Genomic DNA, 134,649 nt, shown 5'->3' on the forward strand with positions numbered 1-134,649 from the left:
CCATCTTATTACAATAATCCCATGTGATAAACACCTTTTCTTACCAATCATTCGACACTGACAGCTTTGAATGTAAGTGAGGTGTTCCAGAGCTACCATTTCAAATGCGAAACTTGAAGGAGAATCTAAACCTGTATCTGCGTGCTTTCACGCTCCCAGCATGAGTACATAAGATAAAAATCAATGCATGCATTCCTCGCAGACAAACCATGACAAGCTCAGAAGTTCCCATTAAACTGTAACATCACTCCAGCCTCTACTTACACTACAAAAGCAGCCAAAAATGCGACATCTTCCCCAGGTTCAGCATGGAGAGCCTGTCTGTAGGATGATTGACCAAGCATCACTGTCCACAAAGTATCCCCCCAGCCCACTGCCACACAAGTACGCACACAAAAGCTTTCTGACAAACCACTCAGTAGATGCTCTTTTCTAATGGAGCACTAATATAACATTACTAAAACTGAATTAGCAGAATTGCAACACAGAAAAGAATTGTGGCGCAGGACAAAGATCTTGTGTGCACACTGTTGCATTTTGAATCCATAGTGACCATATGCTGTTGGAATTGTTACTCTCTCTAGCACACTTTTTTCTGTGTGGTATTACACGTCTGGTTTGTACAGCCAATACTTCTCTAAATACTGAAAAATCTTTTTATTGGAAACTTCTAAAAGTTCACAAGCGTCACAACTGGAGTAGGAATTCAGCACAGAATATGCTCAGAATTTTTTACACAATAATTACAATTCAAGAAACAAAAAAAAGCCAACAGACAAGTTTCATAAGGTACAGAAGCTACAAGACGAGAAGATGATAGTTCCTGCAATGTAGAACACGCTTGGAGAGCTGTACCCCATTCTCACACCTTTCATGATGTAACTTTTGTTCGGGAAATTATTTCATTCACAAAGCCATTATTCTTTGCCAGCACATCGCTCCTCAGCTGTCTCAGCTTGGCTCTGATCTCCTCTTCTGACATCTCCGTCAGGGGCAGCGCCTTCACTCGGCAAAGAAAATCCTGAATTATCTTTTCACCTTCCTGAAACAGAAGGATCAGAAGAAGAAAAGAGAATGCATGTTTAGGCTGCAAACAGGATTTCTCTAAAAATCCCCGAAGTATTATTCAATAGCATAAACCTTCTGCAGGCAAAAGTCACACGTATTTTTGCATTTCATAGCATCATAGAATCATGGAATGTTTTTTGCTGAAAATGACCTCAAAGCCCATCCAGTTCCAGACCGGACACCTGCCATGGACACCTCCCACTGGAACATGTTGCTCAAAGCCCCATCCAACCTGGCCTTGAACACCTCCAGGGATGGGGCAGCCATGATTTCTCTGGGCAACCTGTGCCAGTGCCTCACCACCCACACAGGAGGACATTTATTCCTAAGATCTCATCCCAATCTCCTCTTTCATCTTAAAACTGTTCCCCTGGTCCTCTCCCTGCACCCCCTGATGAAGAGCCCCTCCCCAGCTTTCCTGCAGGCCCTTTCAGTACTGGATGCGCTCTGAGGTCTCCCTGGAGCCTTCTCCAGGCTGGACAAGCCCAACTCTCTCAGCTTGTCCTCGTATGGGAGGTGAAATTTGTGTTTTGCTTCCACATATTTTCTATCATGTTCTCAACAATCCAGGCATCCCGGTCTCAGGAGTTCTTTCCCCTTTCAATCCACAAGCAAAAAGCATTAGTTGATCAGGAGAAATATAATATTTAACATTCCGAGCTCCTATGTGCTCCCCATTTAATTCCAGTGTGTGACCACATGAGGATTGCTAGTGATAACAGCATCACAGCAGCCATGTTACCCAACTCAGTCACTTTTTGGAGGAATTGTAACTCAAACCCAATGTTTCAATATGCAAAAGGGAAGAACAAGTTGTAACCAAGCAACTGGAGAGTGGCCGTCACCAAGGAGAACAGATGATAATTAAGCTTTATGCATATGCTTTTAGACAAACAGGCACAGTGGAACTTCTAAACAATTTGAATCGAAAAGTAAGAACAAACATTTAACGGGGGTCCCTGGATTAGAAACCATTTGCCCAGAATACAGGATTTTGCCTACTCCTCTGCATTTTGTTTGTTCTTAGCTTTGTTTGATCATTTAGAACTAATGCAGTGTGCTTTTACTGCAGAAGTCTCTGAAGGATTTGGAAACGTAATAGCACGATTTTCTCTCTAAACACGATGTTAATGAAACTCCCTGGGTGGGACATCTACAGCTCTGCCATTTCATTGCCTAGAGAGTTTAGGAAATGTTACGTATTATTGGAATATTAATGTTATGTATTACTGGGCAGCCTGACCCAGTGGGATGTGTCCCTGCCCTTGGCAGGGGGGTTGGAACTAGATGATCTTTAAGGTCCCTTCCATCCCAAACCACTCTATGATTCTATAATTAATATCCAAGAATAAAACACAGTGATGTATTTGTCAGAAGCGTTTGCCACGTCCACTTAGTTTCCACCAACTTAAGACCACAGAGCCAGACCTGAGTAGCCTGAGAAACCCTTCACCATGACAGCCAGCAGGCTGGCAAAGGGAAGGTAATAGTGGTGCTGCTGAGGCAGTGGACGGGGGAGCTTCCTGGGACTAAAAGGCAGGACAACCCAGAGACTGTCCATTCACAGATCCGCTTAAGGAACAGAAATAATGGCAGCAGACCTCTGAAACCAAAAATAACGCAACAGGTAACAGCCTATGTCTAGAGCAAAGGCTTTTTAAGTGTAGGCAGTGCTCGGGATATGGACTAAGACCCCAAGGCTTGCATACCATAGTTTTACCAAGACAGCCATCGATGTACAGATGATAAATGGGTTACAGGGCTGTGAGGCTGCAGGCCAGTGGCCTGGACACAGCTAAGCTCTGTCAGCAGACTGACAAGCATGCACAAGGAGGACCCAACTATCGGCAAAAAAACAACGCAAGTCACAGGCAGCAAGAGATGTCACTGTAAGGACTCTTAATCCAGCAAGAGAAGGATGCGGGCTATTCCGAAAAGCTTCCTCCAAGCTATTGTTTTCCTTTACACTACCTGCTAACATAGCTTCTTTTTTGTGAAGGGAGGAGAAAAAAAGTTCTCTCAAATGACTTTAGACAGATGACTTGTGCCATGTAGACACAATCAGATCTATGCTGAGATGTTTCCTCAACTCGTGCCTGAATCCTGCATGAAGCCAAGAATGTTTTCCTCCACAGTTACATAGAATCAAGCCAAAACTCTCATGTGTGAAATGGGAGGAACTAAATGACATCTGCAAATCAGATATTACAGGTCAAATTGCCATGCCCTTCAATATGATCAGCTTGGGAGACATCTTAGTCCTGATGGGATGTGGAAGGGCACAAAGGAGAAAGCTGAGTGCTGTCCTTGGACATCTCTTCAACTTTTAATGAACTTCATAGCTAAACCATTTTGTTATGGAAAAAATGAGATTATAGTTAATTATCCTCATGCCGTGGGGGAATTTGAATCCTTGAACTATCTTCCTTGGGATATTTGTGGCTGCCCCATCCCTGGATGCGTTCAAGACCAGGTTGGACGGGGCTTTGAGCAACCTGATGCAGTGGAAGGTGCCCATGGCAGGGGAGCTGGAACTGGATGGGCTTTGAGGTCCCTTCCAATGCAAACCATCCTGTGATCCCAGCTAAACAACTTTTAAAAACCAGTCCTGATAGCAAACCTCTCTCTCTCTGTAGGATTTCTTGGCTGGTGGTTCTCCTTCACATTCCCTGGACTTGCCAATGTCTTGAAACTCCTCCAGCTCCAACGCTTTCTCTCTTGCACTTTCTATCACATGTTTCGGGAAAGCCGCCAACTCTGCCACATGTATTCCAAAACTCTGGTCACAAACACCTGGAGGCAGAGAAAAACAACCCGTAAAAGATTCTCTGGAGATAATACAGCTATGCTGAGATTACATGAACCAATGTGGAATAGTTCTCTGTTCCAAAAAACTAAGTGAACAACATTTTCTGATTTACCTTTTGGACTACACATGATAGCACAGACTAAAGAAAATGCTCTTATTTAATTAAGCTCTCTCAGAGCAGTAATTGCAGAGCTCCAATAGTACTTCAGGAAGGCAGGTAAAACTCTTCAGGCAGAAAGAATTTCCCTCTGGTACTTGAATGAAATTGAATAATGGTTTTTTATTTAAGTATTTCAGCATAGTCTGTAGAATACAGTGATTCACATAATTTATTTTTTCATATATATCTTTCACATTTTTTTCTTATATCCACATATATGTGTATCTGTATGAAAATATTTTAAATCTTGCATTCTCAATCCTCCTCCTCCTCCTTTGCATCAGTGCCACACTCCTCTGCGGTCTCCAGAAGTCTTTAATTATATCAAAACCTTTCAACTTCAACTTCACACTCACTTCAATTAATGCACTGTTTATAACATTTGGTTGAAAAAGAGAATTTCTCGTAATTGCTCAAAATATGTCAATTATACCCAGTTACATACAATAATATTAATTTAATTAATATTAAAATTAATATTAAAAGCCCTCTGATGCGATTTATTAACTTCAGTCATTTACCTTACTATAATTCCACCTGGCCACCCACAAATATTATTACATCCTTTCAATTCCAGTCTCCATCAAGGAGTTATGAATAAATGAACTGTACATGTAAAATGATATTTAAGTAATCCTCTATTGAATACCGAGTAACTGGAGAACAGGGAAGGGAAAAATAAGCACTTAGATCTTTTTCTGTTTCACGAGGCTTGTAATCTCTCTGGTTTCTTAAAGGAAATCAGTATTTTTAGGCAGAAATTAGGGGGAGGGGGTGTGGATTTTCTATTAAACCCACACCCCTGCCCAGACACAAAGCCAAGCCAGGTCTCTGCCAAGAGAACTCTGAGCACAGGGCTGGAGAGCAGCACTTTGTGTCTCCTCATCCACTCCTGAAGCATAAAGACAGGAAAGAAAATACGCCACTTTCTGTGCATTTCAGATTCAATTATCCATTTCAAATGATACAAAACCTGTTGCTTTTTTCAGAGCACAGCTGTATCCGAGCTGCCAGTAATCACACCCTCACCTGAACAGCAGAACTCTCCCAAAAGGGAAAAAACACAATGCTAAACGCAAAAATTTAGGTCACAGATATCCAATTTGAGGTATTTTAAGATGAGGATTTCGTGATGCTGTATCACATCTGACAGAGGTTTAAGCAGACAGATACAAATCATTGTGCCTCTGTGCTCAACAGCACTTTCTAGAAAATGGATCGAATGCAAAGATGTACAAAGGAAAGATGTGTATGGCTAAAAATTACTAGAAATGGCAAAACTTATTGAAGAAAAACATGAAACTGGCTTCCAAAGTTTTCACCAGAACCAGAATGGGTGAGTCAGTACAGGCTAAAACAAAAAAAAAGGAAGAGAAAAGGGGTAGAAGAAAGAGAATTCACCCAGCTATCTGGGGAATGTTAGGGGTTTATATCCTAAGAGTCGCTATTCAAAAGGATGTAGAAGTTTGAAGGTTTAGATTCAGCATATCTTACTCCCCTCCCCAACCCGAGTACTCAAAATAAGGTACCTAGGTAGAGATGGCTCATTTGGAGACACCGTACATCACCAGCTCTTGCTGCGCTGAAAACACTCGCAGGTTCCATGTACACTTGCAGCAACTTATGACTAACCTTGTCTTCAGTTCCCACGCCACACTAAACTATGTATTAAGCACTGATCTGAGCAAGGCATTCTGAACCCTTGCTTGGAAGGTGTTCCACATGGGCTGGAGAAGATGGGAAATAGCAAACTAAGGAAGAAACACAGGTGCTGCCTCACTGCTGGACCAGGCTGGGTTCCAGGGCCACCGCACTCCAGGCTGATATTCAGAAGCAAAGCCCTAGTATTGTCCACGAAGAGTACATAAATAGGAGAACACAGGTCATTTCTAAGGAATAAGGACCTCGAGACACGGAGTTCAAAGAAACAGGACTGTGGCACCAGAGGTGTTCTATAACCAGTGTTACGCAGGCTCCCAGTAAAGCCAGGAGAACCACACTTCTGGCCACGCTTCCATTCCTCTCGGTCAGATCAGTCTCCCAGCACTACAGAAGAGTACTCAAAACCTAATTGCAAGGCTACAGCCACAGGGGAATGCAAAACTGGAAGTGGTCATACCAGTAATCAAAGGGCAAGAAATGATTTCATGGTTTTACAACCAGAAGAAATGATAAAGAAGTAGTCCATTAGTAATGTCATAGGAATAAAACTAGCATAGTACCTCTGGAGTAAGACTCAGGATATAATAAAAACACATTAATCAATTATCAAAAGACACTTAATGGTATGGCGACAGCCTGTGGAGATTATAAAGATTATCTTTAAAAGCATAAAAGTAAAATTTAATAATTGGACAGCATATTCATTTCTGAAGAATATGTGCCAGAGGAATGAACTGAGAAATTCTGAACTGGCAGAAGAAATCAGGGAATATCGGAGTGAGTTCCAGGATAACACATACTGGATACGCACTCAACCATGAAAAGCAGAGTTGGTAGGATGAACTAGGCAAGCAAAACCAAGAGTTTGGTATCATGTCAACATGACAAAAGAGCTTCTAAAATGAGGAATTAAGTTTAGCAATTGAAAATCCTAAACTAGAAAGATATAAGTAGACATCAGTCTCCAGGATTTGAGATGTAAGGACTAGTTCTCCTCAGCCCTAACAAGGATGGTTTAGTAAAGATAATAGCCTAACTCCTCACATAGTCATTCCTTATTTGAGACACAACCACTCCTCAAGGTAAGTCATTGATCGGATCCAGCATAGCCACAGTGTTCTGTAGTAACCATGTTCTATCCACCCTAGCATCATTTAACTCATTCCTTTGTTGCGGAACTCAGAAAAGGAACTTTAAGGGGTATTTTTAAATGAAAACATAGTGAACAGTGCTCTGCTCACATTTTAACCCCGAATCTCAGTCCAGAGGCTGGCAACTCAACTGAAACGCTCTTACAAGAACAACAAAGTCACTGTAGAGCTTACAGCAAAATTACAATGCCACTAATGCCCACACCTCGCAAGCCACAGCTACAAAGCCCTGCTGTATTTAGCATAGATATCGGCTCCTGCTGCAGGGAGCAAGAACAAATGACCAGAAATATAGAGAAGCAGGAGGAATTGCTTGGCTGTGGTTAACAGATTAAATTTACACCCAATTAAAAATTGCCTAATTTAATACCAAAAGGAATAACTAGATCCACCAAAAGATTTTAATGAAACACATCTGGCTTATCTTATGCTAACAAAACAGGCTACTTGTTGGCTTACTGTGATGCCATTTGCTAGAAACTAAATATATGATTTTTCCTATATCAAACAACTGCACAAATCGGGCAATGTCTTCTTTCAACAACTAAGCCTAATTACAATGAAAGAGACATCATTAAAAATGATCATCACTCATTTCTGGTAAAAGAACAGTTTAAGGAGCATAAGTCTTTTCTGTCAGTGGGTTAAAATGGCTGGTTTAAGAAAATAGAAAATAACCTTTTCGGACCCTTCTCTCCACTCTTTAAGAAGCAAAAAGGGACCAACCTGAAAGGCATCACCTGAAGTGGCAGAAATAACCTGCAACTCTTAAATAATCACCTACATCACTGACTATGCTCACACATGCATAGTGTGACATAGACAGAGCTCCTATCATCCATGCTCTACAGACAGAGAAGAACACGTCCATTATAAACTCTAAGCCTGAAGGAAAATATGAAATGTTTTCAATGTGTTTTCCACTAATATTGCATCCTCTCTCAGGGTAAAATGAAGTTTAACTTGCTCACCATTTATAATCTTACCTTCCTTGACCCGATAGAGCATCGTCAGCGTGTCATCAGTAGTCAGGGCAGTAACATGTAAGTTATTTACTGTCGGCACTTGGTCAGCCAGAGCTGTCAGTTCATGAAAATGTGTGGCGAACATACAGAAAGCACGGATTTTGCTGGCAATGTATTCTGAAATCGCCCACGCTAGGCCAAAGCCATCGTAGGTAGAAGTTCCTCTGCCCAGCTCATCAATGATTATCAGGGAGTTTTCAGATGCCGTGCTACAAACACAAGAGCATTTTACGAAGTGTGAGAACAGCATGAACTCTGGATATTGCAGAACCACACATTGTGTTTTGTTGCAGGGGCATAGCATGAAAGAGGCAATGATCTTTCCTATTTACATAACAGTAGATAAATAAAGAGCCCACGCAGCATCCCACAGATCACTCCAAATGAGCTTTGTCCCGTTTAGACTTTGGTATCAGCTCTGTGTAACCACTGAAATAAACATAGAAACATAGAATGCCCAATGCCCTGAGTTGGAAGGGACCCACAAGGATCATTGAGTCCAACTCCTGTCCCTGCAGAGGACAACCCCAAAATTCACACCGTGTGTCTGAGGGCATCGGCCAAATGCTTCTGAAATATTGTCAGGCTTGGCAATACGACTGCTTCCTTGGGGAGCTCTTCAGTACTCCACCATCCTCTGGGGGAAGAACCTTTCCCTAATGTCCCTAACCTAACCCTCCCCAGACACATCTTCCTGCCATTCCCTCAGGTCCTATAACTTGTCACCAGAAAGAAGAGATCAGTGCCTGCTCCTCCTCCTCCTCCTGTTGTGAGGAAGCTGTAGACACAAAAAGGCTACTTCAACAACGTATGAGGCTGCTAAAAGGATCTGAGATCTTCGACTGAGATCCTACATCAAAGGAAATCTTAAAAGCATCTTTCCTAGAGCACTTCCTTTCCCATCAAGCCCAATCACCAAAACCAAACAAGTAGAGCCCTTACCGAAGGATGGAAGCGGTTTCTAACATCTCGGCCATGAAGGTAGACACGCCTTTCAGCTGGCTGTCCCCAGCTCCCACCCGAGCCAGGATACAATCCACAACAGTGATTTCTGCGGAGTCACACGGGACAAAGCAGCCAATTTGGGCCATAAGAACAATCACCCCTGTCTGGCGGATGTAGGTTGATTTTCCCCCCATGTTAGGGCCTAAAGAAGACATTTTGCAAGTTAATTAGGAACTCATCACCTTTTACCATTCAACAGTTCCTATAAAGGAGAACAGACTCTAAATTAAAGAATGTTTATTTAAAATCATAGAATCACAGAATTACCAGGTTGGAAAAGACCCACCGAATCATCAAGTCCAACCATTCCTATCAAACACTTAGCACCTCGTCCACCCGTGCCTTAAACACCTCCAGGGAAGGTGACTCAACCACCTCCCTGGGCAGCCTGTTCCAGTGCCCAATGACTGTGAAAAAATTTTTTCCTAACATCCAGCCTAAACCTCCCCTGGCGGAGCTTGAGGCCATTTCCTCTTGTCACCCTTGCCGGGACAGAGCAACAGACTTGTCTAACAGGTGGAACAGGTAGCTCCACTACCAATAAGGGTGCCTGCGTGTCCTACTGAATGCTGCTTTTCCAGGAGAGAGGTCATAGGAGAGCGTTATAGGCCTTCATAAGTTTGGGGGCTCCTCAGAAGTACAAGCAGTCATCTACACATACACCTCCACCTAAAACTTACAAGCTTTAAATTAAAAGTCATCAGTATCGCTGCTTAAGAATGAAAACAATTTGCTTTCTTCTCGAACAATTACAATTTGGCTGTAAAAATGGATTTAAATTACAATCTAAAGGGATTCTGAATCAGCAACAACAGTACTAAGTTAAAATTAACTGAAGTACACATGAAATTAAAAGTATTTTCCAGAAAACTGATCATTAAAAGCAATTCTTTGCTTTTGCTAACCAGAAAAACAAGCGTGTCAGCACACATTTATCCAGATTTTCAGTTCTTATTTTTGATTATGTTAGAAGTGTTCATTAATCATTCCCTAATTTCAGATGTCTGCTACTCAGAATGTATGTCAAGGACATATGGGTGGAAATTAAAATTCAATTAAATGTATAAACATTAAAAGTGTTTTCCTGTGTAGTAAAATTACCTTAATTACACCAGAGAATAGGGGGAAAAAGGGTGCAGTCATTGAAACGTGGCTTGCATTTAAAATCAACTTTAATACTAAACAAAGTAAACATTAACGAAGATACTGCTTAAAATCCTGCCCACAGAAGGTGCCCACATGGCTACAGCACAACTGAAGCCCAGTGGAATTTTCCAAATCACTTAAGAACATCCAGGTTCTCCAGCTCCTGAGGTCACTTGGCCTGTGGAGAAGCACTCACTATAGCACAGGATACATCTAGTAAGGAAGGACTCATTTCAAACTGACTTTCTAAATTTCAAATGACTTTCTAAATTGGTGATTGCCTTCTCCAAACAACACATTGTAACTAAAACCCTAACCCCATGTAAGTTCCCCATGTTAGTTCAGAAGATAAGAAACATGTCTATACCTGCAGAAACATACAGGATATACACTATCAAAGGAAACATTGCACAAGTACATTGCCGACACTTTCTTTTTTTCAATATAATAAAGAATTACAGAATCATAGAACCACTGAAGTTGGAGAAGCCCTCTAAGCTCATCCAGTCTAACCATCAGCCCCAAACCACTATGGTGACTGACCCATGTCCCCAAGTACCACAGCCTTATGCTTTTTAAACCCCTCCAGGGATGATGACTCCACTACTGCCCTGTGCAGCCTCTTCCAGTGCTTCACTACTTTTCTAATATGCAATCTAAACCTCTCCTGGCACAACCTGAGGCTAAAGCTTACAAATACCCTCCGTTCTTTACTGGAGCTACATCCCATCCCCCGTACAGAAAGGTGAATAACTTGCTGGATGCTCACCCTTCGTTGATTAGACAAACGGTATTGACAGAATTTTATCTGGTTTTTGCCTTGTTAAGTTTTTGTTGCTTTGTTTTTTTAAAGACATTGTTATTGGAAGTACTTGAGACATTTAAAATACAAATCACAAATGAAAAAGAGAACCGAATTGATTACCAGTGATAATGTGGAACATCTGCTTGCCCTTCTCAAACGTAATGTCATTGGGAATGAAGGCCACCTCGTCTTGCACTTCGATGCAAGGATGCCTGGCACCTTTCAGCACAATCCTTCCCTGTCCCTTTTCCAGAATGACCGGTCGGACATACGGCACTGGTGCTCCATTTGACACATGCGCAAAGCTGACAATCGCATCTAATTGAGCTGTGACATCATTCATCATCTGTATTGGCTCTGCATAACCTGGTTTTGATCAGAGAGAAACACAAATTCAAAATGTTTTTATTCTTGCTGAAAAGATCTCTCAAAGCCTACACTAGCACATAAAATTAATTCACAGAATCATAGTATGGTTTGGGTTGGAAGGGACCTCAAAACCCATCCAGTTCCAACCCTCCACCATGGGCACGGACGCCTCCCACTGGATCAGGTTGCTCAAAGCCTCATCCACCCTGGCCTTGAACACCTCTAGGGATGGGGCAGCCACAACTTCCCTGGGCAACCTGTGCCAGTGCCTCCCTACTCTCACAGGAAAACATTTATTCCTATGACCTGCATTAATCTTCCTAATTCTCCTGCATTACAAGTCCATCTTGTTCAAGGTAGCAGGCATGTTCTGTGAGAGTCTGAGACGTAATCCTGAAGTTTCCATGCTCTGACTTCAAACAAGGACTTCCCCAGACAAAGAAAAGGAAGAGGTGAGGCTACATTGATTCTTTTGCCTTAACATCAGACAACAAGAAACATGATGAGGGACAGGAGTCTACAGAGGTAAACCTCAGAAGTGAGCAGTGACCTGCAGAGTCCTACTGTACAAACTATATTTGGTGTTCTCACATCATCTCTTGAACTGGCCAGGTATAGATCACTAGAAGGACTTTAAGCCACTTCCATTCAAGAATTACACATATAATCCAGTCTTTTTCATTAAACTGCCTTCACCTGGGAAAGAAAAACAGTTTTTAAACAAACACAGACACTTGTAAGTCTGTGACTGCACACTGCAGAAGCTGTGAACAGCAGCAAAAGGCTTTATTAAACATACTGGTTATTTAGAGATAACATATTGAAGCTAATCCTGCTGTAGAATGCCCAATTAGCTTCCCACCTTAGAATGCCGCACACAAAAAATGCCATTTGAAAATGACCAAGACACAAAAATAACCCAAATCTAACCAGCTACTGATTGTGCACTATAGTGGCAAATCCTTAAAAGACTGCTTTCACTGCCCACTTCTCTCTTCCAAAGCACTAAGGCTGTTCTGCTGTTAGTGGTGCCTTTGGGAGAGGCAATATTTCAAGTTCTCCAGCCCAAACACCCTGATGTCTCTTCTCTTTTTGGTAAAGGATAGTAAAGAACACGTTCTAAGTAGGCCATTTGGGAGCAAAATACATGGAAATTAATGAGGAAAACAATAATTTTTAATTGTAATTTAACTGACTTAGTTGATCTGTTATTGCAAACTCTTTTGCTTCACCATCCTTCACAAAGCTCAGGTCTTGCTCCCTCAGTTCTCTTCTGCCTTCCGATTTGCCTACTATTTGGGTGGAGATACCCAGAGGCAGGGAGGCAGGGGAGGACAGATGGGGCTTTCATGGACGTATCTTTGTTCTCTCTATGGGACTGGCATTTGCACACTACCTATAAGTGCACATCTCTAGCAATGCCAGGCAAGGGTCTGACCACAGAAAATAATATATTCTGAACTTTCTACAACTGTCTGAAAGCAAAACATCATTTCTCGCACTACGTCTCTGGGGAATGTTATGGTTTGTCTCTGTGGAAGGACCTACAAAGTAACAGCAAGTCCTCCCAGTGTTCCAGACTGTGATACACACCAACAATTCGTATTTACCTGAAGCAATGTTAATGATTTCCTTAACAATGGCATCCTGAGCCTCTTCATACTCTTCTCTGTTCTTTATATATTCCTCATTGATGGAGCTCAGTTTGCTGTGAACAAGAACACAATATTTAGAAGCTGTGATGTTCTGTCTTCACTGCTACAATGCCAGACTTCTGGCTTCCTCATCTGTGAGTCAATACCAGTAGTCCCCTCTTATTTTACAACCAAGGTTCAGCACAAGGGCCACAAAGCAACTTATCTATGACTCATCCGCACCAGAATATCAGTAAGTTTTATTCCAAGTTGAAGATCACCCACAAAGGCTATACCAGCGATTCTAGTATCTCTGAACAAATCATTTTTAATAATCTTATAGCAGTGATTTGTTACAGACATGCTATGTGATAAGGACTTGCTCTCAAAGCTGGATTTCTGGCCATTTTGCAACAAGATGTGGCACGTTATTGACCTGCCAGAGAATTTCTGCTAAGCAACTGTGTAATTAGCCCAGAGTCCTACAAAAGGCTCATCAGACCTGAAGGCATTGACTGCTTTCATTTAGTAAAAACCTCAGTGAAATCCTGTCACTAGGAACAGGTTCCAGTCTTCAAACTCAGGTAAGCTAAGATTAAGACAGAGTTTAAAGAAGTTTTTATTCTTGTCAAGCTTGTCTCCAAACACAGAGCAGAGCCAGAAGGACTAAGCACGAAACACACTCGAGCAGTGCACCCACACTGTAAGCAGACATCACCCTTGAGCTTCCAGTACCATCTACAGAAGCGTCTACCCCTTAACAAAGAAATTTATTTTATAAGTGATCCTACGGGAAAGCAACAGACGAGAACAAGAGGAAATGGCCTCAAGTTGCATGAGGTGAGGTTCAGATTGGACGTTAGGAAATATTTCTTTACTGAAATAGTGATGAAGCATTGGAAGAGGCTGCCCATGGCAGCAGTGGAGTCTCCACCCCTGGAGAGATTCAAAAAATGTGTAGATGTGGCATTCGGTCACATGGTTTAGTTGGCATAGTAGTGTTGGGCTGATAGTACAGGCCTTATGAGGAACGGCTGAGGGAGCTGGGGTTGCTTAGCCTTGAGAAGGCTGAGGGGAGACCTCATTGCTCTCTATAACTACCTGAAAGGAAGTTGTAGAGAGGAGGGTGATGGCCTCTTCTCCCAAGTGACAGGGGACAGGACAAGAGGGAATGGCCTCAAGCTCCGCCAGGGGAGATTTAGGCTGGACGTTAGGAAAAAATTTTTCACAGAAAGGGTCAGTGGGCACTGAAACAGGCTGCCCAGGTTGGTGGTTGAGTCACCTTCCCTGGAGGTGTTTAAGGGACAGGTGGACGAGGTGCTAAGGGGCATGGTTTAGTGGCAGATAGGAATGGTTGGACTCGACGATCCGGTGGGCCTCTTCCAACCTGATTATTCTATGATTCTATTTTATGATTCTGTGGTATGATTGGTTTTGGAGGTCTTTTACAACCTCAGTGATTCTATGACACAGTAGAGGTTCCAAGTACCATCTTCTCGGTTGCTGAAAAGCCTAACTTCCTCATTACATCTAGAATTGTAACATATTTAGAACATATTTAGAAAGCTGTTTTCAATTTCAGGGATGCTCTGGAAAAATACCCTCTGAGTAAATGTTAAAACAAAATTCAATTAAGGTTTACACTTTGTTCATTTGAGTAAATTGGTGTGTAATACCCCAACATATTGGCTGGCATGAATCAATGTTTGCCCTCCTTTCCAAAGCAAAGGATTTATTACCACGAAAGTGAGTGATTAACAGCAACAGTCACTATTAGTAACAGCACTGGCTCGAAACCACCCTTGCCCTGTAGGCAGTGCTCCTCATCCGTGTCCATCAATCCAGATCTCCCTCAATAAGCTCACTTCTCCAATGCTCACTCCAGCAGGAACTGTTACACATAAAGCAGTAGCAGCACAGTTTAACAGAAACAGTCCATATGATGTATTCATCTCTGCTGTTTTCACCTTTCTGTATATAACACAGTCAGGAGACTTAAAGACCAGTCTTCTCCTAGACCTGCCACTAAGAGACAAGGAGGGGCCTGCCGGGAGGTTGATGTCCAGCTTGTGGCTGATTATTAGCGGTATTTATTAGGGTTGATACTGGGGCTCGTACTAGTTATTCCTTGATCAACAAACTGAATGACATGACTGGATGCACCCTGAAATGCACTCTAAGCAAGGTTGGGAATGATATCACAGTGAGGGGAGCTGTCAGTACACAGGAGGATTGCACTGCCACCAATTGCAGTGTCTACAGACTAGAGAAGGGGGTGGACAAGAATTTCCAACACAGGGAAATGCAAAGTCCTGCATGAAATAACTCCAAGCAACAGTACAGATTGGGGTCCAAACGGCTATCAAACAGCTATTAACAGAAGAGCTGGAAGATCCAGTGGAGAAGAAGCTGAACACAAACCAGCAGGGTGCTCCAAGGCAGAGGAAGGAGAAGGCCAAGCAAAAGTGTAACCAGCATGTCAAGGGAAGTGATTCTCTGAGCAGAGATCCACCACAAAGATTTGGAGCTGGAGCACACGGCACACAAGGACAGGCTAAGACAGATGCCTGCCCAAGTGGAGAAAATCTGAAGCCAGACTGCAGAAGAGAGGCACCAGGCTGTTCTTGAAGGTGCATAGCAAAAGAATTGGATACAAAAAGCCCAAACTTCTGCCAGGAAAATTCTCTTTAGATCTCATTAGGAAAGTTTTCACAAAGAGCGGTTCAGTATCAGGGCTGTGAAGGATGCTTTGATTTCCAAAGTGGCTCTGCTTTGAGTGAAAGGTTAGGCCAGTAAACCTCAAAAGACAACCTTCAACCCAAGTTATCACCTGATCCTGCATATGCAGCTCTCTGCATTGTTTGCTCTGTGTGAAAGTAACGAAGCACAGAATGAGAGACATCTGATGACCAAGGTAGCCCTCACTCCTTCTAAAATGCTCTAGTAAAGCTAAAAATTCAACAAAAAGCAGACTTTTTGCTTGGCTGGCCTGCGACAGAACTGCTGTCCAGAGGAGGAGACACTGAAACTGCATCAACACAATCACCCTGAAGGTTGGAATCCTTAAACAGCTTTATCTAAGGAGCCACAGAATCAAAGTCCCATAGAGAGGACCAAGAGAAATTACAGCATGATTTGGAACAAAAAGGTAATCACCAACAAAACTGCTGCATGTCCTACTTGGTGATAAACATAAATAGCTCTTTTCCTATCGCAGCTTGAGAAAGTGTCTGTAGAAATGCTCACGGTGCATGCAATTATGCCGCTGACTGCATCTAAAACAGAGAAATCAGCCCAAGTCGAAGGACCAAAAATAGCCAACAGTTGGCAGGGTAAATGGGGAATTCAGCTTCTGACAGCAACTGTGCGAGTGCTCCTCCTTCATGCCAGTCTTGCTCAACATCTCAATCACTAAACCAATTAAAAAGGTGGAAATTCAGCCATTGAAGGTCCAGGGAAAAGAGTTTATTGGCATAATTATAAAGAAAGAAGCAATTCTGTTTCTTTCACAACAGGTTTGAAAAGCTACCCAGAGGATCTCATACCTGTTAGTAAACTTCACACCATTCTTCTGGGTATCAACTATTACGTATTTTGTATTGTTCCGGAGAACCTTTTCTTCCTTGCAAGTTATCCGAAAGTGATGTCCAAACTGAGAATTTGTCTCCAGTTTGATACTTTTGCCAGCTTCCAAACCTTTAGATTAGAGGAAAGAAAATAGAGAGTAAGTGTACTATCAACAATCCCACAGCCAGTGCTATTTCTGCTCATAACCCCAGTTTGTGTGATGTAGCCTCTCTCAGATGCACTATCCAGTATAGTTGCTTTGGTTCTGTAGAGGTATGAGAAGTACCCAGATCTTCTTTCTTTTCATCCAGGTATGTTGTTTACACTAAAAAACCCAAGACTGAAAAAAAATAAGCAAGCCCTTAAAGGTGTAACCTAAAATAACTACGGTGCTGCCAGTTTTCTTTGCCATATTTGCATTAAAAATAGATATTTTTTTTAAGTTGCTCTTCGAGTGCCTGATTCATCAGCTGCACTTGGAATTTTTTGCATAGGATAATCGATGCTTTAAATGTCTCGTTTGCTTACACATGATATTTTGCAAAGGACTTCAAAAGCAAACTGGTGTGTCCTGAATGGACACCCGGGAGAATACAGTTTCACTGCATGTCCTCAAGGGATGCAAAACAGAGCAAGGCTTAGAACTTAGACAGGTTACAGTTACACAAAACAAACACATACTTTGCAGCACACATGACGTTTCTGAAACATTCTGGAATGCCATCCTCAGGAAAAAAAGAGGTCAAGTTATAAACCCCAAATCACTCAGTTTTCAACAGACTGTACTGCGATAACCAAAGTCACCCAAAACTAATAATCAAATATACAAACATTCCTTAACTCCTCTCTACCAGTTTGCATCACTTGTTTTTAAAACACTTTAGAAAGGGTGTAAGAATCAAAGGGAATCTCAGACCATACCCAGATCTTTGGCTGCACTCTTTAAAAAGGACTGCATTTTTTCTTCCAGTTCATTCATCTTCTCTCTTAACTCTGTCAAATTCGGATCAAAGGAAGCCTTGACAAGAAATTCATGATTCTCCACCTAAGGAAAAATAAGTAAAAGTTCATATGAACACAGTCAGTAGAAAAAAGCATCACCTCACTGATCAAACACAGTGGAGTGAATTTACTGAAGCATTTATTCAATTTATTTTTATGTATCTAATTCTGTAATGCAACACTGTTTGTGATAATTGATGTTCGTTTCAACCACAAAACAAATACATCTCAAACACTTGTTTTCTCAAATAATGTACTCTATACAAGCAAAATACACTAATTTAACAGGCTTCTTTATTTTGAACTGGAATTGTCTGCACATGTATTTGCATACAAATAAAAAGGAAAAAAAATCAGAAATCAGAGGATGTGAAATTGTTCTGTACAGGATCTGTGTACCAGCCTGGACTTAAACAGCTCACCAGGGCAGAGTGCAAAAGGATGAGGTGTCTTGAAAGCACGAAGTCCTTGGAAATAAAGTTTCTGAAACAGAAATTCCTGCCCAACACACGCACCAGAGCTTACAGAAGCAGCCTACGTAGTACCATCAAAAATCTTATACAGTTTCAACCCAGTTATTTTGAGTTGAGAAGCACACATTTTTCTTTCCAAGCAGCATTTTCAGAGGCACCAATGAATAAGTTGTATTTCATCTTTTCCTCTCTCTTCCCCAAGCTCCCACTGCCAGGCAGGGGTTTCTGGTGACTTACATGCCTCAAGTTTTATTTGTGAGTACAACTTCTAACTGCTACATAGAAGAAACTTGATTTTTAATGAATAAACTTTTACAATCAATAAAATATTAGCACTGTTGTCCAACATGGAAAGTAAGAACTGGATTTCATATGAGTAATATACTTCATCTAATTAAGTTATAAAATTAAAGCAATGCTTTCATGAGGTTTCCTCAAGCCAGGAATGATCTGCAAAGTTGTACACCGCATAGCTGCAAATACTTCACAAAATACACAGAAACAAGGCAGCGCTTTCCATACAATTTCCCTTTTACCTACAAGTGTATGTTGGCAAGAGATGCAAGGAGAGGTAAGGGAGGTTCACTGTCCCCTTACTCCTTCCCAGACAATAAAAGATCACTCTAGGAAGCACTGATAACAGGAACTGTAACTGCAAGAAACACCACATGCATCTTGTTCCACTAAGCACAAGAAGTATTTGCAATAAGCAGTGCATCAAACAACTTTAAAAGCATTAGACTGAAGCCACCCAGGTTTTGTAGCAACTCTGAACAAAGATCTGGGATGCAACCACAGGGCTTATGCATTTTTAATCTGGAATGGGGAGATAAGTAAATGATCACATGAAGAAATTGCGTATCATACTGAATATTCAAAGGATCACTACTTTGTTCTGAGAGTGATCTTCTCCCAACAGGTAATTTAATCTTCCACAGGAGCTGCATCATGGAAAACGGAACTGTTGGTAACTGTTTGCCTTGTGTAATTGCCAGCATCGCAAGGCATTTCACTCAGCCCACTGTTTCAGTTCCAGTTATGTTGTGTGCTAACATACAGCAGCAGCAAAGTTCTCCGGTTGATTTGGACTCCACAAAACAATGGATTATGAGATTTTAGAAGACCACCTTGAAACCTGGAGGTGTTAAGAAAGCAGCATGAACTTTCCACTGCCAAGGGCAGTGGTGGAGACTCTATCCCTGGAGGGGTTCCAAAACTGTGTAGAGGTGGCACTTCAGGACATGGTTTAGTAGTCATGGTGGGGTGGGGCTACAGTTAGACTTGATGATTTTAGAGTTCCTTTCCAACCTTAGTGATTCCATGATTCTATTACAGAGTAGTTCCTTCCTCTCTCAGGCCTCATGAAGTCACTCCTTAGCAGGTGCCAAACAGAACTACTCCATCTGACCATGCTCTCCAAGTGAGGTCCAAGTGTGATGAAGTGAATATAAAACATTTAAAATTAAATTAAAAGTTCAACTACTCTGCTAAGGAAGTAAAACGAACATGATTGACTAAAGGTATTTAAAACTAGTGCTACTAATTAATATATAAAAACACTAGGCATCCACAACGACATTACCCTCTAACATCCTTCTCCTGGCTGTAGAAAGAGCACTGCTTATCTCAGCTATAATCACGTAAGTCACTTAAGGCCAGCTGTTGCTTTACTCTTCCGCAGCGGCCGTGGTGAATGTAGCCAACAGTCCGGACAGAGAAGTGTTAACAGGAACATGGAACACCATGTACTGCAGTTCATGGTGCTTTGGCGCTAATGGATCTACCACCGGTTATGGTCCAGCAAGGCTATAACTCACCAGGAAAACTGAATAAACTACACCAGTGAACCCAACTCACTGCCCTCTGAGCTCCCTAAAAGAATAAAAAAAATACTGGTTGTAGTCATGACATTTCACCAATAGATTGATAGCTGAAAGGCACTTACATCTCAATTACAACTGAGTGCTGCATTAAATACAAATATTAAATTTGCTTCTGAGATGAAGGAATGCAACTGACGTGGAACAGAAGGGTCTGAACACTCCTGCTACCACCCTCACTCTCTATACAGCCCTTTACTGGCAAAAGTCATGCAAAGGGTTAAAATTAAAGCAAATCCCTTAACGCAATAAGGATAGGGAGCAGCTAGACATTCGCTTTTGGCCTACTAAACACATCACATTTTCATAGGATGATAGAATCACTTGGTTGGAAAAGACCTTTGAGATCAATAGAGCCCAACCATACCTATCCACTACTAAACCAGATCCCTGAGCACCTCATGTACCCATCTTTTAAAACCCTCCAGCGATGGGCAGCCTCTGCAAGTGCCTGAGAACACTTCTAGGGAGGAAGTTTTTCCCAATATCCAACCTGAATCGCCCCTGGTGCAACTTGAGGCCATTCCCTCTCATCCTATCACTTGTTACTTGCGAGAAGAGACCAACACTCACCTCGCTACAACCTCCTTTCAGGTAGTTTTAGACAGTGATAAGGTCTCCCCTCAGCCTCCTTTTCTCCAGGCTAAACAGTTCCAGATCCTTCAGCCGCTCCTCATAAGAGTTGTTCTCCAGCCCCTTCACCAGCTTCACTGCCATTCTCTGGATGTGCTTCCAAAACTGAACCCAGTATTTGAGGTGCGCCCTCACCAGTGCCAAGTACAGGGGCAGAATCACTTCCCTGCTCCTGCTGGCCTCACTGTTTCTGATACAAGCCAGGAAGCTGTTGGCCTTCTCAGCCACCTAGACACACTGCTGGCTCACGTTCAGCACTGTCAATCAACCTCCCCAGGTCCTTCTCTGCCAAGCAGCTTTCCAGTCACTCTTCCCCAAGCCTGTAGCGCCGCATGGGGCTGTTGTGCCCCAAGTGCAGGACTCGGCACTTAGCCTTGTTGAACCTCATCCCATTGGTCTCAGCCCATCGATCCAGCCTGCTCAGAACCCTCTGCAGACCCTCCCTACCCTAAAAGCAGACCAACATCACCTCCCAGCTTAGTGTCACCCGCAAACTTAATTTTGCTTTAGTGTAAGTTTTTGCTCAGAGCTACTCTGAAATGAATGTTCAAAGCATAAAACACTGAATGTGGTAAGCAGCAGACCAACATCACAGCACCGACAGCTCTTTGGTACCTGCATGTGTTTACTTACATGAAATATGACCCAAAAGAATTGCATTTCCAAGGGGTACTGAAATGAATGAGGTGATAGCCTATCATTTGCAGGCTCTGGGGCTATGCTGAGCTGGCTTATCTGGTACAAGTCCTTCTGTAAAGGGCTGTGCTCCTAGCGCTCAAACAAAAACACGACCCACTGAAAGCGCTAACGCCCTGACTTGAGGAGGAGGCTGGAGTAGATGGGTTTTCGAAGGCGCCTTATGATTCTGTGAAAGCCAGGAATGGAAGCGACAGTTTCACAACTTTGATTACAGCCAGGGAAATGAATAACCACATCCCACACTTTTTGAACTCGGATGTTGCTTTTTATATTGGAATGGATTATTGACATAATTTAGTTGCTATGGTAACCTGCCCCGCACTTGTATTCAGAAGAGAGCTGGGTATTTTGCTTGAATCCCTTAAAATCTAAGAGGAATTTCAAGTCAAAGTTCAAGCTTGAACATTCAGATGGAGGAGTTGTATTCTTCTAGCAAAACCAGTGTTTTATCTATTGCCATTTTCCATTGTCTTGAAAAGGAACAAAACCAAACCTGACACCCTGAATCCTATGGTTCAAAATAACTGACTTGTTTAGAAGGACAACAAGATACTCTTAAAGCAGAAGCTGGAAAGAAATGTGAAGAGCTGGACTACGAAGGGTGAAGGCTCAGAGCAGCTGCTAGCTTTAAAGAAAACAAGAGTCCCAGGGCACACAAACGGCACCAGCAGATGGTCTGTAACTGGTACAGAGCTATAAATTCCTTCATTAGCATACATCACAAATTACAGCCGCATGTCAATCAAACGGTCTTTCCTTCAGCAGTAAAACGCAGCTGATGAACGCACACACAGTACAAAGGGATAAGAAGTGGCACTTCTGCCTGTGGAGAAAAATATGCCTGTTCCAACTTTTACAGCCATTGCAGCTTTCCAAAGTTCCCCACCTTGTCCTTACTGCTGTGCCACATGGGAAGGCAGAGCTTCTGTTCCTACACTCAGCTGAAACTGACACTTATGGCAATCCTAAACACCTCCTAAGTTTTCCAAAACAACTGAAAGATCTTAATAAGAAAAGAACATCAAATCCATTTCTAAGCAAGCAGAGGAACCAGTGGTATTCAAAAGCACATACATTTCCAGGTGCCTATGACCAATTCTGTAATATAATGGGAAAAAATTATGTACAAAGCTTGCTAAAAACCTCATTGCTGTTCCACTCAGCTAAGCAGCAGTTCATGTTTTTCCTGAATCGAAAGTGTTCCACGTTAAACAACAATCCATCAGCCACTTCTACTCATCCCTTCTCCTTCCCACTACAGATTTTAGGAACAGGAATGCTTGTTCCACCTTTCTTTTGCCAATTTTTCATCTGAAAAAGATGCCCATTCTCTCTTGTAAGCACGGGCCTAGCATCAGTAATGTTTTAAGCAAGTGTCGATGCAAGGCAAAGTTAATGGCAGCAGCTTTCTCTCTCTCTGGTGAGAAACAGCTTCACACTGGTTCCTAGGTCAGTCATTTCTCAGAGTGGCAAACTGTTATGAAGACTTAATGCCACCAAATAGAGTCAAGTGTAATGAACTTTAAAGAAACAGAGAGATACGCAATAAACATTCTGCCTACATTCTAGATCTGAGACAGATCACAGTAACTCTGAAAACGTGGAGAAAGAAGCAGAAAAGTGACAATATCCCTGCCCTGCTTTTAACACTGATGAGATTTTTCATTGGCTGAATAATTTCAGACAGAGGGTGAACATCCTCTTCATAACCACTCTGCTAATACAAGTCTTCCTCTATTCCACAGCTAAACTATCACAAACTACTTAATATAGATGATCAATTAAATACAGCGAGTGTGGAGCAGATTGCAAAGTTCAACAAGAAACTTCAATTGCTGAGTAACCCCCTCCTACACACCAGCCCATACCTTATCCATGTCCAATGTTGTTTCTATCATTTCCAGAAACTTAGAGAAGTCGGAGTAGATATCATTAAGAGGTGTTATGAACACTGCCAACAACAACATCTGGTGAGCTCCTGTTGAGAACAAACACAAAAAAACCATCATTCACAAAATCCCACAGCTTCAGCAGGATTCACTTATCCAAGATAAACAGCACAATTATAGAGCTGGTGAGTAGTTATTCAGATTGGCTATGATGATTCCACTGACACACAGAGATCTTCTAAAATCAGCATTATCCAGTTTATATTCTGAAGCTTGTACCTATTCTATCATCTTTGTTCAGACCTGGTGGTATCAATTCCCTTTTGCTATGAGCAAAACTACAGATAAACAACAGCTTAAGAGCAAACCTGCTGTCTGAACATGTCCTATTCTTGTACATATAACGCTGAAATGGCTTCAGTAAAAACTGTACTATTCTACAGCAACCAAATTTGAAGATATGAAGTATAAGTCCCATTATCCACTTTTCAGAGTTTTTAGTTTTCCTTAATTCAAAACTACACAAAACATGGAATACTTGGTACGTTATTTATTGGACATAAACAGTAACTATGAGGTATGGGTTAGGGGGTTATTTTCCTTAAAAATAGACCATCTAGTCTAACTGGATCTTCAGAGTCACTGACCTTTCCACTAAGTAGGAAGTTATCAAAATCAAATCCAATGTCTTTTGTTAGCACGGACACTCCATAGCACCAAGTACAGCTGCACAGTACCTATCTGTTGGAGGGTCCACAGAACACTGTAAAGACACGATCACCCAAAGGAATCCCTCTTTCCCCCAGCACTGAAACTCCAGTAGAACGAAAAAGGTTGGTTTGCTTCCTCAGGCTTTCAAGTTAGGACTTTGAACTGATTTCTATCTATTAATAGAGGAAAAAATCATACTGTTGAGAGATTCCTGAACTTGTAAAAATGGAGTCTTCTGCTGGCTAAAAATTTTCAGAACTAAGTGAGATCTAAACTGAAGTAAAGCTTGCTTTTTATTCCAAATCCCTTCCTCTCTGTCACATCTGCTTTTCTCCCCTCCTGTAAGGAGACACATCTAAACAACCTAGAAACAAAACTAAAAAATCAAACTCCATCCTGTCTTGCACTGGCATTCGTAAACTTATAGAAAAGATGAATGGTAAAACCCCCACTTTTGCATTTATTCAACATCATTAGCATGAAAGGTAACCACTGACAGAAAGAGTAACAGATCTACATGCCATCAACAGCAGAGATGCATAGTGACCACAAAGCCTCTCCACTCCCAGGTAAAGGTTTTAATTTAAATCATAATTTACTTTCTGAAGCACAGACAAGTGTTTATTACACGCATTAAAGACTTCACTATTAATATTAATGTGGTTTAAAATGTTGTAGAGAAATTAAAATCAAGCACTAATCTTCAAACTTGAAACATTTCTATAGCAATTTTGGCAGCACACTGAAGTATGAAAACTGACACTCTTCTATAAATGAAAAACTGACAAATCTCGATGCCAAAATGTCCTTAAACCAGCCATTTTGGTGGTACAAAAGGTCTCAGGAAAAATGGTGAGGGAAGAACAAAAGGCAAAACAGAAACTGGGATAAAATATGGTATGGGTTTTCTAGAGGTGGATCGAACCTGATAGCACAACATCTGTTGGAGATAACTGACTACTAAGACAAAGGGAACTCATAAAATGGTTTGAGTTGGAAGGGACCTCAAAGCCCATCCAGTTCCAACCCCCTGCATGGGCAGGGACACCTCCCACTGGATCAGGTTGCTCAAAGCCTCATCATCCTGGCCTTGAACACCTCCAGAGACGGGGCAGTCACGACTTCTCTGGGCAACCTGGGCTGGTGCCTCACCATACTCACAGGAAAACATTTCTTCCTAAAATCTCATCTCAATCTCCCCATAGACCTAAATCTGAGGACCTAAACTAGGCTCTTCTACATCACTGATTATGGTGCCACACAGGACACTAGATGCTGGACTTGTAAGTAGTAAAGTGATCAGAAGGCAGATAAAGGACATCACTGACTTGCAAAAGATGAATGAGCTGCAAGAACGTTAGCAGTACAGCTCCTCTAGGGCTCACATAAGCATTTATCTTTTTAAGATGTGTGAATTTATTATATTAACATACAAAAGAAAGCTGCTTACAGAATTCACTAATATACACAGTGGGAAGATACCAGTAGAGAAAACTGGAACAACATAAATTGGGAATATAACCAAGTGACCCTTGAGAACTGGCCTAACAGAAATGAAGTAGAATTTAACAGTGCATAAGATGATGCTTTGATAGAGAAATTAATTTCCACTGTGAGTAGGGGAACAATAATCTGGAAATGATAAAGCATGGGAAACAGCCAAGTTTGATCTCAACATAGTTGGAACACACCAGAGCAACAGTCACAGGAAGAACAGTGCTGGAACACAACATAAGAGGTAAAATGCAGTAAGGGGTTATTCAAGCCACAAAACTGTAAAAATACATCTGTAACCCAGCATACAGTTCCTGTATTCTGCATATTCACAGGCTTAAAATAAGAGTATCAGTCTGCGATGAGAACAAAGATGCTTCAGCAGCTCCTTGAAGACAGCCACCTTGTAAGTACCTAGATTTTATGCCCCGGCAATTTAAGTAATGAACTGCTCCCTTTTGCCAGCAACAGCAAAATGCTTTGATGACTCAGAGGCCTTTCCTGTCTTATGCAGGTTTCTCGTGCCTAAAAAATACAAAAGTCATCTTCACTCATCACTCCCCTCTTCAGCTTTTACCATCCATAAGAATAAGCACCTCGAGACAGCAAGGCGCCACTTGGGGGAAGGGCACTCACTGCTGACCACTCGGTGGTATAGGTGCTCTACCTCCCCATGGCATCCATGAGAAAATAGCAGTCCTGAAACTAGCAGATACTCAGCATTGTCAAAAATCTGTCTGTCTTTCCACCTCTTGAGGAGTTAAAAGATATTAGTCTAAAACAGCATCATGATCAGATGCAGCCTGAATCAGTCACACACATTCAAAATCACCAAACCATTCTTGTCCTATAAACAAGGGCATATAAGTACAAAGAAAAATCAAAATAACACATTTCACCTATTTTAAATTATCTTAGACATACTGCTGACAAATGCCCTACCAAGGCCGCCTGATTCACGTGTGGAACAGCACAAACCTTTTGCAGGCTATTAATTTCTCCATATGGTAAGCTTAGCAGTTTGCCTCACACAGCCTGCTCCTCAAAACTGCTAAAAATGGAATCGTTTTTCTATGACAGAGAAATTCTGTTGATGCAAACGACAGCTAATAGAAAAAGAAGTAAAGACAGGAAGCAAGCATTTTGAACTAATCAAATCCGAGAGCTCCACACCAGGGCAAAACCAGACAGTGTCTCTCTGGAACAGCCAAAGGGACACGGTGAAGCAGCTAAAGCGTGGCACAGCTCTTCAAAAAAGTTGTACCTGCCAGGTGTTTCCCAGTTTTAGGTCTTAACTGTTTTGGAAATAACACAGCCAGCAACAAAACATGAATTTATTTTAAGATTATTACTTTAGAAGATGTTTCATTACTTGAAGGCATAAAACTATAGTACAGAAATTAGTGCGTAATATCACTGTCTACTGAAATATAGGAAAGATCTGTTGTAACTGTACCATGGCAGAAATTATTTCTCTTTAAGGCTTTGGAGCTCACTTTACGCAAAGAGGTTTGCAAATAAATTAGTGAGTTTCTACAATTTGTTTTCTGACAGGGCAGGATGGCCGTTGCTGCAGTGGATTGCCCCTGTTACACTGACACTGTCCTAGTCTGCATTCTCTTGGCAACAGGTAAAAAAAGAAAAGAAGCAACAACTTTTGTATTTTCTAGACTTGCTTGTCATAACGTCGAGCTTCCCACTAACAAATATCAGAAGAAACCCTAGCACATTACTCTCATCATCAAAAAAGCCAATCTAATTATACCAATAATGTTTAAACTGGTTTTTTGTGTTTAATTGCAATCTAAAGTGCAAAGTGTCTTCAAGAGGAACACAACAACATTGTATGAATAGCGTCTTGTTTGTAAGATCATAATAAACATACACAATTGGTCAAGAACTCTTACAGACAAGTTGATGTGAAAGACTACCAGACCATCACCTAACAGTTCAATTACTGCACCTATGCACTAATTAGCATGTTTTTTCATGCGAAGATTTGTCTATGGTTATTTTTAAGCACTTGACTGGCATTTCAGAATTTCAGTTCACTTCAAACATCTTTAAGCTTTATTCCTGCAACAAAAGTACACAGGAAAAAAATAATCCTTGAAAACTACATGCTGTTTTGTTGCACCATCAGTGCTTTACAGAACATTGAAAACAGACAAGGGTAGCGTTACCTTCATGTTTCTCTAGTGCTTGTACAACATTAGGCAGTTGATTGATAGCCTGATACATTCGGTAACAGTCCTGTAAGTTTGCTGCTTGCCTTTGAAACTTCTTTGCCAGACGGCTGAGATCTGGGAAGCGACGCAAGAGATCTTCTTGCAGACACTGACGTAGTTCTGGATCCACCATAAAAGCTTCAACCAGATTCAACCTAAATAAGAAGTTCATAACAGTGATTAGCACCTCTGTTCTGCCTGATCAGTCACCCTGGTTTGGTCTTCATTACGGTTTTGGTGCTCGCTTGTGTCCCCTATAAGTGTGTCAGTACATTCCCCGCCAGCAGCTATCCTGATCATTAGGGAACATCTCAAGTGCAGCCTCTGGACCCTTGAGCTTACCTTTGCCAAGATAAAAACCTCTCTTTTTCTTCACTTGTTGCCTTTTACACAAACAAATCCTTACCCTTCATCCCACACTCCCTCTGCTTGTTCAACAGTCTCTTGGAGAAGAATTTGTCAAAGGCGTTCTGAAACCTCTAATTTATTCTTTTTCTTTCCTCCTTTGTCCACAACAATGACAAGTTCAAAGAGTTCTCGGATCAGCACGATACAATTTTCCTCTGCCAAAACCATGCTAATTAGACTAACATCTCATGACCTTCCTAGTACTGTTCTATCTTCCCCTCCCTGTATTTGCCAACCACAAATGTAAGGCTGACAGGTTTGTGTTCCTGCCACATTTTGCATAACAACTTCCAGGACGATAAGCACACATACCGGGTTGCTGAACAAAAAGGGCCACATTAAGATAACGCAATTAAAGCTCACAAGTAATAATGACATCAAATGACAGGTTGGCTTTAATATAAAGCTCTACTGAGGAAACAGAAAAAGCAAATAAAAAAGAAACAAATAAAAAATCAAAGAAAGTGTAATCATGAACCACTGACAACACTGAGGAACTTGGTTCTGCCACACAGAAGAAAAGGAAAACAAAAGCAGGGCCACACTTTCCACCACAGACCTGAAGCAGCACAGCCAAGGTAACAGAAGCAACTCTAACCGGTGAAAACACAGCAGAACTGAAATGGAATCTTTGTTTCAGGACGCTTATTTACATTTGCAAACTAACCCACACAACCAGCAAACAGCATCTCAGCTAATATCACTGACGGCCCAACACAAGCACTTGGAGTTGGCCATGCTAACAGCCTTTCCACCTGCTACTACAAACCATGGCTGTTTTATCAGCTTCATACTCTGTGCAATAACAAGTGACGTTGGGCACAGTGTGCCCTAAGAGAGAGAGAGAAAAAAAATACCCCAGCTATCTCCAAATTTCTGATGGATAATCTGGAATCCAGCTGAAAGCCTTTCACCCCTTCCTGTGTTTTACTGCCGATAAGAGCCACCTCTCAGCCCTACTACTAACAGATCAAAGACTAACATTCCACACCAAGAAAAAGACAACAAAAATCTGTTTTTGATCTAAAAACCAAAAGTCGCATCCCAGTGCTTGCACAGTGGAGGTTTTGTGCCAGGCTTCCTTTTTGATTAAATACAGTATTTGGGAATGCAGTGATACAACAATACTACTGCATGATCTTCAAAGACAAGAGCCAGCAGAGGAAAGGCATTTCCATTATTATTTTTGTGTGGTTTATCCCTTGCAAGATTCCATACATTACTAAAATGAAGAGGTTATGTTTATTACACTCCACCAGCACTAACACTCTTTTAAATTGCTAACCTGTGCATTTCCTTAAACTAGCACAGACTAAGAGCACACTGGACTGGTTCTATTTCTCTGCTGTAAAAAGACAAATACTTCTTCATTTGCATTCATGCTGCACAGACAAGAAACTCAAACCTGCTCATAAACAGAACACTAAAGACTTTTACAACCCTTATACATGATAAATGAAATTAAATTACAAGTCAAGACAACATTATCTTGCCAAAGGCAGTTTCCTAATGTGCCACCTTTCTAATGTTTGTGGATATAAATCAAACAGAGCAGAAACAATATGTTCTCTGTTCTTTCATGAAAAATGTACCATACTGCTATATAAAATGGTCAAATCAGTGACCACCAAGGATACAGTGACAAAACAGAGAGTGTTGCACACGTACACAGTAAAAGCATTCACATAGTCAAACTCATTAACTGGAAACTTCATTAACTTACAGCTGTGACTTAAAACAAAAATCCTGAATAATTAAACACAGATTCTAAGCAAAATTTAAAAAGTGCAGTAACTACCATCCACCTCCTTCTGGCAGGCTGCAAGCAGAAGAACAGTATGGCAGCTCCAGATGAATAACTATTTAATTATTTCCTAAATAGCTATTTGATTATTTCCTAAATATCTGAAAACCAATTTGAACTTTCAACCAAATTTGAGTTTTATTTCCCTTGAGCTTCAAAATTCAGATGCAACAGAAACGGACTAAACGCTGAATCCTTCCATTTATTTTGCATGGAGTGAGGACTTGTCAGGATGAAGTGGGCGAGCTGGAAGTATCAGCTAGGAGATACTGTGAGTACCTGCTCCAGTGCTGCATCATGGAATGTCACCTCTGATTTACAGATCTGCAATGCTGATTGCTGATCCTTGACCTAGAAGACACATTATTTGGATAACATGCAGAACACAAACAGCTTTTATGCACTTCAGTTCCAGCAGCAACATTGTCTTCCCCACACCTGAAGATGCCATAGAAGGAGCCTTTTTTCAGCTCTTATTTACGTCCCACTGTTCCCTCCTCGAACAGCGAAACTAAAAATAAATCTTCTACAACACAAGAATCTAAGCTTTTCAACTGGTTTCAAGTGCCTGGGATTTTGATGGTAACTACTTCCCAAAGATTTGGCTTGACACATGCTTGACCAGCAGAGTTTCTGCTTAATGTTTTTAGACAGCACCCACTGTTAACCTTGGTTTTATAAGCAAACCCAAACAAAAATAGAGGTTATCTAGTAGTTTTAAATAAGTACAGATAGATGAAGGGAGGGGAGAGGGTTAAAAAAGAAGCCTTGAGGGATTCAGGCTCTAAACATTTCTCTAGGAGACTCAGATGATAACTTTTGGAACACCAAAGGTGACACTTTTCTAACATTTCCAGAGGCTCACTGGAAGCCAACATCATTCTCGCGTCGCTGGAACGATGATTTCTTCCATGCGAAATATTTGTTGCATCATGATCTGCATGACAATAACAAATCACATTTCTGTCCTCAAATGACCTCACATTCAACCTGTATTTCAGAAGCTGCCCCTTTGTCTTCCCTTCTTCAGCAACAAATCCAGCTCACTCAGCCTCTTCCGACACACCACATGCTGCAGTCCATGGCTCTGCTCAGTGGGGTTCCATCAGACCAGCTCCTGCTTCTCCATCTGTCTGTGCTCGAAGCCCCACATTGGGTACAGGACTCTAGATGCAGCCTCACAGCCACCAAGTCAATATGAGCAATTACGTTCCTCCGTCTGCTCTTCCTAGAGGACCCCAGCACATGGTCACCTTTCACTGCTGCAAGAGCACACTGTGGATGGAAGTGTTTTGCTCCAGTCCAGCAGATGCCAGGGTGGCCCAGGTTTTCTGAGAGAGCCAGGGACTATGATCCTGTTTCTTCCTGTTGTCCAAAGGCAGCTTTGTCCAGTCCCTCAGCGTGACAGGGCAGTAGCACTGCAGATACTCACTGCAAGGCCCCTGACTCCGGTGCCCCACAATCCTTACCCATGATCTCAACAGGCCCATGGATCCTCAGCAGCAGAGCTCTCCACGTTCACGCTTTACTCTGCAGAAACACAACCCCTTCCTCTTCCCTGCCTGGCTGTCCCAAAGAGCAGGCACTACAGCGCTCCCATTGCTTGAAGACATTCCTGTGACCCAAAGGAGATCACAGGCCTGCAACCCACACAGACTTCTCAGTTCACCTGGCTGTTCACACCCGTGCTGTCACACAGCTCCTCAGCTATCCCACACGCATTGCCCCACTCTGTCCCTCTATTTATCTGCTAGCAGAGGCATGTAAGGTTAACTTAGAATCACAGAATTATTAAGGTTGGAGAAAACTTCTAAGATCATCCAGTCCAACTGTCAGCCCAACACCACCATGCTGACTAAACCACGTCCCAAAGTGCTACAGTTACACACTTCTTGAAACCCTCCAGGGATGGGGACTCCACCACTGCCCTGGGCAGCCTCTTCCAGCCTTTCCATGAGGTAACTTCTACTAACATCCAGTCTAAACCTCGCGTGACAGAACTTGAGGCTATTTCCTCTCATCCTATCCCTTGTTACTTGGGAGAAGAGATCAGCACCACCCCCACACAAGCTCCTTTCTTCTAACTAAATAAAGCCCTGCACAGGCATTCAAAACTGCCTGCAACAGCTAGCAACAAGCCCCTTTATTTTTCCATCTTTATACAAGCTTCTACTTTAATTATCATTCCAAACTGATTCATAAGAATGTTCTACAAGCTTGGAAATATTACCCTGCTAGGCATTCATCCACCCTAAGCTTCCTAAATCCATTACTTTTTGACTCTGCTAGAGACAGAACTGGTTCCTACAGTTTAGTCACTGATAGATAGTGTTGAGGAACACAGGAGAAAAGCTCACACCAGGCTTGTGGCAGAACAAGAGAAGTCAGAGCACAGCCTGTAACTCCTATGGAGCCGAGATCCCTGCACCTTCACCCCAAGGACAAAGACGGGTAAGAAGGCTGGCCACGGGATGCAGAGAGGACTGGAAATGTCAGCTGGGATCTCATAATTGCTCTGTGCACAAACGGTAGGGTTTCCCCCTGATATAGAAAAAAAGTTAAATCTACTCAGCCCTTCTCAGGGCACAACAGAACAAGCACTATTTACATTCTGCCACATTCCTCAGACTTTTCCATATCTGAAACATAAACTCGAAGTACTAAAGTTACTTGCTTTATCATAGTCAATCGTGTTATGCAATTAGTATGTGTTTGCTCCTCCTGTCTCTGCACCTACATTTTAATTCAAGAGATTATACAGCAAGGAGCAAGAACCTCACGTACCTGCCTTCTGAACACACCACATGGGAGAAGTAGGTCTGTATCCTGTGTACTTATGACTGCTAATTATTTTTTTAATCATGACATGCAGATGCCTGTGTCTACCAAGACAAGCAAGTATCATTTTTCTTAGCTCTCATAAGCTAAGAAGTAGATAAACATTGTTTTATCCAAACCATGTGCACTCTGTCCATTAATTTGTGTTGTTACTGTAGGGGCAGTAAACACGGAGCAGTGATGCAATGCTCTGTTCTGTTTATCTACAAACCTTACCAGGTTATGGTGATCCATCCTGCTCCAGCAGGTGACTGGCACCATCTACAGGTCCAAGCAGAGGGCTACAAGAGTCCACCTTGGAAAGGGTTTTAAAAAAACATTCAGACAACCAGTTCTACACTCCTGTGATAGAAGTTAAATCAATTATCTCCTGTATAACCAAAACGACAGGCTTGCTTCAAGTACTGTCTTTTAACAGTAGTCCAGCTGGGGCAGTTTAGCCACCAGCACACTTCAAGCTAAGAAAAGATCGGTACCTCTTGACTACACAGGGAACGTAAAGGAGCAGGAGTCCAGATATTTCCTTCTAAAATCACCTAGATGGTCTAAAGTAGTTTCCAATCCTTAAACCAGCCACAGTATACTGTAAAGCGTATAGAGAACAACTTGGCAACTGCATATCATTGAATCATGGAACGGTTTGGGTAGGAAAGAATCTCAAAGCCCATCCAATTCCAATCCCCTGGACACCTTCCATCAGATCAGGCTGCTCAAAGCCTTACGCAACCAGGCCTTGAACATCTTCATGGATGGGGCATCCATAACTTCTCTGGGCAACCTGTGCCAGTGCCTCACTACCCTCACAGGAAAACATTTCTTCCTAAAATCTCATCTCAATCTCCCCTCTTTCAGCTTAAAACCATTCTCCTCATCCTATCCCTGCACTCCCTGATAAATATATCCCGATACCTTTCAAAAGAAACTTGAATCTGTCAGCATATCACAGTGCTCCCACTACCAGCTTCTTACTATATCTATTCCTTCAGATTAAAAAAGGAATAGTCCTACTGTCTTTGAAAAGCATTAAGACAGGGAGGTTGTCACACGAACAGCTTACGAGTAGAACACACTGATTTATCCCAAAGTCAAAGAATTAAGTTCATCAAAGTAGTACATGAAGGCAAGATGCATTCAGAAAGGCTTTGCTGTGCTGCAAAATAAGTGGAGAAAGTATGACTGGAGCATCTCTGTTATCTGTAGACTCCAATTAAAACAAACTGCAGCCCCGACGATTCTGTGCCTGGGCAAGACACAGGAAGTTATGGATGGACTCCTTTCAACCTCTTAGCACTTAGATACACCAACCTTCATCAGCTTCACTAAGAGCTTAACTCCATTTAATTACTCCTCTCCTTCAAATATGCCCTTTCCTAAATGCATTCAACATGAGCCATACAGAATTGCAACTCAAAATGTGGAGGTGATTGTCACTCTATCAAACATGTCAATCTACATTTCCTGCCTATTATTTAATCCCAGCTTTATCAAGAAATCTCCATCTCTCTCGCAAACTTGCAGGACTTCTGATGCACAGTAAGGAGCAAACAAGTCTGACACAAAAGCTAAATTTTCTGATGTTTCCTTTGAGATAAGAAAACGACCAATGGGGGTTATAACTCTGAAAAACTTAGAACCAGCATAACTGTAAAATTAGAGTTGGCCGAGATCTTAAAATCCAAAACTGACAGGAGCAGAGCATCTTGGGCACATAATCCAGACCTAATGACAAAGAGTCTTGCAATACATGCCAGAGTAAGCAACAACAGGCAATAAACCTGGGGGCAAAATAACACTTCTGGGTGTGCTCTGCCCAAGTTACTGGACACCATTCTGCAAATGATTAGAAAAAGTAGAAACATTTGTTGAAGAGAAGCAGAATAACTCAGTCTCTCAGAATGTAGCGAGGAAACTCCTGTCTAACTTCTTTAAACAACACTGTGACGAAGCCTAGATTTCTTTTTCAGTAGTAGTGATCTATGCTAAATCCCAACAGCAAAACCAGACATATTCATAATGCCTTATCTGAAATACGGGCCTTTGAAAAGGTATTGAAGGCAAATCGAGTTTTCTTGCCTCTTCAGCTTTGGCAAGGCACACATTAACATACAGTCTGCAATGCACCAACCTGCCATTCACCTGAGCTGCGCTGTTTGGGTTTAGGTGATAAGAATATTGCTACATTCAGCAAGAGTTTAAAAGAAGTGTAACTTCTGTTGTCTGTATAGGGAACATCACCAAGAGACAAACGCACACGCTGTAGGAATGCAGCCTTTGCAGTTTTCCTTTCTGAAGGACTGAGAGTTATCTCTACGTTCCCAGCACACATATGCCAGGCTCTCTAAAGCTCCGTACTGACTGCTGCTGCTGTCTGCTGGCAGGGCAGGCACACAGCAACAGGCAGCAGGATGGAAGGGCAAGGAAGAAAACAACTACCCATGTTTGAGCCACAAATTCTAGGCAAGACACAGTCAAGAGCATCCCGCTGTCACCAAAGGCAGCTTTTGTCTGGAAATACAAAGATCTGGTTAATTATCTGGGGGGTGGGGTGGGAGGTGTTGTTTTAGTTTCTTTTTTTCACTGGTAAACCGGGAGTGACATCAAAATATTATTAGACAGCTCGAGCATTTACAGCATAACAGTTAAGATGAGGCTGCTACATGGCCTTCGCCTGCAGCAGGAATTGTGTGACCTCCAAAACATACCGTTCCTCATCTTTAAAACATTGTAATTGTAAAAAGCCTTTAATTTAACAGCAGATTGCCAATTTTCATCTCTGGGAGAAACACTTTGAACTGTAACTATGTGTTACAGGATAGCATGCAAAATACTCCACTACCATTATTACTCGGTTATAGTGTGTTGTGCTTAAAAAGAGCCTTCTGTACAACAGTTACTAACTTGTTTAACTCCATCAAACACAGAGCACTGTTACCTTTCTTCAATTCTATTCTTGTCCATAAGCGGTTGTTTGATCCACTGATTAACCAGCCTCTGTCCCTGAGGGGTCCTGCATTTATTCAGTAAACCAGCTAGAGACTGTGCAGCATTAGAGTTCTCCACAGAGCTCTGGAAAGGAAAAAAAAAAAGAGTTCATGCAGTTTATTGACACTCACTGAGCAGCACTCAACTGTGCTACCTAGGAACAGACCAGTGTTTTATCCATATTCAATTTGGCATCCATCAAAAAAGGCAAACGAAATGGCAAGGCACTACAGTGCCTACACAGTGATCCAGGAATAGGTTTTGCCATTTGGAATCACAGAATCATAACAATGGGTTGGGTTGGAAGGGACCTCAAAACCCATCCAGCTCCAACTCCCCTTTCAATCCCCCTTCCACTGGATCAGGTTGCTCAAAGCCTTACGCAACCTGGCCTTGAACACCTCCAGGGATGGGGCAGCCACAGCTTCTCTGGGCAACCTGGGCCAGTGCCTCATCACACTCACAGAAAAACATTTCTTCTTAAAATCTCATCTCAATCTCCCATCTTTCAGCTTAAATCCATTCTCCTCATCCTATTCCTGCACTCCCTGATCAAGAGCCCCTCCCCAGCCTTCCTGGAGCCCCTTTTCAGTACTGGAAGGCTGCTCTAAGGATTCCCTGCAGCCTCCTCCTTTGCAGGCAGAACAAGCCCAACTCTCCCAGCCGACCCTCATGTGGGAGGTGCCCCAGCCCTCAGACCACCTCCATGGCCCTCTGGACTTGCTCCAACAGATCCATGTTCTTCCTTTACTAAGGAAATTGGTTGACTGAACAAGAAAATCTGAAACTTATCTGGTCACTGCCATTAGAATAGGAAAAGTGGAAATACACCTAGATATTTGCTCTTTTGCCTTTTGCAAGGTCAAAAAAATAGGTGTTCCATCCATCAAAAAAACCAGCAAGAAACAGGACCTGGGTTCAAGGGTTTTGGTTGGCAATCTTGGAGGGACACAAAAGAATGAGGCAACAGGAGAGAACAGTTACCCAAATTCTTTCAAGCTTCCCCAGATCACCTCTGATGCACTATAAACATCACTAAACTTAATCTGTTCAGACTATAGTTTACTATTTATAATTTAGGTTCAATATTATCTGGACTCCAGACAGCCTTTGGAGTACTTCTCCTGGGGTTTTGTTTGGGTTTCACACAAACAGCCAGAAAGCACAGATTTTTAACACTGAAAAACAGCAAACTCTTGTTGCCACTCTTAACTTTGAAATGAAAATCTCAACCCTCTCTACCCAAGAACACCTGCAATTAAAACACCAAGCAAGCACTCAACCAGGAGCATTCAAACCCTTGTTACAAAGCTCACGACAGCCCCTGAAGACAGACACAGCTGTGTATTTCCTATCACAAAATGCATAATACCAGCAAGGACTTTCAAAGAGATGCAGCTAAGACAGCACTGACTTTCCTAGAACACCTCCATAAAGCTGCAGAACAGATAGAATTTTTGTTTCATCCCCTAGATGGTAGCACAGACTCAGGAAATAAAGTAAAAGAAAAAAATCAGACCATCTTTCTCCAGGGTTAACAACCAGCTCAGACACTGAATATACGTTCTTTTTCCTCTAGAAATCCCTCTAAGGGGAACAGGAGACCATTTTTGTGATTTCTCCCTATAAACTTGAAACTCCAGTGGATTAGCTTCAAGCAGACATCACTAAGCAGGGTTTACTGACATGAAAACACAAGAAAAAAGCCGATACAACACAGCACTTCGAGTCCACATTTTCCTAAAAGTGTAAGAAGGGGCAAAGCAGAAAAACAGACACGTGGTGGGATGCATGGAGTAACCTGCTTGGATTTGTAGAAAATGGGAGTAAAAAGTACAACAGACAGTAGCCAGTTCGCATGCCATGGGGAATGTCCCTAAATGCTGTCCTGTTAGCCGCCCAACCTGCTGCAGCCAGCCCTGCCTTTCCACCCCCACCAGCAGGGTTCCTCCCACATGTTCCCTAACACTATCCAATTCTGGCTTCTGTTCTCTTTCCAAAACTGCACTTTGGAGTTCCCTATCACACCACAACTCTCCTCCTATACCCCTAGTCTGCTCCTGGCACTGGAGACGTGAGCTTCTGTGACCAAACCAAAGGACATAAAGCATTCCCACCACTGCTGAGCCAGGCTCTTTGGCAGCTGCAACAATGAGGAACTGCTATGGCTCTTCCCACACCTGCAGTCTACACAGACACTTGTTTGTGGCTGCTTCTTACCTCCCTGATGATCTTTTCCCCTACATTCAAAGCAAGCCAATAAAAAACAAAACCACAAAAGGGGCTAGCAGAGGCTAACTGTTCAAAACATACTGCAAAGGAGTAACTGAAAACTAAGCTGAAATGCAGAAGTTACCGTTAATCAGGATCCGGGGTAGTCAGGCTCCTTATCAAGCACCTAAATAAGAATATTGCAAACCACTTACCAATTCAAGACTGCACTTCTTACCTGGAAAAGGTTGAGGGCTTGAACAGCAGCATTATCTAGAACCATGTATTGACTGAGATCAAAAGCAGTCAGCTCAAATTGTCCAAAATTAGACTCATCTGACATTAACTCCAAAAACTTAATAATGGCCGACAAAGATGAAACAGCAACCTGGAGTTTAAAAAAAACAAAACACACCACATTCTACTTAGAAACACTCATGAATCATGGAGTATTTAATCAATGCCCCTAGAAAATTACAACCAGGGACGACTTGGGGCCATGTCAATTCCAGCAGGGCGAGAAGAGCCTCATTCTGTCTGGCAGGACTGCATTTTCATAGGGACACCCTATGGCACCAGAGAGTCTTTCGAGGTAGATGCAAGAACACCAAATGAGTCATTTACATAATCTGATAACATGTGAAATGCACACTCTGACAGTTTCCCAAAGCAGTTATCAGGATGTTTCTGGCTAAGGAACACAAACAAGTTATTGCAGATAAACGAGGGACTGTGGAGCATCTCAGGACGTGGTTTCAGGGTAACTTTTCAAGGAGAACAACAATCTGATCTGACTCACTGTGCAGCCTTACAAATGCCAGTGCCAGCACACCAGAGAGGGAGAAGTATGACTGACTTGTTTAGCTGCAACACGCTCCAAATCACCTTAACCTGTTACGAAATCACTCATGAAAAGAGAATAATGCTGCACCTTACTCTTGCACTGAGCATCAGCAGTGAACGGCATTTTAAAACAAATTAAACCACATTTATCACAAGCAAATTACCTCTTGCTTGCAGCTCAGAGAACAAACACGCTCAGTTGACAAGCAGGCACTAAATCACATGATAAAAAACCAAAAAATATTGTCATAAATATTACTGTTTTCAAACAGCAGTTTTCCTGTCATGCAAAATAATCTCAATGCTGTATTCCAGTCCTCAGGCCAGAGAGATTATGAACAGGAGGCACTTCTGCACGGTATATTTGTTTACCAGAATTCCCAACTTTTAAGAGGGAAGTGAGGAGTCTTCTCATTTTTTTCCAGGACCCCTGGAATCCAACTTTGACACAAACTCAGTCTAAGCAGGACTGCAAGAGTGTAGCTTAATACACCACGGGTTGTACAGTGTACCTACCCAGAAGTATGGGAACTCAGCATAAAACAGGACCAGCAAGAAGAGAGATCAGCTCACAGCAAGTTCATTATCACCCTGTGCTCACCTGTTTTTCCATCTCTGGCAATGCTGCACTGTTCATTTGTTCTTCATTGTTTGATTTTAACAAGCGGTTGAGATCCTGAACAATATCTTTTGTTGTGAAATCCGCCTTCTTCCTGTCTGTAATCAGGATTCCTCCCCTCTGAATGACCTGTTGTCCATAAATACACACAGTTATCCATGACATTCAATATGCAGGGGACAGGGTTCATCACAGAGAATGGTTTGGGTTGGAAGGGATCTCAAAACCCATCCATTTCCACACCCCTTGCCATGGGCAGGGACAACTTCCACTGGATCAGGTTGCTCAAAGCCCCATCCAACATGGTCTTGAACACCTCCAGGGATGGGGCATCCACAACTTCCCTGGGCAACCTGTGCCAGTGACTGACCACCTTCACAGTGAAGAATTTCTTCCTAATGTCTAATCAAAATCTTTCCCCTTCAAATTTGAAGCCATTCTCCCTCATCCTATCACTACAGGCCCTTGTAAAAAGTCCCTCGCCAACTTTCCTGCAGCCCCTTTCAGTACTAGAAGCTGCTCTAAGGTCTTCCTGGAGCCTTCTCTTCTCCAGGCTGAACATCCCCAACTCTCTCAGCCTGTCCTCATAGCAGAGGTTCTCCAGCCCTCTCATCATCTTCACGGTCCTCCTCTGGACCTGTTCCAACAGTATCCAACAGATACTTGCTTTCTGCCAGGTTGCAGAGAGAACAGACAAGATTTTACCCTTAGAACAACTTTTGCTGATTAAAATCCAAATGAGTCAACAGACAAACAGGACATTTCCATGCGTAAATCACAACTTCTTTCGGTTTAACCTATTGCTCCTTATTACTCCTATTTTCCCATAGACCACGGAGCTGAGATAATGACCTAGACTACAGACTTCTAGATAAAAGCTTTGCCTGCCCATCAGCCACAATGGCTCCCTTACTTGCCGCAGTTTTCCCATCTCTCCTGCAGTCTCTCCTCCTGGCAGCACACACTCCTTTGGGCCCAGCTGCACCAGCAGAGCTTCCAGGTTTGAGAACTGATCGTTATCGGGAAACTCGCAGACACTCAGCTTCCGCAACGTGGTGTCCACGTAGCCCACTCCCACCACTCTCTGTCCATCCGCAGTGGAAAGCTTCACCCCCACCACCCCGATGGCCGTTGACATGTCATTGTTGGCAAAAAGGACTTCCTCAAACTGAGCGAGATTTCCTGGAGAACCCTATTTAGAGAAGAAATAAATGTATTTTTAAAGAATGTGTACACACACATACTTTTTTTTTCCGAAAAGGGCAACAACAGATAAAAGCAATGAAGAGTCCATAAATATCAAACACAAAGCTGATATATTTTTTTAACCATTAAAAATTAAATATCATCTACACGAAGCAAACTACTTCAGGCTTCCTTAACTTCCCAATCTATGGCAGAGAGATGGGACAAGCTCTTCCAGCCTTATAGCAGTAGAAAATAAAGGGACAAGTAACAGACCACATGATTTATCACCATACGCCCCATGTCAATCCATGAAAATCCCCAATTCCACACTGAAGGACTCACAAAAGAAAAGCAAAGATTTTCCTTGTATCACACAATTACAGAGAAAGGTAGAAAGCCTTACCTTGTATGCTAAATACCAGTCATTTTCTTTGATCGATTTACTCCCTGCTTTGTTCTTGTAGACTTCGACTCTGTAATGACGAACCAAAAGCAGATCTCTCACAAAAGACTCAAAGTTCATTTTACTGAGCACAACACTCTCGAGTTTCTGAGTTCCTACAAAAAAAAGGGGAAAAAAATCACAAGATACTCAAACTGTTCATGTTCTGCTCTAACCAAAAGCCTCAAGAACTAGTTAGCAGCCTTCAGGAATGACACTTCCAGTATCGATGGAGCAAGTGTGCAAACTGCATGAAACATCACAAAACCATCACGCTCAATGGATTAGGAATGAAGAAAGCATGTGTCATATTCAAACAAAAGCAATGCTCATTTCCAAATCACACTATGTTTGGATATACATGTATATAAATAGATACATCCCTCTCATCCTTTCCTTCTCCTTGCACTGGTCTTGATTCATTTTTCTAATTAATCTTCTACACATTTTAATCTAACAAGTGGTGGAAGGCAGCTATGGGTTTTCTTTCTGGATAACGCCTTGCCTTTCCTGTTTGAGCCACTTCTATAGATAGAATGGACCATGACGCAAGTCGCAGTCCACATTTCCCTTGTATCACAACATATACTGTAAAACCAACAGATTCTCAAGAAATTTGAAAAGTTTACACTAAAACTTTACGTTAAAACTTTACTTTAAAGTGCCTGACTGACAAACTCCTTGCTCCTGTCCCCATCGGGTGCAGGCAGATGGTATAGTTGAACAAATTCAATCCCATGCAGCTGCCAGGAGCAAATCTACCTCTCCCTCCCCACCTCTGTGCCCTCTTGAGCACCTGCACTCAGAATAAGGGAATTCCACTACTAAACAAACTGGGGCTTGGGTGGGAATATTCCATTTTCTGCCAGATCAGCCAGAGGAATTACACTGGTGTCAGACATGCCGGAGTGGGATGTGACAAAGGAAGCACAGGCAACAGAGAGGGATCACCACATCCATCCTTTCTGCAGCGGGCCTTCATCATATCCAAGACTCTCTTTACGTTAAACAGTGAATTTCCACACCCATCATTTATGGGTTTATTTTAAATAGGACTTTTTAATTTTCTTTCCTCAAATCTCGTGCAAGACTTTTTTTGGAAACGGGTGGAAAAACTAATTCCACAGAATTGTGTTGTCTTTCCCAGAGAACTGTTCAACAAAACACAGTTTCTCTTGTTCTCAGCCAAGCATATGTAACAGGCAGAGGTGGGAGACGGCTGGAGCTGATGTGTTCACTGAAAGCAAAGAATACCTGTTTATGACAACTTCTAGTTGGATATACTAGATAAAGCTGTAAAGGCTTTAAAATCAGAGCCAAAAGTCAAAGGCTCACATCTGTAAAGTGATCACTTCTAAACAGAACACAAACATAACCCTGATGGATGTGCTGCTGTCTGGAGACATACAAATTCTATGCTTGAAACAATCAGGCACTGCAACTTCACAAGTCGTTTTTTAGGGAGATTTCTTTTTGTGATTTTGGGGAGGCGTTGGGTTTTCCACTTTGTTTTTTTTACATCACATCAGGGGGTTAACCTCTTACAACAGAATGTTGAAAGCATACGAAAGTCATTCACTTTTTAATGTCACCAAACAGATGCAAATAAAGTATTCATTAATAACAAAGGTTTATTTTGTTAAGTATGAGCCAATAACTTTGCAACATTATGTTCCTTGAGATTAAGGGCGGTACTGAGGGTTGCCTCTTCTGACAAGATAATGTATCTTGATGCTCTTACACCTGCAAGCTCCACCGCCTTATACTGAGAAATAAAAAGCAATAGGGGGCGGATGGCAGAAAAAATCCTGTATAATACAGATTTAAATGTTATTTACTTCTGCAGACCATCATTAGTCGTGTATGATGTTACCATCATTTATCTATCCCTGCACAGCAGAACTGCATGAAGGCTGACCTCAGTTGTCCCAGAAAACACAAAACCATAGAATGGTCTGTGTTGGAAGGGACCACAAAGCCCATCCAGTTCCAGTCCCTGCCATGGACAGGGACACCTCCCATTGGATCAGGTTGCTCAAAGCCTCATCCAACCTGGCCTGAAACACCTCCAGGGATGGGGCAGCCACAGCTTCTCTGGGCAACCTGGGCCAGTGTCTCACCACTCTCACAGTGACACATTTCTCCTCAAGATCTCATGTAAATCTTCCCTCTTTCAGCTTAAAACTGTTCCCCTGGGCCTGTCCCTGCACTCCCTTATCAGGGAGTTTTCCCGCAGCCCCTTTCAGTGCTGGAAGCTGCTCTAAGGTCTCCCCACAGACTTCTCTTCTCCCAGCTGAACAACCTCAACTCTCTCAGCCTGTCCTTGTACAGGAGATGCTCCAGCCTTTGGGTCACCTCTGTGGCCTCCTCTGAACTCACTCCAACAGATCCACGTCCTTCCTGTGCTGAGGATTCCAGAACTGGACACAGGGCTCCAGGTGAGGTCTTGCTAGAGCGGAGCAGAGGGGCAGAATCAAAGGGGCATCAGCAGAGGGTCTGACACCCACATCTGACATTAGCTTACGTTCTGCATCATGAACTAAAGGGAAGAGGCAAAGTTTGGGTCAATGGACATCTTCCCAGGTTTGTGCCCCTATGCCTGTCACAGCATCCCGCCCAGAGCTGCTGCTCGCTGCCAGGAGCCGCGGAGGCACGGTCTGCACGCAGCCATGTAGGTGTCCAAGCAGGCAGGGAAACTAGGAGCGTTCCCGGCTCTCCCTTGGAGCCCATCGCCAGGGCGAAGTGCAGCCCAGGGCTGGCGGCAGCAACAACGGGGAATGGAGAGGGGGGGAACCCCGCAATGCAGGACGAGGCAGCCAGGAAACACCACGATGGAACAGGAAAACGTGCGGGTTTCCGACCAAGAGACAACCAGACGCGGCTCCACTGGAAGCCTGGGAACAGGGGGCAGCTCCGCATGCCCCGCTCCCTCCTCCGCGCCCGACCCCGCAGCACAGCGGACACACACACAGACAGAGACACACAAAGACACGGAGACACAGGTGCACACAGACGCGCTCACAGACAGACAGACAGACGCACCCGGCGCCCCCGCCAGCTGCCGGATGACGGCGCGGGTGCGGAACAGCTCGCGGGCGGCCAGCCGCGCGTCCCCGCCGTGCACCGAGTAGTAGTCCCCGCGCTCGAAGAAGCGCACGGTGGTGTCGGGCTTCTCCGGCAGCGAGAGGACGGCGCGCACGAAGCCCGCCTCGGCCCCCGCGCCCTCCGGCCACGCCGCCTCCCGCGGCGGCTCCGCCGCCATCTCGGTGCCTCTCGCCGCGCGCGCGCGCGCCCGCTCCCCGGGACCGGCGGCCAATCGCGGCGCGGCCTGGGCGTCACGTGACCTTCCCTCCCTGGGGCCGCGCCCCCTGCGCGGCGCGCGGGAGAGACACGCGGAGGGGACGCGGGGCGGGGAAAGGCGGGCGCCGCCGCCGGCGGCCAATCGCGGCGCGGTCTGAGCCTCACGTGACACCTCCCGGTCCCGCCCCCTGCGCTGCGCGCGGGAAGACCACGTGCGGGGAGACGCGGGGCGGGACCCCCGGGGCTTAAAGGAGCGGGCGGGGCTTTCAGCTGAGCGGGTTGCTCTGTGTCTTTATCAGTGATCGGGGCTGAGGATCTGTAGGCTGCGAGAAGTGAGACCGGCAGGGTAAGGGAGGGGATGCTGCCGCTCTGCTCTGCTCTAGCAAGAGCTCGCCTGAAACCCTGCATCCAGTTCTGGAGTCCTCAACACAGGAAGGACATGGATCTGATGGAGCGAGTCCGGAGGAAGCCATGCAGATGATCTGAGGGCTGGAGCACCTCCTGTATGAGGACAGGCTGAGAGAGCTGGGGTTGTGCAGCCTGGAGAAGGCTCTGGGGAGACCCTCGAGCAGCCTTCCAGTACTGAAAGGAACTTCAGGAAAGCTGGGGGGGCTCTTGATCAGGGAGTGCAGGGACAGGACCAGGGGAACAGTTTTAAGCTGAAAGAGGGAAGATTTACATGAGATCTTGAGAAGAAATGTTTACCTATGAGGGTGGTGAGACACTGGGCTAGGTTGCCCAGAGAAGTGGTGGCTGCCCCATCCCTGGAGGTGTTCCAGGCCAGGTTGGATGAGGCTTTGAGCAGCCTGATCCAATGAGAGATGTCCCTGCCATGGCAGGGAGTTGGAACTGGATGGGCTTTGAGTTCCCTTCCAACCCAAACCACTCTATGGTCAAGTGCTCCCTTGGTGAGTTTGCAGACAGCACTGAGTTGAGTGGGAGTCTCAGTCTGTGTGAAGGCAGGAAGGCTCTGCAGAGGGTCCTGGCCAGGCTGTGCCCATGGGCTGGAGGGCAGCAAGGCTCTGCAGAGGGATGTGGACAGGCTAGATCCACGGGCTGAGGCCAACAGGATGCAGTTCAACAAGGCCAATTGCTTGTCCTGTGCTTGCGTCACAACAACGCTGTTTAGCACTCCAGGCTTGGGGAAGTGTAGCTGGAGAGCTGCTTGGCACAAAAGGACCTAGGGGTGCTGGTTGACAGCAGCTGAGCATGAGCCACCAGTGGCCGAGGTGACAAAGAAGGCCAACAGCATCCTGGCTTGGATCAGGCATGGTGTAGTCAGCAGGAGCGGGGAAGGGATCGTCCCCCCCAGTATTCAGTGCTAGTGACACCACACCTCAAATCCTGAGCTCAGTTTTGGGCTCCTCATTACAAGAAGGACGTCGTGGGGCTGGAGCATGTCCAGAGAAAGGGAATGGAGCTGGGGAAGGGGCTGGAGCACAGGAGTTATCAGAGGCGGCTTTGCAGATGTGCCAAGTGAAGGACCACAGGCGGCTCTTGTGAAGAAGAGAAACTCCAATCTGCCTTCATTTGACTTAGGAAAGAAGCAAAACGCAAGGTCACCAGAGCTTTGACGGGTTTGTGGTTGCCCAAAATCTTCCTCTTATCTTTATAACGGCTGTAAAACTGACATCACTTTGTCAGGGTGGTTGGGTTTATTTTCAGTAGGAATAAGCATACTTTTCCTAACCTTATCTTCAGAAGTGGCTACATTATGTGGGCTGATACTTCCCTCCACCAACAGTGTTTGCTTGCGGCAGCACTCATGTAGGAAAATTCAGCCTAAGTAATTGCCATTTAGCAAATTCTCCACTTCGTGAAGGTGCTTATAATGTCAGGCAACCTTTGCCAAGAGGTGATAATACCAGGTCAACCCAAAATATATGCTATTAATAGCTTGGAGTGCTTGTGTTTGTATGCAGCAATGACTACAGAGAAGGCAGAACATAGGACAAGAAGGAAAAAAGCATCCTGTACAATCAGCTGGGATTGCAGTGGGTTCCAGGGACCTCATTACCATCTTCAAGAGATAAATGATGCCTGCTAAGCTGTAATTGCTGCATGTTGCAGTGCTTCTTTGGACTGGTTCCACTTCTTCATCCAGCGGTTTGGTCAGGGCAGCTCTGCCAAGCTGCACAGGCTCCCACTTACAGAAACCTACCACCCGAACCAGCTGTTAACGCTCTTGGGGTGGTGACCGCACTGCATGAACAATGTTTCTGTTGGGACAGCTCTTGCACAAAATACCACTGGATCGGTTCCCTTTCTGCTGAGTTTCTGACGCATTTCTTGCCCCTTCTGTTCTTCCAGGGCAGCTCTGTGCACCAGCTGATCCACAGGGGTCTGGCTTGGAATGGGAACCGTCTCCCTCTAGCCAGGCTTGCTTTGTCATGCCATTGCAAATAGAGTGCTTCCTGCTTTTTCCCTTGCCTACCGGATGCCAGGAACGAGGTGCTGTAATTGTCATGCACATTGCAGATAGAAAATGAGTGCTAATCCTGACCTTAATTAATTTTGTTGCCTTCTTATGCCCAGCCAGCATACACGAAACAGTTGCAGTGGCTTTTCAGTGAAGAACATAGGTGTTCTTTAACCACTTGGCAGAGGAACAAAGGAAAATAAATCCCTTTTCACCAAAGTTTAATGACTATTCCAGTAGGGTCAGTGCAGCTTTAATGCTTTTGTGGGATGACACCACCAGAGACTTTTATGATAGACTGGGGGGTGTATATATGTCTATAATGGAGCAGAGGGAATATAAGCAAGATAAGAATGTTTAGTTAAAGTAAGTTTGAAGAGAGAAAATGTGGCTGCTGCCTTGCAGAGGATTTCTTAACTGTTTCGTGTGCACTTTTGTCACCCAGATTGATTCAGCACAGGCGTGGTCTGCTCCATAGGCACCTAAACACACAGGGGTTCTGCAGGGCATTTAGGGATTCACAGAGAAAAATCCTCTTCTTACCCGTATCCAGTTTTTAGATGTGATAACCCAGTGAGCATTGCCTCTGTTACACACCTCCTGTTTTTATCTCCCACCAACTCCCTTGCATACACCTGACGTTGCACGTCACTGCCGAGACACAGAGGACAAAGGTTTTAGCAAGATTCGTAGAACTGTGCAGGATGGGCCCAGCTTTCCCGAAAAAGGAGCCACCCCGATGGCACATCCGACTGCCATCCACCCAGTGATGGAGCCCAGGAGACAGCAGCTTTTCTGGGAGCTGCTAGTGTTCACAAAGAAGCAGTTGTAGTGTTTGGGCAGTGGAGTTGAGCATATTTTTAGTTTCCTGGGATATTTATCTGACTATTTTGAGCAGTCCATAATCCAAAGTCACTGTATATTATGGAAATCAAAGTCCAGCAGGTGAGGAAATAAATAAACACAGCTGGCAAACAATGCCATTTCCCTTACCCTTCTCACTATGAGTGTTGGGGAGCATTCTAAGCCTTCCAGCGTCACGGAGCCTACAGATGCAACACCCCAGCCTTTCATTTTGGAGTTAATTGTGGAAACTACGTGCAGGGATTACTTAAGTCTTTGGAAGAAAGGTTTATAGGCTTTATTGGTCATGCTTCCTCAAAGATGTTATTTGCATATCCTTGCCTAAAAAGCCTCTCATTGTCTTTGCATAAACATTTGTTAATTTTGCTCAGCATTATTAATAACTAATATGCATGTGCTAGTGTAGTAATTCAGAAGGAAGCAACAGATTTGCACTTGCTTACATGAACACTATTTTCCCATGTTGTACCCAAGCACTAAAGTCAATATTGTCACTGGAGTTTCTTGTACAGTTTGTGTCTACCCCCCTCTATAAAAAAGGTCTCATTTATTTGGTCTCAAATTATTTAATAACTCTTCAGCTGACCCTTCATGTCCTTTATAACAATTGACATTACACAGAAAGAGAGGGAACATGGCATGGCAACATTGTGCAGAACTTCAGATTTAAAAGGCGTGCTTCATCACAGAAGGAGGATAATGAATTAGGCAAATGGAAGCATTAAAATGTGTCACTTGTAAAAAAATTGTGACTAATACTCTTTTATTAAGTTCTATTGGATTGTTTCTTTTACAAGAAACCTGCTTGTTAACTTTGCTGAATGCTCTCAAAGTATTAAAATAGACAACACTTAGGATTTTTATGCTTCATACCATGTTATTTTCAACAGCAATCACTTTACCGGCAGTTCAAGACTGCCCTGTATTTGAGAAGAAACATCCTGTGTGTTTCCATGCCAGAGCTGACACAATCTGAGTGGTTTTTTTTCTTCATTTCAGCACATTACTCTAGCTCTAAAAAACTACAAAACACGAAGCTGCAGCTTGCTCATACACCTGTTTCTTGGCTCTTGTACCCCCTCATCCTTTTTTCTTTGCCCATAAATATGCTTTCTTATGCAGCTGGGCTGTTGCACAGGTGCAGTGACTTAGTAAACAACGCAGGATGAAAAGAAAAACCAACAGAAAGGTCAATAAAACGATTCAGAAAAGGAAACAAGGGATAACCCTATTATTTGCCACCATTTTGAGAGCAGAGCAGCATCACATTTGTACGATAGCAACTGAGTTTAGAAGCAGTTCTAGTACAACCTCTTCAGTTGTGGATTTAGTTGAAGTCTTTTCTATTTGCAAGTTGTAAGCTTACAAATAAGTTTATAAGTTCCTGTAAACTTGGTGGTTTTTCCAGCCCCTCAACTAAATTGCAGTCACAGTTGACAAGGAGGGAGGCTGCGTTAGAGACATGAAGCTTGTGCAAGTACCTAACATGAAAAGCTCCATTAGGTTAAAACAATCATAAAGGATCTAAATGCCTTCCTCTACTGGGGGAAGAGTAGTGAGATGATGATTTTCAAACCGACTGACTGGGCCAGGGGCCAGGCCACAGAGCAGGGATGCGCCAGCCCATCAGATGAGCCCACTCACAGCTCAGCACAGCCACAGCCCTGGCACCACTTTCCAACCCACGAGGCAACAACCACGTGTGAAATGGGGATGGGGAGTGTAGAAAGAGGTAACAGCAACATTATTATCCTGGAGAGAAGAATATCAAGGATACCATGTTGCAGACAATTAAGGAAATATGGGATAAGGAGAGTGAACAACAATGCATGCATAGGCAGATGCTAAGCTTACTCAAAACTGGGCTTCATTTGTTTTCCAGAAGCATATGGAATTTGTCATTCCCCAGCTGAGCACGTGCATATCTGAGAAGGATGGTGTGGCAGAGGGAGAGATGACCCAACAAAAGTTGTCACTGAAAAAGCCACCTGAAAAGGCTGCAAAGCACTGGAGTGAATTCCCTGCTTCAGCATTTTTGTGCTTAGCAGGAGCAGCAGCTTGGCTGAGCAAATTAACACACGTCTCCACTGCAGGCTCAAGAGAAGCTGGGTAGAACCTGGGGCTGCAGCAGCTCAGCCCCCACACCCATGCTGGGAAACCCAAGGGAACAGCTGCTGCCTACATTTCCTCATCTCACAGTAACACAAGCGAAGCAGCTATCACTTTGTTCAAAAGCAGAAGGAAAACTGATGACCTCTGGCATCATTCTTGTATCTCATTATGTCTTTGGCAACAGGAGTTGGAGAATCTCCTCCATAAATGAGAAACACTGGACAGCCTATACCTGTTTACATGCTAGTCAACATACATTATTATTATTATTAAAGACTCCTATCTGAGGCTCTGGGCTGCAGAGAGCCTGAGGAAATCTGCCCAACTTCCACCTGAGAGTAAACAGCAGGAACAGATTTGAGCTGTGCAACACCTTCACAGTGGCAGCCATACAGATTGCAGCTCCCGGTCTGTCCACCCAACCCACCCCAGAGATGTTCTAGACAAGAGCCTTGTTTTATTATAAATACTTACGTAGCCTTGGAAAGAGCAGTCTGTGCATTCCTGACATTGCTACAGTCACAGTGTGTTTATTTTTAATACAAACAACACATATTTTATCATTTTACTCCTGTGGCACACAAAGGGTGGAAAATAAGATTGCTTGCTTTAAGGAAACACTACACCACAGATCGTCATTTCAACATGGGAGAATTAGAAGCCTGTTTCAAGCTTTTATTAAATCAAGTAATAAAAAAGTTACAGCAACTTCAAATATGTACAAACAGCCATAAAAACATCATGTTTGGTTCTATAGGAGACAGTCTCATTACAATGTGGCTACAAAAATCACTATTTTCAATGAAACTCCCACAAGTGTACAATAACTATTTAAGCACATATGGTCCAAACCCTAGTAACAGCAGCTGTCAGCTCATTTCCTCATCATAAAAAAATAAAATCGGGAGTCAATAGTTTCGTTTGACTTGAGTAAAAGCTGGGACATTTAAGATTTAACTCTCAAATAAGTAGTACTAGCATGGTTACCAGTCTCAGCTTGTCAGAGTTTAAAAAAAAAAATTAATTGAGCACAGCTGCTTCCCTTTCAGGAGAAATCTCTTCAGAGTTAAGATCCATGCCTGCCATGTTTCTGTTCCATTCTCGTTTGAATCTCACTTTGTCTTCAGGCAATCCAGTTGTTACGAGTTCAGTCCTCTATGCATTTCATTCATTTCCTTTACCTGCAGGGGAGGAGGCAGCAGGGATCAGCATTCGTGCCGTTTCTCATTTCTCAACATTAAACCCAAGAAGCCAACAGGGCTCAGCCACTCGGGTTCTCATTAGCAAAGAGCTCTGATGAAACACCAACAGAATCAAACTTGCCAAGGCCACTATAACACCGCAGCTTGCTTTTTAAATCTAATTACGTTTTCAGAAAGGCAAGAGCACTCCTTGAGGTGTGTGCAGGGAGCAGACTTCATCTCTCAGCTGCAACACCCTTTAGATTCCTCTCGGAAAGGCTCTGCCCTAGGACCATTTGTTGCCATGCCACTGGAAAGAGATCTTGAATAGGAGCTGAGCTCCATGCAAACAGCTCCCAAGAGGGTGTAGGGGAGAGAATGAAGCTATCAGCGCTTCCTGCGATTGTGTAGCCCCTGCTATAGAGATGCAAAACCAGCACTTGCCATCAGCACCCTGGGAAACCCCTGGGAAAGGCAGATCACCTGGGAACCACACAGAGATGAAAACTTGCGACAGAACCGAATACTTCCAGTCTCCTGGACGGGCCGAAAAGCAAGCTTTTAACCTACAAACTTCAGAGTTTCTGGGTTCTGGACAACCTCCTCCCCACACATAGACCATAAACAGAAATTAATTACCTCTGCTTTCACGTACTTCCCTCTTCTCCTCCTTGTGAGGACCTGTAAGAGAATGACAGTGTAGTCATGAAATTTTGCCTTGTCTTTACCTGGTTGCGACTTTAAAACTCTAAACCTGCACCCTCCCTTCCCTTCTCCACCCTTCCAAAGGAGACAATGTCACTCCTGACTACTTTAACCCAGAAGGCAAGGCTGGGACTTTCTTCACCCTCAACGAGTCCTTCCCAATGCTTTTGTTTTCCAGTCAACACCCTTGAGTCACACAGTGCCGGTATGGGTATGTCCATCGCCTCTTTACCACCTTCCAGGTCTCAACAAAGAAGCCAGTTTACAGAAGGCGGGGCTTTGTATCACAGTCCAATTACCTTGGTATGTTGTTACTTCCCAAGTTACACTGCTACCCACCCCATTCAGCTCGGCAGCTTTGTCCAAACTCACCAGAACAACAATTGCAGCCACAATTGCCACTATCACTACGACAATGACAGCCACCAGGCCAGGAGTCAGAGACTTCATGGTAAACTCCGGTGGTATTTCATCAACGTAGTAGACCACGGTCTTCTCAAAGTTCAGCATTTCATTGTCAATACTGACATTCAGTTTGTTGTTGTGGAAGATGGAGTCACCTTTCACCTAGGAATGGACAGGAAAAAGACTCATTGGCTCACACTGCAATAGGTACTCCTGCAGGCACTGCAATAATTCATCTTGCTTCAGCCAGCGTGCAGCAAGAGCACTGAATGAAACCACAGACACCTCTCTACTTTAGCAGATCCATCATACACTTACGTCCTTTTCCAGGTAGTAGGCCACATCAGCTATATCCACATCTCCAGAAGATTTTTCTGAGGAATTTTGCTTCAGATCAATTGTAATGTAGGGTTTCTCATACTGCAAAAAGATAAAGTATGGTATTAAGTAGGGGCTAGTTTAATTCCAGCTGTAAAATACATAGCAGAATATTTTGATCTGACTTGCAAACTGACATCCTGAATCTAGTCTCTGATACTTGTTCTCAAGCCAACTGTTTACAGTGACTCGAATTCTACTTTTTCAGTGGAAGACTGAGGAGAGCTGATAAACAGGCATAAATCAGAGCAACGTGCAGTTTCTCAGTATTTCAGGTCAGACACTATTTGCTAGCTGCTCAGTAAGTGACACTATCTTGAAGGCCCCTATTCAGACTCATGCTGTATTGCGTTAGGAAAACAAGAGCATTCAAAGTTAACTACAATAAAATTAAAATTGATGCTTTACTAAAAAAATCAGGTGCCTCTTACCAGAACATTAGTTATATAGCGTCCATCCAGCATGTAACGACTAGTAATTGTTTCCTTGAAGACTCTGCAGAGATATTAAAACTACAGCTGTTAAAACTAGTCATTTTACACCTCTTGTAATTTTTTTTCCTGCAGTCTCTGTGATGGGTGAGCCCAGGTGGCAGCTAAACCCCCACACAGTCTCTCACTTCCCCCAGGGCTGAGAAAAGAATCAGAAGGGTAAAAGGAATAAAAACCCCACACCCTCGCGGGTTAACATAAGGAGCGTTTAATAAGTAAAAGGTTTGGGTTGGGAAATAAATAACCCAAGTGATGCAAATGCAGTCATTCACCACTAGCAGACTGATGCCCAGTCTCCGAGCAACGGCTACTAGGGAAACACTTCCCCAGGATTTACTGCTGAGCATGACATGATACAATCCGAGATGGCTCTGTGGGCAGATGGGGTCAGTGGTCTCTGCCGCATCGCCTTCCCAGCCACTGTCCCACCCCACCCCATCCTGCTCGCTGGGACAGCAGAGCAGGGTCTGAAAAGCCCACACACCACATCAGCACTGCTCAGCGACACAAAACACCAGCGACTTAAAGCTGGTTTGGTCACCGACTGAACACAGCACCATGCTGACTGCTACAGAGAAAACTAACTCTGTCTCAACCAGACCCAGCAGACTCACATGATTAAGTCATACTAAGAGCTCTTTCCTAACAGTGAAGACGCTCTTCCTAAACAATAAATAAACGCTAATGCAGTGTTAGGGAGAAGAGTTTGAGCAGTTTTGAGTTCAGGTGAGGAGCTAAAGCATGGCAGGATTTGTTCCAGCAGGGAAAAAGAAAACCTCATCATTACAAGAATGCTTTTCTTGCTATATGACCTCTGATGGAAGAGATTTTATTTCATTCAAAAAATAAGCTAAATGACTGTTTTTCTCATGCTTCTATTCAGCCTCTCTGCCATCTCTGACAGTAAGGTGAAACAGCTCGAAAAATGAACTATCTTCCCCTTCAGTATATTCACTCAATTAAAAAAAAAATAGTGATCCATTTTAAATGGGAATTAATCAGCAGTCAGGGTTTTTTTCCAATGAAAATCAAAGCAATTCTATGAAGGATCCATAGGTCACGTCCAAGATGTCTAATAAATGAGTTAAAAATTTGACAAGGCTTTTGAACACTTGCTTAGAAACACCCTAGCTATCCAGTAGAACACAGACATTGTCATGGCACCTTACTGTCACCACTTACTTCTGTAAGGATTCACTGTTCAGAGGAATGTTTCTCTCTCCATGTTTCATTTCAATGATGATCCACCTGAAGCAACAGCCAAGTACAATTAACATTCTTAAAGCACATGCCGATAATAACATACTAAAAAAACCTAACCCCAGGGGAAAAACGAGGGGGGGGAGAGAAAAAACAAAGAACCTCCCCCATGACTCCTTGTTTCTCAAGAGAAAAAAAGCAGTAATCAAGTGTTTATTGCTTAACCTTCGCTCATCCCCAGCACATCGTTCACAGAGATGAGTCCTCCACAAGGCAGGCCTAATACAGGAATGTTTTCATGTCACAGCACACCCTGATTGAATACTTACGTTGTTCTGACTAACTGGTTGCACTTCAAGTCTGCGTCATGCTTGTCGGTTCTTCTGACACCAGCCGTATTCACACACCAGCAGGTAGATCCATTGCACTGCTTTGCCTTGAAAACACCAGTATTTTCACACTCGGGATCATAGAGGCCATCAGTATCTTCAAATGCATCTTTTGGTTTCTCACGACGACCTGACTTTGAGCCCAACACTTCTGCTTTCATCAACAGGCATTTCGAAGTCACTGAAAATAACCAGAAAGTCACGTTAGGCAACATGCATGTTCAAACCAGAGCTTTCAGTCTATAAAAACAGGAGGTTACGTCAGGAGGAAATGGATCCAAAACCATTGCAAGGAAGAGCAGGCACCCAATGTGTAGGTGATGCATCAAGTCAACACAACTGGGGAAATGCTGGCTCCTTGAGAAGAACACCTAAGCCCAGCCACCTACTACTGCTTAGAGCAAGAGTATCATTTACAGCTCAGATGAGTTTGAGCCAACAGCGAGGTCCTGAGATCAGGCACTCTTACCTCTGGACATGAAGGAAAAGTCACACTATGTGCTCAAAATGAAGCTAAAAATTAATCTGAGAACTCCTTGCCATTAGAGACCAAATATGGGGGAAGGGGGGCTCTTGATCAGGAAGTGCAGGGATAGGATAAGGGGGAACGGTTTTAAGCTGAACTAGGGAAGATTTAGATGAGATCTTAGGAAGAAATGTTTTCCTGTGAGGGTGGTGAGGCACTGGCCCAGGTTGCCCAGAGAAGTGGTGGCTGCCCCATCCCTGGAGATGTTTCCAGGCCAGGTTGGATGGGGCGTGGAGCAACCTGATCCAGTGGGAGGCATCCCTGCCCATGGCAGAGGGGTTGGAACCACACAGGCTCTGAGGACCCTTCCAACCCAACCCATGCCATGGTTCTAAAATCGTGGAGGTGGATGAGCACATGCACATCCTAGAAGTTCAGCCTCCCTTGCCAGGTGACCTGGAAGACCAGGAGGCAGCTCTCCTTCCCGGCTGCCCTTCTTTGCGGACGCTCAGCGCCCACTGTCACCCCTTCCCACCCCACTCACGTTTGTTACAGTTGACGGAGACACCGGAGCCCACAGCGTCGCACCAGCAGACGTCCCCCACCATCCGGCAGTTGGTGACGCGCTTGTTCGTGGCGCAGATGCAGGCTGCAAGGGGAGAGACACGGCCATGAGGGACACCCCGCACCGCCACCACCACGCACCGCCACCGCGCCCTCTGCGGCCTTCGGCGACAAGGACGGGGTTGGTGGGACTCGATGACCCAAGGGGCCTTTCCCAACCTAGTGACTGTACGATTCCGTGACAAAGAGGTGGCGCCTCGCACGGGGGCGCCGCTTGCGGGGCGGGAGGGGCCGGAGGGAAGAGCGCAGACAGGGGCTTGTGGGGCGGGGAGAGCGGGAAACGGGGGAGAAACCCAAACGGGGGGGGGAGCAAAATGGGGGAGAAACCCAAACGGGGGGTTAAACTGGGGGGGGGAAACTCAAACGGGGGGGTTAAACTGGGGGGGGGAGAAACCCAAACGGGGGGTTAAACGGGGGGGGGGGGGGAGAAACCCAAACGGGGGGTTAAACGGGGGGGGGGGGGAGAAACCCAAACGGGGGGTTAAACGGGGGGGGGGGGGAGAAACCCAAACGGGGGGTTAAACGGGGGGGGGGGGGAGAAACCCAAACGGGGGGTTAAACGGGGGGGGGGGGGGAGAAACCCAAACGGGGGGTTAAACGGGGGGGGGGGGGGAGAAACCCAAACGGGGGGGTTAAACTGGGGGGGGAGAAACCCAAACGGGGGGGGTTAAACTGGGGGGGGAGAAACCCAAACGGGGGGGTTAAACTGGGGGGGGGGGGGGGGGGGAGAAACCCAAACGGGGGGGTTAAACTGGGGGGGGGGGGGGGAGAAACCCAAACGGGGGGTTAAACTGGGGGGGGGGGGGGGGGGGGGAGAAACCCAAACGGGGGGGAGGGGGCAAAATGTGGGGAGAAAAAGCCGACGGGGGTGTAGAGCGACGGGGGTGCGGGATAGGACGAGAGGGAACGGCCTCAAACTCCGCCAGGGGAGGTTCAGGCTGAACATTAGGAAAAAAATTTTCACGGGAAGGGTCCTGGGGCACTGGAACAGGCTGCCCAGGGAGGGGGTTGAGTCACCTTCCCTAGAGGGGTTTAAGGGACGGGTGGACGAGGCGCTGAGGGGCATGGTTTAGTGGCAGGTAGGAATGGTTGGACTCGATGATCCAGTGGGTCTTTTCCAACCTGGTGATTCTATGAAACGATGTGGGGGTGGGGACGGGGAGTGAGGGTGCGGGCACAGGGGATCGTGGAGCAGGAAGAGGTGCGGGTAGAGAAATGCAGGTAGGGAAGAACAGGGGGTGCGGGCAGAGGAGGGTGCAGGTAGGGGAGAGCAGGGGGGTGCAGGTAGGGGAGAGCAGGGGGGTGCAGGTAGGGGAGAGCAGGGGGGTGCAGGTAGGGGAGAGCAGGGGGGTGCAGGTAGGGGAGAGCAGGGGGGTGCAGGTAGGGGAGAGCAGGGGGCGGTGAGGGCGCTGCGGGAGCGCGGCACTCACGGCTCTGCTGGGCGCAGGCGGCGCAGAGCAGCATCAGGAGCAGCACTAGCGGCGGCAGCGCGGCCCCCCGGAGCGGCTCCATGGCTGGTCGGGGAGCGGAGGGAGCGGTGCGATCGCGGCGTTGGCCCCGGCCGGTATGAGCCGCCCGACAGGTTCCGCGGGTGCTGGAGGCTGCGCCGCGCCCTCGCGGCTCCGGTTACACCTGCGACCGGCTCCGCCCCCGGGAGAAGCCCCCGCCCCGCCCGCACCTGGGCGAGAGCGGGGGGAGCGGGGCGGGTCCCCGGGGCCGGGCGGCGGGGCTGCCCCGGGGGCGGCCGGCGGCGGCGCCCTGGGAGCCGCCCCGGGGGAAACGGGGTCTAAAGTCGATCCCCGTAATCTCTCGGTTAACCGCTCGCCGTGTAGGCTGGGCTGCACCCGAAACAGCGGGAGCGGGGGGGGGGGGGGGGCGGGGGTGCTGCCCCTCTGCTCTGACCTCACCCGGAGCCCTGCGTTCGGTTCTAGAACGCTCAGCACGGGAAGGACAATTCCAGAGGAGGTCATGGAGGTGACCGAAGGGCTGGGGCTCCTCCTGTACGAGGACAGGCTGAGGGAGTTGGGGTTGTTCAGCCTGGAGAAGAGAAGGCTGCGGGGAGACCTCAGAGCAGCTTCCAGCACTGAGGGGGGCTACAGGAAAGCTGGGAAGGGGCTCTTGATCAGGGAGGGCAGGGGTAGGATGAGGGGGAACGGTTTTCAGCTGAAAGAGATGAGATTTAGAGGAGATCTTAGGAAGAGATGTTCTCCTGTGAGACGTTGGCTCAAGTTGCCCAGAGCAGTCGTGGCTGCCCCATCCCTGGAGCGGTTCCAGGCCAGGCTGGATGGGGCTTGGAGCAACCTGATCCAGTGGGAGGTGTCCCAGCCCAGGGCAAGGGGATTGGAACTGTGTGGGCTTTAATCTCACTTCCAACCCAAACCATTCTATGATTCTATGTAAACAACACCTCTCTGTATGGAGTGAACTATTTCTTAAAGATCTGTTTCTGCGTGTGTTTTCCCCTTCTTTTATAAAGGGCTCACTGGGTCGCTCTACCCGAGGGCCACGCTGGAGTCGCCCCCCTGCTCCTCCTCCAGAACACCGGAGTGCTTTGTCTCTGGGATCCCACGGAGCGGCTGGGAGTGCCGGAGCTGGCACGGCTGCCAAGAGGAAACGCGGGACAGTCTGAAAGGGCTCTCCCAGGTGTGAGAGCAGCGCCAAGCTGGAAGAGGAGAGGGGCAGCACTCTGCAGGCATTGTCTGAGGCGTTTTATGAGTTTATTGAAAGAAATATGCATAGATCTGCCTGAAAGATACATGACTATCCTAGAAAAACAAGTTATTTTGGTAGAGGAGAAAACCAGAATGGCATCCCTGTAAGTCTGTTCCTGTATTTATGAGGAATCGTAAGTGTTTGCAGAGACTTGAGTCTTCCTCCTATCCGTGTGCATCTTCATTGCCACACAATAAACCCTTGCTGCCACGTTTCTATGGGCAGTCCTTGGTAAATGAAACTGTGCAAACCCTTTGCAGGTTCTGGAATGGAAGCACGGGGTAGCTGTCTGTGTGGCTTTGTCCCTGTGTGCAGTACGTGTGGTTTTTTGTATACTGGTGTCACAGTGCCCAGCTGAAATCAGGTGGGTGCTCTCTCAGATGGATCCAGTTAAATGACTGGGTTTTGGGTCTGCTCCCGGTACAACCCAAGGTAGAGGTTTGCAGTGTTTATGTTGTTTCTTCTGGCAGGTTTGTGTGGCTTCTTTTACTCTTCTAATACACTTATCAGGGACTCAGAATCTAAGAGCATGATCTCAGCAGTGTGAACACTTGGGAAGACTCTTAAGTCTTGGGCATGGATTTCTTGCATTGCTTCTGTGGAATGATGGCATTCCTCAGAAAGAGAAGCAAGATCAAAAGGTTCAGGAATGTCTGTGTTACTGTAAAGCTCATCTATGTAAAAGCAACAATTGGTACCTGCTGGTATCAAATCGCCAAGCTGAGCTGCCTAAGTCTGAATAAGGAACAGTAAATGTCATGATGGGCTTTTGCCTTTATTTTTATGTAAATGTAGGAGAATCAATAGTTAGAGTTGGAAGGGACCTTAAAGATCATCTAGTTCAAATTCCCTTCCATAGGCAGGGACACATCCCACTATATCAGGTTACCTAAGGCCCCATCCAGCCTGGCCTTAAACACCTCCAGGGATGGGGCATTCACAACTTCCCATGGTAACTTGTTACCCTCTCCAGCTTTCCTGTATGTTCCTTTCAGGTACTGGAAGGTCGCTATAAGATCTCCTTGGAGCCTTCTCTTCTCCAGGCTGAACAAGCCCAACTCTCTCAGCCTGTCCTCATAGGTAAGATGCTCCAGCCTTCTGAGAAAGGTACAGAATGGGTAGATGATAATCCTTCTTGTTCTCTGGGCCCACATTCTGCACAGGTAAAACTCTGTGCCTGCTTTTGAAAATCCCGGCTTTAGTCTGAAGTCTTGAAACCTCACAGTGGGTGCGACTGGTAGGTGCACAGTGTGGCTTGTTGTAGCAGAGCATTTAATCTGCCTCCGCTTTGCAAGAGCTAATGAAAAACTCATTATCTAGCATATCCTCGGGTTTTCAAATCTAAATAAATTCTTGTTCAAACATTGCTTAGTGTTTTAGAAGCAGAGAGAGGTGCTGTACACAGTGTCATTAATGGGTTATTGTGAATATGTCATTAATATCTTATTTGTACTGTAATACTCCAGGCATTAATTAATCATAGAATGGTTTGGATTGAAAGGGGCCTTGAAGCCCATCCAGTTCCAACCACCTGCCATGGGCAGGGACACCTTCCCCTGCATTAGGTTGCTCAAAACCCCATCCAACGCTGCCTTGAATACCCCAGCCAAGCAATGGAAATGAGGGGACTGTTCATGACAGTGTTAACAGTGCCTTCTTTCCAGGTTGTTTCGAGGGAAGCTTCTTTGTACCATCTAAGCCATTTCAGGCATATGGTGAAAAGCTAACAGGACCCAAGTATTGAAGCAGCTCCCTTATACAGATGTCCTGGTGTCCAGAGGGTTGTAAGGCATTTTGTACCTTTTGTGGTGACACATGATTCCTGGAGTTGGAATATGAGACTTCATTCAATGGCTGTTCTGTGTTAGTCCTCCTCAGCATCCAGCTCCGAGGGTAAGGCCTTGCTTATTGCTTATGCACAGGATAATTTTATCACCTGCTGAAGATACCTCCTCTTATCAAATAGCTGAATGCTGATGAGGCAGTGCAATGTAGGCTGGTTGTGGTTTGTACTTAGTAAAGCATAATTACAGCTTAGACAAATTATAATGTAAATGTTACCAGCACATTATTGGCTCTATCACAGAGCAAAAGAAGTGGTCCAATCACCAGATCCTGTGAACTTCTGGTTGGAAAGCTCAGATCTTTTTAACTTTTACTCTGTAATTTCCATCTGCTCCAGATCTGTTTGGAGAATAAAGTTCAGTTTGCTGAGATAATCCAGAGCCTCTGACACAAGTGCGAGATTTTCCGTTGACTTCAATGACTGTGGATCAGATCCGTGGAGATAAATCCACGTCCTTCTGAAGTGAGTAAGAATTAGTGTGATACTGGGCTGTGGCATAGGTCTTTACGAGGTCATTTCCAGGTCTTCCCCAGAAACTGGGTAAGTGGGCTTGTGAAACTGCTCAGGGAGGGGAAAAGGACCAGATCTGTCAGGGAAAGTCACAGGGATGTGTGAGTCACTCCTGAAGTATAAGGAAACGATGGGAGGTGGGGCTGTGACAGGCACTGTGGTCAGCAGATCAGAGAGATGAGGGGAGAGAGAGCATGATCAGTGCGTCGGAGGGTTTGGCAATCCGGCTCTCACTGAGATTCTGCAAACCCGATCGGCTCTGAGCAAACCCTGCTGGAGATAGCCAAAGCCTCCTCCTAGAGAACAGGCCAACTGTATTGGACCAGACAGTCATACCAAACACAGCACAACACAGTCTTACTGGGGTTTTCCCCACAAAAAGAATGACTTTGGAAAATGCACAAGGACTTTTCACTGGCTAAGGATGACAAAGTTAGAAACAACCAGAAACAGTCTTATGCTCAAAAGTGCCCCCAGGTTTTTGGTTGGCAGACATAACTACACACGTTATCTATCTCACAGACTTGCTCAGGAGCTTCTTAGGACAGTTTGGGAACGTTTGTGCTCAACTGTTTTACAAACTGTACCATCTGCATAGGATGAGGCCTTGAAAGGACTGTAGGAAGAGGACGATGTTGAGAAATAATCTACGGCATCTTGTCTGTGAGGTGTTTTTTCCACGAATTAATATATGCTGCTGCTGCTCAAAGCAGTGTCGTAAAACTGGTGCTTCTGTGTGGTTTATTAGTCCTGCAGTTTTGGAACCCGCCATATCACAGATCAGTGTTGTTACACTGAGTTGAATAATGAGACCATTTGTAATCACAGGAAACTTAAATGTTTCAGCCAGATGGGGCTGGTCAAATACAGAGTAAATAAGAAAGGACATGAGACATCGTGTGTCTTTCTGCTAGACTGAGAGCGTAACTACTTCTGAATGCTGTAAAAAAAGCTAGTTTACATGTGTTTTTAAATTTTGGCCTGTTTCTAGGTCACAGCTTTTTTTTTTTCTCTGAATAGTAACACAGTTTATACGATAACTATGTTTGTGTATTTTGCTGAAACTATCTGCAGATGGAGATGAGTTCAGAGGCAGCGGCTGCACTCACAAAGCTGTCCTCAGCTTCCGAAGCCCACTGCCTGGTTCTCTGTCGTGCTGGAGACCTTTGCCTGAAAGTAAGAGTATCTCCAGAGAGGTAAACGTCTGCTGGTTCAGAGGTTCTTAAAGCGAGACAGGGTGTAGCCACAGAAGAGAAATGCTCATGCAATTAGTGTACGTCCTATTTGCGTCTCTGAAGATTATAGAAACCAATCTTGCTGATACGCTGTGGCATCCTCACCTCCCCAGCCTTAACTCCAGTGGGTGAGTCAGCCACAGGCTTGTCACCCACATCTTCGCTTCCCTGAAAACACCTCCCTGTGGCTCGGAGACCTGCAGCTTTTTTTAGAGCATCATTTGTCAGCATCCAAAGCTGCTAAAAATGTGCGGCATTAGATGTGAAAAGCTCAGTAACCCTTCACCCAGGCTACTCTGTAACAGAGAGGGGAGCCATTCCTTTCCTAGTGGAAAGGAACCCAAGATCTCCAATCCCTCACTGGTTTAGCAGGGTTTGGAAAGGGCTCAGAGGAAAACACCACAAGTGGTAGTAGGAGAAGGTCCATTCATGTTGAAATTGGGTCAAATCTAGCATCTAAGATACTTTTTTTTGCCCCTTTTAGCCGTTCTCTGTAAAAGAAGATGTGGATTAAACTTTGTCAAAACTCTTGCTAAGAACCATTTGAGAGCCCTAGATTGTTTCTACCATGTTTTCTCGTGTGAGAGCATCTCTATCCTGTCAGCAGAACCAAAGCCAATGGTTACACAGAAGGGTAGCTGTGCTTTCCCTCTGTACGGTGTTACTAGAAGGCACATTAAGCACTTTTCTTGCAAACCAGAGGCATCTGCTTTGAATTTGCCTCTGCTGGACTGGTCTGTCTGTCCTGGTCATTACAGGGAAGCTCAGCTGTGCCAGCCATGAGCAGGAGGAGTTTATTCCTTAGCATGAACAGGGTCACAGCGTGCACACAGGCAGTTTCCATGGAGCAGCAAACATGCTGGAAATCCCCACCTGCCCTTGCCTGACTGTAACCTGTGCATGTCATCATCCCCCAAGCAAAGGTGAATAAACACACCCACGAGCCGAGCAGGAACTCGCATCCCATAAACACCATTTAGCATAATGCAGCAGGAGGCAGAATGGCGCTGGGAGCGCTACGAGCTCCACAGCTCACAGAATGGTTTTTCCCTCGCTGAAATAAACTACTTTTATGTTGTGATTGCTTTCCTCATTTATGTTTCCTGTATTTTTCAGTTAGCAGTAGCTGTTACCAAAGTTCATCTGCTTCTCTTTGCACTTTACCTTAGAGCCCTGTACCAGCCGTTTTATTGCCTCAGCCTCTGGGAAAGAACTTTTACAGCTTGTGATTACTGAATTCATGGGAGAAGAAAGCTTTTGACCTGCCGTGGGGTAATTACAGAGCCCATTGCTGCTTGAGAAGGGCGTTCAATGTTTAACATTAACTGATTTAACTGTGTGCAGCCTGGACCATTGGATTGGAATGAAAAATATAGCCAGGCTCTTTCCAGCTCCCATTTTAACTTGTCTGGTTTCAGCCTCCAAAGGGCTGTCTGGAAAGTTCTGCCTTCCCGCTGCTGAACTTGATGCCGTTCCTTTCTGAGCAGCATGAGGAGACGGGAGCCAAACTATTTGCATATGAAAATAATTTCCCTCAATTTCAGAAATGGCACCTGCGTTACTCTTGATTAATCCTTTTGCAGGGCGAGTCTTCCGAATGCCACACCATGAAAATAAGGCTCTTGACAATAGAGAAATTGTGCTGTCTTAATTACTACTGCTGTCTCCTATTATAGGGGCTGTGGTTGTGGACAAAGATTCGATTGTGTTCAACTATGTAAAGCCAGGGAATAAATAGATTCCCTGTGTCTGAAAGCATTTGTGATCTGAACTATGAGACCAGTAAAGCGAGAGGTAAACATAAACTTTGGAATTGGATAAGGGGATGAGAAAGATTTGGTGCAATGTATGCATTTTGCCCAGTTACAGAATCATACGGCAGCTAATGAGGAGCCTGAAGGCTCTATTCTTTGGTCACCTAAAGGGCTAGTGGTTTAGAAAGGTTTGAGTTCGCCTGCAGTAAAAAAAAAAAGGCATTATTTTGAAAGCAGTGAAATTTTTCTGCTCTTGATCTCCTTGGATAAAGAGACAGATACATTTGATAGGAATGGTTGGACTCTATGATCCGGTGGGTCTCTTCCAACCTGATTATTCTATGATTCTATGATTTCCTGCATAAGAAGTCACTTAGGTCTTGCGTAGATTTGTGCAGTAACCTGCATATATGTAACAGAGAGACTGTGCACTTGTGCCATTCACGGGATGGGGATGGAATCCTTTCAGACAGTGTGAAGTTATAAAAATGAGGTTTTAGGTGAAATTCTTGGTTTTATTGGTTCAGATACATTATTCCTGCGAATATTTTTAAGTCTGGGGTTTGTTAGTTGTTTCTCAGAGGAAAGAGAAAAAACACGAGCAGAGGGGTTGGTGTTTCTCAATGCTAATGCCAGCAGCCAGCCCCTTGGCACACGCTCAGGGCATGGCAGCGCCCCAGGATGGCCAACACACACTGGCTACCTGTTCCCAGCTGACACACACCAGCTCCCTGCTCCTGCACCTGTGCCTCAGGGAGCCCCGGGCTCTCGGCAGCTGGAGCAGACAGGTCCGGGGTCACGATGGTGCAGAGGAGCAGGGTTTATTAGTCCTCTTTGCACAACACTGTATGAAGAAATATCAGGGGCACAACTGGGTGAGTAAGAACCATGCTTATTAATACTCACCAATGCAAAACACAGTCTCTGGGGGCTTTAGAAAGTTAAAATACGGTGGATGACATCAGCAGATTCAAAAAGCACTTAAAGGCGTACTGTGCAGCTCATCACCTTTCCCTTTAGTGTAAAATATGTGCTGATGCTGAGAGATATGTCATTCACCACTTGCATTTTGTGACCTAACGTGAAGACCCAGTGCAGTCCCTTTGTTTTGACAAAGTGCTTGGAACTTTCCAGGGAAGCCTGCTTAGTTTCATTTACAACCGTCACTAAAGTGCCAATCCTTAAAAACGAATTCTAAAGGCTTCTGCTCTCTGCTGTGGATTAGCTGGGCTCCTACAGGACAGACCAGTTTATTTACCATGGGAAGGAGCACAAGTTCCAACTCCTGTCCCCAGCACTGGGTGCAGACCTGCTGCTGCAGATTGGGTGGTTTGGGGTGTGCAGAAGCTGCATGTTCAAACACGCACTGTCTTTGCTGGCAGCCTTCACATTCTTTCACCGTGCACTGTGTTAGTCCAGTCAGGACACTTCTTATCCACTACAGAATTATGAGATGATTTTTTTCCTTCTTGTTCCTGAACTTCTCAGTTCCTGTGAGTAACTACAGTTGTTGACTTTAAACTTCAGAAGTTCTTTACGAGTAAGCGAAGCTGGAAAAAAATTCCCTGTGTATTCATCCACCAGTGACACACACCGCAGTGGCACTGGACTATCTGGAGCTCTAATCACACCGTGACATCTGCTGAAATCAAAGGGTCAGCTGTAGGGCACCTTCCCAGTACCCTTAATGGCACCTCCAGCAGCAAACGGGCAAGACCAATGCAATCTGTTCTGCCCAGTCCTGGCCCAGACACCATGATGCTGTAATGATTCATTTCACACAACTCATCTAAATCCTCACTTTCTCTTCCCACGTAAGAAAAACAGGTTTCTGTTGATAGATGTGGGTTAAGGTCATTTATCTGTTCCTTTTTAATTTACCGAAACTTGTGAGACTCACTACACCCTTTATTCTGAGGGAGTTAACCACATGCCCAGAGTTTTCTTTTTAGATGAATGCTTCAGTTTCGTTACGGTGCTCAGGAATGGAGCTCTCATCCCGTGTGCATTTCACCTGGAACTGGATGAGGAGGCTGGGCTCCCCCTGACCAGGGTGGGAGTTGTCTCTGCAGGGAAGAGAGACCTTTTTTGTTTTCTTTTTCACGCTCTGCAGTACGTAGAAGTCTATAACTGAGAAATACAGATTTCATTTTGAACAATGATCTGTGTTTAAAAGAACCAGTGCTTCTTCTTCATGACTTTGTTCGACAACAAATACCAGGTGTTCTTCCCATGGTAACTCACCTTTCTTAAACAACAGAAAGAGTTCACTGGAAAGGACACCTGAGGCCAAAAGCTTTTGTTTTCCTGCCTCACAAATAAGAAATGATTTTTTTACAAAGAGTATGTATATCCTAAATATAATTATTCTACTTGATACAATCATATATAATAAACCACAATATGCAATATATAAATATGTTAATATATATTGTATATAATTATTGTATGTAATTTATTTTTCTTCAGTGATACTTCCTAATCTGTCTGTAAACAACTCAGTCACAAAAAGGTTTATATATATGGTTTTTTTTTTCATTTAAAGGAAGGAAACTGCTCTGCCCCTGCCTTTTTACACCTAGCTCCTTGGTACCTATGTGATTGTATCTCTAATACAATTGTGTTCCAAAGCATTCATGGAAATATACTTTGCCACATACCCCCACCCCCCAAAAAAAAAGATTCGTAAGAATTCCAGGTCTTTCAAACCCAGGTCTTATTCGATTTATGTTTATATATAGATATATAAATATGTGTATATACACAGATATAAAAAAAAGTATATATAAAAATTAGTTCAAACTGTGATAACCTATAAAGATGAACAGTAGCTAAACTGATTTGATGCCATTCTATAGGGAGGGCTAGTAACGAAGCCCAACATGAACTCCAGTGTGTCTCCGACCAGGCAAGTGCAACTTGGTCTGTTTGAATTCCTCGTGGTGAAACAGTGCCCCCTGATGTCCTCTGAGCCTCCTGGGAACCAGAGCACTGCATCCTCCCAGACATTCTTGAATTAATTGTTCAGCTGTCTAAAAGATGCAGTTACTAATGAGCGGAGTTGAGAACCAGTTACATCCTCTGTATCACACAGAGGATTCATTCAGGCAAAGTTCTGTTTCCTTGCTGTCACGGTGCTCAGGCAGCAGCCTCTCCATGTTCATATTTCTCTATGATGTTTCTGAGTTGAATCCGTGAGTCATTCCCGTCCCAACAACCCAGACTCCACTTGCAGAGTCCGGCAAGGACAGAAGAGTTGCTCTGCAGGCTCTGTCACGGCGTTTTCTTACAACTTTGGTTTTGACAGAGTCTGAGCTGAGGTTACGCAGCTGGTCTGTGTTGGAGCAGAGCCCTGGGTCCCAGGAGGTGGAGGCCGGACAGCAGGGGTTGGAGTCACCAGCCCTGCTGAGTAACTGGACAGCAACAGAGCTTTGGGAGAGAAAAGGAATAAATAAATTAATTGTTTACTGCTTCTTCGCAGAACCACCAGCTCAGAAAATATTTTAGAAAGATCAGAGCTGCAGGAGAAAAACCAAACAAACCTTGGAAAGCTCTGTGTGGATGAAGATCTGCATTGTGAGCCACTTTTCATTGATAAGGCAAGGAATACAACTAGGAAGGTGTAAAGAATGAGAATGCAGGCACTTCAAAGTTACCATTACATTTTATGTTTGGCAGCAAGGCAACAAAGGACAGAGCTTCATTTCCTAGTCTGTATGGTCTAGGGTTATGTGGCAGCTTCTGTAACTTGCCTGTTAGTTGTTTCCTACAGTTCTCAAATGAACGGTAATTAATTGAGGAGTGCTTTGAGTTTCTTAGATGAAAAGTATTATGCAAAAATAAAGAACAATCGAATGCCAGGTAACTCAGCCTGAACACAGAGGTGTATGAAGAGAGAACCTCAAGGAAACATGCTTTTGCCAAACCAGTTTATTTGGTTTGATCTCCACCTCGCATCCGAGTTTTCCTGATTGCAGCCTGTTCCATACAGACATGTTGTTTCAGCTGACGGGTTTTCTCTCTCTAGAGCCATGATCAGAAACTCAAAGTGATGCTTCCCTGAATATGCTCACTGTCTCAGAGCACCTAAATAAAGGTATCTAGCAAAGTAGCAATATAAGATGAGGAAGGTGTAAAAAGTCCTCTCTCCTCATTACCATAAGGAATGAGGCCAGTTACATGTTAATGGGCCTGTACAGGGGGAACAATGAAACTGGGGGTGTTTCTTGCCATCTCCCTAGAATAAATCTTAGCTCTTATAATGAAAGCCAACAATAAGATTCCATACTGAATCTTACTGGAGAAGGGAGCTTTTCGTTCTTGTTATTACATTTCAATAGAGTGCCTTAGACTAATCACATAATGCTACATGCATTCATTGCTTCTGTGGAAAAATAACAGCAGGGTAGTTTGCACCTGTATCTTTAAGGATCTTTAAAGTCTGATGTGGCTTCTCCCTCACATCTGCTTCACCTGGGTTTATGATCCTGGCATATGGTTTGAGGAAGCTTTTACAGTGGTGTTGGGCAGCTGAGGGACTGAACTTGAGTGGACTGTGAGAAGTTTTTGACTGGAAAGCTGCCCAGAAGAAAAGGACCTGGGGGTACTGGTTGACAGCAGCTGAACATGAGCCAGCAGTGGCCCAGGTGGCCAGGAGGGCCAAGAGCATCCTGGCTTGTATCGAAAGTGGTGTGTCCAATGGAAGTAGAGAAAGGCGTCGTCCCTTGTACTTGGCACTGATGAGGCCACACCTTGAATCCTGGGTTCATTTTTGGGTCCCTCACTACAAGAAAGGCATTGAGGGGCTGGAGTGTGTCTGGAGAAGGGGAATGGAGCTGGAGAAGAGTCTGGAACCCAGGGGTTCTTGGAGCAGCCGAGGGACTTGGAGCTATTTAGCCTGGAGAAGAGGAGGCTGAGGGGAGACCTCATTGCTCTATTCAGGTCCCAGAAAGGAGGTTGGAGTGAGGTGGGTGTTGGTCTCTTCTCCCAAGTAAGAAGTGATAAGGTGAGAGGAATTGTCCTTAAGTTGCATCAGGGAAGGTTTGGATTGGATATTGGGAAAGTTCTTCACCAAAAGAGTGGTGAATCACTGGAAGAGGCTGCCAAGGGCAGTGGTGGAGTCTCCATCCCTGGAAGGGTTAAAAAAAAACTCACAGATGTGGCACTTTGGGACATGGCTTAGTAGGCAAGGTGGAGTTAGGCTGACAGTCTGGATGAGCTTAGAGGTCTTTTCCAACCTTAATGTGTGTGTGATTCTATTACAGTCTTTGGTAGAGGTAGTCACTGCTGAACACACAGTCACACCACCCCGTTCCCCTCAGGCCAGGTGACGTGGGAGAAGCAGGATAGTGGTGCAGAGACGTGTCCTGGTGCCAGCCTGGCCCCAGTTAGCAGCTGCACTGGTGCTGAAGCGATGGTGGGAGGAGCTGCATACCCAGTGCTCCACGGACACCGTTAGGGATCGAGGCACCATGTCACAGTTTAGTCCTGACTGGCTAATTTTAACCGCTCAAACCATGCCGTTGGGTTCTCAGTTCTCTCCCACCCCCACCAGGGAAATGGGGAAAGGAAAATGATACAACAAGGGGGAAAGGACTCAAGCCACACCAGGGGAGGTTTAGATGGGACATTAGGAAAAAAAATTCCACAGAAAGGGTCATCAGGCACTGGCAGAGGCTGGCCAGGGAGGTTGTTGAGTCCCATCCCTGGAGGTATTTAAAAGATGGGTAGATGAGGTGCTTAAGGATATAGTTTAGTGGCAGATAAGTACGGTTAGACTTGAGGACCTCAGGGGTCTTTTCCAGCCTGGTGATTCTATGATTCTATGAGAGGAATGAGACTAGAGAGTTGGAAACTAAAACTACTGCTTTTAATGAAATGGTGATAGCAAGAATAATAATAATGATGAAAATCAGAAAGCAATAAAATATATACAAATCTGTAAGGTCACGCCCCATCCCCTGATGACTTTACATCACCACAAACACTGCAGAGCAGACACGAGGGAATGGGTCCGTGCCGAGGAGGGAGCTGAGCTTGGGAGCTGCCTTCAGGAACGCACAGATCTGGGATCAGGAGTAATGGACACACAAGGTCCTCACTGGATGTCGATCATTGCAGGAGAGAGATGAGACCCTCATGATCTCTCATTTTTGTACTGAGTATGGTGTAAATGGGGTGGAATACTCTGTTGGTCAGCTCAAGTATGGCCTTGGTTACCATCGGAATAAGGATAAGCACTGGACTTTGTGCATACCGATGCTCTGTGTTATCATTTTTAGGAACAACACTGCCCCAAAACCATGCAGTTGGTATGCAGAGAATTACTTAGAGCAACTGAGTCACAAAACTGAGTCTAATTGACCTCAAACCACAGCACCATGGAAAACACAGAAGAGAGCCGTTCTGTGACATCCAGCAAAGCCTGGCGGCTGAGCAAACACTCAAAAAAGCTTGGGCAGTAGCATGGGCAAAAGCTTGCAGCAGCAGTGTGTTAACTGTAAGAGAAAGGTTTATTCCTTCTCGCTCTTCTGAGGTGATACAAAAAAACCCAAACCAAGTATGGGGAGGTGTAGAGGCAGGGGTAATTGCATTTGGCAAAAGAATGTGAATTTCTGCTGGTTTTGGAGTCTTCTCTTCTTCTTCCCTTCCAGTTTACCTGGCAGGACTTCAAATTGAAGCTGAAAAGCTCTCATTTCACAGCTGTCACTGTGCAGTTCGGTGCACACCGATGCCCTCTGTTATCACACTTAGGAGCAGCACTGTCCCAAAACCGTGCAGCTGGCTTGCAGAGAATGGAGTTACTTAGAACAACCGAGTCCCCAAACTGACTGTAATTTAGCTCAAACCACATCACCCCTCAACTCCGGCCAGGAGCTTCGGGGGGCGCCTCCCCCGCCCCCTGTCCCGCTCCTATCAGCCGGCGGCCCCGCGCCCGCGCAGCGCCCCCCGGCGGCACGAGGGGGTGCGGGGGAGGCGGGAGCGAGCCGCGCGCGCCCATCGGCTGAGGCGGGAGCGTCCCGCGCGCGCCCATCGGCTGAGGCGGGAGCGTCCCGCGCGCGCCCACTGGCTGAGGCGGGAGCGTCCCGCGCGCGCCCATTGGCTGAGGCGGGAGCGTCCCGCGCGCGGGCAGGGGCTGAGGCGGCGCCGTTCCGGGGGTCCCGGTGTGCCCGCACCTTCCCGGGGCTCGGGGCTCTCCCAGCTCTGCCTCCGGGAACATAACCCCGTCCCCGTGTGAGGGGCTTGTCATCGTGTGTGGGCTCGAGCCCCCCCAGGACTCTGCGGTGGCGCCCGCTGAGGGAGTCAGCGCTCGCTCCTGCTAAAAAACCCCTTTCCTCGCGTCCTCTGTGGAGTCTGCTTGGTTATTAGGTTGTTGGGTTTTTTGGGTTTTTTTTTTGCAGTTGTAGACGCCTAAGGTTTGTTCCCTTGGGCATGTGCAGCCAGTGCGGAGCGCTGACTTGGGCAGCGCTCGGTGTCCCTGCGGGCTAGGAGAAGCCCTGAGGAGAAGGGCTTGAGGGCTGGGGGTGAGAAGCTCCACAGGAGCCGGCAGTGGGCGCTCGCAGCCCAGAAAACCAACCGTATCTTGTCCTGCAAGGGGATTCTGACCCTCTGCTTCGCTCTGGTGAGACCTCACCTGGAGCTCTGCGTTCAGGTCTGGAGTCCTCAATGCAGGAAGGACATGGAGCTGTTGGAGCAAAACCAAGGGAGGCGACGGAGATGATCCAAGGGTTGGAGCACCTCCCATCCGAGGACAGGCTGGGAGAGTTGGGGTTGTTCAGCCTGGAGAAGAGAAGGCTCTGGGGAGATCTTATTGTGGCCTTGCAATACTGAAAGGTGGCTTATACAAAAGATGGGGAAAACTTCTTATCAGGATGTCTAGCAATAGGACAAGTGGTAATGGTTTTAAACTAAATGAAGAGAAGTTTAGACTAGATATTAGTAAGAAATTGTTCGCGCTGAGGGTCGTGAGGCACTGGCACAGGTTGCCCAGAGGCAGTGTGGCTGCCCCATCCCTGGAGGTGTTCAGGGTCGGCTTGGATGGGGCCTTGAGCAGCCCAGTCTAGTGAGAGGTTTCCCTGCTATGGCAGGGGGTTGGAACTAGATGGGCATTAAGCTTTGTTCCAACCCAAACCCTTCTATGTTTCTATGATATGAGCTACTTGACAGATAAGTTTTTATTCCCAATGGCTATTACCAAATGTAAAAATTAAGAGCTCAAGATTTCAGTTTTAATGTCATACACCTTAATTATGGTTCTGTTGCATTAATTCTACCAGACTTCTTGAAAAGATACACCCTAACAGGTTGGAGGGGAAGAGTGGAGATGCTCTGATAGGTATTAGTAGGGCTGTGAGGATTGGAGCTGCTGTTGGCAAATTTTTCTGGAATTGATTTTTCTCTTTTTTCCAAATTTTGAATGGAAAAAGAAAGACTGAAGGTTGTTTGCACTGAAAAAGAGCTCTGTGAGATTAGAATTAAATTAAGAAATTGTGTAGATGACTTGAGGCACAAGACTTCAATAATTAGTGCTGATACAATTAATTTTTGGATCACCTGACATAAAAGCTCTATGAGTCACTTAATTGGAACAAAAGAAACAAAGAGAACTATTGCTAAAACTATTTGTGTGTCTAATTTCTTTTTTTTAGCAGGGCCTTTTAGTTATCAAAATGAGAGACAATCTGGTGTGCCAGACACCTCCCACTGTTACTGTGCATGTCAAATCGAGTGTGTCCAGATCACATCAGCAAAAACACCTGATGAGACTGAAGCGGCCTGCTTTTAAAGACCATGAAGAAAATGGTGAAAAAAAGGCTTCCAGTCGTAAATACAAATGTCCAAAGGGCCCATGTCTAGTTATTCAGCGTCAGGAAATGACAGCATTCTTTAAATTGTTTGGTAGGTTAGCAAGGACGGATATCGATGTGTGGGCTAAACGATAGAAAACTGTTAAGCAAGTCTGTTTTCTAAACTCTGTGATTTGGGGAGTGCTCTTTCTGTAGATACTGATGGCCATGTCTTTGTCTAAATGTATTTTGTTGTTATATTTTTGTGTATAAATATTTACTGCAGAATTTAACAAAGGGCTACCAAACAGATGAAAAGTATCTTTTTAAATTACAAATAGCAGCAGGGTGGTATGATACTTACCTTTCCTTTCTAATTTCTCTTATATTTCAACAGATACATGTAAAGCCACATGTATCTTGTTTTGCACTAGACTTGCAAAAGACTTCACTTTCAGTTTCATAAAGACATTATTTACTGCGGGGATAAACATTAAGGGGAAGAAGCAGTGTGGAAAGAACATCTGAGGGGCTGTAGCACCTCTTTTGCAGTGGTGTCTCTGTGGTGTAGGGTTTTTTAAATTTATTTAATTTAGTTGAGAGATTAAGCAGTGGTGGAAGATTACACTTGTCTTTTACTGAACCTGGAATACAGGAGTGAGTTGGAGAGTTTGCGGTAACACTGTGCTATTACGCATGCACAGACAGGGATGCACTGGCCACGGGCTACCAGGCAAGCAGTGCCTCGTGAAGGCTGTTGAGTAACCCAGGTGCAGAGGTCAGCGTCTGGCGCTCATCAGAAATAATGGTGTGCTGTTGGATGGAGCCACTCGCACAGGAAGGCGTTACACAAATACAAGAAATACTGGTTATTTGTCACCTTTGCTTGCTCTCACTGAGAAGGAATAAAACACTGTCAATAGATTCTCCACCTCACCTTTCTGGTATTACACTTTGTTGAGTTTGTCATGAAAAAGTTTTCATACCTAGAGTCTTTCTCCCGAGACTTTCTCTGTGCTTTACTCTTGTCTCTAGCTTCTTTCTTTTCATTTGGTTTAATAGGACCCTCTGTTATGTATTTACAAATACTTTCTAACACAAACACATTTGACATTTGAAATGCTACAGCTCCCTTCTGTTGCAGATGATGACCTAATCCAGGACTTCCTTTGGATGGACTGTTGCTGTAAGATCACAGACAAGGTGAGTGCGTTTCCCTTATGGAACAGAACACAGACTGAGTGAAAAATCTGCTCTCCATCACTTGTTGTAATGCCAGTACAGACCATAATTCTTTTTCTAATGCATTCGTATGGAAGCTTCACAAAACTCAATTTATGCTTTCCTTATTGGTTAAAATGACCAAAATATCTTACACAATTATAAAATCATTAAGGTTGGAAAAGACCTCTGAGCTCATCCAGTCCAACTATCAGCCCGACCCCACCATGCCTACTAAACCATGTCCCAAAGTGCCACATCTACACAACCTTTTAACCCCACCAGGGATGGAGACTCTACCAGTGCCCTGGGCAGCCTCTTCCAGTGCTTCACCACTCTTTCAGTGAAGGAATTTTTCCTTGGCACAAGATAGATGTGTGAAGCATTTTAGGAAATCATATATTGAACTAATACATTGATACATAATTGTGAATGTAACCTTTTCCATTTTACAACAGTATCTCCTGGCCATGACCTTTGTCTATTTCAAGAGGGCTAATTTCACCATAAATGAGCACACTAGAATCAATTTCTTTGTTGCTCTGTAAGTACTTTTAAATTCTCTGTCTGTATCAGGTTTTGTTAGCATAAACTTTGCATTATTTTATTTCTTTGTTTTTGCTGCTGGTAATTATGATAGACATGAGATTTTTTTAATGAGCGTGTAGCTGTTTGGGCTCTATGTGAAGTGTGGAAATATCCACATGCTGTATATAAACAGTGCAAATTCCATGTTCTTCCTCTGGTGACACATGTTTTACCATGATCTGCACCTTGGGAGTTACTTTTTATTTCTGTTAACATCACTTAAGTCGACCGTACAAACGTTGCTAGAGAATTTCTGAGAACTATTCTAAGCCATTCTAAAATATCTGGACTGTTAAACAGAGGAGCCATCAATAATCTGTCTTTCTCATGCCTATACAATTTCTCCATATTTGGCTAAACTTGCAGAGTGATCCAGCATTGTCTTCCATAGCGTTAGGTGCACAGCTGATCTTTTTCCAAGATAGTGCTACTCACGTGTGGAAGAGAGGTGCCCATTTCTCCTCCTGTAAATGGTGTTCTGGGTGCCATCCACTGGGCACAGAGGAGGAAGCATCCAACTCTGCTGAAGGGAGAAAAGCCAGGCCAGAAGAGTGAGAGGATTAGAAAAGGATAAAGGGTCTGCCGAGACTGGGACTAGGGGGAACACTGGGATTAGGGACAAGTGAGAAAATTGGGGAGGAGACCAAAAGTAATAATTTTTCCAGGAGTTTAGTATCACATGGATCCAGAGAAAGTAAATACATTCCTGTTGTCTAAGACGATCCAGAAGCAAAAGTAACATATAGTGAGGGAAGGGAGAAACATGGGCATTAATAAAATAATTTCAGATTTTCATTTATGCATGAAAACAGAGCTGCATTGAGCTGTTTGATGCTAATTTAATGTAAGCAACTTGATTTTCCAAGAATGGTTAAGATCCATGAAGTAGAAAATGTAAAGTTTAAGATTTCCTAAGGCAGTTTTAAGCTTTGTTGAGAGAATCAGTCAGAAACTGTTTATTTTACTGCAAGGATATCTTACCAGTTTGGAGAAAGCTGCCAGGATATGTCAGTTCTTGCATCCTGTGATTGAGGAGGCTCTAAGGTAAAGCAACTCTCAGAAGAGATGAAGTTTCTGTTTACTCAAAAGATAAGTATAGAACTTTCTGACTAAGACACTGCTGAGCAGGGAAGGCTGTATCTTGTTAGCAGCTTCTCTCACAATACAAGAAAAAAGAACTGCTTCAATATTATGTCTTTTAATGTTAGAAATTATACTAATACAGGGAGTGAGGATCAAATAACATTTATAGACACATGTCTGTGTTTGAAGGTACCTGGCAAATACAGTTGAAGAAGACGATGAAGAATCAAAGTACGACATATTCCCATGGGCTTTGGGAAAAGCCTGGAGGAAGCTCTTTCCTGATTTCTTAAAGCTAAGAGATCAGCTCTGGAGCAGAATTGACTACCGGGCTATTGTAAGCAGGCGCTGCTGTGAAGAGGTAGGGAGGGGTTTACTGTTGGTGGTGCCAAAACTACTGCAGCTAATAGCAGCTAACAATCTGGCTCTGTACAGATGGTTTCTTCCCTGCAGTGTGTAGACCAGCTCTGCAGAAGAAAAGATGCCGCTGAAACGTCATGGTCCACTTGTCCCCAGGAGTTTTGTTTTCTTCTGTATTTAAAATACATTGCTTGAAACTGTGTTTTTAAGATAAACTAGAGTTTTTGTTATTGCAGTACTGTCCAAAGTGAGGCGTGTATGGAGTAGAATATTTCTGCTTTATGAAAATATTTATATTTAAAATTCACCATCGGTTGTTTTACTTCAGTCACTTTAGGAATGATTCTGTGTGTGTTTGCTTTACAAGTTCTAAGTTTGTACAAAAGTAAAACCTTCAAGTAAGTCTCAGGACCTCAGGTGAAAGTTTAATCCCCTCAAAATGAATAATATAACTTCAGGTGGCTTTTTCAGGGCATGTTTTTAATAGTCTGCCATTAATGCAGTGTTACAACCTCTATTTTTCGAACATATTAGGAGGGAAACACTTTCCTCACTTTTCAGGTGGAATGTTGTCTATCTGGAAAAGTCCTGTCATGTTCTAAGAACATAGTGTTCACTACAGCTGGTAGAGAAGATCTCCTTTCCTCCAGAATCCCAGCTCTGGGGATGGGACCAAGGGCTTATGGGAAGGTACAAAGAATGGGAGTGTAGTACGTTTTTCCCAGCTTCCCATGGGCATCAGTTCCGTGGCACTGTGGTCAGTTCCCTGAAGTCCATGTTTGGTAGGCACCACCAGCTGCCCTCTTCAGTCCAGTACACAAAGCATAAGCTGGGGTTTGCGATCCCTGTGACTGAGGGACTGTTGATCCCTGTTGTTCCTACATCCACTTCACAGCTGGGTCATGTACTTGTGCCTGAAGCAGCACTGTCTGCCCAGACAGAAGCGAGGAGATAACAGCTGGTGCCTGTTCCATCTAAGCAGTGTTAGTTCTCTGGCATGCAGGGGTTGGGGCCTTTCTTTCCAGCTGTGTGTTTCCCGCTATTGCTATCATTTCTGATGCGGCAGTTGTTCTGATAGGTGATGGCCATTGCTCCAACACATTTTGTGTGGCAGCGGGAGCGGTCAGTGCACCACAGCGGAGCTGTCAGGAGCTACAATAATGGCACCACGCAGCTGCCCCGAGGTCCCAGTGCTACTCCTACAGACTGCCGGCTTTGTGGGAAGAAAGGAAGATTTGTACGACTGGGATTGTCATCATCATCTTCCTCCTCGTCTACTGCAACTTTGGAGATGATGGAATTACGTTCACCCCAGAAGTCGAAGGACACCCTGCTAAGTGATGAAATGCTTGTTGATTCTCCTTTTTATAATGCCAAAGGTACGGTTTGATACTGCAAGTGATTTTCTGTTACTTCAGGCAGCCGAGTCCATACCCACCCTTTAGAGTCCTGTGGGGACGGCTGTGTCCTTGGTGGGAGGAGGCACCATCTCTACATGCTAGCAGAGATTCCAGTCACAAACACAGCTACCTTGTCAGGGCTGTGTTTTCACTGCCACCAGTTCAGTTGTTTTCACATCGTCTTCTGACTTGCTTAAGTACAGCTGCTTTACGATTTGAGACTTTTCAGACTGCCTCCATCTGCTATGGTGGATTTTGGCCTGCGTTCCCGTCTATTGGGCATTTATTAGTATCTTTGTTTTATAAACTGAATTGAGAAACTGATTTTAGACACTTAGGCCTGGCTAGGAAAAACAGTAAAAAGACTGGGGTGCATCATGTGAATTAAGATTGTGTGTCTGTGTGCATATCAGAGCCCTCTTGGGGAGAGCCCTGTGCAGGCTGCTCTGTCACTGCCACCACTCCCGAGATGGTGTGAAATCACAATTCCCATCTCCCTTTAAGTGTATCACAGTTGGTGACAGTTTATGCAAGATTTAGCTTTAAGATTGGGGTATAAGTGGGAAACAAGACCAGAGTTTCCTGTGAAAAGAGTGCCAACAGCTGCTCTGGTTCTCCAGACAAACATAGCTTTAGCAAGAGATACAGTTCACTGTCAGTTGTGCTTAGGAAAGCTGTTTTAAGGAATGTACAGCCAGTAGTCGGTGGCCAGCAAAGGCTGAAACTGCCCCACTTGCCTTGCAAAGGGCAGACTCTGCTAAGTTGTTTTCTGACTGGATTTTCTCCCTTTTCCCAGCAGACTGCCGGAGCCTGGCCAGCAAAAGGAGACATGACAGCGCCCTGAGTCAAGACAAATCCATGGACTGGTTCACAAGCAATGAAGAGTGAAATACACCTGTGAGACAGAAACAGACACCGTGCTTTTCAGAACCGGCTGAGTCGCACTGCACACTACACCTGACTGATCATTAAAACACTTCCCTTTGAATAGCAAGTGGGATTCAGACTTTACGTGCAGTAGAAACCAAAGCAGTCATTGCTTAAAAGCGACACAACTTGGAAAACGAAGCAGCTCCTTGGTAACATGTTCTTTTATTCATTCATTTATTCGTTGTTGTACAATACTCAATTAGCAGCTAACACCTCAGCAGCATCAAGAAGGCAGTGGTCGAAACTTTCGCAGCTTGGTAAGGAATGCTAATTGAAAAACAAAACAAAACAAGTTGCTAATTTAAAAACAAAACAAGTTACTCAACACACAATTATTGATTTATTACTACAAGTTTTATGATTTCATGATATAGTAAGATGTTAAGAGCTCATATGAAAACTAGTCTTTTTGAAAATACAATATCCCTAAACATTTAAGATAAAGGAACATTTTCCAAGTGTCTCACCTGAATGAGTCTCCTGCCAGAATGCTGGCCGAGCGACGTAAGGCACCGAGCCACGTGTCCCAGCATCACCAGGCAAATATCCTGTGAGAGGGAAAGGTTTTCATTCTTCTAGCATTTCAAACACACAGGCAAAGCAGAATCACCAGTGCCAGGGGTTATTTGTCCTTGCGCTATTTCCATTTTCTTTGTGCATGTTAAAGTGCTACACTGTCACCCATCAGCACATCCAGGCACCTCTGCTCTGCCGTGGATTCTGCAAGTCTGTCCCAGTAGAGGAACCATTTCTGATTTGCCAGAACAGCATGATTACCAACAGCACACTGGCAATCTCTCTTCTGTAGAACCCTCATGCCCATCAGGGCTCTCGACAGCAGCAACAGGATGAGTGCAGGGCAGTGAATATTATTAGAAAACAGAAATGGGAGCCCAGTAGCAGCCATCTGTTATTTGCAGGTTGCCCTTTATTTTCTATTTGGTCTAGATTTTTAATAAGCTATTTCAGTAACTGTTAGTGTATCCTTTGTTCAAGCCTTGCAAGGCCCAGGCTATCCAAAGCTGTTCCTCACAAAAATCTCAGCCGGCCTAGAACATCACTTCCTCTTCCTACAGACTCTGCCTTCACCATGTCCTCGGATGAGTGACCCCGTTACTGCAGTGTGGTAATCAGCAGTAACGTTCTTACCATTGCGTTCACTGGCTTTAAGAACCCCTTCATCCTGAACGGGGATTTCTTCATACTCCGGTTGAGGTGGTTCTTCAGCATTCTCTGGAGTTTCTGTCCTTTGGCTGGATTTACTGTTCTTTATTTTTGCCGGGATGACCAGCCAGTTCCTGTGTGTTACCTCGATGATCTTCTCGCACACAAAAGGGAGCCTGCAGGTCCGTACTCTGTCTAAAAGGTCAATAACCTGCGTGATGCTTTGGAAGAAAGGCAAAGGGTAGAGCATTGTTTGGGAACTCACATCATACGCCATCAGTTCTACTGCCCCTGTCGCATCCTTTCCCTCTGAGGTTACAAAAGTCCTTCAGTTTTAGGGTAGCGGAGCCAGCAACCAGACCACGGAGTTGGGAACAAGACAGCTATTCTGAGGATGCTACTGAGTGCAGGCTTCTACTGGCCATTGCGAGAGCATCCCAAAGTAAAGGGCAGAGGTTCAGCCACATATAATTTATACTGAGTGCAACTACCTAAAAAACATTACATATTGAGGGGGAAAATTTGTTATGCATCTACAACGTATGCCCAGCACGACTGAAAAAGTGTTTGGCTCTGTAGCAACATTAGGTGACACTGAATAAATGTACCAGAGCGAGCACATACTTTGCCAGATAGACAGCGCAGACACCGCCCGGCTTCAGGCTGGGCTGCACCACGGGCAGCGCGCTCTGAGGGCTGAGCATGTCCAGGACCACCTGCAAGACAGAGACACGGGGGTTTGCCCAATAAGTATTAACATCACCATCAATCTTTTCCGTAACAACAACGCCTGAAAAATACATGGAAGGTGAATGCATACACCAGTGGTATGTGATCACAAAACAGTTCTGCTGCTGCTTCTCAAAATTCTAGAGAGGCTGGAGCTCCACGCACTCACAACACAAAGTCCTGCTGCTTCCAGGTGCATTTCCACTCAACCAGCACATACAGTTTCATCAATGTAAATGTCATTAACTTCTATCCTGGTGACATCAACCAACACTTCTGGATGATTGCATTTGCTAGCACCTTTGGATGTCTAGTTTTTATGTTAGACAAAATTAACGTCCAAGTGCATCCTTAACACAAAATCAGCTGCAGTCTCCATGTCTGACTGGCTGTTTGGTTCAAGATGTAGAAATGTGGGTCTTTGGCCACTTATCTGTCTGCTGCTGGAAAACAATTCCAACAGTACAACAATGGGGCAGGCGACAGCTGATCCTTCCTGCAGATGGTTACTTCTGCAGGTTTAAAAATGATAGGTTGATGCTATAGGTTTTATCTCTTTTCTCAAACTTTAACACAATTGTCGTTTGTTTGAAGCATTCATCTAAGCATTCCGTGAGCTTCATGCGAAGGGTAGCTCACACCTGGCTATTTTCCCTTTACAAAATCTGGATAGAAAAACAGGCCAAGAGAGCCAGAGCATTCCTTACTCTGACTTCTGCTTTGTTACATTGTGTGTTCTACATGGCTGATAGCAAAGTGTTCATGTCTTTGTTTTCAATAAGCTTATGTATTTTTCTAAAATGTGATGTTTTTCAATGTGTGTCTTAGATACAAAACTACCCGCTTCTCCAAAGTACAAGAAAGTCTGTTTGTTTTTGTCTAGACAAGAGCAGTGACTGTAACATTTCTATGCTGTGGCCACGTGGCACTTTTCATTTGGGAACCTGTAACCAAAACCTTGGGAACACTTGTAATCTGACAAAATAATCACTACGTTTCTTTCACAGCTGACGATCTGGCTGGTTTTAATCCTGCTAAGCTAGAGATGGGAATCCCACCAGGACTGTGAGCACCAGAGGTTTTAGTTCATGCAGAAAAGATACAAGTGCAATGGGGGAACTTTTTGGACTTACTGCATCAAGTGTGACCCGTTTCATATCCTCAGCCACTGCCGAGATGTCCTTCAGAATGAACTCCACGTTATCAGGCCACTCTTCCCTATGCCCTATGGCCCACGCAGCACGCCAGTGGCTGTAGTTCTTCTTGGCTAAGTTATGGTGATCGTCTCTGACTTCGTAACTCAGAACACGTCCTGTGGGCCCAACTGAAACCAAACAGAAGACACCAGACCTCCTGAAATACAGAATTTAGAAGAAAGTAGCATAGTAAATATCAGAAATGCACCTTGACATCTCAACTTCACCTTAGGAAATAGTTACATATGAAACCATCGATTACTGTTAATTTTCTCTTCACATTTAAACAAACAAATGCAGGTGAAGTGCTGGATCAGTTCTGGTACAGCCATAGTTTTCCTTTAAGTCAGTGAGCTGTACACAGACACGTGAACTGCAGCAAAACTTTTAAGAACCAACATATTGAAAACTGCGTTCAGGTCTGGGCCCCTCACCACAAGAAGGATGCTGAGGCTCTGGAGCGAGTCCAGAGAAGAGCAAGGAAGCTGGTGAGGGGGCTGGAGAACAGGCCTTATGAGGAGCAGCTGAGAGAGCTGGGGGTGTTTAGCCTGGAGAAGAGGAGGCTGAGGGGAGACCTCATTACTCTCTATAACTACCTGAAAGGAGGTTGTGGAGAGGAGGGAGCTGGCCTCTTCTCCCAAGTGACAGAGGACCGGATGAGAGGAAATGGCCTCAAGCTCTGCCAGGGGAGGTTTAGGCTGGACATTAGGAAAAAATTTTTCATGGAAAGGGTCATTGGGCACTGGCAGAGGCTGCCCAGGGAGGTGGTTGAATCACTTTCCTTGGAGGTGTTTAAGGGATGGGTGGACGAGGTGCTGAGGGATATGATTTAGTGTTTGATAGGAATAGTTGGACTTGGTGATCCAGTGGGTCTTTTCCAACCTGGTGATTCTATGATTCTATTATTTGGCCAAAAGAAAGGTGACGCACGATAAGGAAACCACGCTGCTTCTATTTTCTAAAACCAAGTTCTCACCTGCTCTTGACAAAAACAAGCTCAGCGCACCAGACCCGCTGCCGGTTTCCAGCACGGTGTCTCCTGGGTGGATATCCATCATTGTTAACAGAGCACTTATATCCTGGCAAGGGAGAGAAACATGGCATGTCGCTCATCTTGGGAACCAGGGGTGAGACCCAGGCAGTGTCATCCCCGTCACCAGCCAGCACAGTGAGCAGCTGGTACCTTGGGGTAGGCGATGGTGGGTCCCCGCGGCATCAGTAGCACGTACTCCTCCAGCGAGGGCCGCCGCAGCAGCAGCCGCGCCCCGGCCGAGGTGACCAGCACCTGCCCGGGCACCTGCCCGATGATCTTGTGGTGCGGCAGGAGGCCACCAGGGCCGGCCAACACCGAGCCCACCGCCAGGCGACACAACAGCTTCAGCGTCGTGTTGTGCTTCCTCCGCATCTCCGCCAGCGCCAATTCCCCGGCACGGAAAACACCGGGATGCGCTCCCACCGCCTCAGGAGGCGCCTCGGGGCGAGCCTGAAGGGGAAACTTAGGGGCCTCCTTCACCTCAGGCAACGCCCAGGGGGTGCCCTCTGGGGGAGTCTGAGGGGTGGCCACCTCAGAAGGGAGCCAAGGGGCCTCTTTCACCTCAGAAGGGAGCCAAGGGGCCTCTTTCGCCTCAGGAGGGAGCCAAGGGGCCTCTTTCGCCTCAGGAGGGAGCCAAGGGGCCTCTTTCGCCTCAGGAGGGAGCCAAGGGGCCTCTTTCGCCTCAGGAGGGAGCCAAGGGGCCTCTTTCGCCTCAGGAGGGAGCCAAGGGGCCCCCTTTGCCTCAAGGGGAACCCGAGGAGCCCCCTTCTCCTCCGAGGAAACCCCTTCGATGGGAACCCGAGGCGCCTTTTCTTCGTCCTCCGGCGGCGACAGCAGCCGCTTCACCCTCTCCAGCGGCGACAGCGACGCCTCCCACGCCCTCCTGCGGGGCGGCCTCCCACTGCAGGACGAGAAGGCGGCGGCGGAGGCTCCGGGCCGCAACGCGCTCCAAACCCGCATGGCTGGGGCCGCGGCGCCATTCGCTCCCGGCCTCGGCGCACGCTGATGACGTCACGCGGCGCCGTTCACCCAGGGGACCGCGCTCATTGGCTCCCGTGCGGCTGCGCGTCGCGCCCCGATGACGCCGGATGGCGTCATCGGGGCGCGACGCGCAGCCGCGCGGGACGAGCACATGCGCCGTGTGGGGAGCGGGCGCCATGGCGGCTGCAGCGTGCGGCGGGGAGGCGGCGCGGCCCGTGTGCGCGTTCTCGCCCCGCGAGCGGCGCCTGTTCGCCATCTCCGCGCCCGATGGGCGGCTGCAGGTGTGGGACGCGGCGAGCAGCCGGCTGCAGCAGGAGTACGTGCCTTCCGCTCACCTCAGCGCCGCTTGTACCTGCCTGGCTTGGGCCCCCCCCCCCACGGCGGCGGCGGCGGGGAGGCCGCCCCCTCCCAGCAAGGTGTGTGAGGAAAAATGAGATTGAGAGGGGGGGTGGAGTGGGGAAGAGGTGCCCAGGGGTGGGAATGGGTATGAGGGCGCTCCTGGAGCTGGAACGCGTGGCTTCACCCCGCCCTCCCTGCGCCATGTGGCAGGGAGCGGGGTGAGGAGGGGGGCCTCGCGGGGCTGGGGGCGCATCCAGGGGCTAACGGGGAGGCCCTTCCACGGTAGGATTGTAGAATCGTGGAATGCCACGTTGGAAGGGATCTCTAGGGTCATCCGGTCCGACCTTTTTAGGTGTTCCGTAGCTTAAACGAGCTGGGCCCGCGCCCTGTCGAGCTAAGCCTAAAAAATGATCAGCGTAAAGGAATCGTCTGCTTCCCTGTGGAGACTATTCCAATGTTTAACTGCTGTCATGATCAGAATTTTTTTTCTGGAATCCAGTCGGAATTTCCTGATGAGTAACTTATACCCCACGTGTTTTCTCTTTCGTTCCTTGTGCAAAGGGAGGCTCCATCCTCTTGGCCGACACTCTTTGGGTACTGGCGCATGATGATGAGGTCTCTTCTAAGCCTTTTCCTCTCAAGGCTGACCAGGGAAGGGATTGTCCCCATGTACTCACCCCTGATGAGACTACGCCTCGAGTCGTGTGTTCTGTTTTGGGCCCCTCACCACAGGAAGAACCTTGAGGGTCTGGAGTGCATCTAGAGAAAGGGAGCAGAGCTGAGGTAGGGTCTGCAACACAGGGGTTCTAGAAGCAGCTGAGGGACCTAGGACCATTTAGCATGGAGAAGAGGAGGCTGAAGGGGGACCTATCGCTCTCTGTAGGTCCCAGAAAGGAGGTTGGAGCAAGGTGTTGGTCTCTTCTCCCAAGTGATAAGTGATAGGACAAGAGGAAATGTCCTCAAGTTATGTTTTAGAGGAGGAGTTTTAGGCTGGATATAGGGAAATACGACTTCATGGAAAGGGTCCTCAGGCACTGAAACAGGCTGCCCAGGGCAGTGGTAGAGTGAACCATCCCTGGAGTGGTTTAGAAGACAGGTAGATGTGCTCAGGGATATGATTTAGTAGTGGACAGGTATGGTTGGACTCGGAGGATCTCAAAGGCCTTTACTAACCAAATGATTGTATGATTCTATGAAACCACATGTTGGTGGGAGAAGAAGCACTGGAGGCTTTTAAATCTCTCTTTAAAAGCAAAGAGGCTGTCAACAGAAGCACTGACTGTGTAAAACCATTTGTCTTTCGTATAACCTGTGTGGAGGAAGCCTTCCTTGACGGAGCAAGGTATGTTACTTCACAACGCGTCTCATCTTAATGGAGAAGGCGATGCTGCGGAGCAAGTCGGCTGCTGCACGCCCACTTAGCTTATGGTACGGGTCACATCCCAGTAAAGGCAGGATCTCTCCATGCTTCCTTAGCCTTTGAAGTATTTCCATGCAAGCTGCTGTGCTGTCCGCGATGCGTCTTCCCAAGCTCAGGAATCCTGCAAGAAGGTATTCAGTAACTTTATTCAGTGCGCACAGCAGAAGGCTTGAACTTGTTTTATTTACAACACCTAGAAAGGTTGGTTTACAACACCTAGAAAGGTTGGTTTATTTTAACTCCTTGAACTTGTTTTATTTAACTCCACTTCAAGCAAACACTTGACCCAAAAATACCTGGACTGTGTACAGTTGGGTGCCTTTTCATCCTTTTTATGTTGAAGTAATCCTTTTCCTTGAGCTAGAACATACCTTTTTTCCTGAGGAAAAAAATTTATTTCATGGATAAAGTACGTGAAATCCATTCCTTTTATCATAGGAAGTGGAGGGGGCTTTTTAAACTGCCTTTTGGTATGTCAGCAATTTAGTTCATTTGAAATCCTGTCAGAGGTATTTCAGAATTCTCAATGCAGAGGTTACCCATCCAAAGGAGGACAGTGGTGTCTTGTGTCTCTCAGTTGAGCCACTTAGCATCTGAACTTTGAAAACTCAGCAGAAACGGTTAGTTTAGGTCGGCCTAGCCTGTTCATTTGTCACGTAACTTTGAACAAAATGGATGCAGGACTGTATGGGCTCTTCACACTTAAATAACCTGAGATTGGCATGTTGAAAATGGGGCAAACCTGCCTTGTGTGAAAAATCAACTTAACCCTATGTCAGGCGCAGGAAGTTTCTGAGGCTTTAAAACCCAGCCCTTTTCTGGAGACCCACCCTGAAGGCCACAGATGCTCCCACTTTAACCTGGTTTAGGTCTGTATGGAAAACTGACTTGATCAGACAGTGCTTGAGTGCCTCTCAGTGCTTTCTAATTGCTCTAGTAATTAGAATGCTGCCCACTGTTTGAAACTTGGTGTGTTTTCAAGTGGAGCTGGAAAACATACTGTTTCTTGGAATAATTGTGCCATAAACTTCTATAATTGATTGGTTTGTCCCTAGTCTGAAGTGAAGAACTAAAGCTGTGATGGTTCTGCCAAATGTACTTTATTGAAATGAGTTTCCTGACATTATTTAGTCTTCCTTTTTTTTTTTTTTTTTTATTCCTAGAGGGTTTACATCTCTCTATGCAGTGATGCTACCTGGTGTCTGAGAGTAAAACTCTGCCAGTAGGTGTCTGTAAGAGGTATCTGGTCAAGTTACACCTCACCGAGGCGTGCTCTGGACTGCTGCCATGTTAATGAAGGTCGTGTGTTGCAGGGCGATATTAGAAACCAAGTTTTGAACTGCAGGCCCTGGAATCGCTGATGCAGTGATGGCTTGTTGGGGTGTTCCCTGCACACCAGCATTCCTGGTGTCAGTGTTTCCTGCTCGCAGTGCGCACCAGCTCCTGCTCCACGAGGTCCCTCGTGCAAGAGTATGTGGACCACCACCTTCCTCCTAATAAGCTTCAACTGTTCTGTCATCTTCATCTCTCAGGACTCTTGAGGCTTCCCCTCATTCTGGTGTTTTCAGTGCTTTCCTTCACCCACGAGCAGCAGAGACTGGATTTCTGGGTTGTTTTTTTTAAAGTCCTGTTGGCTGACCTGCTCAAGTAAGAACGTTGTGGAAAAATAAATGCACAGTCCCTTTTTTCTCCATCTCTACTAACTAAAACACTGTGGCTCTCCAGGGAGGGTTGAAGGATTTCTAAATAAGCTTGAGTTTCTATGAATCTGAGACAAAAACTTCAAAAGGAAATTGATACGTGGTATGGTTTAGCTCCCTTGTCCTGTCCATGAAAACAAGGTGCTCTTAAATTAAAGACCTTGATCCAAAGTGCATCCAACATGGATCTCCACTGCAGTTGGCAGTCTGTCTGTTCTGCTGTAAGGTAGAGAAGTTTGGCTGATGTTTTACTCTTTAGGTTTTTAGCTTTTATTTTAGCTCTTAGAGTGCTTTTTTTACATTATCTCTACCACTTAACAGTGTGTGAATTCTCCACTGGCATTTATTTCCTGCAAAGATCTGTGACAAAAAGCCCTGCTGATAATAAAGAGTGGTCAGTAAAGAAATACATGTGCAAAAAAAAAACTGGTGAGGCTATCCCTGTCTCTGGCTTTCTGTTGGTACTGGAATTACCTGTGGACTTCAGCGGGAATTCTGTTGTACCTCTGGGTTGTTCCAAGGGAAACTGGCCACAACAAACCGAAATGGAGATACACAGATTTTAGTTTAAAGATTTATGCCAGGGAGGAAGTAAAATTTGCTCTTAATCATGGTTTTGCCTTGCAGTCTGGCAGTGTGGGGGCACTGAGCGAAACTCAGTAGAGAGATAGAAAAGCACTGGAACACACAAACTGTGCGTGTGCCTTGGGGCTGCGTAGCCTTGGTCTCTGCAGGGCAGACAGCAGTTTCCAAATGACATGGCTGCCAAAAACTTAAGGAGTTGAATCTTTCCTACACATTATCGTAAAACCTGGTTGATTTACTTGGTTGGGCTTTGCCACTGTGATTGTTTAACAGCACCTCTGTTTTCATAATACTTAATAAACACTTTTTCTTCCCAGGAAAGATGAAACCTAAATAAATCCTTGTGAAAACTCAGTGTACTCTGTTTTCTCCAGAGACTGCTTTTGATATAAAAGTGCCTGTGTAGCATTTTGGTGTTTATTGGCCTAAACCAAACCACTTTTCCTTGTAGAAGGTAGTGTCTGTGTTAAGTACAGGGGAAAAGAAAGACCTGCTTCAAAGCAGCACAGCATTGTGCACTGTTAAATCCTAGTTGTGGTGAAAACTCCCAAATCCTTATTTTCGGTGTGTCTCTGAGCTCAAATGAAAAATATTGAAGCTGACTGTGTTGTGTCTGACAGCTGAGCTGCGCCAGCTTGCACAGAGCTGGTTGCTGATGTTTTAGCGGAGTCTCCTTTGGCTTCTCTGGCTGCTCAGCAGCGCAGAGAGTTCTGTTGTGTAAAGGAAGCATTGACTGCTGTATAATTCTTTTTCTACATTTTAGAGAATGTGTTGCTGTAATGTAATGAATGTAAGGAAAGATACTGAAGTCGATTTGAAAGCTGATGAGTAGCATTTTCTTCTCAAGTCCTTGAGAAGATTTTTTTCTTCTCAACTCATTGAACTTGATTTCCTTTTTTTTCCTTGCATGTGTGATTCATTATGTAGGATTAACCCAGTGAGAATAAATATACTGGCTCCTTCTGCATTCTTCATTCATGTGTTCCAGAGCCAGTTTTATTCCTTCTCCCCATCCCAGTGATGTCCTGCATTCACCTGGTTTGGGTTAAAAGAGATAAAGTGAAATCCGGCCTTGAAGTGGCAGCTAGCACTTGCAAAGCAGGAGAACGGTGACTCAAGAATTCCCTGACCATAGGAGAACCTCTGTTGCCAATGCAAAGCCTTGGGCAGAGCACTTAGTTTTGAGTCCTTGTCAGTTCCTGCTGCTCTGTGCTACCTTGCTTTCTAGAAGGCACTATCATAGAACTACAGAATGATTTGGATTGGAAGGGACCTTAAAGCCCATCCAGTTCCACCCCCCTGCCATGGGCAGGGACACCTTCCACTGGATCAGGTTCCTCAAAGCCCCATCCAGCCTGGCCTTGAGCACCCCCGGGGATGGGGCATCCTTGACTTCTCAGGGCAACCTGGGCCAGGGCCTCACCAACCTCACAGGAAAACGTTTCTTCCTCAGATCTCACATCAGTCTCCCTGTGTAGATAGAGATTCTAGCATCCGAATCATGAATAGTTAGTATTTGCAAGACTCTTCTGAATAGCTTTTGAGAAAAAAATAAATGGATTATTCTCGAGCAAGTGTTTTTGTCCTATGGAGTAAGTATTCCAGTTGTGTGAACCTCTGCCTCTGGGGCATAAGCTACGTGAAGAACTTACATGTGCGTTTCCCCTCATGTCTGTGGTTGCCAGCCTGGCAAAATGGCCTCCACCAGTGCATCCAAGTGACTCATAGCAACTCTGTTACCTCGCATATCGAGGTGCGGATGAGCCTCTAGATGCTCGGCCCTTCAGCATCTTTGGTTTGTGCCTGGGCAGAGTCTGCTGACTGGCTGAGTCTCAGCCTTAGAGAAGTGTTTTTCCCTTTGCTTTCGGCCTGAGAGTAGCTGGCCAGACTAATGTATTTCATGTTTTCTCCTTTTCCATTTTCCAGGATGGCCCACAGAGGAAAAAACGGAAGTCCGAAGTTGTGGAAGTGGACAAGCAGTTAGACATCCTGGCTATCGGTACAGCAGTTGGTAGCATTTTGTTGTACAACACAGTTAAAGGAGAATTACAGAGCAAGCTAGTAAGTAAGACTTTTCCTCTCCTGCCACCCACTGCCGATGGTTTCAGTCAGTTCATGCTGCTCTTTGTGTTGCTTGAAAATGGAATAAACTAATCTAATTACTCAGGTCTGGGTTTTTTTTTCCTTAGTAGCTGTGTACACTAATAAAGGTGCAGTAATTCAGTGCCTGGGTGTCTTCAGGCAGAGGATCTTCTGCTGATGGCAGCGTGTGCGCATTGATAAATCTAGGGTTTAAAGTTAATGTAGCATCTTAAGGTTGCAGATGGATGCGTATTTTGCATTAATGATAACAATAATGATGAAATGGCTGATGGGAGAGCAGGAGGGCTGTGCCCTCAGTTCTGCACAGCCAGTTCTGCACAGAGAGAGGAGGGTGGTAGCCCTCGTTCACTCCTGGAAGGTGTCATGTTGGTGGGCTCCTCTGTAAACTTGCCTTGCTTGTGGAAGGTTCTGAGCTCTCAGTGCATTAATGAGACGCACGGAACTTAGGATTGCCTTCCTCATTGATAACCTCCCTGTTAATCCCAAGTACTGTGGTTTTAGCCTTGGGTTACAGATCTGTGCAAATGACTGTGTAGTACTTGGGGTACTTGGGAATGCTTGTGCTTCTGAACTTTTAGCTGTATGCAGGGTGATGAATGTACATGGATTTAGAGAAGACAGTGACTTAATATCATATGCGCAAGCGACACCAACCAACGGATGTCAGCTCTGATTTATGGAAAAGCTGTATTTATGCCTGAAAATTGAACAACGTAAAGGAGTTGCAGTTTAAAATTTACTGTCTCAGTCGGTTTGCAAACACTGCTGCTCTGCTATAGGAGCAGGGTAGTGGGTGTTATTGGCAAGTATTTTGGTTTTTACAACTAGGTTGAATTAAAAGATTGTTCCTGCTAGAATGAGAGCTGTCACTCTTAGCTGTCCTTATTGAACAGTGTTTCACTGTGATGTATTTGGTCTTGCCCAAAGCTGATTTGCAAGGATATTTTGGGGAGCAGCCCAAGCTGGCTTGGACCAATTCAAATAGTGAAATTTATAAACTCCAGGAGATACTTCATGGATGATTAAAGGGTGCATTTGAGCTGCAGAGTTTGGATGTTAAGATGAATAACAGCCCTTCGCAGGGTCTTCTGATTTGATGATGGCTCTCACAGAGGGAGGGCTGCTTATCTCCGAGTACTCAAGGAAGCAGGCGCTAGGGTGGCTGTAGGCAGGGTGTCTGTGCTAGCCTTCCCTTCACCAAATTTGATGCTGTTCGACAGCTTTATTGATTCTGGGTATAGAAACAGTGGGCAGGGAAATTTGTTTTTTGACTCTGAAGTGCTAGAACAAGAATTCAAAGACTTTGTGTATTTATCAAAATATGAAATATCTTTAACTTGTGTAACTGTATATTGGTCTTTAGAATCATAGTCCCTTCATGTTGCTGGTGATTTGAATGTAGTTCTCAAAAGAACAGCTTGTTCACGTTGCTGGTGTGGAGAAGACTCATTGGTCGAGACTTGTTCACTTACTAATGAGTTGACTCTCTTTTCCCTCTTATAGGATGGCGGTCACGACAGTAGAGTAAACTGTGTGAGATGGCACCAGGACAACTGCTGCTTGTATAGCTGTTCAGACGACAAACACATCGTGGAGTGGAACACACAGACCTGCAAAGTAAAGTGGTCAGTGATGCGGGTTTTGGACAGATTGTTCACACTTGCTTTTGCATGTTTCCTCCCTCCCAGGTTGTGGTGGGGCCCTGTTGGAAGTGCTGCACTCCGCCGTCCAGGCTGCATGGCTGCTGTACAAAACTGACAGTTGCCTGTTGTTTTTCTGAGTTTGGAAGTGGTTTTGTTTATGATAAAAGAGTAATTCTCACAGTTGAATTTCTCCCTCTGTGTATTGGGAAGATGAGATGAAATGAGTGCTGAGAGGGATTTGGGTCCCTTCATGCTTACGTTTAATGGGATATGGGCTTCCAGTCACTTTTGTGATGCTAAAAAATCTAAATTTTAGAAAGTATCCTTGGAAATACATGGGAGCAGATACTGGAACACCTCAAACAGATTAAATCAGTTCCATACACCTGGCTTTGCTCCCAGGCCTTGCTGTGATGATAACCCACTTGGTTTCGCTCTCTACTGATGTGCAGTGGGGACAGTTCCACTTGGCTGTCTGAGCAGGCCACTACTGTTCAAGTACTGTTGAACAAAACAGAGCTCAGTGCAGTGTAACAAGGTGTCTGGTGTAGGTGTTTGCTTTCTCTTGTAATAAAGTCAAATTGTTCTTAAATTTCCCAGCAGAAACCAAGATTTCTGTTCATGATCCTGGTTGTTTTACTTCAATAAAAGCCCCTGTGCAATGGCCCCTTGACCCTTTTATATGCTGCTGTTTCCTTTTTTGTAACGCTTCCCACTGTTGTGTTATTCTTGCTGCAGCTCTGCTAGATTTGTTAGAGACTGTGTGGGCGCTGCAGACAGCCTGTTGTTTGTAGCCTCTGATTTCCCTGGAAGAGGGGTGCATCCTTAGGTTGTACTCAGTTGAGACTGACATAAAGTACCAGAAGGTGGCCGTAAAATTTCCCTCCAGTCTTCTCTTCTTAGGATCCAACACCACACCCAGTTCCCTCATGTTTTTCTTCTTCCTGAGCCGCCTTGGTGCTCCACTGGAATTTCTCTACCATGTCAGCTGGTACTGTCCCAAACCAGACACAGTGCTTGGAAGAGTTGTGCAGAGGAGAGGACTCGCTTTTCTTGACCCACTGACCACTCTAGCTGGTGCAGATCAGTATGCAGCTGACCTACAAGGGGGAACTCATGTTCATGTTCATGGCAACTCATGTTCAACTTGCTGACCACTCTAGCTGGTGCAGATCAGTATGCAGCTGACCTACAAGGGGGAACTCATGTTCATGTTCATGGCAACTCATGTTCAACTTGACCATGAGAACTGCAAGCTTCTTTTCTGCAAAGCTGCTTTCTAGCCATTTGTCCTGGGATTTTTCAGCCCCACATACTGGATTTTACGTTTTCCTTTGAGTTTTGAGGTTCCAACAGCCCATTTCTCGTGTCACTGAGATGGCCCTGAGTAGCTGCCTTGCCCTCCAGCGTATCAACTGCTCTCCCTAATTTGCTGCCAAATGTAAATGTGTTGTGTGTGCTTTATGCCCTTTTTTGAGGTCATTAACACAGACCTGGGGGTGACAGCAGTAACTGGCCACAAGTGGAACTTCAACCACTGTTCTTCCTTTTTCTCCTCTCTTGAGTCACTGATCCAGTGAAGCACCTTTCATAGAATAGTTGCCATTCACTTGCATCAAGAGAAGGCCTTCAGGGCAGTGGTTTGGAATTCTTTCTTTTGCAAGAGAATACAAGATCTTGTCATGCTCTCCGTAGAAGCAGTGCTGTTTGTCAGGTTTATAGGCAGTCAGACTTCAGCTTCTATGAAATCTAATCACAAGCGATGCGGTAAATGATCTCTGTTTGGGAGACAGGAGAGACGTGGCTTGGGCCTGTGGAAGTGTTTCCAGAGCTCGGGATGTGCTGGGGTGCTGGGTACTTCTGATCTGTTAACTGTGTTAATGCTTTCCTTGCCCTGTGAGAAATGTGCAGTACTCAGACTCTTCAAAGCAGATGGAAGCTTTTCATGACAGCATCTTTCTTTTTATTATCTTTTTAATAGTACCTTGAGCCGTAGACCTTTAAGGTGAGGTTTTATTATTGCCAGTGTCAGAGACAGCCTTAGGAGGAAGGCCAGGAGCTAAACGGGCCTTGTAACTCTGACTTGTAGTGTGGAAAAGCTTTTCGGAATGGTTGGTGTAAGTTTTCAGGTTGTGGTGCAAAGAGAAGTTCTCAAATGGTACTTGTTGTATTTTTGTGTAAACAAATTTGAGGGAGAGGAGCAGAGACAGAACAGCTTTGACCTCATCTCTGACTACTTAAATCATTATTTTTCTTTGATAATCTTTGCCTTACACTTCCCAGCATGGTTGATGTGCGTTTTGAGATAATGGTAATAAATGTTTTTTCTTCTGTTTCTCCATCTTTCTCCCCTTTGTACCACACCCTTCCATCCAAATTCTAGCAAGTGGAAAGGTGACAACAGCAGTGTCACCTCTCTGTGCATCAGTCCAGATGGGAAAATGCTGCTGTCAGCTGGTAGAACTATAAAACTGTGGGACCTGGAGACCAAAGAAGTCTACAGAGTGAGTAGTTTGGTTAAACTGGATGCAAAAAACTACCCCATTTGGTTGGCAACGTTGTGCATCTGGTGTTTCCTGATGGGATATCAGAAAATGTCACTGTCTGTGAGGGGACAGTTGGTAGGTCTGGGGTTGCTGGGAGCTGTCGCTGTGATGATACTCTCAACTGTGGTTTCAACTTGCTGAGAGTTGCATGAGGACGCTAAATTCCTTGGCTGTGTCTGAGCAGGCTACCAGCACCCCTTTTCAGGGCTGTAACAGGAAGATGGATGCTTCTTTACTTCACAGGGTCCCTTTCTGATACCCTATCTGCGGGGGATTCAGTTTCCCCCAGCATTAGCTATTGCTGGCGTGGGCTTGCGCCTGTGCTCCGTGACTTTAACACGGGTCTCTCCTCGAAGTCATCAGGTTTCTTTGCTCAACATCACATAACTGGTAGCACTACCAGTTTTATTGTCGAAACCATCGGGAGGTGCATCTGCATCCCGCAGTGCCAAAACCTTGTGCTTTTGAGAGTGGATTGAAGAAGCAATTGTTTGGGGAGGGTTGAACAGCCTTTGTGAGTCAGCAGGCCTGCACATTCATCTTACAGTTGAGAATGAAACTGTGAATCTGGTTTCATTGTAAAATTGTGTGGGGACACAAAAAAAGTACCTTCTGACAGTAACAGCTGCATGGGTGGATGTGGTTTCTCTTGAAGGGACTTAGTCCCTGTGAATTTTCCTTTGATTTCCCATGTAACTTAAAATTCTGATGAGTATCTGGAGACTGGAGAGTCAGGAAATATTTCTTTGAAGTACAGAAATGCAAGGAAGCCAATCACTAGTAACAAAATCACATGTCGTTGTTGAGTTAGTAGCTCTTGAACTTTTCCTAATGTTCTTTGTCAACAACTGTGTGCCGTATAATGGCTCATGGCAGTCATTGAAAGATCCTTCTTTTCCTCTCAGCATTTCACAGGCCATGCTACGTCAGTGTCATCATTAATGTTCACTACAGTGAAACCCATGAATGAAAACAAGCCCTTCGATGGAATCACAGGGCTTTATTTCTTGTCTGGAGCTATCCATGACCGGTTACTGAGTGTGTGGTATGTAGTCCTTTCATAATCTGTAACTGTAATTATGATGAATATTGAGGATAGACTCAACAAGTGTGTTCTGACCTCTGTGATTAATGAGAAGGTTAAGCAGAAAGGGCACTCTGGAGAAATGCAGTGATGATCTCTTAACTGGTAACTGATGGTGGAGTGAAGATGTGAATTTCCTTGGCTGTGTCTGAGCATGCTTCCAGGTGTCCTCTGAATTGTTGGCGTGTGCCGAGAACACACTGTGTAATAGGCTTCATTGTGAGATTTATGCTGAGTTTTCGTGCTCAGTTTTACTTGGGAGTTACTTTTGCACTTGGAGTTTCTAAGCTGGAATTACAGTATGAATATTTATGGGTGGGGTAGATACCACTACAATCTCTAGTGGTTTATGGGCATTACAGTGCTTTTCAAGTAGGTGCAGAGGGTGTTTGCACTCTGGTAAATAATGTTTACAGTAAATAATGTGTTCTGTTCATGTCTTCCAGGCAGATCAGATCAGATAGGAAAGAGAAGAATGCGGTGATGTCTTTCACAGTAACAGATGAACCAACTTATATTGACCTGACCGTATCAGAAGTCAAAGAGGAGGTAGGAGCAGTAGTTCGTACCCAAATACATTCTAACAATTTTCAATTATCACATCAGTTTCCTTTTAAGGGTGTAAAGGCAGAAGCTTGGTTTGTATTGGGGTTCTGGTACATAGAGATTGGATCTGAGTGCCAGTTCATGGGTTTGAGGGTATTTATTACAGGTGCCTTTATAGAACTGATAGGTTGAAATATTGCTTTTCAAAGCTACTAAGTACAAATTCAGTGCTTTCTTCAGAAACATTGCTTGTGAAGGTGGAGAAGTCAGTTGGTCCCTATTCAGAACAAGTTAGTCATCAAATGGTTGTTACAAGTTGACAGCAAAAAATAAAAACAAAATTCTTCTGAAAAATCCAGTTGGGGTATGGTCCTGTTCCTTCCTATCTGAAGTGGCTCTGGCAGTGTAACTGCATTTTGAATTAACGTGCTGTCAGTGAGCTACAGCAGCAGTGTGCATTCCCTAAGTCTCTCCATTTCCGCAAGCACAGCTCTTTCAAAGTAGTGGTCTTATGAAGGTTGCCTGCATGTGAAACAGGTTCACAAATTGTTTCAGTAATTATTTTAAACACGTTTCTTTGCCAACTTTGTATTCCTTCTCTAAAAGTGGTATTTTGTGCTGTATTTTGTGATGTTTCCAGCTGTGCCCTCTCACTGCATGCACCGGAGATGAGAGCATTCTGTCATGCACAGTTGTCCTTTAATTGCTCAGAGGACTCGTCTCTGCTTCTGTCCTCTAAGCATGTTTACAGTGTCAGCCTCTCTCTAGACCTCTGCCTCTGGACATGTTGAGGACCATGGTTTTTGAGCATTTTTCCTTATGATGCTGTGTAGCTGCTGCCTTTCAGGCTGTTCATATTGGAATACATTGGTAGTGACAGTAAAGTACAGTTAGAAGTTATCTTGTCTTCTAATAGTTTTACTGAGTATTCTTGCAATATTAGTGTCTTTGATCTTCCTTATGGATTTAGTTCTATCTTTAATGTGTTTATTTACTGGAAAAAGTTAAATCATAGCCATGCAGCTGTCTCTTGATGTCCTGGGTTTGTCTGAGGGTGTTTGTCCATTGGTCTAATCAAAGCCTTTTGCTGTCCCTTCTTTCAGCCTGTGAAGTTAGCGGTTGTGTGCAGAGACGGGCAGTTGCATTTATTTGAACATATCTTAAATGGGTAAGTCAGTGTTCACAGAATAGTTTGGGTCAGAAGAGCCCTCAAAGCCCATCCAGTTCCAAGACCCTGCCATGACTTCTCTGGGCAACCTGGGCCAGTGCCTCACCACCCTCACAGGAAAACATTTCTTCCTAAGATCTCATCAAAATCTCTCCCCTTTCAACTTAAAACCGTTCCCCTTTATCCTATCCCTGCAATCCCTGATCAAGAGCCCCTCCCCAGCTTTCCTGTAGCCCCTTTCAGTGCTGGAAGTTGCTCCAAGGTCTCCCTGGAGCCTTTTCTTCTCCAGGCTGAACAACCCACCCATCCTGAGGGTATCTTTGGGAAAGGTCCAGGATTACTCTATGGCAAAGTTCAGTCTTGTCCTGTTGCTGCCTTTAAGCTCTTATGTGTTCACAAACTGGGTCCTGGCTGGATCTTTGTGTGAGGTTACTGGACACATTTCTAGAGAGCTCTCTTGTTGGCTTTGCACTGCGCTTTTGCATTCTGTGTTCTTTAGCCAAGATTTTGTGTGTTTGTGCTTCGTTGCAGCCATCTGTGAAGGGTGCAAACTGGCTGAGTTTGCTGGGGGCCTGCCAGTGGTCAAGATATTGAAGTGTTTAAGCTAAAACTGTTAGATTTTTTTCATTCCTTTGTTTTTTCATTTTTTCCCTAGTTATTGCAAAAAGCCCTTAACATCAAACTGTACTATCCAGATAGCAACGCCTGGAACTGATGGGGACTCCACGCCAAAACCAGTCCCTATCCTCGCAGCCGCGTTTTGTGCAGACAAACAGTCCCTGCTGCTTGTGTACGGGAACACCTTACAGCCCATCATAGAGAAAGTGGTACGTGAAACTCCGGGGAGAGCTTTGCATGCTCTGACATGGACTGCACGCTGCTCACAGCTGGAGGGGATTCTTTATTGTTTTTTAAATTGTTTATCAAGACAAAACTTATTCCTTCCCCTGTTCTGGGAGCTGTGACTGTTGCCCCTGAGTGGTTTGGAAAGGCAATTTGTATTCTTCCACTCTTCCATTTAAAATACAACTTGATTTGTTGGTGGCTGTTTCTTGCCATTACTGAGTTAGGCCATTGGAACCATGTTTAATGTGGTTCTAGTTTACCTATGTAAACTGCTTTGGAGAGCACAGAGATCTGGTACGAAAAGGCAGATGTGCAAGGCAGCTGCTGCTCTAGAGTGGAAACCAGTTCATTCTACTTTAAACCTGGAGTTTGTTCTCATCTTTCAGTAAAGTAATGAGTCACAGAGGTGAACTGCAAATATTGACTGGGTTTGTTCTGTCCTTCTAGTCTGTGAACACCGCTGAATCCCACGTGTGCTTGATAAGGGATGTCCAGAAAGTGCTGTCGCTTAAAACAGACGTTGCCCTAACAAAGGTGAGCTTTGTGGGAAATGGAATTTTATTGCTCCTCTTGTTTTACTTAGGAAATGGTTGAGTTCACTGCTCTCTTAAAGTGAGGTTGGATTTCTGGATGACCCTGCTCAGCGCTGCAGTGGCAGCTCTGGATGCCCACAGTGCTTGCGGTAAAGTGTGCTTCATGGCTGCTGTGTGTCCTGGGACGCTGCAGCACACGGTTACCCTCCTGCAGCTCAGGGCAAGTCCTGTTCTCGGCAGGTGTGCTTGAGAGACGGGGTGGTTTCATTTCTGACTGAGGTCAGTCCTTCTCCTGGAGTCTGTCAGGTTGTCCAGCCTCTTTGACCCTCATGGTTTGGGGTGAAGTTGGGGTGGCTTTGTTCTAGAGGCTAAATAAAAATTAGTGGAGCCTCAAAGGATACGTCCTTTTGGCTCTTTCTCGAGGAGGCTTTTGTGCATTCCTACTTACAGGGATACAGTGCCTGATAATGTGATCTTGGCACGGAGATGGCAACAGTGTCCGCTGAGGCCTCTTGCCATCGTTATCTCTCGTGCAGGATCCCCTGGGGCTTAGAGACAGGCTGTGAAGTCCTTAAGCTCTGTGTCTATTCAAGGCCTTGAAGATTTGAAATGCTTGCAGTATCCTTGAAGTGAGCGGGCAGTGCTGTTTTGCCAACCCTCAAGTTACGTTCTGGATCGGATGCTCCATCGGCAGGACAGGGCCTTGTGCTGGTTCCTCAGCCCTGGAGCTGGTGGGCAGCAGAGCTGAAATGCAGCAAGAGGTGCAGGACCTCCCTGGCATGCTGTGATGATACCCATCCTGGTTTCGCTTATCGCTGAATTCCAGTGAAGACGCGTTTCTCTTGGCTGTCTGAGCATGCCTTGTGGGGAGAGAGTCCAGGCTTGGTGTGGTGAGCAAAGGGCTTGAGCTTTTCTTGAGCTTTTTTGGTACAAGTGTCGAACAACCATTGAATGGTCAGCATTGAGTCATTCTGCAGCCTTCACAGCTGTTCTGCATGGGTCCAATTCAATCCTAGCCCGTAACTGAGTGTCATCTATCACAGAAGGACGTCCGTGACCTGCCTTGGCTTCAAGGCTTTTGTTTCGATTACAAAATCTTTGGAGCCAGTGTTGATCTGTACATTTGTTGATGGTCCCTTGGCCAAATGCTTGCCTGATATTGCGGTAATTTCCACTGCTTTATGTCCCATTTTGAACTCATACAACAAAATTGCTTGGATTTGCTTTTTTCCCCATCTTTAGTTTGATAGCGTAATATAAAAAAGACTGAACGGTGAAACCAAAGCCATTAGCATACATAAGTAGAGGGAATTTCACCCTTTAAAAAGTTATTGGACATGAACACAGCTGAGTAAAAGCTGAATCCAAAATAAGTATCACCATTTGCAATGACAAAAGTGGCAATGTTTTTTGCACCAACCTAATATATAAAGAAAATGGGTTGTAGCGGGGCTGGTTTTACTGTTTGTATGAGTGCCTTGGGATAAAAGTGGTATTTTAAACTGGAAGAAAGCTCAAGATATTGGCAATTCATGGAGATGTCATTCTATATGTCTGCTAGGTAAAGACGCCTGTTGTGAATTCAGACACCAAAATCCTAGTGCCTGGTATTCCTGGACACAGTACAGCAGTCAAAACTCCATCCACGGGAAAGGAGAAAAAGAAGAACAAGAGGAAATCAGGAGAGACAGAGGTAAAGTGTTTCCTCTTTCAGACAGCAATAATGGAAAAACTAGAATCACAAATCATCATGATGAATTCCTTAGGTGAGCTTGCACTTGCTTGTTTGGCCTGGCAGCAAGGTTAATGATAGCATTTGTATGAGAGCCTTCCCTCTGCTGAGAGCCTTTCCCTCACTCCAGTGTGCCCTGCCCGTGGTTTCACCATGTTACTGCAGAGCTTTGTCACACACTTGTGCCTGTGTCTCTGGGCTGAGGTGTATAACTGCTTTTCAGCCGCAGCTTCATCTTCTCCCCCTCTCCCCTTGCTATTCACTGTCAGTATGTTTAAAAGAATGTGTGAAATGTGTGTTATTTCCCAGCAGAATTGGGGAATGCTGTAGGGGAGTTAATTTGATTCCAACTGTTGTTTCTGAGAACTGCACTGCCCTTCTTTGCCATCTGCAGGAGAGCATCGAGGAGCGCCTGGGAGCACTGGACATCGATGTCACCAAAGTAAAGACTCCAGGTGGCCTTCCACAGACGGATAGTTTTGCGGTGCTCCTGGTTCAGGGCTTGGAGAGCAATGATGCAGAAATCTTAAATGTAAGTGTCACAAAGTCATTGTATGAATGCTGTGTAATCTCTTCTCTGAGACTTGTGGAGAGCCTTGCTGGAAGCCAGGGAGGCTGGACTGTCAAGAACCTGTTGGTTCTCCCAGCTAATTTGCTGCTCAAGGCAGTGGAATTATAAATGATAGTAGTGGTATTACTTGTTTGTTGATATCTACCCTACTTTCCATCCAGGAATTCTGAGGCGCTTCTGTTTGTGATAATTTGTTATGTCACAGTTTGGATGTTTTACAAGTGATGTTAGTGCTGATGCAGCCGCCTTCCCTTGTGCTTGAGTTGGAGTATAATCTGTGCTTAGTCTCCCAAGCGTGCAGTTTCCGAGTAGGTTGTATTTGAAACATACATTGATGACAACCGTTTAACTTGAAAAGCTTTCTGTTGCTCTTGGACTTGGAGGAAATGGTGATTCTGGGATAGGGAAATGAAATTCTAAGAGTTTGATGCTGAATAGAAATGAATCGTTATGGATCCTGGTGAAAGACGTTCTTTTACAGCAGTTGGGCACAAAAAATAGCAAGGGAAATTCTAATGTGCCTGTGATGCTTTGTTTCTGATATGGGGTGGATGGGCTACAGGCAGTGCGAGGTTATTTTAGACGGGTTAATCACATTGTTAATTGTGGCTGACTTGAAAAATAGAACTCTTTTTGCATAGCAAATCTTTTACTAGTTATCCTCATCTTGGCATACGAAGGTAGTGCAGTAGAAAAAGAGACTTAAAGCCAGGAGTGTTTGACTGTGCGCATTGCTCATATATGTGTTAAAGCTTAAGGATTCTCTCTCTGATCATATTTTTTTGTTTTAACAGAGAGTGCTTAACACAAGAAAGGAAAATGTAATAAAGAACACAGTAGCCAGAATGCCCATCCACGCTGTCATTCCACTGCTGCATGAGGTAGGAGGGTCAGCGTTTCTCAAACTGTCACATAGCCCTGCTTGGTTTGCATTCTAGCTGGAGAAAATCCAGAGCCTGTCTCTACTTTTACCACTGAAATTGGTTTGGTAGTTTAACAGGACAGAAATTGTTCCTCATTTCTCTCTGATACGCTCTTATCTTCTCTGCTGAAGCTGAACCGAAGGATGAAGTGCCATGGTCAGAGCCAGGAATAGCATTCGATCATGTACTGTTATCTTAAATGGTGATATGGGAAAGAGAAAAGGAAGAGGTTAAGCTCAAGATTGTTCAGTCTCTGCAAACAGTTACTATTGCATTGTCTTTTGAACTGTTAAAAGTGATAATTTGAAACATGAAAATAGCAGAGCTAGCCAGAGTGAGGTGTATGAGCATCATGCTAGATACTCATGTGAGAGAAAGAACAGACTACGTGCTTACGGTAGTGAGTTCAGATACCACTTGGATATCGAGAGGCAATTCCTTTCCTCTCTTGAAGTTGCCTCAGAAGACCAGTTGCTGTATTTAATGTTTGTGACATCCCTTAGTAATAATTTTAAAAGGGATTTGGCCTCTGAACTGCTTATTCAGTGACATTAAATCAAATCTGTATTTGGACAGAAGTATGTTCAGGATTAGCTCATTTGGACGTTGCTGTGTTTAATCTGAACATCAATCAGTTGCTCATTACGTGAATAACATCCTGTAGCATCACTTAGTGGTTGGATTTCTCCTGTGTCTTCACGTGCTGGCAACAAGTAAGGTTTCATTTTCACTTGGAGTCCTGCTCTTCTCTGAACGATGCAGGAGGCCTGGGTGTGAGTATTTAGACTCCCTTTAAGGGTGTGTGTGTGACACCTCCTTAGACATACGTTAATGAGGTGCAGCCGTTCCTCTCTAGACCCTTTGTCAGAGGAGCTGAGGGTGAGGGTTTGACTGTGTAATCTCAGTGCTTGGACAGATCTTCATGTAATTGTCTTCTCCAGGGCCTGGGATTCGTTCCATGCAATGTCCTTCACCTGACACTGTCTCCACTTGTTTCCCCAACTTGTCCACCAAGCAGATACACAGAGGTGTATAATGAAGGGATTTCCTGCTGCTGATTCCTGATAGATTTATGTTTCACTGGATACATTGCCTGTTAGGAGTTCCAATTTTATTGTAATAATAAAATTAGGCTTCTGCAAATTATCAGCCTTTGTCTAGGGTTGCAGAGCCAACAGTCTGATCCTCTGAAGCCTGAATGAGTAATCCCAGCAAACTTCCAGCACCTGGAGATCTTTCTACCCCAGTATTGGGGCTGTCACGGGGATTTGTTGTTGGTTTTTTTAAGCTTATGATGTGCTTGTTATTTAGTGATGACTATTTTTGTCCCTTCAGCTTACGAAGAGATTGCAGGGCAACCCATACAGGTAAGAGACAACTCGACTACTGTTCAATTCACCTGGAACTTCGCTTGTGTGCCTTACGGTTCCTCCCTCTGCCTGAGCTCCATAGGAAACTGTAATTCAGCTGCAGCATCTTGAAGGAAAGATTGTCACTGATACGGTATTCAAAGAGGAGCTTTTGTTGAGGCAGAGCTTTGTCAGGGTGGCTAAAGTGAAATTGAACAGGGAAAAGAGTACCTGAAATAAGCACAACACCCTGAAAATATCTTCCAAATCCCAGGATATTAACACTGCAGACCTGATCAATATGGAAAATAACTAACAGATGTGTATCTTTTCTGGTTTAATTATCAAATATATTTAGACATCAGAGAGAGTACTAATAGAATGAGAGGGAACAGTTTTAAGCTGAAAGAGAGGAGATTGAGATGAGATCTGAGGAAGAGATGTTTTCCTGTGAGGGTGTCGAGGCACTGGCCCAGGTTGCCCAGAGAAGTTGTGGCTGCCCCATCTGTGGAGGAGTTCAGAGCCAGGTTGGATGAGGCTTTGAGCAACCTGATGCAGTGGGAGGTGTCCCTGCCTATAGCAGGGGGTTGGAACTGGATGGGCTTTGAGGTCCTTTCCAATCCAAATCATCCCACGATTCTGTGACCTCTGGATATTGTTTTTGATTAGTAACAAAGCCAGCTCTCCCTCCCCACTCTGTCCCATCTGTGTCGCTGTGAGGAGAGCTTTGCTGGGACCGGCTGGCCTTATTTGGAGGGGAGGGCATTGTTTTTTCATAAAAATTTTAAGTGGAGAAAAACATAGCATACTTTTTTCTCGTATTCACTGAAACCTCCTGTAAAAGGTGTCAGACACACAGAGCCCTGCACGTCTGGTTTAATCCCTCAATCAAATTTCTGTTCTTTTCCTAACAAAATAGTTTACAGAGGTATCTCATCTGGATGGCCAAACCGTTACATTCCCATTGGCATTTATCTTTTTATCTTTCTTTGTCATGAAAGAGGAACAGCATTGAGAATATGAAAGGGGTGTTTCTCTCCTTAATGTCATTCACTTCTCTCTTCCAGTGCCTCACTAATGGTCCGATGGCTGAAGTCAATTTTAACTCTACATGCATCCTACCTTTCCACAGTGAGTATTTTTCATTATTGCTAATGCACATAATTCAAACTAGATTGAATCGGTCCATTGTCTCCCTTCAGGAACCTGTCTCCTGCTCTCCCCATCTGGCAGTGCCCACAGTACAGAGGGCTGAGCTCCTGCCACTTGTGCCAGATTGCTGCACACTCGTTATAAATTGTCTCAGTCTTTCATGGCATAGTTATAGTCACCCTGTAGTCATGGCAAGTAGTTCCTCAGTTAAGAGAAAGGCATTTTGGTGCTGTTAGTCCCATTTATTATAAGATTGATGTGTGTCAGACCTTGTGCATGTTGCTGAGGCTGCATTTGTGCACATTCAGTTCCCATTTACTCAAGCATTCCAAACAGTATTCGACATCTGCGGGAAGGAAAAGCGGGGTAAGGACTGCTGTGGTTTGACAGCAGATGTGTTTCTAACATGGCTGAATGTTAACTGATGAAGCCTCAGGTGGTTTCTGTGAACCTTCAGCCCTCCCTTTTGTCTAGAATAATGTGCCCAGGGATTGCTTGTCCCAAACATACACAGGGAGTTCTGAAATTTGGAAGTAACCAACACATCCCAAGTACCTTAACAGCTGCATTTCCCTTCTTCCCTCTCCTCTCTCTAGTTGCCAGACCTCATTCCTCAGCTGGGAATGCTGTACCAGTTAATGGAGAGCAGAGTAAAAACCTTGCAAAAGCTTTCCCGTCTGCATGGAAGACTCTTCATTCTCGTCACCCAGGTGAGTTCCAGCCAAATAGCTTGTGATGTGTGGAAGAAGTGTTGTTTGCAAACCTGCTGTTCAGTTGCAATCCCATCCGATGGGGCCTGGGAACTCTGTGCAGTGACTGTACAGTGCGCTTGGTAGCGCTCGCAGCAGTGCACTTCTCAGATTGTCTGCTCAGTACCTGCTCATGGGAAGTGTTAACATGATTTGTCCTGCCAAATGTGTTCACTAAGCCATAGTTTTAAAGGGTGATAAGTGGGAGGGACTGTGCCACTGCAGAGCAGATACCTCTAAAATTATACTGTCCTTGATACTTGCTTGGCCATTGAACCACTACTGTAAATGAATTTATATGTGTTAAACTTGATGTAGACACTGTTTACATTGCTGTGAGCTTTGTTGATGTTTGAAGTTCAAATGATTGCACCAAAGGCTAATCTGCAAATTCCCTTCAGGCTGCAGCGTCAGAAGCGGTTCAGGATGTAACTGAGGTGAATCAGACTGCAAAGCTGGTGTACGAGGATGGTAAGTGTGGTGTGCTGGGTGTAGCTCAGTGACAGGTGAGACGTGGCTGCTCATCATGCTCCTGTGCTTATCTGCTGGTGTGCAGTCTGCAAGTAGAGGATTTTAGCAGGAAGTTTGTGGCAGGAACATAGGTGGTAAATGATGTGGGCATCTTGTAGATGGTTCTTCCCTCCTTTCTTCCTTCTCCTTGTATTCCCTTTCCCTTTCCCTTTCCCTTTCCCTTTCCCTTTCCCTTTCCCTTTCCCTTTCCCTTTCCCTTTCCCTTTCCCTTTCCCTTTCCCTTTCCCTTTCCCTTTCCCTTTCCTCCCATCCCTGCTTCACAAGCTAAGGAACCAGTCAATAAGAAGTTCAACGTGCTGTTGAACTTCACTGGCACCCTCCAATTCCTGATGTTAGCTGCCCTCTGCTAGGCTGGGCAAAGCCAAACACTTCGACGTTTGATCAACTGGACGTCGAGGTGGTGGGTGGCACCGTGTGTGCATGAGCACTTTAAGTGTGGCCTTTTATATCTACTGCAGCTTCACGCTGTAGAATCCTAACAGCAGGGATTTGTTCCTAATTCACATTGACCAATCTGATCTTCAGGGAGCATTAGTTTTGGAACTGTGATAGGGCAGCTGGGAGACTTAGAGGCGTGTGGGCTGGGCTTGGTTGGCACAATGACACCATAAAGTCTGTTCTCCAGATTGAGGGATTATTTTCTCTTCCCAGAATCCTCGGAGGAGGAGGCCTCAGATGATGAGATGATTGCAGATAAAGACTCTGATGTAAGTGGAGCCCCATCAGATCTTCTCCCGTTGGCTCATAACATAAACTGTGTGACTGTCATGGGTTCAAACATTCCTGTTTCGTTTTTTCCCCAGGAAAACTGGGATGAAGATGAAGAAAAAGAGGAGCAATCTGATGAGCAAGATGAGCAAGACATGACTGTCGAAAAGGAAATCAATGGTGATTCCGATTTGGAACCTGAAAACGAAAGTGAAGAAGAATAGCAGCACAAAAGAATAATGTTAAAATTGAAACAAGTGGGCCACCAAACTCTGCCATTCTGGATTGTCTGGCTGAAAGATGCCACGTTTGCCTGCCGGGAGCGCAGCCTCCCGCACGGCCTGCGTGAGGGGCACAGGTGGGGCGCTGTGCGTTGCTGAATCCAGAATGTTTAACCATGCCAGCCTTCTCTCGCCCTGTTTCCCTGAGCTTACTTATAGAAACATTTCTCCGCCCCATGGTCAGATTATGCCTGTCATGTGGACATGCATTTGTATCTCAAGTGAAATAAACCTGCCACCGCTGTCGGTGTGGTAAACTTGGTTCAGCTTTACATTGAATTTGTTTCAGATATTCAAGGATCAAAGACACCCAGTCTTCGCCTTCTTTCCGCGTTTCAGTTAGCGGTAGTGAGTGGGCATCCTGCTTCTTTTTTTAAAAAAACCAAAAAAACAACAAAACAGAAAAAAAGGATATTTTTGTAATATTTAAATTCTGTACTGATGTTCTTTTCTTCCCCCGCCTTCCGCTGGTTTAGCCAGGCCTTGGCAATGTCTGAATGCCAACCTGACTTAAAAATGGCTTTTTCTTTTTGTAACAAATTTGAACTTGAGATTTTTCTATGTAGGAATCAATGACTTTCTGCTTCAGAAGGCTGTTAGAACTGTGACTGGTTCCTGATTTTCTTTTAACGGAGGCTGTACGCAAGTTTAACGCTGACCCAGAGGACAGACCGTGTCGGATCAGGTGGGGAGGAGGGAGTAGCCCAGGGAAATGAGATGGGGAATGCTTGTGGATACATAGCGCGCAGCTATACCTTTGTTATGAATTTTTTAATCTTTCAGTGGCAGAACAAGGACAGCTATTTGCTCAGCTAATGGAAGCTGAAGTGGTGCAAACACATTTTTAAGTGCAAAACAAGGTAAAGGTTTGAGCCATTCACCACTATAATGTACAATAATATATTTGTCTATAAATGGAGCTGTTGCAACTAAATACCGCCCTCTTTGTAAAGTGAATAAATATACATCTCCTTTACCAAACCTCTGTCCTGTGGTGTGTGTTGAGAGACCTCAGGATGCTCAAGGTTGGTTGAGGATGGGATGCTATTAGAAAGCAGATTTCTAGAGGAGGAGGGAGCCAGCGTAACACATTCAGGGTGCTCTGCAAAGCATCTATTTCCGATCTCTTGTCTCCCCGTGTTTCCTTCCTGTCTGTCAGCTGCCTGTTGCGTGGGGAGTGTGCTGGTGTTCAGTGTGATCGGGAGGCACAGGGATCGTGTCACAAACAAAGCTGGAAGAGGTGTGCTCTGTTTTTGGAGAGCTGGAGGTGAAAGGTAGCAGTGGGAGGCTCCAGTCCTTGGAGGGTTTTAATGGATGGTAAATTAGTATCTTCCTAACTGGTGAAACTGGGCTTGTTTCTCATTTCTGAGATGCTGTGAAAGTGACTGCCAGCACTTGGGCACAGTCTGTACTCGCAGAGCCACCGCGCCAGGCTGAACTGAAAGGATGAGTGTTTAACTGGTGCTGCTGTCCTGTGCAGGCTGGCTTCAAACCAGCCACCTCAGGTGAGTGCCAGCGTGCCCGTCCTTTGAGGCGTGGAGCAGCATGAATCGCAGCTGGGTTTCTGTGGGCCTGATGTGCCCCTGTGTCCCAGCCTTCCCCGAAGCCAAGGCAGGAGCCCAAGGATGGGGTCAAAGAGTATCAGAAACGGCGTGACCAGCAGGGCCAGGGAGGTTATCCTCCCTCTGTACTCGGCACTGGTGAGACCGCTCCTCGAATCCTGTGTTCAGTTCTGGGCCCCTCACCACAAGAAGGATGTTGAGGCTCTGGAGCGAGTCCAGAGAAGAGCAACAAAGCTGGTGAAAGGGCTGGAGAACAGGCCTTATGAGGAGCAGCTGAGAGAGCTGGGGTTGTTTAGCCTGGAGAAGAGGAGGCTGAGGGGTGACCTCATTGCTCTCTACAACTACCTGAAAGGAGGTTGTAGAGAGGAGGGTGCTGGCCTCTTCTCCCAAGTGACAGGGGACAGGACAAGAGGGAATGGCCTCAAGCTCCGCCAGGGGAGATTTAGGCTGGACATTAGGAAAAAATTCTTTACAGAAAGGGCCATTGGGCACTGGAACAGGCTGCCCAGGGAGGTGGTTGAGTCACCTTTTATGGAGATGTTTAAGGCACGGGTGGACGAGGTGCTGAGGGATATGGTTTAGTGTTTGATAGGAATGGTTGGACTCGATGATCCGGTGGGTCTCTTCCAACCTGGTTATTCTGTGATTCTGTGAAACCGGATTGTCCCATTTATCGGTGCGTGTCTATGGTTGTCCAGGCACTCTGCACAGCATAAGGGGTTTCCATTTGCTGTTTTCCATGTGGCAGCGGCCTTATTTCCAGATTATAGAAGTAAATAAACTTGGGAGCAATGCCAGAGCTGGGCAGGAGGTGTCACCCCAGCTCCACAAAACCTCCTTGGGTTCCCGGGCTGCAAGAGGAACGGGAGGCTTGTGCCTTTTGGGGTGGCAGGAGGCGCTGCTGCTGAACAGATCCTGCTGCGAGGCGGTGGGGCTCCCAGCCTTACCTCGTGTCACGGTCCTGCTCCCTACGACACTTAGTCCTGCACCAGGGCTTGCAGCAAGAGGTGCTTTGTGGGCTCTCCTGCTAAACGTTTCAGTGTTTGGTCTGGTTCTTGGAAGTTTGGTGGTGGAAGAGGAGCTGCCTGTGTGCAAACTGCCAAAGGTGCTGCTGTGGGAGGACTTGGTACGTGGATGATTTGCTCTTGGTCTCCCTGGGTGCCATGGGAAGCTGTTTAGTTGGGGTTTTATGTTTGGTTTTTTTGGGTTTTTTTTTGTTTGGTATTTTTAACAAAGCAAACAAACTCTTTTTGGTTGATCCTTTAAATCACTTTTGCTCATGGTTTCTCTGTCCCAAACCGGCCCCCTCAGTGACCCTGGTTAAGAAGAAGGAAACGAAAGCAGAACATGCTGCTGGAGACAGAGCAGAGGAGGGGGAGGTAGAAAGGAAAAAAAGAAGGAAAGATATAGGATTTCCTGGTGCGTAGAAAATTCCCGATTACTGGGAACATCAGCATGCAGACATCTGGAAACCTAACATGAGAACTCCAGAGATGAAGGACCGGTGTGATAGCCAAGGTGTAGCTCAGGCTGCCTTGTGATGAACAAAGGACTTGGTCCTGTATTCACCCTTCTTTGCGTGGGAGGGAACTGCTCGGTGAGAAGGAAAACTCACCCTATGCACAGTTTTGCTGTTTTCCCCTTTAACGCGTGCATAACCCAAGGTTAAGTCTCCTGGAAGCCCACCGGTGGCCTTTGGGATGTTTCCCTGCTCCCTGGAAGAAGGAGGCTGGAGAGAGATGCTTGTGGCTGACGCTGTTTCCCTGCAGGTACGTCCAAACTTGTAGCTGTGGGACCTTGAGGAGGAATCCAGGAGACTCTGTTTCCCTGATTGTATGAAGAGAGATATTTTGCAAGTTAATTTATAGCGGGCAGCTTAAAACATCAGTCCTGCTTTAAGAGAGCAGCATGATTGATCCCAGAAGAAACAAAATCATTCCTGCATCTCCAGTCTGCTAGAAGGGAGTGAACGCTACTTCAGCTGGTTGCCAGGTGGCCATCCCCTTCCTATTTGGGACCAGACTTGCCATCTCCCTCTCGGCATGAAGGTCTCTCATCTCTCTAACTGGATGGGAACAGTGCCTGGGGTCACCAGGAGGGCTGCTGGAGCTGGGGTTGGAGGTGAGCTGGGGAAGCAGGTAGGGTGTGGTACTGAGTCATGGTGTCTTGGATGCCTCAGCTCTCGTGTTGTGACAGCTGTGGTGTTCTTCACTTAAACATCTCTAAGGGCTTGGTTTGGCACCGGGGAGAGTGTCTGTTGGGGCTGCAGAAATAAAATGTGAGAAGCCACTTGAGCAGAGGAAACAACTTGCCAAAATGTGTCTGGTAGTTGCCAGCAGGATTGTTGACTCAGCTACTGCCCCAAACAGAGTCTCTTTTTGGGCCTTGTCTCCAAAACTACCTTAAACCCAGCCATCAAGAAGATCACAAAGAAAATCCTGCCTGGAAGAGAGCCTGGGCCTCTGCATGAGGAAACCTTTGTCCAAGTGCCTCCGTTCCTGCCTTTGTTTTGGCAGCAAGACACAAAATTGCTCAGGGAGGAGGTAGGAGGAAGAAATGCCATTTGTGTGAGTGAACCTCATGTTGTTTGGAGGGAAAGGGAAATCACAGTGAGATCTGGAGCCCGTCCAAAGCTCTTCTAATCACAGAGATGGGGTTAACTCAGTTTTTTCCGATATTTTGGCTCAGTAATGAGCACTCTCAGTTATTTAGGAAGAACTGAAGGAACCGATGGTGCGTTTTGTCCTTGAGAAGAAATTATTTCCCTTAAGCTCCATAGGGCTTCCCTTTCTGAACCATGTGAGACCATTTGGTGGCATGGCCCAAAAAGGTGGTGTGGAGGTAAATTAGGCTTAGATGATATCACACAGTCTGGTACAGGAATCGGTGACCCTTTCAGCTCCTTAAAGTTGGGAATTCCTGAGATCAAAGAAAAGTTTTTTGCCCCAGTGGAATCTGGGTTTTCTGGGAAGGGAGCAATGTTGGTGCAGGTTGGTAGAACCTGCTTCTGCTGGAGTTACGCTGTGTTGGGTCAGAGATTCCTGCCAAGCAAAAAATCTCCTAATGTGAACTTGGAGAGCATAGGAACCAGATAACCGTAGCCACTGATTCAGCTAACTAGAAGTCCTGGAAGGAGGAGCTTAGATCCTCTCCAAACCTGTGATTCTCTGAAGCTTTGTGGTGCATTTGGGCTCCTCAAAGCTCAGTGAATAGCTGGAATAGACTTGGTGAAAGAAGATAGGACAAAGGGAAGGCTGTGCTGGAACAGATGAACTCTGATGGGTGCTTTAAATTACTTCACCCTGAAATAAAGGGAGTTTCAAAGGGACAATTACTTTTCTACAGACTCCTTGTTTCCAGTGAAACATTTCCATGTTTATGGGAAGGTGTTTCCCTCTGTAAATAAGTTTCTCTCCATCTGAGGTAGTTCCACAGAGGACAGAGGCACTGAAAACCGTGCTTGCTGCTGCTCTATGGAGGGGTCTGAGCAGCTTTGGAGCTCGGTGGGTGCTCTGAGGGTGGGTGCTCTGAGGGGTTGTTGTTCGTCTTCCTCCGCATTCCATAAATTTTGTTTAGCAATCTTTTCATGATGAGGGGATGACAATGAGCTACTTGTACTGGAAGAAGGGAGCCAAGGCATTTGCAGTCCCACACATGTGGAGACCTCTAGGCTAAGCATTTCATCCTTCATCTGATCTACGCTGTGATCTTTCATAGCAGAGGATCTGACTAAGTTCAAGGACTCAAACTTTGAATTCCAACGGTCATTTTCCTTTGGACGTTACATGGCTGAATCACAGCCTAGAACTGCTAAATGAATAACTGAGGTCAAGCCTTTTCATATTGATGGCAGCAAGGCTAGATGCATCTGCTCCGGGAGGGCCACCACTGTCAGAGCATGGAACGAAGGCCAGTGAGAGCAAAGAACCACCGTTCCCACCATGCCTTTCAAGGAAAAAGCACATTCCTTTCATCTTGTTTTAGTGGATAGAAACTTAATAGAACACAAATCTTAGCAATCCAATCCAGTGAAAACAAAATGCATATAGTTTCCCAGGATGAAGGGGGAGAAACAGTCGTGATGGAAGGCAGTCACTACCCTTGTATTCTTCTGGCAGGAACTTAAAATAATCATAGAACCATCAAGGTTGGAAAAGACCATCAAGATCATCGAGTCCAATGTGAAAGATGAGTGCAATCCTTCCTGTGGGGTCAGCACGTGCCAGCACAACTGCCCCCTTTCCCTGGGGGCTGCTCCCTGCGGCAGCTGTACAACCTCACTCTGGCTAAAAAGATTTTCCCATCTTATTAAGAAGTTTGTGTAGGGACAGGATAGTTCATTGACATTTGTCTTTGCCTATAAATCATTACATTAATCCCATTTAAGGCTGCAGAATAGTCTCTTCAGTACGGAGCTCTGGAAGCAAGTATTTATGATGCCCTCTTTTCCATAAAGCTGTCTCAGGTACTGAGGGTGGCTCTGATTTTGCTAAAACTGTGGCTGGACGAGAGCCGAGTTGGCTTTTATGTCTCAGAACTTGTGTCTGGAGGAGCACAGGGCTCTCATGGACTTCAGGAACCAGGCCATTTGTCCAGCTAACAGGGAGACTCGTGGAATTTAATGTGCTGTTCAGTTCTCGTTAGAGCAGATTCAGTCCCTTAACAGCCACGTTATCAGGCTCCATTTTTTTCTGGAAAAGGGAAAGAAAGCAGCTGCTGGGAGGAGAAGGAAGAGAAGATCCATCCCTGGCCATTTCCCTCCTGTTTCCAAAGGGAAAGAAGGACCCCAAGAAGATATGCCCCAAATCTCTCGGCAGGATTCAGCTGTTCAGATGCGTGGGAGGTGTTGATCCGGTTTCCCATACTTCTATAGGGACGCTTCTCCAGGACAATTAATTTCCTTGTAATACGGACACCTCCCAAAGATGAGGCATTTAAACTTTGAAGTAATGTCTCTTTTTCCCTGCAAAGGGATGCTAGATGGGTACCTGGAAAGACATCTGAAGACAAATGAAATAAGCCCATTCTTGGTGCCTCGGTTTTCTTAAATAAGCACTAGTGATAATGTTACTTGCGCATTATCTCCTGTTAGGAGTGTCATGAGATCAGAGTTTAATTTCAGGATCTAGCTGAAGTCATTAGGAAGTCTCCTCGAGATGTTTTCCTCACAATTACCTGAAGATGATATCACCAAGAGGTCTTATCTTGTTTTTATTTTCCAGTTCAAGGACTGGCTCTGAAGCTTTCATCTTACCCGACCTGACAGTCCATTACGTGTCACTTCGGACTAGGGAAGAGACTGAAGAGCTTCTGAAAAACCTCCATGAGCTCCTGACAGCCAAGGAGTTTCAGGCATGGATGGAAGGAGTGCAGCTCCTCCTAGACCACTGCAGAAACAACCCTAAGTTCATCTCCACTAACATTGTCCAGGTAAGTGGGGAGTCTCTAGGGCTCCTTTTCCATCAGCTTCCTTCCCAACCCTGGGCCAGTTGAGTTATCTCCATTTGTCTTGGCACTACATAGGAATTGTTTGAGACAGGCTGGTCCCTTCTTTCCTAAAATAACTGAATACAGCTCCAGACGTCAGGGCAAGTCACTTCAGTTCTGATATATTTCTCTAGCGGGTGCAATTGGTGCTGTTTGTGAGATGATGGCAGAATTTACTGTTGCTGTAGCTTCTGCTGTCTCCTACACCTAGTTAGTTTGAAATAAAGTCGTGGGAGCTTAGCAATTATTCTCTGGAGGAAAAATGAGCTGGGATGGGGGAGAGAAGTATATGAGTGGGTTGATTTAAAAAAAAAAAACCACCCATATATTTTTTAAAAGATGCCCTCTAAACTTTATCTTGTCTTGCACAGACACATCTCTGCCTGTTCACCTGCATCTTCACTCTGTTCCTGCTCAGCAAAGACTCTTCTTGCACTTCCTGGGGTCCTTCTTTCCCTTTGGAAACAGGAGGGAAATGGCCAGGGATGGATCTTCTCTTCCTTCTCCTCCCAGCAGCTGCTTTCTTTCCCTTTTCCAGAAAATGAAGCCTGATAATGTGTCTGTCAAGGGACTGAATCTGCTCTAACAAGAACTGAACAGCGCATTAAATTCCACGAGTCTCCCTGTTAGCTGGATAAATGGCCTGGTTCCTGAAGTCCATGAGAGCCCTGTGCTCCTCCAGACACAGGTTCTGAGACATAAAGCCCAACTCGGATCTTGTCCAGCCACAGTTTTAGCAAAATCAGAGCTACCCCCTCAGTACCTGAGACAGCTTTATGGAAAAGAGGGCATCGTAAATACCTGCTTCCAGAGCTCCGTACTGAAGAGACTATTTTGCAGTCTTGAAATGGGATTAATGTAATGATTTATAGGCAAAGACAAATGTCAATGAACTATCCTGTCCCTACACAAACTTCTTAATAAGATGGGAAAATCTTTTTAGCCAGAGTGAGGTTGTACAGCTGCCGCAGGGAGCAGCCCCCAGGGAAAGGGGGCAGTTGTGCTGGCACGTGCTGACCCCACAGGAAGGATTGCACTCATCTTTCACACTGCTGGGTGCTTGTGCAGCCCTTTCTGAAGTGAAGCCTTTTTAATCCAGATTTCATGTTGTTTGTTTTCTTAACAGATTTTCAATGTTTTTACGCTGAGACTTCAGGATCTCAACAAGAAATTGTGCCAGCAGGTGCTGGAGGCCCTGGCTTTGATGACACCCATCCTCAAAGGTGCCTTCCACTCGGTGCTGGTCTCCCTGATTGCTGCAGTCGCTAACAGCCTGAACTCAAAGCACGCAGGGATTTATGCTGAAGCTGTGGCAGTGCTGGAAGCATCCATTACTTACCTAGGTCAGGCTGGCCTCTGGCACTGCCTCTTCTCAGCTGTGGCTTCTCCTGCCTTGGGTCGAGTGAACACTGAGGGTGTTGATAGCTGTGGTCTTCTGAGGAAACAGGCAGCTGCTGCAAGGGGTTTATGAAATGCTGCCTGCATTCTTCCTTTGATCCCAGTCTGTTGGACTGAAGAGTGGTGAAGCACTGCAAGAGGCAGCCCAGAGAAGTGGTGAAGTCTCCATCCCTGGAGGTGTTCAAAAACCGTGTACATGGGGCGCTTTGAGACATGGTTTAGGAGGTACGGTGGTGTTATGTTGATGGTTGGACTTGATGATCTTAGAGGTCTTTTCCAACCTTGATGATGCTATGATTATTTTAAGATCCTGCCAGAAGAATACAAGGGTAGTGACTGCCTTCCGTCATGACTGTTTCTCCCCCTTCCTCCTGGGAAACTATATGCATTTTGTTTTCACTGGATTGGATTGCTAAGATTTGCATTCTATTATGTTTCTAACCACTAAAACAAGATGAAAGGAATGTGCTTCTTCCTTGAAAGGCATGGTGGGAATGGTGGTGGAGGGTTCTTTGCTCTCGCTGGCCTTCGTTCCATGCTCTGATAGTGGTGGCCCTCCCGAGCAGATGCATCTAGCCTTGCTGCCATCAATATGAAAAGGCTTGACCTCAGTTATTCATTTAGCAGTTCTAGGCTGTGACTTAGCCATGTAATGTCCAAAGGAAAATGACTGTTAGAATTCAAAGTCTGAGTCCTTGAACTTAGTCGGATCTTCTGCTATGAAAGATCACAGCGCAGTTCGGATGAAGGATGAAATCACAGAATCACAGAATCACAGAATAACCAGGTTGGAAGAGACCCACCGGATCACCGAGTCCAACCGTTCCTACCAAACACTAAACCATATCCCTCAGCACCTCGTCCACCCGTGCCTTAAACACCTCCAGGGAAGGTGACTCAACCACCTCCCTGGGCAGCCTGTTCCAGTGCCCAATGACCCTTTCTGTAAAGAATTTTTTCCTAACGTCTAGCCTAAACCTCCCCTGTCGGAGCTTGAGGCCATTCCCTCTTGTCCTGTCCCCTGTCACTTGGGAGAAGAGGCCAGCACCCTCCTCTCTACAACGTCCTTTCAGGTAGTTGTAGAGAGCAATGAGGTCACCCCTCAGCCTCCTCTTCTCCAGGCTAAACAACCCCAGCTCTCTCAGCCGCTCCTCATAAGGCCTGTTCTCCAGCCCTTTCACCAGCTTTGTTGCTCTTCTCTGTACTCTCTCCAGAGCCTCAACATCCTTCTTGTGGTGAGGGGCCCAGAACTGAACACAGTATTCGAGGAGCGGTCTCACCAGTGCCGAGTACAGAGGGAGGATAACCTCCCTGGACCTGCTGGTCACGCCGTTTCTGATACAAGCCAAGATGCCATTGGCCTTCTTGGCCACCTGGGCACACTGCTGGCTCATATTCAGTCGGCTGTCAACCAACACCCCCAGGTCCCTCTCCTCCAGGCAGCTTTCTAGACAGACTTCTCCCAGTCTGTAGCACTGCATAGGGTTGTTGTGCCCCAAGTGCAGGACCCGGCATTTGGCCTTGTTAAACCTCATGCCATTGGACTCTGCCCAGCGGTCCAGCCTGTTCAGATCCCTTTGCAGAGCCTCCCGACCCTCCAGCAGATCGACACTTCCACCCAGCTTAGTGTCATCCGCAAACTTGCTAAGGGTGCATTCGATGCCTTCATCCAGGTCATTGATGAAGACATTGAACAGGGCTGGACCCAGCACTGAGCCCTGGGGAACCCCACTTGTCACTGGCCTCCAGCTGGATTTCACACCATTTACCACCACTCTCTGGGCCCGGCCATCCAACCAGTTTTCCACCCAGGAGAGTGTGCGCCTGTCCAGCCCAGAGGCTGACAGTTTCTCAAGCAGAACGCTGTGAGAAACTGTGTCAAAGGCTTTGCTGAAGTCCAGGAAGACCACATCCACAGCCTTTCCCTCATCCAGTAGCCGGGTCACTTTGTCATAGAAGGCGATCAGGTTAGTCTGGCAAGACCTGCCTTTTGTGAACCCATGTTGACTGGGCCTGATCACCCGGTTCTCTTGCATGTGCTTCATGATAGCACTCAAGATCACCTGTTCCATGACTTTCCCTGGCACTGAGGTCAGACTGACAGGCCTGTAGTTTCCTGGGTCCTCCCTGCGGCCCTTTTTGTAGATGGGCACAACATCAGCCAGCCTCCAGTCCAGTGGGACTTCCCCAGTCTTCCAGGACTGTTGGAAGATGATGGAAAGGGGTTTGGCCAGCACATCCGCCAGCTCCTTCAGTACCCTAGGGTGAATCCCGTCCGGCCCCATAGACTTGTGACTGTCCAGTCGGGCTAGCAAGGCTCTGACCACCTCCTCTTGGATCATGGGAGCCTCATTTTGCTCCTCTAGCTCCTGGGTTTGTACACAGGCGGAACGACCCTCCTTACGACTAAAGACTGAGGCAAAGAAGGCATTAAGTACCTCAGCCTTTTCCTCATCCCCTGTTACTGTTGTCCCTTCTGTGTCCAATAGGGACTGTATGGTCTCCCTAGTCCGCCTTTTATTATTTATATATTTGTAGAAAGATTTTTTGTTATCTTTCACTGACTTGGCCAATCCAATTTCTAGCTGAGCCTTAGCCCTTCTGATTTTTTCCCTACACAATCTCACTTCCCTCCTGTAGTCCACCCAAGAGGCCTGTCCCTTCTTCCAGAGGCCATAAACATTTCTTTTCTTCTTGATATCCCTCAAGATCTCTCTATTCAACCAAGCTGGCTTTCTCCCCTGCCGGCTTTTTTTCCGGACCACGGGGATGGCTTTCTCCTGAGCTGCTAGGACCACCCCTTTGAAGAGCTCCCAGCCCTCCTGGGCTCCCTTGCCCTTGAGTACTGTCTCCCATGAGACTTCACCAACCAGCCTGCTGAAGAGATCAAAGTCAGCCCTCTGGAAATTTAATGTTACCGTCTTGCTAACCACCCTCTTCACTTCACCTAGAACAGAAAATTTTATAATCTCATGGTCGCTTAGTCCTAGGCGTCCACCTACCGCCACATCCCCTACAAGGCCTTCTCTGTTCACCAACAGGAGGTCCAGGAGGGCACCTTCCCTGGTTGGTTCATTCACCAACTGTGCAAGGAAGTTATCTCCCACGCACTCCAGGAACCTCCTAGACTGCTTCCTTTCTGCTGTGTTGTACACCCAGCAGATATCAGGCAGATTGAAGTCTCCCACCAGAACGAGAGGCATCGATCTAGAGATTAACCCCAGCTGTTTATAGAAGAGCTCATCAGCTGCTTCTCCTTGGTTGGGTGGTCTGTAACAGACTCCCATCACAAAATCTACCTTCTGGTGGGCTCCTCTGATTTTGACCCACAGGCACTCAACCTCCTCATCTCCACAATCCATCTCAGTGATGTCCAAGTCCTCCCTTACAAAGAGGGCTACCCCACCTCCTCTCCTACCCTTCCTGTCCCGCCTGAAAAGCTTATACCCCACCATAGTCGTACTCTTGTTCCTTAGTCAGCCTGGAGGTCTCCGTACATGTGGGATTGCAAATGCCTTGGCTCCCTTCTTCCAGCACAGTAAGGAGCTCATTGTCGTCCCCTTTTCTGGTTGCCTGAGTATGTGGCAGCAAATATGCCTGTTGATGAAGATTAAATCTACTCGAGCAAAGCAGGTTCCACAGAAAAGGCTTGGGCTCTGTGGTTGATGCCAGGTTTGCAGATCTCTTGTGCCACTTCTACTGTATAGCAAAGGTCCTGAATTCCTGCTGACGGTCTCTGGCTAGCTGGGTAACCAGGAGCTGAGGTGGTGCAGTCCTTATGCACCAGTTCCCAGGCAGGCTTGACTGGGGACCAGCATTGCCCCAGGAGCCTTTGGCTCCATGCAATCTGCTTTGGTAGGGAAGGAGCTGAACAATAAATCCTGGAGTACAACTTTGCTAGAATTCAGGGACAAAGGGATTTTTGAAGGTTGTTTGGGCCCAATTTGACCTCACAAATGAATTTGGCATGAGGGGATGCTGCTCCATCAGAGCTTCTGCAGAGCAGCTTCCTGGAAGCTTTACATTATAGGCATGAGCTGGTCCTGTCTATTTTCCACCTTTCTTCATCTTTTTTTTAAGAGAGAATTTATGATTTGCCATGGTCATTTCTTTAGAACAAACAGGTTTAAATCCAGCTGTAAATGATGGCTTGTTCCACGCGTTTTTCTGCGTGGGGCAAGGCTGCGATAACCAATAGCCACACAGCCAAGGGCTGCTGTAAATTCCCCTGCCATGCCGATTTATGCCAGCTGTGAAAGCACAGCGCTGGGTGGATGTGCCTGGAAGATTTAATGCTGAAGAAGCAGGTCTTAAAAAGGTGAATTAACACCTTTCTCCACATCAGCTGCTTGGCAAACTCAGTGGAATTGCTGTCCTGCTGCCTCCCTGTATCCCTAGTAGAAGGTTGTTCCTGATCATGAAGTGAGGAGAAGGTGTGAGACCTGAGCTGCTCTTGGTCCTCCCCTTTTTTTTTGTGGTGCCTGAGAGAAGGTTGGGGAGAGCTGCAGAATCCTGTTAATGGAGGATGAGGCAGATCTCTTCAGTGTTTTGGATGGAGCTTTCTGCCATTCCCCTCTCCCCAAATCTGGGAGACCACTGTTCCGTGCAGAGCAGGAGCAAGGCATGTCTGTCTCTCATCGCCCTGACTTTACCCTGAGACAGGTTCAAGCAAGCAAGGTAGGATGTATTTTTATGGCTTTACTCATTTTTATGGTCATTTGCCAAAATTCAAACAGGAAATGGCATCATAGATGTTTCAAAACTCCTGACCTTGAGCTTTAGTGGGGGAACAAATGTTCTGCTGGAAAAATGCATGAATGAAGCCCTCCCACATGCTTTAAAATTGTCTGCCTTTGCAGTTTAAAATCAAGGGACAGATGACAGTTATCCCCAAATTCTAAAGGCTTGTGCAACGCTCCTAGCTTAGCTTAAGCGAGCACAGCACCTTATTCTGTTGCTACCCAAGTTTCACAGCTCAGAGCACAGCTACTGCTCCGAGACTCCGTGTTGACATGCCTCAGATCCTGAGCTTTAGGTGAGACTTCCTCATCTGTCACCTTTAATGATCTGTGCAAAAATTCAGGCCGGTCATAAAATTGTTTGGTCCTTGATTTAAAACCAACCAAACAAACAACAAAACCCCCGAAACCAGAAAACCCCATCTCTGAGACAAAAATTCTACCCGCAAAGAAGCCAAATTGCTTCCAAATAGTGCCCAAGTCATTTATTTAGCTTTGCCTCGACATTGGCTTGATCATCCCCAGCTGAAGGCCACACGCAGTCGTCATCTGTGACCTTGGCCCCTCATCTGTCTCGAGGGAGCCACCTTCTCAGTGGGATGAGTCTTGTCCACAGTTCCCAATAGGTAATGTAAAGATTTAACACCAGCTTATCCTTAAAGTGTGAATGGGAGTGTGGCCTGCTGAGCCCTCTCCCCCTTCTCTTAGTGGAGGGAGAACGTCCCTTCTGCAAAGCTCCAGGACACTTTTCACTGCTCACGAGTGATTTAAATTTTGATGGCCCCGATGTGAAATTTTTCACACAGCTCCTTGTATAGCAATGAACTCCAGATCGACTGATGTGAAATGAGAGCTTTTCTTTTTGAATATAAAATCCTAGCAAGTGAGCTGGATGGAAGGAAAAAGAGAAGGACTCCAAAACCAGCAGAATTCATTTTCCTTTACAAAATGCCCTTAATCCTGCTCATAACCTTTCCTATCCCTGTTATTTTTCTTATAACCTTTGAAGTGTGAGAGGGAATAAATGTTTCAGCTAACGCGCTGCTACTGCAAGCCTTTGCCCAACGAGTGTTCTTGCTGCACAGCCAGGCTCTGCTGGGTGTCACAGAACGGCTCCCAGGTATTGCATGCTTCAACTGATCTCCCCTGCTAAGTCAAGGAGTCTTCAGAGGGAATATTCAGAGGGAATGGCCCTGAACAGGCAGCACAGTAGCTCAGCAAACACCAGCTTGTCCCTCCTGCTAGGTGCACATACTGAGTGGGTTTGGCAGGGGCAGTCAGGCTGCAGTCGAGCCTGTACACTGTGTGAGATGGGCATCTGCAGGCAAGACAGGGGATAAAAATACCCTGGCTGGCTCCTCTCATGAAGGAGAGTCCAGTAAAGGTCATGGAGGTCTGAAGGAGCTCCCTTTTCCACAGCAAATGACCATCACCATGGGATTCTTGTTGTCCTGTTGGAAACTTTTGCGGCCGAATCCTGCATAGCCTGGGGACTCAACACACGATACAGGCAAGGGGTTTGTGTGAGGTGGGGTCTGCAGACAGAGAGACAGAAGCAGCCCAACCCGCTGAGGTTCCTGCCTGTATTGCAGATCTGACACTGGACTTGAGCATTTTGAGATGTGCAAACAGTCTGTTTCTCTACTGACGGTATCCGACACGCTACCAATGCAGCTGATAACTGATTTCTAATAGCAGCTTGCTGTGTCAGCAACAGCCAAGGAATGGAAAAAATTATAATCTCGATATAGACTAGAGAAGACTATTTATAGCCTTGCTCTAACTAGGGCTAAATCCACCTCTAATTATGCCAGCATCTTTTAATCCAAGGTTTAATACACTTTGCTTCTTCATTCTGAATCTCAGCAGGGCATATTTAGCTACGGAGAATGTAAAATGGCCTTTCAAGATAATACGGATAAAGTAAATCTCCGTAAACACTGAACATTTTTACAGTTATTTTAATCTCCCTTTCAAGTAAAGCATTTGAGCATAAATTGGGAGTGCTCAGAGGGAGACAATGTTCTCCCTGGGACTCAGTGGGAACAGGCAGCGCTTTCTCTGCTGAAGGTCCACAGCGACCACTGTGTTTAAAAGTATTTAAACTCAAATTAACTCTCAGTTTAAACAAGGTGCCATAACCGGAACTGGGTTTTGGTGCTTCCAGGAGCTGCGTAAATATTGATGACTGATGCTAGATTAGCAGCATAGAGAAAATGCAGGTCCTTCCATTATGGAATAATAAATAGGTACTGCATAGCCTTTGCACTGAACAGAAAATAAGAATGCTGTCTCCAGCTGTGCCAGATTTTGATCCCTCAGCAAAATCTGCCATGTGAGGAGGCTATCAGTAGTAAATTTGTGTTTGTATTTAATCCAGTTCCATTCGGAAAACAAGCTGAGTGCAGATGTCAGAGAGAATGAGAGGGAGCGAGTGTGTTTTGGTTACCCGTCAGCCTCGTGTAAGGGTTTTCTCTCTCTGTTCCCTTTTGGAGGGAATGGTGTGAGGGTAAATGCCATTACACTTGTCAGAGGCTCGATGCCCTGGCGATGGGGTCTAGGCAGTTTCCTAAGACATCCTGAATTTTGAAGCAGTTGTTCATTAGAAGCCACTATGAATGAGGGGGAAAGCTCAGATCAGAGTGTTCTGCCTAAGACATCAGTTGGTGATGGATGTTTCTGGTGGAACTGTCAAACAGTTGTACCATACGGCTGTTTGCCATGTACCGCTGAGAAAGAGAGCTACCAGACCGGAATCTCAGCATTTTCCATCACAAGTAACAGAAAAGCAATCGTTCTTTTTATTAGAAATCATTCCCTCTCTAAGCTGCATTTTAACCCTTCAGCAGCTGGTTGAGACAACATCTTAATGGACATACACAGCAACTTGACATTGTTGTCATTTGTAATGCATAAGTGGATAGGGAAATGCTCTACGAAATGCGTGTGATTCACTTTGCGGAGTCTATCATAGATAAAAAGCCACTGATTTGGAGAAATTAAGGTCCTTGAGGTTGGTTGTCCTGTTCAATGGGTGTTCAGCCACAGTTGCCTTTTTCTGGACCATCAGGCTCTTTGTGCTTGCTGGTATTATCCAGGAAAGGCTTCCAAGAAGCAAAGATACAGATGGTACTTAAATGCATTGAGGTTGTTAAGAAGCTTCTCTTTCTCGCCCTGCAGGGCTTGTGGCATTTGTTTATCGCCGGAGACCCCAAGCCATCAAGAGCTACGCCCTGCCCATACTCTGGTTCTTCCTGGGAAATGGGAGCAAGCATCTCCAAAATGGCAACGTCAGAGCTGCCGTCACCAAGCTTGCAAAGAGCCTCTATGAACTGATGGGCTCCAAGCTGCAGGACACTGCCAGCCAGTCCCTACAAGTGACCGAAAACCTCTGGGACACCCTGGGCCTGAATGTCAGATGAACGCTTGGTGTGCTAAGGGAAGTGGATGGAGAGGCACCAAGTGGGAGGCACAGGTGGTCGTGGTGGAGGCGTTTGATTTACTCTGTGTGCTTGAACAATGGGATTTACCCTACAGAGAGCCAGAGATGTAATAGTGGAAGCATCTTGGTTTGTATCAGAAACGACGTGACCAGCAGGTCCAGGGAGGTTATTCTCCCTCTGTACTCGGCACTGGTGAGACCGCTCCTTGAATCCTGTGTTCAGTTCTGGGCCCCTCACCACAAGAAGGATGTTGAGGCTTGGAGCGAGTCCAGAGAAGAGCAACAAAGCTGGTGAGGGGGCTGGAGAACAGGCCTTATGAGGAACGGCTGAGAGAGCTGGGGTTGTTTAGCCTGGAGAAGAGGAGGCTGAGGGGTGACCTCATTGCTCTCTACAACTACCTGAAAGGACGTTGTGGAGAGGAGGGTGCTGGCCTCTTCTCCCAAGTGACAGGGGACAGGACAAGAGGGAATGGCCTCAAGCTCCACCAGGGGAGATTTAGGCTGGACATAGGAAAAAATTCTTCACAGAAAGGGCCATTGGGCACAGGAACAGGCTGCCCAGGGAGGTGGTTGAGTCACCTTTTATGGAGATGTTTAAGGGACAGGTGGACGAGGTGCTGAGGGGCATGGTTTAGTGTTTGATAGGAGCGGTTGGACTCAATGATCCGGTGGGTCTTTTCCAACCTGGTGATTCTATGATTCTATGATTTTAGTGTAGGCTTCTAAAACATAGTACTAAATAAAAGAAAGTATTTCTAAAGTTTTACACCTTGAGCTCATCTTCCCCAAGAAGCTTGTGGAGACACCAGGAAGACAAGAATTGCGTAAGTGCAATTTGCAACTGTAAAATGGAAAAGATTCTTCCCCCAGAGAACCCTGGAACAGCTCCCCAGGAGAGCAGGCATGGCATCAAGCCTGACAATATTCCAGAAGCATTTGGCCAACATCCTCAGACATACGGTGTGAATGTTGAGGTTTCCTCCGCAGGACAGGAGTTGAACTCAACGATCCTTGAGGTCCCTTCCAACTCAGAACATTCTATGATTCTGTGATTCCATGAATGAAGGGTTTGCCTTCTACGCAGACCAATGAAGCCCTTGTGAGCCAGAGATGCAGGAAACAGAATGAGGAAAGGATGTGCCAGTCCTTCCCCATGCGAAGGTCTGGAAGCACAAAGGGGAGATGTGATGAGAAAAGAGAGGAAGAGCTGAAAGCAGCAGACATTGGTGCATCTGTACAGTCAGATATGGAAACAGAGCAGCCTGATCTGTGCTCAAGGAACCCTCCAGATACAGGCTGAGTGCTGAAAGAAAGAAAAATTAAAGTTTTGTGGAGAAGCAAAAATAGGAAAAGAATGGCATGAGACACGCAGGGCCCCTGGACGGTTAAAAGAGCCACAACAGGTTCTTGACAGGTACAGGGACCTTGTATAAAGATGGGAGGCAAAGGAATACTGCAGGGAGATCTGCCCATCAGCTGATGTCTTGGGGCCTTATACCAATGTGCTGCATTGTGAGGTATGTCTGAAGCCATACGGGACTCCAGCTTGCCAGATACCATTGCTACTTTGAGTCACCTCGTATGGAATCTCTTTATTCTTTTCAGTACTATACTAAGGGAGTGAAATTATTTGGTTGACTTTTCTAAAATGTATTTTTGCTGCCATTTTTTGCTTTTAACTCCCAACTTGTGGGAGCAGAGAGTGCTCAGAAACTCGTCTCTGTGAAGTCTTGGCATGTGATTTAGGCCAGGGACCTGGCTCTGAAACATGGGTGTCCCTGGGGATCCTGCAGCGCCTGGTGGCAGCTGTAGCCCTTGTGGATTTGCTGGAGCATTTTGGAGTTTAGCATCTCAAGACATTTTACTAGCAGCTTACCAGAAACAGGAGCAGCCTGGTAGCGTGCAGTTGTCTTGCAGGCATGATGGGGCTCCACAGAGCAAATGTATGCGCCCAAAGGCTAAGGGTGAGATGCTGGAGAACATCACAGCGTGGCTGAGCTTAAACAGCAGCTCTTGAACCATTTCGCCTCATTAAACACCTGCAGTTTGCTGCTGCCCAAAATCGGTTTGAACAGGCAATTTGTTGTTTAGCATCTGGCATCTCTAGAGGCCCTCCTGGTTTTGCACCTTGGCCTCAAAAGCTGCTCGTGCTGTTTCCCTCCCCTGCAGACCTCTCCCTCCGTAGCCCCATCGATGCTGCTCTGCGCAGGCTGACCTTGCTGGGCTGAGGAACAGCTCTTTGGTTTTCCTTTCTCTCCAGCTGTGCTTGGGCCCTTGGGAATGTGGGGGTGGGGGAAAGCTTCTGCACTTGGAGAAAAAATACTTTTGTGCGTGTCCTGTGAGGCCTCCTGGAGCCCGTCCTTATGCATTTAGGATAGCACTGGCAAAGCAGGTTTGAAAATCAGACTTTGTAAGCGGTTTCTTAGCTCTGTTGGCCCCAAGCAGTGCTTTCACACCTACTGCTCCTCACAGTCCATGAGGATAAAGCGTTCCCTGCCAGTCTGTGTTTTCTGTCCAGGTGTTTTATTGTGAGTCTCCAGCTGAGACAGTGGTGCCCCAAGAGGAGCTCTCCTACCTCCACGAGATCAGACTCAGCTGAGGCTGTGCCCACCTGCAGGGAGGAGCAGAGGGGTGGCTGGGTAGGGGTTGATTCAGTGCAGGTGGGCTCTCCTGCCTCGTGTTTGCCACATTTTAGGGATGCTGAGGTGTTCAGATGGAACATAAGGCAGAGCAGTGGTGAGTCTTCTTCCAGCCCTGGTAAGAATTTAAATATTTAATTTTTAGTAGTTATTTTTTATTAGAGTTTTGTCACAGAAGTCTCACTGAAGAGGAGGCTTCAAGGGGCACTTTAATTAATTAGTTAATTAAATTATTGCTTTTAACGTGCAGTGCAGTTGTTGACTCCCAGAAGTCAGTATAGCAGAAGGAACATATGGCACTCTGGTACCTTGGCTTACTCACACCATGTGTCCCACCAGAGCCCCAGGACAGGCGCTGGCTGTGCCAGAGGGTTCCTCCTGCTCACTGATGGAAAGAGTTGTTGTCTTCGAGGAAAGGTGGGAGAAAAAAGGTAATGTGGCCTCTACCACAGAGGTATGCAAGAGCTTATGTTCCCTGCAGGCTGAGAAGAGAGTGGTCTTGTGCATCTTTGTTAGAGCTCTGAAGCTGCGCAAGCAGAGACTAGTGCTGTGTTTTCTGAATCCAATCTGCAAACCCCATCATGTCCTCAAATGGGCATTTTCTCTCACCCAGTGTGAAAGAACATCCCTGGTGGCACATCTTGTCTGCAGTTCTGAGGGTTTGTGCTATGAAAACACATTAGCTGGATCCTGAATCTCCCTACGGAAATGCAACCACAGCCCCTGCGGGAATATGTGAACTTGGCAGTGACAAGAACACTTTGGGAATGGTGTGGAAAAAGGAACGGCAAATAGAGAGGGCAGCCAGGGAGAGATGACAGGGAAGGAAGGATGGACCTGGAGTACTTTTGTAAATAATGCTGCCTGGTGGTGCTGTGGTGAGAGGTAGAGCAGAGAATGGTGGAAGGCACCTGAGGGGAGCTGCTTTTGCAAAGGTGCAGTTGGGACATGGAGTGTGAAACGGTGATTCTGGCTCTTGTCAAGGTTAAAGGTGAGCTTGGGAGCCAGCTGCCAAAGTCTTTCAAGTAGAGGTGGGGGAACTGTGCCGAGGTGACTATTTTCATCCTTGTTGAATAGTGATGAAGGGAGTAAAAGTGGTTGCAAATCCCTAACAGCTGACACTGAATCCTGATACGGTGATACTGCCTTTGATACAGGCATAGGTGAGAAAACCTCTCCAGATCAAATTAGAGTTGACCTGAATATTTAAGCCTCTGCTCTCCCTTGGTATCTTTAGCTGAAAAACTAGTACCTTTATTTTGCCAACAAATTGCCCCTGGGTATCTTTAAAAGCTCTTCCAATAGTTTTGCAATGCTATCGGTAGTGGTAAAGGAGCTTGTAAAGTCTCTCTCTGTGCTAGCCCTGGATAATCGGAGGCTGTGCTGCTTTCACTGCTGCTCAGTGTGTTTCACCTCTGCTGCATTTGAGAGCAGAAAGCAGAAGCGTTTTGGAGCCTGCGGGGAAGGCTGTGGGACGCACAGGTCTGTCACACCTGCCACTGGCTTCTGGAGAGTGTCTGCATGCCCAGCGACTGGCACTGCACTTGAGCCCAGGCACCCGGACAGCCTGAAATTTCACTTCACTTGTGATTTGACTGCTGTGGCTCTGGCTCCTTCTACAGACACATGCACATCCTACACATGTGCTTGTACATGGAGACACTTTGCCTACACAGCAGTGTCCTCTGTCTGTGCCGTACGCAGGTGTAATATAGCCAGCTATAAAACTGCTCGGTGCTGACACATTTCTGGCAGTGTGAGTACTCAAATAGGAGTAAGTGTTATTTCAAGAAGGACGCTGGCTACACTGAAATGATGAGTTCCGCATAGGCAGATTTGTGCCAGTACAAGGATCTCCGCTGCTCTGACTGCCCCGTTATTCTGAGAGGCTGTTATTTCAGTATCACGCACAGCAAACAATCATAGAATCATAGAATAACCAGGTTGGAAGAGACCCACCAGATCATCGAGTCCAACCATTCCTATCAAACACTAAACCATGCCCCTTAGCACCTCGTCCACCCGTGCCTTAAACACCTCCAGGGAAGGTGAATCAACCACCTCCCTGGGCAGCCTGTTCCAGTGCCCAATGACCCTTTCTGTGAAGAATTTTTTCCTATTGTCCAGCCTAAACCTCCCCTGGCGGAGCTTGAGGCCATTCCCTCTTGTCCTGTCCCCTGTCACTTGGGAGAAGAGGCCAGCTCCCTCCTCTCTACAACCTCCTTTCAGGTAGTTGAGAGCAATGAGGTCTCCCTTCAGCCTCCTCTTCTCCAGGCTAAACAACCCTAGCTCTCTCAGCTGCTCCTCGTAAAAACACACTCCTTTTTCTCCTGGGAGCAGCAGCCCAACAGCTTGGGAAAGTGCCCTTGCAGGCTGGAACTTGGCAGCTGTGGGATGTCCCTGTGCAGCCTGGCAGGTACTGCTGCTCCTTGCTCAGGTGATCCTGCAATTGCCACTCCATGTGAAGGAATGGGAATCACATGCCCCTCGTCTGCTCCTGCCCAGGCTGGCAGGATTTCACGTTTCACACTCATAGGAAGCTGTTCTTTTGGCAAACTTGCTCCTGTCCCTCTAAGTGTTGGCCTCAAATGTTCCTTATTTTAATTCCAATAAGGAATAAATCTATTCCACTCTATATTTTCCTCACTGGCCTTACCCTCCTCTTCCTCTTTTACCAAGGCTTCTTTGTGTCACCTGCTGCTATTTGTTTTTCAGCATTACAGTGGTGCCACTTATGTGTTTGAGGGACAATGTACCTGAGAGGTCCTGTTTAAAATAAAGTTTCTTAACGAGATGTATCCCATGCTCACAGCAGGCCTGAGCAAAGAGAGAACTTGGCCCAAATCCCAATGTGCAATCTAAGTCACTTCTGGCTCATAGCTGTCTTCAATCACACTTTTATATGTAAGAACAGGGAACATTTCATTGGGAAAAGATGCACTGCTTTTCTAAAGGCATCTATCTATTTATCTGTATTTACCTGCAGCAGCAGCCAAGTAGGATTATATATAACTTGTCTGCAGAAGGCTGAGTTGCCTGTGAGGCCAACAACAGGTGAGAAGCTTTCTCAAATCTATTTATACTCCAGCCTGGGTGCCCATCAGCCCAGTGCTGGAGGCCAGTGTAATGAATTCCTGCATAGCTGGAACAGGCGCTTCTGGGTTCGCCTCCAACTCTTGGAGGAATGTGTGATCATTGACAATGCTGCCTTTTAAGAAATTATTTAGCAGTTTCATTTCATAATAATTTGAATCTTTTAACTTCCATTTTATTTTGTAGCTGCTGTTATTCCTCTGCCTTAGGGAAAAACTCTTCATAGCCCAGTGCAAACCGTAACAGTTGACAGCAAAGCCTGCACAGTTGCCAGTTTCTGATGTTGAAAAGCATGTGTGGTGTGTTAATCGGGCTTTTTGCTTCACTATGAATCTAATCCTGGCCTTCTAAAGCCCAGGCAGGAAAAACAGTCCATGAGCTACAGGGTTGCTTGCCATCGCCACCACAGTCATTGTGTCCTTTTAGGTTTTGCTTGGAGACAAAATTAGGGAAATAAATTGCCTGTTTACCCCGCTTTCTGCGATAATGTTTCCTCAGATCTTTTTAATACATCGTAGTAAAGGCAGTGAAACTTCACACCTATCTGCACACCCACTCTTTGAAGGGTGGCAGGCTTGTCTCTCTGTGAAGGCATTGTGCTGTCATACCAGAAACAGTTCTTAGTCTTCAAACATGGTAATAAACAAATGTGGATGGTGCTCCTTATGATGCTTCTGAGTACTCATGAGTGCTTGGCTTACAACCCCAAATTTAGGCATAGGCTGGGTCTCAGTTTTATGCAAGTTTAGGAGGAAAAGAAAATCTGAGATGGAAAACTGGAGATAATTGGACCCGTCAGGCCCTGTGCTAGGTTTCTGTTTTCCTTTTTCCAGGGCTGGCTTTTTACTCCTAAACAGGTGGAAGTGCAGGATGGTCAGTCCTAGCACTGTTGCTTTGAACTGGAACATTTCAGTCTCCTGGGAAACATCATCTGAAGAACAGGGCAGCTTACAGAAGTCCTGGTCTCCTTTTTGCTGCAGAGAGTCTGAATTAAACCTGTCAAAAGACTCTTAGTCCTTTGTAAACTGTTTCCTTAAAGAAGTACCTTTCTGATTTTGCTGGATTGTAAACAGCCTCTGAAGAGGTTCCAACAAGCTTCACCATGTGTTGGGAGAGGACAGGCTGCAGAGCTGTCAGTTGGCCAATGGAAACTGGGAATACACCAGGCATCTCAATGCCTACTGCACTCCTTGCGCTGTGGTGTCTCCAGTGGCTTCTTTTTCCTGTGGAAAAGCTGAATCGAGGGAACTCTGTGGGGCTGGAAATGGGTTGGCAGAGCTTGGAGATGCAGTACAGGCTTCCTCCCTTGCTTGACTGTTGGTGGGATAAATAGCTCCAGGGTGCTGAGGTTTTCAACGTGAACAATATAGTAGTGTTTTCTAACTGTCCATGGTGTTTTCTAGATTATTTTGCACCTTAGAGATGCCCTGTTACCTGCTGTTGTCAACGTGATGTGTGGATTGATAGGGAATTTGCCTAAGACTCAGAACTGGGTACTGCTTACCAGGATCCTGTGCCTCACTGCTCATCCACGCAGCACAGGGCATTCCTGATGCTCCCTGTTCCCCGACTTATCCACTCAAAAAATTATGCTACAGAAGCCTACTCATGTGCCAGGTCTCTGATGATAACTATTGCACATGTTTGCTCTGGAATAGAAAGATGAAAGGGTCTACATGGATATCAGGTTATTGATTAAAAACTTTACTTGAGGACAACATGGAAGGGAGCCCCTAACCCATAATACAAGCATTATATAACCTGCAGGATCTTGCCTAGGAAGATCTAAATTCCAATTTGAAGTTCATACCGACAACACACATCTGGATACACTGTAGTTACAATGGCACTGGGTGTATCTGATGAGGAAGGACTGATGGTTTGCTAATTTGGAAGGATTTCTCTTCAGGAGTCGTTGGCAGATCCCTGCTGATGAGGCATAACAGTAAGAACAGGTTGCTTTGTCTCTGTGCTGTCATTTCTTTCCTTTCTACCTATAGTAAAGGAGGGAACTTCTCAGAATATTCCTCTTAATGATAATGCTTCATAAATTATTATGGAATGCTGTGGATGTTAAGAGCTGTGGCAGCACAAGCGCTGTGATACACTGGGCTTATTGATAACTTGCATAGTGTTGTCCGCCCTATCGCTAATATCTGGGATAGTGCTTGAAGTCAGAAGTAACTGGAGTGTGTGAAGTGCTGTTGTGTTCTAGTTATTCTCAGCTGCTGAGGGCATGGAATGCCATGTGTCTGACAGGTCTGAGGTCTGAGCTGTGACGCTGGGAGCAGGGGCAGCTGCCAGCTTGTTCAGGGTCTGCAGATGAAGTGCAGCATGGAGCTTTCTTTGCAGCTATGGAGTCCTGGCTGGAAAACTGATCCTCCTTTACTCTGTGCCAAACCCATCTGCAATGAGACTCCACAGCAGTGGGTGCACTCTGGTTTTAACCCTTAGGACAAACCCACTGTCCTATGATCAAGTGAGCCGTGCTTGTATGGAAAAGCTCTACTGAATGGAGTACAACATTGCCAGGTTGTTCAGGCTTAAATCAGGGCAGGAGAAGGGTGGAAGCACAGCTGACCAATGCTCTGTCAAGAGACCAGGCTGGAGCTTGGACCCTAAAGAGGCATATCTGCTTAATGGAAATGCAACCTAAATCAACTGCTGCACCAGTAAAACATAAGACAGGCTTGTGCTGTGATGGGGAGGAAGTAAATGGACTTTTTATGGCACGGGGCAGTAGTGAGTGCACTAAGCAGAGAACCAGGATAACATGGAGCTAGGATTTAAACTGGTTGCACGTAGAACATGAGATCAAACTCCTACCTTGCATATAAAAACTCTGATTTATTTACATCAGTAAAAAATACATTGTATTCCAGAAATGTTTCATGCATGAAAAATTGAAGTGTTGTCCAAAAATCCTGTAAGAATAAACAAGTATTTTTTTAAGAAAGTGGCCAGCCCAGTTGTAATTCCCTGCAGACTATAGTTACTCTTAATTGCATGCTTGCAACACAGATTAAGGTAAACACCATATTTGCAGTTGTCCTGTATAGCAACAGTACTGAGGAGAGTCCGTTAGCTGTACAAAGTCATGCGTTCATGTGACAAACCCATAGATGCCTCCTGGAGAAGTTCTGTTTCTGGAACACAGCACTCAGTTTGCTGCAGCATCCTTAAGGCGGCACTGGAATCCTTCAGCAGCCACAGTGTTTGAGTAGGGCTGTGTTTGCAGTGAGCCTCCTGGAGAGCCTGTTTTTTGGGAAAAGATTCTTTAGCTGACTCTATGTCCAGCCAGAGTGCAGGTGAGGTTTTCAGCTTGGTTGTTGACAAGAAGTCTTACTCCATGAGCTGCTGTAGACCTTGTACCACCAAAGAATTTGATGCTTACGGGCTAGAAATAAATACTTTCTCTTACCACCCACTGTGGAATGCTGTGGAATTTCAGCATGGAACCATGAAGAGATAACAGGAATGTAGTAGCTGAGCTGAAGCTCTCCTTCCGTTGCATCACTACGTTTAGGCATACAAAGGGCTGGGTTTCTGCTGTCCTCTTTCTGAGTTGTTTCTGTTCTGTGTGGTTACTGCTGGCAGAACAGACCCCAGATACATGCAGGTGTATTTATTTCTTTTATGCAGCTGGGAGAGAACTCCACTTCTGACGAGGGGGAAGTCTGGACCGCAGAGCTTTCCCTGCTGATGATCCTTGCAGTAACTCTCTAGTCATTTCCTGCTTTAATAGGGAAGGGGCATCTGCCTGTGTGATAACACAGCGGCTCAGCTGGACACCGTGGGTACGGCTGCTTTGTTGCCTCATGCTCACAAATCCCTGGCAATCCAAAGCAGCCATTCACCACCACTTACTTTTCTTTCAATCTCTCACCTTAAACGTGACAATTAAGGTCTCCTCGCGTCCGTGTCATAAAATGGCACTGAGATAATGAAGAAGGATGGTTGTGATTAAGGCATTAGGCTAAAACACAGAAATTCGGTATCCAAAGGTTTCCCCTGTGCAGCATAAAATGAGCTGCAGTTCCCCATCACAAAGGTGGGCAGGAGGGTTAAAAATCCTGAGCAAAGGTGAGCTGCCCAGCTACAACCCTCAGGAAAACTGTAGGAGAAATTAAAACCATTCCTATCAAAACAGGACTACAAATGGCCTTTTTTCTGAATCTCATTCTGTGCTAATGTTACATATGAAAATGTGGCAAATTAAATTAATTAAAATTAATTAAAAGTTGCATCATAATTGTGATGATAAATCAGTTAGGCGAGCAAGATCCAGTACATCCTGAAACTGTACTCCACTGGGGGCTGTGAAAGCCTGGGATTAATTGACTGTAGATAACTTATGTTTTTATTAAGAATCTGCCTGGGCTCTTCAGGGAAATTACAACTCCTCCTCTTGAACTGCATAAATCAGAAAGAATATCAAGGTTTTTTTGGGGGGAGAACAGGATTCCCCATGGTAGCATTGTCTTCTCTTAGAAAAAAATGCTAAGTGTCCTTAGGTGCCTTGGGATTTATTGTGGTATTTGACTGGGCTATTACAGAACTACTCTCATCAGGATTAAGCCTTGAACCCTGGGAATGAGAGGTGATGAGATTATGGGATAATCAGAGGTGATTTAGAAGATCAAAGCCTTTTTGTGGGAATAAAATGTCCGATTTTATTCCTTTAGAAGCAGTTATTTTGTTTTAATTTGTATTTGTTGTTACTCTCTCTCTCTGGTGTTGATAAATACCTGGTGTGAAGTTGTGGCTTTGCTGAGGCCATTGATGTTTTTGCACCAGAGCTCAATTGGTTCAGGATTTTACCTCCCGCTGGAAATGCCACAGCAGCCACTTTTTACATAGCTGAAACTGTGATGGCTCCTAAATAACCTATCAAATAATGATAATTTCTACAAGTTTCTGAACTCCTTTAGTGGAACAGTGGAGCAAAGGACTTGCCTACAGGTCCTGATAAATCAAACCTATGTGCCTCAGGCTTGCCCTAATGCAAAGCATTTCTTTTGCTCAATGTAAACCTCCAAGTTAAGCCATGGAATGCAATCCAAAGGGAAGCAGCTGATGTTTCATTGGACCATTGGGGCTGGCATTGGTTTTTAAATGCAGTGCCATCATATTGTTTCCTTGTGAGAGAAAATGAAGCTGTGTTTGGGGGCTAAGTAAGGCTGTGTCCTCCTGCCAGGGCCTCTGGCCTCGCTCATGCCGCTGCCTGCATTAAGTGCTTCTGCTCTCAGTCCTTCTGCAGCCCCTGGCCCACGACGTAGAGCTCCGGGTGGGAAGCAGATCTGCTGGTGTCTTTGATTTCAGGGACGTAAAGGCTGTTCCAGGAGTCGCCTGCTTTTCTGGGGCTCTCCTCCATGCTGCAGAAGGAAAGGTACTTAAGTTAAGAAGCTAATGAATTGTGACTTTTAGAACAGTGCTGATTAGACCACATCAGACCTCACAGCACAAATGCTGCACAGTGCAGCGTCGCTCCCAGTCTCCTCCTGGGCACATGCTCTTTACGTGCACCGTCCCAATTTATCATTCTTGAAATTCCCCTCCCAAACTCTCTTGGGAAGCCAACACTTTGTGTGTTTAAAAGGGGATTGCTGTGAATTTGGGTTCACTTGCAAATGGAAAATTCTGGTTCCAGATGCTGCTGGAGGAAAGCTCTTACCTTGGTTAAGCATCTGCTGAGCGTGGCTACAGGGATTTCTGAGTATGCCAGCGTGACTGTGGGATGTGTGTTCTGCTGGGATGAATCTGCTGCTCTGGAGACAGGAGAACTGGGACACAGAATGTGTAAATGATGCTCCTGAGGGGGCACTGTCAATCTCAAGGGGTGCAGGAACTTCATGAATCAGGATTGATTGTGGCAGTGGAGATAGTCAGGAATACCTGGTGCCAGGGACCCATGTGCTGGAATGTGCCCTGTGATGCTGTAACCACTTACAGTGGATTAAGCTCAACAGGAAGAAATATTCCAGAGTTATCTGAGAATCACTACTGTATTTTAAGTACATAAACAGCTAAACTGAACCAGATTCTAACTGCAGGCCTGCTTTTACATTCCTATTCTGACTGCTAAGAACTTCAGTGATCAGAACTGCTGAATGAAGATGTTTGTGACACAGGACCAGTCAGAAGACTCATCCAGCTTCTAAGATCCCTCAGCTGCAGGAGGTCTCACTGCACTGCTTGCTCCGGGCCGGATTCAGTCAGCCCAATTCACTCTCAAGCCCTCCTTGAACAATATCTTAAAGGCAATAGCGTTTAATCTTCTGTCTCTGCTGTGCCTCTTGGGAGATTAGCAGTCTCAGCGAAATATTGTTTCATTTAACTGCATGCACAGGAATGCTATTACAGATTAACAGGACCTTTACAGGCAGAGCAGTTGTACATGTCACGCCTTGATGAGATGCCAATAACTATTGTTTGCTGTCAAATGACCAAGCCTGGAAACCGGCAAAGGCAGCTCAGCCTGTTCACCCGCAGGCTGCCCACACGGGAACTGGTTGTCCTGACTGGAAGCTGAAACTCTGGTCCAGAGACTCTAAGACAAACCCAAGACCTCTAGCTCCAGCCTTAGCTAGGGCTAGCGAGTTTTAAGGCCTGATGTTCCCTAGAGCATGGGATGGGCAGGAGACATGCTTGGGAAAGGAGTGCTTTTTGCCTTCTAGAGGAGCTGTGAGTGTGCAGAACATGGGCAAATCTGCAAACTGTGCTGACATTTCATGCCTGTCAATGCTGGCCAGCAGAATGGGATGGGAGTTACCTATTTTCTTGGTGTTCCTGCCAAAATGCGGTGGGTGGGAGAGGGGGCTCAGCTGCCTAATCTGCACCGGGAGATGTTGCTTCTACAAGCTCCTGCCAGATTACCTTTAGCAATCTGCTTCTCAGCATGTGGATGTTTTAATTGAGCATGGAAAAAGTGGAGGGATGTATCCCAGAGTTTGGGAGCATGGGAGAAACTGGC

The 134,649-nt window shown here is 45.5% G+C and overlaps 6 protein-coding genes and 3 non-coding genes across 13 annotated transcripts in view; 5 read left to right on the forward strand and 4 right to left on the reverse strand.

The window, feature by feature from the left end:
* Nucleotides 1–642: 642 nt before the first annotated feature.
* On the reverse strand, nt 643–44,021 carry MSH2 (mutS homolog 2). The gene is made up of 16 exons (XM_069850443.1): nt 43,788–44,021; nt 40,707–40,861; nt 40,029–40,307; nt 39,098–39,244; nt 37,892–38,041; nt 35,393–35,526; nt 27,366–27,565; nt 22,957–23,066; nt 17,323–17,446; nt 16,380–16,530; nt 12,811–12,908; nt 10,952–11,197; nt 8,818–9,022; nt 7,837–8,084; nt 3,689–3,861; nt 643–1,042 (listed from the first exon to the last, which is right to left on the reverse strand). Exons 1-16 carry the CDS (start codon nt 44,005–44,007, stop codon nt 872–874), a joined length of 2,811 nt encoding a protein of 936 aa, XP_069706544.1. The 5' UTR covers nt 44,008–44,021; the 3' UTR covers nt 643–871.
* A 5,933-nt stretch (nt 44,022–49,954) lies between these two features.
* On the reverse strand, nt 49,955–56,812 carry EPCAM (epithelial cell adhesion molecule). The gene is made up of 9 exons (XM_069850439.1): nt 56,710–56,812; nt 55,200–55,304; nt 54,130–54,370; nt 53,783–53,848; nt 52,541–52,604; nt 52,050–52,151; nt 51,699–51,893; nt 51,261–51,302; nt 49,955–50,621 (listed from the first exon to the last, which is right to left on the reverse strand). Exons 1-9 carry the CDS (start codon nt 56,789–56,791, stop codon nt 50,580–50,582), a joined length of 939 nt encoding a protein of 312 aa, XP_069706540.1. The 5' UTR covers nt 56,792–56,812; the 3' UTR covers nt 49,955–50,579.
* Nucleotides 56,813–70,603: 13,791 nt separating this feature from the next.
* On the forward strand, nt 70,604–77,688 carry SPDYA (speedy/RINGO cell cycle regulator family member A). 4 transcript variants are annotated; one of them, XM_069850454.1, is made up of 7 exons: nt 70,604–70,696; nt 71,985–72,234; nt 73,267–73,325; nt 73,802–73,887; nt 75,204–75,375; nt 76,453–76,753; nt 77,574–77,688. In XM_069850454.1, exons 2-7 carry the CDS (start codon nt 72,006–72,008, stop codon nt 77,660–77,662), a joined length of 936 nt encoding a protein of 311 aa, XP_069706555.1. In that variant the 5' UTR covers nt 70,604–70,696; nt 71,985–72,005; the 3' UTR covers nt 77,663–77,688. The 4 variants fall into 4 exon arrangements, with proteins under 4 accessions (XP_069706555.1, XP_069706552.1, XP_069706553.1 ...); XM_069850451.1 differs by having other exon boundaries at nt 77,571–77,682; XM_069850452.1 differs by having other exon boundaries at nt 71,988–72,234; nt 77,571–77,682.
* Nucleotides 77,689–77,847: 159 nt separating this feature from the next.
* On the reverse strand, nt 77,848–82,826 carry TRMT61B (tRNA methyltransferase 61B). 2 transcript variants are annotated; one of them, XM_069850448.1, is made up of 7 exons: nt 81,977–82,826; nt 81,770–81,872; nt 80,731–80,921; nt 79,493–79,584; nt 78,854–79,089; nt 78,172–78,252; nt 77,848–77,971 (listed from the first exon to the last, which is right to left on the reverse strand). In XM_069850448.1, the coding sequence occupies exons 1-7, from the start codon at nt 82,784–82,786 to the stop codon at nt 77,928–77,930; spliced, it is 1,557 nt and encodes a 518-aa protein (XP_069706549.1). In that variant the 5' UTR covers nt 82,787–82,826; the 3' UTR covers nt 77,848–77,927. The 2 variants fall into 2 exon arrangements, with proteins under 2 accessions (XP_069706549.1, XP_069706550.1); XM_069850449.1 differs by lacking the exons at nt 77,848–77,971; nt 78,172–78,252 and having other exon boundaries at nt 78,854–79,063.
* A 111-nt stretch (nt 82,827–82,937) lies between these two features.
* On the forward strand, nt 82,938–105,577 carry WDR43 (WD repeat domain 43). The gene is made up of 18 exons (XM_069850447.1): nt 82,938–83,223; nt 88,778–88,912; nt 90,458–90,579; nt 92,981–93,101; nt 94,049–94,188; nt 94,674–94,776; nt 95,877–95,941; nt 96,597–96,768; nt 97,235–97,321; nt 98,882–99,013; nt 99,447–99,584; nt 100,418–100,504; nt 101,882–101,913; nt 102,963–103,026; nt 103,644–103,757; nt 104,198–104,267; nt 104,979–105,034; nt 105,131–105,577. Exons 1-18 carry the CDS (start codon nt 82,984–82,986, stop codon nt 105,257–105,259), a joined length of 2,007 nt encoding a protein of 668 aa, XP_069706548.1. The 5' UTR covers nt 82,938–82,983; the 3' UTR covers nt 105,260–105,577.
* On the forward strand, nt 91,003–91,080 carry LOC138718449 (small nucleolar RNA SNORD53/SNORD92). Its single transcript, XR_011337088.1, has one exon. It is a non-coding gene; the product is annotated as a small nucleolar RNA SNORD53/SNORD92 (small nucleolar RNA).
* On the forward strand, nt 93,244–93,327 carry LOC138718450 (small nucleolar RNA SNORD53/SNORD92). The gene has a single exon (XR_011337089.1). It is a non-coding gene; the product is annotated as a small nucleolar RNA SNORD53/SNORD92 (small nucleolar RNA).
* LOC138718447 (small nucleolar RNA SNORD53/SNORD92) lies at nt 98,100–98,178 on the forward strand. Its single transcript, XR_011337086.1, has one exon. It is a non-coding gene; the product is annotated as a small nucleolar RNA SNORD53/SNORD92 (small nucleolar RNA).
* Nucleotides 105,578–132,663: 27,086 nt separating the features above from the next.
* The window catches only part of PCARE (photoreceptor cilium actin regulator), a 9,096-nt gene continuing 7,110 nt past the window's right edge, over nt 132,664–134,649 (reverse strand). The window contains exon 2 of the mRNA XM_069850442.1: nt 132,664–133,051. Coding sequence (XP_069706543.1) covers nt 132,922–133,051 — 130 coding nt within the window. The 3' untranslated portion in view covers nt 132,664–132,921. The remainder of the gene's footprint in view (nt 133,052–134,649) is intronic.

The sequence above is a fragment of the Phaenicophaeus curvirostris genome, chromosome 2 (genome assembly GCF_032191515.1).
Source record: "Phaenicophaeus curvirostris isolate KB17595 chromosome 2, BPBGC_Pcur_1.0, whole genome shotgun sequence".
Taxonomy (NCBI): domain Eukaryota; kingdom Metazoa; phylum Chordata; class Aves; order Cuculiformes; family Cuculidae; genus Phaenicophaeus; species Phaenicophaeus curvirostris.

Bases quoted from the DNA above. Each gene is read 5' to 3' on its own strand.
- SPDYA (XM_069850451.1), top strand. From the start codon at position 72,006: ATGAGAGACAATCTGGTGTGCCAGACACCTCCCACTGTTACTGTGCAT. The intron at 75,376-76,452 runs GTAGGGAGGGGT...TTGTTCTGATAG, and splicing joins GCAGGCGCTGCTGTGAAGAG to GTGATGGCCATTGCTCCAAC. The intron at 76,754-77,570 runs GTACGGTTTGAT...CCCTTTTCCCAG, and splicing joins TCCTTTTTATAATGCCAAAG to CAGACTGCCGGAGCCTGGCC.
- EPCAM (XM_069850439.1), bottom strand. From the start codon at position 56,791: ATGGAGCCGCTCCGGGGGGCCGCGCTGCCGCCGCTAGTGCTGCTCCTG. The intron at 52,605-53,782 runs GTAAGTGGTGAC...ATATCTCTGCAG, and splicing joins AACAGTGAATCCTTACAGAA to AGTCTTCAAGGAAACAATTA. The intron at 50,622-51,260 runs GTAATTAATTTC...CCTCCCCTGCAG, and splicing joins GGAAGTACGTGAAAGCAGAG to GTAAAGGAAATGAATGAAAT.
- WDR43 (XM_069850447.1), top strand. From the start codon at position 82,984: ATGGCGGCTGCAGCGTGCGGCGGGGAGGCGGCGCGGCCCGTGTGCGCG. The intron at 103,027-103,643 runs GTGAGTATTTTT...TCCTCTCTCTAG, and splicing joins ATGCATCCTACCTTTCCACA to TTGCCAGACCTCATTCCTCA. The intron at 103,758-104,197 runs GTGAGTTCCAGC...AATTCCCTTCAG, and splicing joins TCTTCATTCTCGTCACCCAG to GCTGCAGCGTCAGAAGCGGT.
- TRMT61B (XM_069850448.1), bottom strand. From the start codon at position 82,786: ATGCGGGTTTGGAGCGCGTTGCGGCCCGGAGCCTCCGCCGCCGCCTTC. The intron at 81,873-81,976 runs GTACCAGCTGCT...CTCCCTTGCCAG, and splicing joins CCACCATCGCCTACCCCAAG to GATATAAGTGCTCTGTTAAC. The intron at 79,585-80,730 runs GTAAGTCCAAAA...TCTGTCTTGCAG, and splicing joins AACGGGTCACACTTGATGCA to GTGGTCCTGGACATGCTCAG.
- MSH2 (XM_069850443.1), bottom strand. From the start codon at position 44,007: ATGGCGGCGGAGCCGCCGCGGGAGGCGGCGTGGCCGGAGGGCGCGGGG. The intron at 39,245-40,028 runs GTAAGGGAGCCA...TATGGACAACAG, and splicing joins AGATGGGAAAACTGCGGCAA to GTCATTCAGAGGGGAGGAAT. The intron at 12,909-16,379 runs GTATGAGATCCT...TCTTGTTCACAG, and splicing joins GGTGTGAAGTTTACTAACAG to CAAACTGAGCTCCATCAATG.